Here is a 144,179-nt window from a genome sequence, read left to right on the forward strand (position 1 = left end):
CCACAAACTTGAACCCGAAATCATGCTTAATAGTAGGACTAACGCTCGTTTGTACAAAAGGGATGGGAGCAAAATATACCATGCCTTATACTGGTCTATTTTAATTATATATATAGCTCAACTAGACTTTATGGCCTTCTGAAGTCCAACTTGTACAGCTACCCACATGTAGGCCGGATTTCTTCTGGTTCAGCGACTTCTTGCATCATTAAGCGAAGTTATTCAATACATTTTACTATTTCTACACTGATTCGTTGAATCAGCATAGAAGCGCCCTTACTCGAAAGCAAACAACACTTGCAAAAAATGGTTAATTTAAACCCCGTGAACTTGTCATATGTAGCAATCTTTTCTAAGAATTGAATATTAAATATATATATATATATTAATATTTTTTAAACCTTTTTTTTCTTATTAAAAAGAGATTACAACTGATAAGAGCTACCTAAATGATCGCTTTTATCATTTACTGCCTCTTGGATTAGAGGTGGTGGATAATTAAAGAAGTAAAAATTGATTTCTAACTAATGAGACAGTCTAGCCAAGAAGTTTGCATATAAATTGGACTCTCTCTGTATGAGATTAATAGATAAGCTCCAATTCTTATGGTATAAAAGTCTAACATCCTCAATGATATCTTTAAAGGAATGTAACTCATTACATCCCTGGTAACAAGCCAAATAGCTTCCAAACAATCACAATGTATATCAACCATGCATAAACCTTTGTCCTAGCACCACTAGAGCCCCATGTTGATAGCAAGGAATTTCACAATCACAGGCGGCACATTAATCAATTTATTGATGAATCCACTTAGCCAAGAGTTGTTCACATCCCATAAAGCCCCTCCGTAACCACTACTACCATTTGATAGAACTGAACCATCCACCTCAAGCTTTACGGCTCCTTCTCTCCTAACCACTTGAGGTGAAGTTCGCTTAATCTTGTTGGACAGGAATGGAGCACTATTCATAAGATCCTTTTTCAAACTTAATATATATGTAAGTACCTACTGATAAGTGGGGATTTTACTAAAATTGATATATTTTCCCTGCTCTTTTATTTGTTCATTAACGTGTAAATTGATAAAAATTTGGATATAATACCTTATTTAATGATTTTTAGGCATTTTCAGGAAAAAGGACCAAAAATAACATATAAAAAAGCCAAAAAATGTAAAGTACCAACTCAAAAGCTAAGTAAAGAAGAGAAGCTCTCCGCGCACGGATGTAACTTAGCACAAAGAAATCATTGCTTAGAGGTACGTCCGAGCACGAATACGGCATGAAGAAAATATGACTACACTCAAACATCTTAAAGCTCGACGTTCACCCGTGCACGGAGGAGGTCACGAAAATGGCCCTTGTGTAATTTGACCATGCACGAACATGGATGAACACAGCATGATCGCACTTGGACTTGAGAGCATATACATAGCATACACTAATTTAAGATCCATATGTGAGTTAAACTAAATCTTATCAAATCAAACAAGATAGGATGAAAATTAAACGCCAAATTAGAATGGAAAAGTTATTAATAAACCCCTCTCAAAATTCTAAGAGAACTAAAGTGTATATCTAAAATTGAGAAGGCAATTGAAAAGTATAAATCAAGATTTGAGAGGTGCTTTTGACGACTGGGGAGACAATTGAACAATTTTTGAGTAGATATTGTGAAGTTTTCCTATTCTTGCTCTATGCTTTTTAATCTTTATGTTGAATTTGAATTATTTTGCATACTTAGAGTCATAAGTGGCTAGTTTGCTATTATCCTTAGGGATTTTAAAATCCTTTAATGCTTTGTGGGTAGATTTCTTTTTGATTATTATTTTTGATAGATGTTTTAATACTTAATATGATTTGTTTTATTCTCATACTATTGGATGGCCAACTTTAGTATGTATTTAGATCTTGAAACTCATCTTTGACAAAAGGAAATATCAATTACATCACTTATTAAGCAACTAGGATTAGAATTAATATCATTTGCACTTGAGATATACATGTGCTCAAGAGTTTTGGATAATCTTTTAAGGCTTGTATATAATTGAATTATGACTTATTTGAAACATCATAGTATAGTTAAATCACGGGTTTTGTAATTGACTGATACATAATTTAATTTAAAACATTGATCTTAAATCTTAATTAAAACGTGATAATTGTAAGAAATTGAATTGCAAGGTATGAATGGGAATTGGAATTTGTTATATACTCTTTAATTGTTTATCTTACTTTAGATATATTCTTTTATTTTATTTTATTTTATTCTTATTTTTAATTTAATAAAAACTTCACTCTTTCATTGAATAATTTAACCAAAGCAAAAACAACTTCGTTTGTGCCCATGCCTTTTAATTAATTCCTTATAAGACAACATTAATTCATTACATTACGTTAGATTCGTATATTTGCAGTGTGCTTAAGAATTTGTGCGTATCACCTACATCTAGTTCATATAAATATATGTATGATGCAATAAGCATGTTTCAAACAATTAAGTCTTTTTTTTAGGGGTAGAGGAAGAATGACGTTTAAAAACCTTGTAGTCTGTAGATGATAAATTAGTTTATTTTTGAAGATATTAAATTATTGAAATTTTAATAAAAGAAACAGACCATCTTCCTTGGAAACCTCGTCAAGGTGATTCGTATTGTTGAATGCAAAGGAAGCACTCAAACAGGTTATGCGGGCTCACTTTCCAATTTCCACCGCCTTAATCATCATTCATCACCTCTCAATCTCATTATGGGCATTCTATGCCTGTCATTTTCCACGAAACAAAACTTCATTTTGATTGGACATCTTCAAAATTATTTTACTATTTCACGTGCTTTCTCCCATGCCTTTTTTTGTTTAAATAAACGCACCGACAAATTATTTTCTCTAGAGTACGTAAAGGCAAGCAGGCAACTGATACAATACAAGCCAAAACAATTGAAATTTTGTAGTATATTTTAGTGGAGCAAGGGAAGAATAGGGGAGAGGGATTAGGAGAGATGCCAAACCCAATATTAAATCCTCAATTGCATACCTATGCAGCAAAAGTTCTCATCACTCACTTCAAACTTGACGTGGTCTCCTATCCGAGTTTATTCTCTAGATTCATCAATATATATATATATATATATATTATTATAAAATTGAAAGCATTACTGGGTTGTGTTTTTTATATTATTAGTTCTGATTTATGTTAGTTCTGATTTATGTTAAATCATTTAAGTTGGCGCCCCTTACAAATGTAGGAGGATTATTCTAATTATGTTTGTGTGTTACAAAGAACCATCCACATAAAAATAGCTTTTTCTTTTAGAAATGTAATACCGGGTAACGGGTTATTTGAAACGGATCGTGCGTCATATTTGATCCACTCCACCGCTTTGTCGTGGATTTTTCAGTCCCGTTCCGTGCACTGCAATGAGCGCCGGTCCACATATAAGCCATTGCAGGGTCGGAGATTTCCATTCTCGGCGTCACCAACAATGGAAGCACTAGGTCTTCCCGCAGTTGGTCTTTTCAATCGTTGCTCCTGTTTTCACAAGCCCAATGTCATCAAGATGGTACCAAGTACCCCTAATTTTGGCTGCCATTGGGGTCTTTCTTCCATCAAACTTAAACCTTCTTCTACAACTAGAACTTACTATTCGGTATTCCATTCTTCCTTCTATTTTTTAAGTTAGATTGTTGAATCGGAAAACTAAGCTGGATATCAAGTGCTCCGATATTTTCTGTTGCTTTTGGTTTCCTGGGCAACTTATACAGATAGAGAGAAGAGTGAATTCCAGGACGTGACATTTATTTTTCATTTGCAGAAGAGCTTCATTCGAGTACAAGCTGATGGTGAAGACTATGAATTGAAGCAAATGAGGGACATGGCTGCTGCTAGAAAGAGATGGGAAACTCTGGTATTTCACATCACTGCTTTTAGTTGTCAAGGCTAACTTTGAAGCAAGCAGATTTTTAAAGATTCTAAGAGCTATTGAATTTATCGTCATCTGATGATGATTTATTCTTGCAAGTGACTTGAACCATTCATCAATTGGTGGCAATCGCCACTTTCTACTAGGGCCGCTGGCTTAACGCGCATTGTTCGAGATTTTTCAATGACTTAAATTTGATAAGTGATGACCAAGTGTTTGAGGCTATATTAATAGAAGGGCCCTACTTTTATATAATCCATCATCCCCCTCCCTCTTTCCTGATGCTTGTATGATTTCAAGTATTTCAGGTGCTATGCTAGGTCCATGCTCTGTTCATAATTAATTAGCAGAGTGATTCACCTTGATTTAAATATATTAATCCTTTGTTAATGATCTCAATATGCGTAAAATCACACCATGAACTTAATTAGTAAGTGGATCATAGAATTTTGAGCAAGGTGTGCTCATTTTTTGCAGCTTAGGGAAGGAAAAGTTAAAGTTCTTACACCAAGGGAAGCTGGTTATGCGGTTCAGCTTTCCAACAAACCCTTACTCGATGTCCGTCCCTCTAATGAACACAAGAAGGTTGGTTGTTTCTCTTTTAACTTGACCATTTATTTCTTTCACCATAGCCTATTCATATATAGCACACGTCAATTTAAACCTCTACTAGTATAAGTAGAGAGAAAATAAAAGGGCAAAAGGAGCCTAATTTGACATTTTAAACCCGCATTTTTTAACCCTTTTCTTTTTCCAATTCATGGCACGTCATGAATTGTAAAGTCTATTTTCAAGACGTGTATTGGAAATTATATCCCATCATAAGATCCAGAAACAGTGAGAAACAGAATTCCTACAATGTGCATAAAATTAAGATTTAAGAGCTAAGGAAAATACTTAAGCATATATCATAGATAATATTATCAGTACTCCTTTCATTTCAATTCTTTTGTTTTAGGTTTTATACATATATTAAAAAACCATTAATTAATGTAAAGTATTATTCAACATGGACTAGGATACCCTTGTTTAATGCTAGCGTTTAGAGAGATAAAGTGACACAACTGTCAAATACCAAGCATTGGAATTCTAAACCAACAATAGTTTTAAAACAAGATGGTAATAAATATATAAGTAATAAATAGAATTGAAACAAAGGTAGTAATAAATATATAAGTAATTAATTATTGAAATGATCCCTACTCGTAAATAGCATCCCTATTTTCTGTCTTTACAAGAGGCGTAGACAATATTAATTACAATACAACAAAGCTATAGCATCTGTGTTTCAAAAAATTATTGTCAAATCAACTCATCATGTGTGCTTATTGGCTTCTAGAGAAAAAAAAATCATGAAACTAGATTCTTAACGATCAGGTTATATGGATTTGTGGTGGATTGGACTGTGCAACTTGGATGATGGTTGATTTTTTCATACCTTTCTAAATCATAAAATTGTGTTATTCAGAAATATTCCCTTACATTGCACAAATTTATATGCTTCACAGCTGATTCAGGTCCTCTTCCAATCCAAACATTGACTCATATTTTTGTCTTGCAATTTTCTTGTTTTTTGATAGCTATGTCATGAAATGCCAATTCCTGGTGTGAATAACTAATCTGATAGTTTTGTTTATATCTCTGTATCTTGTCACTTTGTGGGAACAAGCTGCAGAGTGTAATGTATGATGTGATCTTTTCTTTATCATGTTCTTTTTGACTGTTTTGAAGGCATGGGTCAAAGGTTCAACCTGGATTCCAATATTCGATGTTGATAGTAACCTGGATGCTGGAACACTTGCAAAAAAAGTTACAAATTTTGTGATGGGTATTAGACAATACTTGTTGGCTTTCTTGTGCCTCCATACTGTTGGAATGCATTCTAGATATATGCTATAGATCTCAACATGTCAGTAAAAATCAATTGAATTCGACTTAATGTTGTGCTTTGCAGGAGGATGGTGGAGTGGCATGCCCACGCTTTCTTATGACAGGTGTGTCCTGAGCTGTCATTATACTTCTAATTCATTTCTATGTATGTTGAATTGTTTATGCATTGCTTTTGTTCTTTAACAGCCAGTTCTTAGCAAAAGTTGACCAGAAGTTCCCAAAGGATGCAGACTTAATTGTTGCATGCCAGAAGGGACTGAGGTGAGCTTTATAAATTTAAGTGGCCAACTGTCTGTTCAATGCAAACTCTCTGGTAATTTATTGTGACTGAGCTACTAATTTGGACTGTACAAATTTTCTGTTTCTTTGCAATGCATTTGGTACTTCCTATGAACTCTTGTCAGTTATTAAACCATTTGAATCGGTCAACTCAGTTATGGTAGATGTAACAATTTTATGATCAAGTCACTTGCGTCAAACAGGCAACACAGTTGCTAAATGGCCTAGGTGCCGTGATGGCACTACATAACCTTACTAAACCTAAGGTTGAGGATTCTACCCTTGCCATGGCATGGGTGTGTGAGTTTGTGCGTGTGCGTGATATTTGTAATTGTTCCTAGTCAAAATAATAAAATAAAATAAAGACAATACAGTTATTGCCTTGTCATGAGCCTCCGTTTTTGGGCAGGTCTTTAGCTGCTTGTGAAATACTGTACAATGCGGGCTACACAAATCTATTTTGGGTTCAAGGAGGTCTTGAGGCTGCTGAAGAAGAGGCATGTTTTGCAAGTTTAGTTTTATAGAATTTGTCTTTCGATCTGCTATAACGAGATGTGAAATACAGGGCTTATTTGGTGAGGTTTCTGTTTTTCGTTTTCTGTGGAGCAGGATCTTATTGTAGAGGGCCCTTTGCCTCTTAAATTTGCTGGAATTGGTGGCGTTTCAGAGTTCCTTGGGTCCGTAACTATCTAATCTTATATTTGCCTTTGTCTTCTGATAAATGTATTATAAAATAGTTGATTAAGTTTATTCATCCATGTCTTTCTTGAGATTTTACTTTTAGATGAAACATATGTTCTAAACTTTTCAAATACAGACTATTAAAATTAACAAATTTTTATTATAAATTTTTGCTAGATCAGAAATTCAGAACATTGAATATCTTGTAGAGTGGTTGCTTGAGCAATTTGTGCTGAAAACATTTGTTCAAAATTATTGTTTAAAAACATCCTGTGTTTTTTTCATATCAATGGCAATATAATACTTGTAACTTTCATCTCAACAAGCTTTAAGGTGATTCCCTAATCTGGTCAGATATACCATTTTCAGAATTTTTTTTATTTTGCTTCACGTGCATTTAGTATTGACAATTGCACTGTTTTATTGCATTTTGACATGGTATGAAAATCACCTATTAATTGAGATGATATAGGAATCTTTTATTATATATTACTATATTCTCAAGAAGGATGATAGATGATCCCGTCAATGGCCATGCTTAGTAGTTTGATCCGAGATGATGATGCGAGAGTGTATAGCAAAATCTCGTGGACATGCATGATTCTTCTTTTTTATATTGGTTGAAGGTTTAGCTCTCAAAAGGAGATTCTATAATCTTGACAGTTAGAGCATTGTTTCAAAATGTTTTTGTTCCTGTTTTATCTGGAAATTGAAATTTTGACTTCAAATAATATTTCTAGTTGGACTGAGCAACAGAGAGCTGCTGCAGCCAAGGAAGGTTGGGGTTACAGATTAGTCTTTTCTGCACGCTTGGTAATTTATCCATTTATTTTCTGTTTTTGGGATTATTACTTAACGAATTAACTTTTTGTGTCTGTTGTTATTCATGTAAGTTTTTGGTTGGATCTCCTATGTCCTCGAAATCTGAACATTCACAAGTTTGATCGCTTCTGGCCCAGGTTGGACTCATTCTTCTTGCTGATGCCTTATTTATTGGTGCTCAGCAAGCTGCTCGCTATCTTCAAGATATTAGAAGCCATTGAGATTAAATGGCTGCTTTGAGCATGTTGATTGACCCTTCCAGGAGAAAATCTCTTGGTTATGGATGACCATGTAGAGACAAAAGGCTGAAGAACTCAATTTTGAATGCTTAACTTGGCAAAAGCCTTAACGGTCAAATAAGATTCACAAGTAGGTGTTTTGTAAGAATAGTCAGGCTGTGATTTCGTCTTCGTCTTCGTTTTTGTTTCTTTTTTCTTTTTAAATCAGCTGTGAGATCTTCCCTTTTTAGTTCCAAGTCACTTTTGGATTGTAATTGTAATCTGTCTGTTTTCAGGTTTAGGATTTTAGGTTGGCCACTTGCTTGTATATTCCTGTCAGAAAATTTTTGAATAAATCTTCATTGCACAATATTAAATAGTGAGGTCATTTCATTATTACTGGCTCTGGCCGTAGTCTTGTGGCAGCTACTTTCACATTTGATTTTATTGAAATCCCGTGCCTTCCAGCCCCTCCTCGATGTTCTTTTAAGGTTAAATCTATTATTATTATTTTTCCTTAAAAATGTTTTTCACCTTCCCAAATTAACAAACAATGATTAAGAAGTTATTCTTAATAAATAATAATGATGGATATATATATCTCGTCTATTGAGCAAGAAAAGTTTTTTTTTTTTTTTTTTTGCTGCCTTAGCCGAACGCCGTCACAGCATTACGAAATTTGACTTGTTCAAAATCGAAATGTCTACATTCTTCAATCGATATATTACAAAGGCGACTGATTTGCCCCTTATCCGTTTATGAAAAAGACTTACACTGCAAGGTACGAGTGTTGTTGTAAGAATCTCTACATTCCGGCCTCACAAAATATCTTGTTCTAGTATCTACTTGTGGGAACCACTAGGACAGAAGATAGCAGAGCTCAATCTTCATGGAAAGTGTCGTTTAGCAACGACATAGAGATGATCCCTCCTGTGCATTGAGATGCCAAAAACTTCAGTGAGGTCCAAATCTTTGGCTGAAATTCCAGGAGGAAGCTCCCAATCAAAACTATGAAGCAGCTGAGCCAGAGCAAGCTCAATGATTGCAGTGGCAAATGTAATAGCAGGGCAGCCTCTTCTACCAGCCCCAAATGGTATTAGCTCAAAATCTTGCCCTTTGAAGTCAATATCACTCCCTAAAAATTTCTCCGGTTTGAATCTTTCAGGATCTTCCCAACTTTCTTTATCTCTTCCTATGGCCCACGCATTGACATAAACTCTTGTTCTGGCAGGAATTTTGTACCCATCTATGACAACATCTTCTATGGATTCTCTTGGCACTAGTACTGGAACAGGAGAATGGAATCTAAATATCTCTTTGATGATCGCTTTCATGTAATGCAGGTGAGGCAAATCGCTCTCCAACACTATCCTTCTTTCTCCCAGAACTCCTCTCACCTCATTTTGAGCTTTTTCCATAGCCCATGGGTTCATCACCAGCTCTGTCATTGCCCAGTCAAGGGTTATGAAGGTTGTATCAGTTCCTGCAGCAAACATATCCTGCAGTAACAGACATGATTAGAAAGAAAGGACAAAACTTTTTAAGCATAGTTCATTAGAAAACTTGATGGTAAGCTTCATTTACCAGGATGATTGCTTTGATATTATCAGTAGTTAGAGGCATCTCATCTGAGTCATTCCTCTGTACCTCCAGTAGAACATCCACAAGGTCTTTATCATGGTCCTCTATTTCGTTGGAACTGGAATGTTCTTTGAGGATCTGATCAAACAGTTGGTCAAATCTTCGGAAAGTGTCCTTGAGTCTTGACTTCATCCCTGTCAAGCTGTGCATGAACTCCAATGAAGGAAAGAACTCACCAATACTGAATCCTCCGAGCAGAACCTGGTACTCCTCAAGCATCTTCTGAAACCCATGGCGATGATAATCTCCACCTTTTGAGAAGTCCCTTCCAAACACAGTCCTGCAAAGGACATCATTTGCATACAACCCCAGCAACTTAGTCAGATCCAAAGTACCAGGAGAAGACTCTGCAATCCGAGAAACCAGACGAGCAACTTCTTCTTCCCTGACAGAACGGTATGTCTCTACTCTCTTAGCACTCAGAAGCTCGAGTATGCAAATTTTTCTGATATTTCTCCAGTATGGACCATAGGGGGAGAAGACAATATTGGTGCAATTATAGAACAGATGTTTTGCTGCAAATAGTTGTGGTCGGCTTGCTAGGGCAAGATCATGGGTTTTCATCACTTCCTTGGCAAGTCTGGCTGAAGAAACAACAACAGTTGGGATCTCACCGAGTTGAAGGTAGATTAAGGGTCCATGTTTTGCAGCAAGGCGTTGCAGAGATAGATGAGGCATGGTGCCGAGTTGGTGGAGGTTGCCGATGATGGGTATGGCAGGTGGACCAGGAGGAAGATGTGATCTCTGTTTTCTGGACTTGTGTTGCATCAGAAGAAGCTTTATCAGTACAAGAAGGAAGATGAACGCAACGAGCGAGAGAGGTTGACAGCCTCCCCTCAGCCATGGAGAAACAGCCATTTGATGATGGAGCTTTACAACATGGATGATATTGAACTGCAAATTTTGACACACGCAGGCTGTGGGTTATTAAATATCTCTCGAGGTCTCAGGAAGAATAGTAAAAAGATAGCAGAAATGGGAGAAAATTGCTATCTATGAACTTAAAATTGTATAATTCACAAATGGAAAGCTATATAATACTCTTGAAATTTGATGTTCTCGAAAATTGTGTCAATTATTAGATGATTTTCCATTAAATTACCATATTACCATGTTTCGACATTTGAAAAATGGGCAAGCAAGTTGAAATGATTTGTTGGAAGCAAGCAAGCAGGATTAGAGGGCATGAAAGAAAGTTGAGGTGACGCCAAAAGAGGTGGCCTGGTCCGATTGTCTTATACCGAGGAGAACGCATGAGGTGGCCGATATTCTCTCAAGATGGGTCCCAATTGGAAGAGGAGGAAAGTATCTTTTGGGGAATTGGCACTTAGGGATCAGATTCAGATACACAGAGTGATGCAAATCTTCTCGTGATGGAAGCAGAAAAATACAATGATAAACCAATGAATATTCATGATCCAGTTGGTCTGTGAATTACAAATTTGAAGCAACACGTGAACTCCTTGTACAACCAAAGAAACAGTGCCGGTCCTCTACCATCACAATGGTTGAATTTGTGGTGTCCCAAGTGAGACCTTGTTAGCTGATTACATCACTTGAAAATGTGCTCAGTGATATGTATCGTCCTTGAAAAAATTATGGATTTAAATCCTCTAAAATTCAAATTTAAATTTTGTGAAGTTTTTTTCCTATAAATATTTTTTATTTTATTATTTTTTATAAATAATAAAATTTTCTGTTTCCTTCTTAAAAATATGAATTTCACATAAATTTACCATTCACAACTTTGGAGATTAAACCCTAAAATCATGATTACGCTATTTTGCCAGAAAAAATGGACACACGGGGACGCTACGTAGTGTGATCCTTTTCTCGATTTTTGTCTAGTGAAAAAGATTGAGAGACTTGCCTTATAAATCTTGTGTAAGCAAAATTTCATATTAATGTCAATATATATAATAATATATAATAAAATTATACATATAGTTGTGTTACTCATAGATAATTAATACTTTAATTAATTCTTTAGTTCTTTCCACTCTAAAACTAGCATGAACCCCGTGCAATTCATGGCAATCAAGAATCAAGAATTAAATATATAGAATTAAAATTGAAGTTTTAATTTAAACAATTGTTATATTTCATAGTGACATACTTCACTTTTATTTATTAAATTTAAAAATAATATACGTGAGATATGGAATGAAGCATTCCTCCATTTTTTCCCTCTTTCCCTTTCTCCACTAAATTATTTAATCATTCTTCCCCTAACTTCATCCATATTCAAAGCCCAAGTTATTAGTCTTTGTGAAGTGGAATCAACACGCATGAATGAATCTATGAAAAGGTTGTACTATTAATTGAGTAGGTGGTGTGTATCTCAATTGCGGTCATGATTGTCATGATGAAAATATAATAGGGAGAGTTTTAGCACAGGATCAGCAATATGACATAATAATAAATAAGAGCTATTAAAATATAAAATTTCAGTTTAGTCAAGAAGACTAAAATGAAATTAATTTAAATGATGAAATAATTAAAATAGCCCCTGTTTAAACATTAAAAAATAAAAATAAGATTTATATGTAGTGTTGGGGAATTAATAATTAAAATTGAGAAATTAACATGTAATAATGCCTAATTTATTACAATGACTTAACTATAAAATCACTGATTATCATTGTAAGTAGGAATTATATCCTAGTTACCTTACAATGGTAAAAAAAAAAAAAACAAATTTAGTTAAGTAAAACTATCCACATTAGAAAAGAAAAGACTCGATTTCTAGGTTTACTATGGTTATTTGGAATAAATATAAAATCTATAATAAAACAATGCAAATACACAGGTTATTGGAATCCCAAGATGTCAACTCAAACCAATACATAACAAATACCTGAACAAACATAAATCAAGGTTGCAAGTTTTTGGAAGCATGAGATACTAATTTATTCAAAAACTTAGTTTAAAAGAGGGATTAAAAATGACATATTTCAATCATAGGACTGTTTAGTACTGCTTATGGATATCATACCATGCTATGACTTCCTCTATGTTGTGTTTCGCGGTGCAAGCACCTTATGCAACAGCACATTACACAAGCACCAAGACAATGTGGTGTTGTCACCTAAACAGCTTCTAACAGTGAATATCCATCACATCCCGAAGTAACATTCGTCATCCAAAAGAGAGGATTTAGGCAACTCTTAAAAAGTAAAACAGCAAATCAGATGTTAACATTGGTTTCACCTTTTTAAAATGTAATAATTCACAATATTGGACATTCAGTCACACACAATTATACCATTTTCACATTTAAACCACCAACATATCAATACCAACCAAGTTCCAATAACACAAACCACAACCTAAAACAAGCTTAAAGGACTTAGAACAACTTGTAACAATACATCACAGCAATATATCCAACACAATTTACATTTCCAAATTCTCAACCCCTTAATCATCAAAAGTAAAGGGGGAGATATCCAATATAGTAATTCCTAGCACAAATAATTATGGTTCACAAAACAATTAATAGCATACTTGTACCAGGCCCTTAATGACAATCATAGTTCATACAACAAGCTTAGGATACTAAATACAACTAGTCAGATAACAATAATATGTAGTGATGCAAGTAATACAAAATGAATATCTTAAGTTAGCAATGAAATCATCATCATTATATTACACATAAAGAAATAAATAGAGAATGAGTCTATAAAGTAGGAATTTATAATTCCTAAGTCTCATATCTCTTTTCCTTACTAGAGATAGTGCTTGCAAATAGTTAAATAGGGGTGAATACAATTATTCAGTAAGTAAGAAAAGCTCTAAATCATGCACATACAAGTCAAATTAATAAAGGCATGCAAGGTAGACAATTAATATCAAAGCATAAAGTACCATCGAATGCATGAACATCAACTCGTTATATCCTCCATATACTACCAACTGAATCTGTAGGCTAACAATTAAATAGGACTGAGTCAGTATGATTAAACCAGCTCAAGCTCTCCAATCATGAGGAGACACCTGATTAAAGATGCCTCATTTAATCTCAAACTACAAGTTCTCCCAATTCTCAAATCTATTGAGGTGTCGAATGCCGAACACCATACTCAATCCAAGGTAATATAAAAGGGTAACAAATCTTGACACCTACGCTTACACCCAGTCTAGGGTGAAATTCAACAAGACCTAACTAGTGAAACCAAACACCAAAACCACCCATGGTATTGGTTATATAGTTTCACATGGGAAATAATCTACTCCTCTTAAGGCATCCTCTTGCTCAACTTATGATCATGCAACCATGTACCAGATAATCACCAGACATTTCTACAACTCATAGCATAATGCAATAATCCAAACATACATATAACAATATACTTAACCATCACAAACATGTAAATAATAATTCACCATTTATAGTAAAAATTAGTCAACAATATATGGTATTTTTAGCATCATAAGCTACGAAGATAAATCATGCAATCTTAGCATATATTTTTCTAAAATAATATACAAGTTTATAATTTTATAAAATCGCATTAATCATGTTTGCAAAGTAACTAAACCAATCTAATAGGCAATAGTATAAGTTAGAGATCCCCTGGTTACCTCAAACCTTTAAGCAAATCAAAGGTTATCCCAATATAACTTGCTTCTCGAGTAAAATCAAGCTTAAACAACACACCACAAGATTAATCTACAATCCATAACAATAAATATCACTAAATAATCAACAAACATAACACTTCCAACTCGTAATTATCCACTTTAAAATGGTAATAATTCTAACCACAAGTGTAACTTCAATTTTAAAGAGCTCATTAGCTTTCACTTACTTCATTTAGCTCTGAACAAATAAATAACAATAATTATAACAACCTATAGCTCAAATTCTCCATAAAAAACCTAAGGGTTTGCCTAAAATGGAATAATTCAAATTTTAAACTCAACCTAATCAAAATCAATGTTCCAGGAGAAGATCCAACCTATAACAACCTTATTTAACTCCAATAATTTATCCAACAACAACCAAAGTTCAAAAATTTTTATAGGGTTTGAATTTGAGGAAGAACATGAAAACCTTATTTTAAAATCTAGCTGATCAATGGTACCAATATTACCCACTTCTTCGCTTTATAAGAGAAGTTGTGGGATTGAACCCAAGCGGGGTGTGCAATATGCTATGTCCCTTAGAATTTTGATCATGGGGGATGCTTTAGGATGGCTGTACTACCAGCGTACCCTATCCTGAGTAAACTAGGCTCGAGAGGGTCCCATTCTCCGCCCCTCCAAGGACCTCTAAGGGATAAACTTTGAGAAGAGAGAGGGGCGAACACAACATAAAGGGACCAATGGTAACTACAAAGAGACAAATGTAATTAGTACATGAAAACAAAAAAAATATTACCAAACTAAATATATGTATAAATGAATATAAAAAACTTGCCCTTCAAGAATTAGGGCTGATAACATGGTAATTTTATTTCTGAAATAGTATTGCCCACATTTCTCATCTTATCATTGATATTGTGAGCTGGTGTTGAAGAAGCTAGACATAAAAATTTAAATTGATCTTTTTGAAATCCAGTGCAGATATTACTAAGAAACTTATTAATAGAAGGATATAAAAATTATTACATATAATTAAAAATAAGATAGAATATAGATAATAAAATTACAAGATAGATAACATAGCCATAAGATATCCAGCTCCTTTATCAACAAGAATTCTAAAATATCTTTCTTGTCCATTAGAAAAAGATATGACTTGTTTATATCTATAATTCCTTTAGGCATTATCAAGTTCATAGGCTTTGTCATTGCTTTGAAAAATTCATATACTTATGGCAGACAAGGGTAGTCCTCAGCATCATTAAAATCCTAATGAAATATTAAGTGAATAAAAGTTATATAAATAATTAAACCAATAAATCAAAGAATAATGGAGAGTTTTTCTACCATCAGAATTATCATCTCCATGTTAACAAATCTTTTAGCCTATAAAATGAATTGTCTTAGTGCTTTACCTAATTTTCCAACCTCATCTGTAGGGAATGGCGTATTTATGTTCAGCTTAAGAACAACCTCAACCGTCACCTTGACTTGATCGTCCAAAATATTCATATTATGGATTGTTTGTATAAGCATATATACCTGTGTTGAACTAAAAATCTGCTTCTAAGGTTTATCCAAATAAAGAAAATAAGGTTGTTCCTCCTCTATTAAGGGACTAGAGGCATGCGCTGCCATCTCTGATAGATTACAGCTATCTTCAGTGCTTTAAAGTAGAGGAGAAGTTTGGAGGAATAAGTAAACAAGATGAAAGAAAATAAAAAATAAAACAAAACTGAATATTAAACTAAATAGAGGTAATGAAAACCTGGGGTTCCTATTACCTAATTCCTTGCGTAGTTCCTATATTGGTGACCATCAATCTGACCTCTTGAAAAAGCTACTCACAGAGTGACAGATGATCCTGCTCATACTTTTGAGTAACTTCTTCTTTAACCTTTGCTAGAAACTCATCAAGCTCAGCTATAGATATAACTCCTGATAAGCCTTGTGGAATTGGTCCGAAGTATTCCTTGAGACTAACTCCTTTTCCCACCCCCTAACACAATCAAGATAATCTGGCTTTCCTACCAAAAGCTTGCACATGCACGTGCAATTTAATTATACCAATTTTATTCTTTTTTTAATTTGATTCAATTTATATGTCAATTTGCTTTGATCATATACCATTTCTTTCAGTTAATTTTTCCTTAATTTGCTACAATTGTTTTAATTTATTTTGAGATATATGCATTTAAAAAAAGAATAAAATTGGTATAATTAAATAGCAAAATTAGAAGAATAATGGCAACAACAGATATAGATGATTATAATAATTTTGGATTAAATTTAAAAAAAATAAAAAAAAACCTAGATGGATGAGATACAATGAGAGAAGAAGAGAGTTAGGTGTCTTTGCCAGCTTTTGAAATAGCTAGGGGAGAGGAAAGGAGAGGAGCATGGGCTTCATCTCTATTGGGTTTTGAAATAGCAAGAGAAGAGAGACGCTCACGATAAAGAGTGAAGCAGAAGAAATGAGAAGCTTGAAGAGCTGTAGGTCACTATTATTGGCTTCATCTCTGCTGGAGCTGTGCTTCGATGTGATGGCTTGCTTCTATGAGGGAGAAAGTGAGACAGAGTGCGAGAGAGTGCAAGAAAGATAGAGTGAGGGAGAGAGCGAGACAAAGTTTGAAAAGTATGCTTGAAAAAATATCACGAAGTTCAAAATGCTAAAAAGATTTCAAAAACCACATCCCTCATACAAAAGGAGGAAATGGATTAAGAAATCCATGCCGCCAATCTGACTAGACAACATGGTTTCCTGTACCAACCATGTCAAGTAACTGTGACCCAACGTGTGGATAATAAAATCCACATCGCACAAACAGATGGGCGATGTGGTTTAAAGAAACAAGCTATGTCTCCCTTCTCTTGCACGACGTGGCTTGTTGCATAAACCAGTACCCATGCCACCCAAGCATATGGGTGACATGGTTTTTAGGATAGGCTAGACGACATGGCTTATTTAGACAAGCCATGTCACCCCTTATGAGGCCATATGGCTTGTTAAATGACCTTTTTTCAAAAAAAAAAATTGTATTGTCATCAAGCCACATCGCCCTGTGTTTAAGCGACATGGCTTTAGCTATCTACGTCGCATTTATGTAATTGTGACATAAATAGTTCTATTAATTCATCCCTTATTTATAGAATTGCTACTGTGTCTAATTTTTAACCCATGTATAAAATATGTGACGTGAATTAGTGTAGTAATAAGTGTTTTTTGTAGTAGTGCTAGCTTCATGCCTTGCCACTTGATTTTAATCAAATCTCCTAATAACAACACCACCTTTATTTTTAATTTTTTTTTTGTTGGTGATAAAAAGATGACCATGGCCAAGGCCCAGGCCTCAACTTCATTAGATATCTAACAATAACATTGAGAGTTGCAAACAGACTTGTCGCGTTTCATACCTAAAACTTAGGGCTTGTTTAGTTTCTGTTCTCATTGTTTTTTTTAAATTATTTTGTAATATAGTTTTCAAAATTAATTTTGAAAATAAAATAAAATGAAAATTCATTTAGTTATGTCAATTAGAAAACAGTTTTAAAATAAAAAATAAACTAATAGTGATGATTATAGACAGTTAATGATGATGATTAATAATATAAATTGATCATACTAACTATAATTTTTAATAATCAAATGTAGTGTATTTTAAAAATAAAACGAAAACAACTTGAAGTAGTTTTTATTTTTTAAAAATAAAAATAAAAAATGAAAACAGTTTTAGAAATAGTTAAATGAAAAACACTTATTCAAATAAGTTTTAACATTTTTCTATTTTTAAAAACAAAAAATAATTTTTAAAAATAGAAAACAAACAGGTCCTTATCCTTCCATATTTTCTCAACGATCTCTATTATACGCATGCTGTTCGTGAACTCGTTAGACTTAACGTGAGAACTCAGCATATTAATTAAATTCTGAAATTACTAATAACTGCTCCTTACGGTACTCCCGATAATGAAATGATTTCCAGAACAAATTTCTATACATGTGACGCTTTGTTTACATAATCCGACATATCCAATGTTTGATTTGCATTCAGTTCATAACTTAACTCCTATGCCAGTTATTAATTTGTCAGTCATGGAAACTCATCCGGTTTAACGTTACGTTACTTAGGACTCAGAATACTAAAAGTCCAATGATGAAATTTAAATAAGGTTCATCATTATTCATTATTAATGATTATTAACGATTACTCCATTACTCATATCACGTGCTTGCATCTATATATACCCAAATCTCGAAGCGCTAGTTTCACAGTTCACTGAACATCTTTACAGAACTCGTATAGATGAAGAGAAAAATGTCTGCGTCTGGCAGTCAGATCACCATATCGTTCATATGGAACACCTTAAAACAAGGTGTTGTTTGGAAACAAGTACATAGAAATAACAGTCACTGATTATGCGCTTGTAGCAGATAAATGCTTTTTGGATGACATCAACATTTACTTTGGATGTTCCGTTAGTGCTGCTTCAGTTTCAGCTTTACAGTTAATTACTGTATTTTGAACTTAATTAATTTCTATGTGTTGGCCGTATGTTATCAAGTGTATGACCGTTTATTCAATGATATTTGTCCCCAGTTAATCAATTCGTCTTTATTTCATAGTGAATACGCATGGATTGTCAGAATCTTAAAGTTCTATTTTGTTGAATAACACTCTGGCTACTTCGAATTTTCAAATTAAGTGCGTAATTTGAAACTTTAGCTTTCTTCTGTTCTAGTTGTTGTGGCAGCAAGTCGAGCTCGTGCTTGCTATTTTGATGGTCTTTCTGTTCTGTAGTGGCATGTTCTTATTATTTGTTTATGCTTTGCTTGTTTTTTTTTCATTAGAAAGGGGGAAAAAACGAACGTCTAGCACTTGGAGACAGGTTCAGAATAGACAGAGTGATGCAGATCTTGTGATGGTGGAAGCAGAAAAATCCGGTGATAAACGTTTGAATATTCATGATTGACTTGGTCTGGAGTTACATATTTAATTTGAAGCAACATGGATACTCCTATCACAAGTAAACAAACAAAACTAGCTGTTTTTGTAGGACTCGTTCTTTGTCTTTGATTTGTAGGACTCGTGCTTTATAATTGACTCGGTCTTTGACTCGTGCTACATTGATGGTCTGTTCTGTAGTGGCATGCTTTTTATCGGTTTATGCTTTCAGTGTTTTTTAATATATTGACCTTTATGCTTTCAGTGTAATGATTTTAATAGTTTCATTTGACACAAATATATTGTAACAAGCACAAGTCCAAAAGGGAAGCCTATCCTAAAAAACTAACTTGTTAGGTGGGAAAGCCGACATCTCCAACGACTTCACTCCATGACACTTCACTGAACCTTCTGTCGGTTAGAACCCTTTATGGGTAGTCCTTTCCGCAACACCGGCCTCTCAATGAAGGCATCAATGTAACAAGCACAAGCTCAAAGAGAGATCCCATCCTAAACGATTAGCTTGTTAGGTGGGAGAATCCCTCACACTTATAGACCCCACAATATTTGTGATGTGAAGCTCCTCGATGTGGGACTTGTAACAATAATGTGACAAGCATAAACCCAAAGGAAGAATTCATCTTAAAACATTAGCCTATTAGAAGGGAGAGTCCCTTGAATTTATAAACCTTGTCAGGCTTTCTAATGTGAGACTCGTGACAATATCACCTCATATGTCGACTTCACTCCACGACACTTCACTTGGCCTTCTGCCAGTTAGAACCCTCCATAGGTAGCCCTTTTCATGACACCAATCTTTCAATGAAAGCACCAATGTGATGAATATAAACTCAAAGGGAGAATCCATCTAAAAAAAACTAGCTTATTAAAAGGAAGAGCTCCTTGAACTTATAAACCTCACAAACTTGTGAGGCTCTCTGATGTGGAACTCGTGACATATATGTCTTCACAAACTCATCCATTTTCTTTCACAAGAGATTTAGAGCCGAAAAACATATTTAAATATTTCAAGGCTAAAAAATACAAGACAGTAAAAACTTTAAGTCATGGCAATTACAAACATAAGATGTACTAATGCAGGATATATATGTAAATATATTATCTATAATTAAGATTCTTGAATTTATAACATATCAATCGACATAAAATTATGTTGAGAACCTAACCAGCATTAATTTAAAATTTTGATACCTAAATGTCATTCTCTCTGAATTATAAGGATATGAATTTTTCGAAATGACAAATATATCTCTCACCACAAAATAATGGTTGAAATGTTGTGCGTAATTAAGAGAAATTGATAAAAACTAAGAAAAATGAATATTCCATATCCGTTCAGATGATAAGCTAATGTCATTAAATGTTTGGGAGAAACCCATAATTTAAGATTATAATGTATGGCATTGCCACTCCCTTCGGCAGCATTCAATAATATGCATAATTTTATCAAATGCATAACATTAATATACGTAACTTTATCAAATACTGGTATTTTCTAAAAATTTATTTTGTCCCTAAATATAAGGAGTAGCAATGATATTTTTTAATAATTAAATAATTTTACTCTTATCTTGAAAAATAAAATAGGTCATTAATTGCATGTTTTTCCTACCACCATCATGATATTAATTATGATATTATTAGAGACAAAATTAAAAAATTGTTGTATTTTATGTAAATTCAATTAAATAATAAATTTTTTAATAATAATTGAGATTTAATTAAAAATAAGTTATACATAAGAATGGAGGGAGTAATTGTCTCATCTCGTCAATATATATATATGGACGAAACAAAAAACCTTGTGATAAGTAACATGTGGCGTACGTAAATGGATGGGTGAGATAGATAGCTAAAATTTTTTTTGTTGGCCAAGATATATAGATAGCTATAAAGAGATACATACTACATATGTATACGTAGATAGAGGAAGGGAAAGCAACGAGATATTTTTGCCCGTTGCTATTGCAAACACTTTCATGGCAACTAATTTTCAAGGAGGGTGGGCCACGCCAAATTGAATTTCAGTGCTTATCACACTTGTGCACATAATGATAAAATTTGAAATATTTAGATTTTAACTTGGATAGTTTAAATTTAAAATATTATTTTATTTTATATTTATCAAAATAAAAAGTTATAAAAGTTATAAAATTACAAAATAATTTTAATAATTTTTTTATTTTCAATTTAATCTAAATTTAATATACTTGTTATATATTAACTATTTAAATATATTCTGTATAATTTAGATTTAATCTGATGCTAATTTGTGTAAAGTATGGATATTCAACATAAAACAATTATAAAAATTTAAACTAGATTAAAAATAAAAAAATTATTATAATTATATTATAAATTTTATAAATTTTTATTTTAATAAATATAAAATAAAAATATGTAATAATATTTTAAATTTGAGTCATTTAGTCTTCACCGTGATGCCACAACACTGTGATGAGCACCTAAGAGGGGCATGCCATGTGTGGGGACAAGGCACTAACCAGCTCGTGCATATAAGGCCACATATGTAGCAGCGGTACTCAAAGCAGCAACATTCTCCAAAAGTTGCAATCACTACCCATGGATTCCCTTCTTCTTCATCTTCAACCTCTCGCCATGGCCTCCTTGTTCATCATCCCGCTCATCCTCTTACTGGCACTGCTCTCTCGTCAGAGGCCCTCCTTTCCTCCGGGGCCCAAAGGCCTTCCCATCTTTGGCAATATGATGATCATGCACCAGCTAACCCACAGAGGGCTAGCCAAGCTGGCCACCCACTACGGCGGCGTACTCCAGCTCCGCATGGGCTTCCTCCATATGGTAGCCATCTCCGACGCCCACGCCGCTCGCCAGGTGCTTCAGGTTCACGACCACATCTTCTCCAACCGCCCCGCCACCGTAGCCACCAGGTACCTCACCTACAACCGAGCCGACATGGCTTTCGCTCACTACGGTCCTTCTGGAGGCAGATGCGCAAGATCTGCGTCATGAAGCTCTTCAGCCTGAAGCGCGCAGAGTCGTGGCAGTCCGTACGGGATGAAGTGGATACGGTGATCAGGGCGGTGGGGGCGAATACGGCCAGGGAAGTGAACATCGGGGAGCTGGTGTTCTCGCTGACCAAAAATATAACATATCGAGCAGCGTTTGGGTCGAGTTCGAGGGAGGGACAGGACGAGTTCATCGGGATACTCCAGGAGTTCTCTAAGTTGTTCGGAGCTTTCAATATAGCGGACTTTATACCTGGTCTCGGGTGGGTTAACCTGCAAGGGCTCAACGCCAGGCTGGTCAACGCTCGGGGCTCGCTGGACAGCTTTATAGACAAGATCATCGAGGAACACATGGAGAACAAGAAGAAGCCAGACGAAGAAGGCGACATGGTGGATGAGTTACTGGCTTTTTATAGCGAGTGTGAGTCTAATAAAGTCGACGAATCGGACGATCTACAGAACTCTATCAAGCTCACCAAGGATAACATCAAAGCCATCATAATGGTATATATGACATCGAAAGTGGTGCTAACTTTATTGTTCTATGATACCCCTCCGTCCCTTAATGCACACACACGAGTATTACTATTGTCAGAATTCATTAAATTGGTTTAGGAGAAAGATAAATTTTTTATTTACAATATAATTACAAGTAAAATTAGAATATTACTGTCGATATGATTAAAAGCATTTTTATATTTTATATTATATATAGAGAGAGAAGGAGGGACTAAGTCAGTGTTATTTAATTTGTGCATGTCTACTTTTTTGTCGAAAATGAAATAATCTGCGCACTAACAAGAAATTAAATAGGATAGGGGTAACATGTATGGTAGAACTAAAAGTGTAAGCTGGTTTCAAAATGGATTAGTGGGTCGCTGTCGTGGGAGAGACGTGACAAATGGAATAAAATGGTGACTGGTTTTTTCAAATTGAATCAGGACGTGATGTTCGGAGGGACGGAGACGGTGGCGTCAGCGATAGAGTGGGCCATGGCGGAACTAATGAGAAGCCCGGAAGATCTAAAGAGGGTCCAACAAGAACTGGAGGAGGTGGTCGGCCTTGATCGGAGAGTGCAAGAGTCGGACTTGGAGAACCTGACATTCCTGAAATGCGCTGTCAAAGAGACACTCCGTCTCCACCCACCCATCCCCCTCCTCCTCCACGAGACGGCCGAAGACGCAGTGGTTTCGGGTTATTTCGTTCCGAAGAAATCACGCGTGATGATCAATGCCTGGGCCATCGGGAGGGACCGCAATGCCTGGCACGACCCGGACACGTTCAAGCCATCACGCTTCCTCGGAGAAGGCGTCCCCGATTTCAAAGGGAGCGACTTCGAGTTCATTCCATTCGGGTCTGGTCGCAAGTCATGCCCCGGGATGCAACTCGGTCTCTATGCCGTTGAACTATGCGTGGCTCACCTTCTTCACAGTTTCTGGTGGGCATTGTCGGACGGCATGAAGCCGAGCGAGATGGACATGAGTGATGTCTTCGGACTCACCGCCCCCAGGGCAAGTCGACTCGTTGCGGTGCCCAGAGAGCGCTTGATGTGCCCTCTCTTTTAAGTTTTAAGGGGAGCTTGTATCATTATTGTACGTGAGCTCATGAAACGGGTTCTGAGAAATGATAAATATACAGGGAACTGTTATAAAAGAACATATAGAGAGAGAAAGAGAGAAGAGGAAGAAGGAGTGAAGCAGTAATATCGAATTCGTGTCATATGGACGTACTTTTGCGGTTGATATTTGATATATATAGCACTCGTGACTTTGTTTTCTTTTCTTTCTTTCATTCTATAGTTTGATAGTTTGATTCCACTTGTGATGCTGCAGTTAATTATTTCGTGCATGTGTAGCATGGATTTGGATCGACTAACATGGCGGCATGTGGCAGTTTATTAGGCGTTGATTGTATCAACGGCTAACATTTTGCTGGCTCCATTTTTTCCCGGTGCTTATTCCCCCTTCGATTCAAAGCCCCTGCAATGCGCTGACTGAACAATGAAGGAAGATGAAAAAGTTACTATCGTCAATGGACCCACAGTTTTATTGATAGTTAGCAGCACAAAGATTTTCGACGATAGATTTAATCCGCCTCTCACGCTGCCACATGTCACCATGCATTCCATCATGGAGCAAGTCCACGCATGGAATCCAAATCCGTGCAGCATCCATATGCAAAATTTCAGAAACCTTCTTCGTTGCGTTACTATGTTACATTGGGATGGCAAGTTCGATCTTGACCCAATACTATTTTCTTTAACTGAACCACAATTATAATAATAATAATAATAATAATAATAATAATAATAATAATTACTTCTCGGTTATAGCCCGAATCTTTTAAAAAACATATGTATATTTTTCAAATTACTGTATTCTTAATAAATATTTTATATATGTGTCTAAACAGTGATTTAAATATATTTTTTTTCCGAAATGAGCAATAAATAAAGTAAGGGTAACAATTATAAAAATTATCTAATATTCTATATTTTAAATTAAACAAAACATCAAAACCATGTATTATGGTTCGGAGAGATCGTGTATGAAATGTTTATTATATTTATTAGGAGCCTACTACTATGCTAGGAGTGTGTTTGGATTAAAAAAAATTGACAACTGAAATTAGAATCAACTGAGGTTAGCCAACGTTAGAAAAAAAATTTTGTGACCTTAACGTAATTTATGTTTAGATATCTTTTTTTTAGAAGTCAGTTAGACAAACTAAAACTTGTTTGGATGATTTGATTCAAAAGCCAGTTAAAATATATATAATAATGAAAATAAATATAATTTTTTGTATATATTTTTGTGACTAATCTTTGATGTTTTTAAAGAGTAGATTACAAATATAAAAACAAGTAATATTATTTTTTTTACATAATTTGATTTAAAAGCTAGTTTAGATATTGTATAATGAAAAATTATATAAAAATGGATTTGCATAATTTTGAAATTCAAAAAAATATTAAAGTAACTTTTTTTTTTACTCGTGCTATTGAAATGAATGTAAAATCCAGTTAGCCTTAATGAAAATTTTATTATTTATAAATTATATCATAATAAGCCTCTATAATAAGTTTATATTTTAGGTCTCCAAACTTCTTCTGCCTTAATTTTTTATCATGATATAATCTATTATTTTTTAATTATACACATACAATTTGCTCAACAGTTTTGAAACCACAATATTTCATTTTCAAATTTTAGTTCTTCACGACTTTACTATCACTCACCTATTTGGACTTCAATCTTCTCTCTTTGTCTTTGATATCATTCATCTCTCTTCACCCTTCAGTTTTTCCCTTTGGCTTCACCTTCATCGTCCCTCATCAGTCCTTATGGTCACGGCATCACTCTTCTCTGTTCTCTCCCTCACACGTACTTGACTTGTGTGCTCAAATCGATCCAAAGAAGAGTTAAGAGTCCAGAGTCCAAAACCATGATGACGGTCGTTCCAGTCTTCCAGATTTCGATCTCGTGCTCCCAGTCAGCAATCAACTTTTGAGGAGGAAACTTTTACAGTTTAGCTTCTGTTCACTCTATCCTTTATTTCTGAGCATAGCTCTTATATAGTAGCAATCTCTTGCTTTTCAATCCTTGATTTGTTTTGTTGAGTCTTTCCTTCTCCACGTCATGCATGGTCCTATCAGTGGAGATGGAAGCTCAGAGTCATTTTTCCAGAGATTCTTTACTTTCAAGATTGTTGCATGGGTGAGTGGTATGAAGCCATGAATACCCACCTTACCCTTAAATGAATACCAACTTAAGAAGACGGTAATCAAGCACCATAAAAGCCGACATAAGAAGACGATAGGCGAGCAGATGCAAGAAGAAAGAAGGGACGACAGCCAGCAAACTTAGACACCATACGCGAGCAAGAAGATCGAAAGACTACAACGACAGCAAACACAATCTCCGGTCAGATCTGCAAAGACAAGAAGGTGGTGAAGAGCTCATTCATGAAGACTCGTGAATGCTAAAGGTAGAGTAAATTCGTGCACTGGTAGAGATTGAAGAGAAAGAAGACTGATAAAACATTACCTAACGTCCGCCAATGCTTATTATAAAGCTCCACCCAGCAGCTTCTCTCCCAATGCTTGTTTCTTTCCCAATGCCTGTTTACTTTTTTTAAATCCAAACAAAATTTTAATGGCATTTACCATCTCAACTTAGGTTGGAGCCATCCTAAGCTAAGTTATAATGTAATCCAAACACACACTAGATCAAATGTTCATTGAACGTTATAAGTCAGTTAGTTGGTACATGAATCTCCATAGCTTTTCTAGCTCTTCAAATATTTGAACGAACAAATTGAATTGATGGTTACTAAAACTCATCAGGATATTGAAGGTCCATTTTTGAAGATGAACAATAAATATAACTATTTCCAAGAGGAGCAAGGCGTACGTGAAACAAATTTCTAGGTGACGTCTCACTGCAACATACATCAAATGTTGGCGTTAAACATGCATGAAGCCAGTTAATTGGAGGAAAAGAACCCACTCACTCAAACATTAAAATTTGAATTTTGGATTAAATTAAATTAAATAAGTACTCCCTATATTTTTTTATTGTTAGAGAAATTATTATTTTTTACTTTTTTCTTGTATATAAGCAAAATCATCTATTTCAATAAGTAATTATTGCACATTTCTTAATTCATCCCTCATAATTTAGATGAATGAGAAATAATTAATGCATCCTTATATTGATTAACATAAGATGTTTTAGTCTAATTTTGTTATTTTTAGACATGATTATTATGGTTAATTGACTTTTGTAAACTGTGTGGTACAATCTTTTTTCTCTCATACAAAAAAAATAGGGGGAAGATATAGAAATAAGAAGGGTCGCTGTAGCTATAAATTTACCCAACACTTGTAAGGACCTTTCGTAGTAACTGGCTTATTTGAAACCTAAAGTTTAAAATGCCAGCACATCTTTACTCAAATGCACTGTCAAGTATGGAGGGAAATCCATATAAAACACAGTCACTGACAACGCCTCTAAAGCCAGATCAATGGGTTCAAGAGATTAGAAACAAATATAGTAGGAAGTCCAAAGTCGTGGTTGGATTGGACGTGGGGTGGAGGCCCACGTTCATTCCCTATGCGAGCAACAAGTCAGCAACATTACAACTCTGCATCAATGATAAGTGCCTCATACTTTAACTCTTTTACATGGACAAGTTTTCCTATTGGTTGAAAAGGTTCTTCATAGATTCCAAGTTCACTTTCATCGAAGTGGAAGTAGAAAAAGATATCAGCAAGCTTATTGATGAGTATGGTTTAGAATTCAGGCAAAGCGAAGACATCAAGGAGCTCTTGCGATGCTGGCAAACCAATAAAACTAGAGGGTTAGAGGCAGGGCTATTTTGAAGGATCTGGCTAGGATAGTTTCTAATGTGCAGTTGAATAAGCCTAATAATGTTTGCCAAAGTAATTGAGAGGTGAGAAGTTTGAGCAAGAAACAAGTTGAGTTTGCTTGCCTGGATGCTTCCCCATTCTATATTGTTGGCCACAAGCTGCTTATCAATTAAGTTGATTAAGGTTAACATGCATGTTCCTATAATATGGTTTATGTTTTAGCCTGTGTTTTGTGCTTTGATTTGTAAGATTTTGTGTGTACTTGAATGTCATTTTGACGGTGTTCTGGAACATGCGTTTGATCATTGATGTGTATGTATTCATGCTTTGGTTATTCTTGTAATTTGGCCATTTAATGGATAGCTAGTTTGTCCCCAGTTCAAGATCAACCTTAAACGAGATTGAGAAGTTGGGTGAACACAACTGCGCATGCTATCGGGTTTAAATGAGAGAACTAATTTTTAATCAGCTCCTTCTAAATTTTTAAATGAGAAAGCAACCTATAAAGGATTCGCTTGTGATGGCCAGTGATGGTAAACATTTGTTATGTCCTGTATGGCTTGGGGTTCTAATGCATCATCCCTTCTAATACGCTTTCTAGCGGTCCACTTTTTTTTAATAGGTTTTATATTAACTAGTATTTCACCTATGCATTGCACGGATCCTCTTGTAAGAATTATAATAATTTTTAATTCGACTTGTATTATTGAATGAGGTTATTTAAATAAAGTTATAATCAGAAGTATATTTTAAAAATAATTAAAAATATATGATGGTATTGCAATAATAAAAAAATTACAATATAAATATATTCACAATATGATGAACTAAGATTTAAATTTCTATTGAGAGAAGTGATTATATTTAGTTCTCGACCATATTTTAAATTGGGATTACACCAGTACTCAATCAACACGCATACACATGCATTCATTTAAATATACATGTAGAAAACATTTCCTAAATATAATGGATGTGAGTGTTCTAAAAAAGACATATGCATGAAATTATAACATACATAAAGACATAGGCATGAAATTATAACATACACAAATGAAATACATCTTATATAATATAAAATATATTTAATATGAATGAATGTTCAACAATTCATTTAAACATGAGGTAATATATATAGGAGGGAGGTAAATGAAGGGGTGCTTTTTTTCATCAATGAGTAGATCAGTCATAGATAATAAAACCCATGTAATTCCTAAAAAAAATGCAAGTAGAAAATATAAAAATAAAGTTTTATAAGGAATCAATTAGTCTATTAAATGAATTATAGAATATTCCAAACAATAGAATGCAACACACAGCTTAATCCTGCAAAACCATTTGAAGTGATATAGGCTCGTTTGGAACAGCATGAGGAGCAATGTACCATAACCGAACTATGCAAACTTTGATCTTTTAATCCTTGCGAGATCAATTAATGGAACGAATGCAATCAAATGTTATAGTCATTTGAAAGAACAATATCACGATTGGAAATTTTACACATGAATGAGTTTGCCTCACATTGTGTAGGAATGCAATTTTTATATATGTCTCTCTTAGTTCACATGCCATGCAAGTTCAAAACGTGTGAGGGAAAGGACAACCCTATGATCTCAAAGCAATATTACATGTTTAGCAAGAAAAGACATAGAGAAGTGGGAAAAGTGGGGTAAAGACATGTAAAATGTTCTTACTCCACTAAACACACTTAACAAATAAAGCTTATGGTAATCGAGGGATTAGCTCTAAAGAGCGATTACCAAATTTTAATTCAAAAGTAAGGGATCCCAAGTATTCTAAATAGAAATGAGTTAAAAATCAATCAAAACTTTTCATATCAGAGTAAAAATAAGTTTCAAAAGTATGAGATACCTTAGAGGAGTGAAAAAAGTTGAAAACAAATTATGTACTAAAATACAGCACAATACGACACAGCAGACGCACTTTGTGCCGCAGCGTGTTCCTCTCTGTGCCACGAGTCATGTAACATCCCGAGTTTTAATTTCCTGATTAATTAAACCTAATTAGGGTAACTAAGTAACTTGAAGTGGTGTGTGGCCAACAAGGCCTAATAATCATGTTTAATGCTATTTCAACCCTAATTGTGGGTCCGATATCGAGGCAGACCACCTAGGTATCGAAAGGAGAAGAAAAGGAAGAGTTGAAGTTGCTGTGCCACATGCCACGGCGCGTAGATCATTCGCTGCAGTGCACAACCATCTCTGAGTGAGGGAGGACCTCTCTGTGCCATGCACCGCGGCACGTTGTGCGTCCGTCGTGGCGCATGGCCATTTTTTGAGCTTTATCAGACGCAAAATGAGACAGAACAAGAAATAAAAGAAAAGAGAGAAAGGAGAGGTGTGCCAATGTTCTGCTAGGATTTGCTTAGGGACTACTTTAAGAGTATTTTGAAGGCTACGAACACCCAAAGTAAGTATCATACTTATTAATTTCTCCTTTTCTTCTACGTTTATGAGTTTATGGTTAGAGTTTGATAGTGGAAGTGAGATCTCGGTCTACATAGGTTATGGGTTCGAATTTATTGACTCAAATGGAGTTAATGGGGGTAGATTAGAGTATTTAAACCTTGATATGATGAGTTTTGGTGTCTTGGGTTGTTGGGCACCATTAATGTTTGAAAATCTCATTTTTTACGGGTGGTTAGAAGTTTGTGATGCCATTAATAGGGATTTAATGGCTCATTAATGCTATTGGGGGCTACAGGTAATTATTAAATCTAATGGTTAGGCTCCACCCCTTGTAAAGTGAAGGTTGGACAATTTAAAAGTAGAGATTGAGAGTTCAAATGTTTAAGTTTGTTATGTTGATGAAATTTAACTTTGTTGATTGTAGTTTTGGAGTGAAAATTCAAACTTAGAAGCTAATTGATTGAGGGGTAAACCTTTGACCTTTCAAAGGTTTGAGATAATTGGAGAAAAATTATACTTTGGATAGTTGTATGTTAATTAATTGTTAATTGATTGTTGAGTGCGAATGGTAAATGTTACATACATGAGAATGATTTTGATGTAAAACTATATATGTATGTTTTATTGAATGCATGGAAATGCTATTTTTGACTTAAAAGTGCAATATGCAAAGTCAAGAGAGTTTTAACTATGAATATTGTTATTGTTGTTGAAAGATGTATGTGATGAGGTATAGAGGTGGTTGTTTGTTAATAAAAAATAGATTTTTAAGAAAAGATGAGAATATACACTTAGGTAGTGCAAGGTCGTAAGCCTAACGTGGTTGTCGTAATAGTAAGTAAATGAAAGCAAAAAAGTAAACTCAAGTGAGTGATGATTATGGCATGATCAATGGCGGGAGTTCGCCTAGGAATTTAGGAGTAAAGAAAATTCATATGGTAATTAAGCTGCCCTCCAGTGCACAGAGGCTATAGCCTTGTCCCACTATTTGTTGAGGGACTGTCCCATAATTTGTTAAGGGACAAGAACTTTGCTATCTCTACCAATTTAATGAAGAGAATAGTTTAGGATATGAGACACCCCAAGGATTTGAGAATGGAGGAAGCCATGATCTAGAAGTGAGTCCTGTGATCTTTGACTGAGTTATACCTCATGATTGGTGAGATTGGGTAGTCCAGTCACACGGACGGAGCCCTAATTAGTGTTATAGCCTACAGTTTTAGTCTAAGAAAATAAGGAGGATCTAAGGTTGGTTGATCATTACCTAAATAAATATATGACATGTCACACGTGCTAAGTGATGGCAAGTTGTAAGAGTACGAGTCTTGTCTCATATCTAAAAATATGATGACAATGCACCTAGTTATGTGAGTAAAGAAGTTATGGAGCGATAAATGATAAAATGTGATATATGGGGACATGTTTTATAAATTTAATCTCCTTGAGCATGTATTTGTTTTATAATTGATACCTAACTATATAAGGTAGGTTCAACCTTGGTTACCGTGTGGCTAGACTAACCCTTCTTATTTAATATTTTTCAGGCTCTAACTCTGGTGTTGAAAGGGAGAAGACTATAGAGGCAAGGAATTAATATATTCCTTCTGTATGCCTCTAGTTTAGCTCTAAATTGTGTAATAGTATTTGAATTGCCAATTCTAGGATGCATATTACCTCACTTGTACTACTTTGATTGTTGAAAATGTTAGAATTGTATTTTAGGCCCTTAGTCTTTGTGTATTTTTGTCATATGTATGTTTATAGGATCAAAATACTAGTGCAAGTATAGAAATGAAGTTTTGAGCATGTTTTGAATGATTTGAGTTAAATGCAATGCTAATTTATCTAACCCTTTATTTCTAGTAAATTGGGGTTGAGGAGTAATTTTTAGTTATAATGTTGTTTCGGTGCTTGTGCCGCGTTGTACTGATAGTCCTAGGTCGATTAGACATAGTCTAGGTGTTACGAAAGGCTTTTGGCACTTATTGAGGGTTTTGGACACTCATTTTGTGTAAACATGTTAAAAAGTGGTTAAAATATATTTGGATGTCTAACTTTCTATTATGACTTGTTTTGGAAGTAAAACCCATGCCATTAGTTAGTACAGGAAAAGAGCTTTTCATAGACACTTAGATCATGTCATTTAGACATCGAATAGAGAATTGAGGCAAGTTGAAAGTCCCCTGATTCTACTGTCAAATGACAACAGAACCAGTGAAATTTTGTACAACAAGCCGCAACGTGTGGCACAGAGAGCAACACGCCATGGCACAGAATGCGTCAGTTGCGGTGCATTGCTTTGTATTTTAGTACATAATTTGTTTTCAACTGTTTTTTACTTATTTTACTCCTCTGAGGTAACCCATGCTTCCGAAACTTATTTTTACTCTGATATGAAAGGTTTTGATCGATTTTTAACTCATTTCTATTTAGAAAAATTGGGATCCTTTCCCTTCAAATTAAAACTTGGTAATCACTCTTCGAAGCTAATCCCTCAATTACTATGAGCTTTATTTGTTAAGTATGTTTAGTGGAGTGAAAATGTTTCACGCTGCAGCTTAGGCACCATACATTGCGGTGTGTTGCATGAAATTCCACTAGTACTGCTATCATTTGACAACAGAATCGGGAGAACTTCTAACTCGCCTCGATTCTCCGTCTAATGTTTGAATAACGTGATCTAGGTGTCTATGAAAAGCTCTTTTCCTGTACTAACAAATGACATGAGTTTTACTTCCAAAACAAGTCACACTAGAAAGTTGGACACACAAACACACTTTAACCACTTTTTAACACTTTTACACAAAATGGGTATCCAAAACCCTCAAACAAGTGCCAAAAGATTTTCCTAACACCTGAACCATATCGAATGGACTTAGAAAAACCAGTACAACACGTCACAAGTATTGAAACATCAGTATAACTAAAATTCACTCCTCAACCCCATTTTACCAAAAATAAAGGAGGAGGTAATTTGCCATTGCATTTAACTCAAATCATTGGCCACACATCACTTTAACTTACTTAACTATCTTAATTAGGTTTAATTAATCAGGGAATTAAAACTCGGGATATTACAACATGAGGTAGGATAATTATAACAAAAACCTCAAATGATGTTTCAGTTTTTACGCTTCTAGAATGTTTTCCTAATTTTCCTTATAGGTTATAAAAATAAAAATATAATTTTTAGAGTGTTATAAATTGTTTACTTTGGAGCATTCAACAGCAAAAACACACTTGTTATGTGCGCAGCCTTCTAAAAAGTATATTTTTGTTTTCATAAAAGTTAATTAATAATTACTACTAATGCATTGTTTAAATTAAATATAATAACATAATTTTCATAAATAAGAATTTCATTTTATCCTTGACATGTTTGCACGAGATGACACATTAAAATATGAATAAAATTATGTTATTATATTTAATTTAAATATTAGAATTTAACTTAATATCCATTAACTACTTAATTCATAAATCATTTATATTTAATTAAATTATAAATGAGAATTATATTAATTAATAACATATAAATAATTTAATGTAATTATTTTATTAAGTCATATGTTTATAATTCAATTTTTATTTGCTTATTTATATGATTTAATCTGCAATAAAATCATTTAAATTATTATGCATAAAATTATTACACCAATTCAAAATTATTTACGAAATGAAAATATTCAGAAGGTTATATTTGAGATCACGTGAGAATATATTAAGGATAAAATTTTTAAAAATAAAATTTTAAACTGTGAATTAGTTAAAAAAGTATATTTAAGATTTTGAAATTATAGGAGAGAAGTTACTTTTTCAATTTATAACCTTATAAGTTAGAAAAATTTTTTAAAAAATTAATAATGATGTGGATAGTATAGAATTATAATATTTTAAAAAAACTCATATATGTCAAACTTAAAAAAGTATTTCTTATTTATCTATTATATATATATGTATATATATATTTGCACCAAATTTTATGTTAATCATGGAACTAAGAAGTTATTAGAATGATAGAAAAATTTAAATAACTATTTATATTTAAATTTAATTATATGCATGAATTAAAAAATACAAATAAAATCATAAAGCAAAAAAATTATTAAAATGATAGAATACTGAATAACTAACCATATTTAAAAGTGAAATTGTGGGGTTAAAAAATTATTAGATTATAAGTTAAGAAGTTATTAGAATGAATAATCTAAATAACTATCCATATTTAAATTTAATTATATGCATGAATAAAAAAAATCACAAATTAAATTATAGAGTAAGAAAGTTATTAAAATGATAGAATACTAAATAAATAATCATATCTAAAAGAGGAATCATAGGGTTAGAAAATTATCTATTAATTACTCAATTCATAAATCATATATATATATATATATATATAATTAAATTATAAATGAGAATTATATTAATTAATAACATATAAAGAATTTAATGTAATTATTTTATTAATTCATACGTTTATAATTCAGTTTTTATTTGTTTATTTATATGACTTAATTTACAATAAAATTATTTAAATTATTATTCATAAAATTATTATACTAATTTAAAATTATTCACAAAATGATAATATTTGAGAAGTTATATTTGAGATCATGAGAGAGAATATTAAAAATAAAATTTTTAAAAATAAAATTTTAAATTGTGAATTAGTTAAGAAATTATATTTGAGATTCTGAGATCATATGAGATAAGTTACATTTTTAAATTACAATCTTATAAATTAAAAAAAATATTTTTAAAAATTAATAATGATGTGGATAACAAAAAATTGTAATATTAAAAAAAAACTCATACGTGTCAAACTTAAAAAATTATTTTTTATTTATCTATTATATATATTTATATTTTTATCAAATTCTACATGAATCATGGATCTAAAAAATTATTAGAATGATAGAATAATATAAATAACTATCTATATTTAAATTTAATTATATGCATGAATTAAAAAAATCACAAACTAAATCGTAGAGCAAGAAAGTTATTAAAATGATAGAATACTAAATAGCTAATCATATCTAAAAGAAAAATTGTAGGATTAAGAAATTATTAGATCATGAGTTAAGAAGTTACTAGAATGAATAATTTAAATAACTATTCATATTTAAATTTAATTATATACATGAATAAAAAAATCACAAATTAAATTGTAGAGTAAGGAAGTTAGTAAAATAATAGAATACTAAATAACTAACCATATTTAAAAGAAGAATTGTGGGATTAGAAAATTATTAGATCATGGTCTAAGAAGTTATTGAAATGATGGAATAAAAATAAATTATATTCATGAATTAAAAATAATTTTGCAAGTAAAATCTTATGTGGCTTTTTAAAATTGTAGCATTTAAAGAAAATGACACTTGTCATTCATAGAGATGTGCTTGTTATTCTTCTACTATATACATACATACATACATACATACATACATACATACATATATATATATATATATATATATATTATTTTTCATGAAATACCACAAAATTGGAACAAAATGTCACATCTTTCTACTATACTTGGAGCAAAATTTGCTGCTTAACACAAGAATATCGATCACATGGAAGGGATGTTGCCATGTTCCTTGTCATTCGTCGTCACATACATTCTCATTCTCATCGTTATAAAAGACCGTCTTAGCCATTTTTGACACCCAATTAGAGCTATATTTGTACATTAGTTGAAGATTAGTTCTACGATTTGTGAATAATAAAAACCTCTTTAAAAATGTTATTGTTAAATTTAAGTAATTTCATATTCTTTTTAAAATTGATATATAGAAATTGGGTGTTGGGATCGAAACGTCTCCTGGAAGCCACCATCCGTTTCAAGAAATCTTAACCGTGAAACACGGAAGTACTGTTCAGTGTTCACCCCATTATAATGATACAATAAGGATAAGCTTTTGGTGGTGGCTTCAAATTATACGATAGAGTGAGAAAAAATATAATTTAGGCTTCAAGCTTTTGGTGGCTATAAATCGAAAAAAGGCACTTGGGATGGAAGAAGAAATCAGTTTCAGATGAACAAAAAAGCTCTTTATTAATGTTTTAAATTTTCGCAAAAATCTTTGAAGGGCTTTCAATGCCCTCATCATCCTCGTGCTTGTTTTACATGCAGTGTGTGTGTGTGTTAATTATTTTTGTAAGGCTTTCCCGCCACATACTGCTTTCTTTCTTCCTTTCTTTCCCTGCCATGCTTATATAACCTGGTGTGTGTGTTTTTTGTGCGTAAATAGCTGTGGAAAAATAATTTTAAGTGATTTTGAAGTAAATTTTTCAAGGCCAAATAAAATATAATGTGTATATAAACTTTCTAAGTAATTAAATAAATTGATTTAATACTTCACAAATTTTGAAACCCAAAAATAAAGGAGTTATGATATTATGAAATAGAGATCATGTTGGGATATGAAAGTTATTTGTAATCCAAAGATTTCGCATTAAATCTAAATTCTATAAATTTAAAATTTTAAATATTTAAATTAATCAGCAGTAATGGGCCGTCATTAAAATGAGAAAATTTATTGCACTAGTTAAATAAATTGACTTGTAATACAAATCTTATGTGGCTTTACGAAATTGCAGAATTTGAAAAAAAAAAAAAAAAGACGTGTCATCCATGTACTGATATACACAGGCTTGTTATTGCTCTGTTATGTATACAAAGAGATGGGAGAATTTGAAAAGAAGATTTTCTTGATCTCACTGTATTTTTTTTTAGCAAATTAACCTCACAATATTCAAAAAAATTAATTAAAAATAAAATTTATTTCATAGAGGGCATCTCAAAGGAGTTAAGTTAGAAACTATGGTCTGAACTTTTAAAACTGTATATTTATTATTTCTGAAATAACATGATATCCACGTTTTTCATCAGTCAATTTCTCAATTTTCTCTTCAGATTTTGATAACATTTTTATATAAAAATAAAATACGCTGTCAAATTGAGGTGTTTTAATTTTCAACACAATTTCGATAGATTCGTGATCCTTTATTTAGGCATAAAGCATAGATTTATATTATACTCCCTCTATTAAAAAATATAAGACATTTTTAGAAGAGTTAGATGTTAAAAAATATAATGCATTTTTAATTTTTTGAGGTATAATTATTGTCTTATTTTTTTAAAATTACCCCTATTGATAATGACTTTATATTTATTATGAGGTATTTAATAAGGATAAATATGAAAAGATAGGATTAATTGGAAAGTAGGTAACTATCTTATTGAGAAATGAAATTTGATTAAAAATATTTTATATTTTTAAATAGAGGGAGTAAACTTTAGGTTGGAATTGAGGATAGTTGTAAATAACTATTTTTGGATAATTAATATTATCTCAATTTTAATTGGGAATACAATTTTGAGAAAAAGGAGATAAAACATTATCTCATCCCTTATTAAATTATTTAAAAACACAACATTTAGTCTAGGGCGTATATAAAATAAGAGGGTGTGGAGAATTGCAATCCCGCATTGTTAAGTTTTGGTGGAAAAAAGAAGAAAGAAAAATGATATTAAGGGCTCTAAAAAAAACTTTATTACAATTTGAGTTTAAACAAATTTGATATTGTTCTACAGGTCTTGGAACTTTTATTATAATATTTCTTCACACTAAAAATATAATTTTTTCCTTAATGAAAAGAAATGGAATTGAATAAAGAAAGAAGATGATAAACGAGGAAATGAGTATTCAGCTAGAGGATGCAAAGGTTTTTGAGCTTTAATAGTGAGAAGTAACTTTTGAGGTGTGTAGATTTCAAAATCCCTCCATCTTAAGCAGTACTTTTAATGATTTCAATATCTCAGTCGGAGGTTTTGAAGGTTTCTCACATTCTAACTTGCATGAATTATTATTATTTGAATATTTGGTGAGCTAGGTTTAGCTGTTATTATCATTTGAAGGTTTCTCATGTTCTAGCTTGCACAAGGTTTGCCAGTGGTGCATGTCAGTTGTCGGTAAAGTGGCAACAAAGGTGATCTTCACTTATTTAATATGTAATAGTTTCATTTAATGAAAGCATTTATTGGGGATTTTACATGAGATAATAGGATGTATATGAGATAAACTTTTTGTTGTACAAATTGGACTATGATGTTGTTGAATTGTGATTCTGCTGTAGATATGAGCTAAAGGTTGTTCAACCATTTTGGCCATGAAAGTTTTAGAGTAAATTAGTTGTTGTACAATAATAATAATTGACCTACTGATATAAGTTAAAGGTTGCTGAATCATTAAGTTTGCTGTAAAAGTTTTAGAATGTATTAGTTGTTGTAAAATAGTAATGGTTAACTTTTTCATGTTGAATTTTGACATGTGAATTGAATAAAATATAACTCTTAATGTGAAGAAAATCTGCGGTCATAAACGTTGGAGTATCTGTTGTGCAAAAATGAACCTTAGAGTTGTTTATATTGAACTTTGAGTTGTGCAAAAATAAAAATTGGGCTTCTATATGTGGACATTTACCTAGATTAATTTATTAATTGTAGATTAAAATAAAAGAAGATTTGTCATTATTCAAGATGTGAGGAGGCTAGATATAGTTACAAGACATGTAAGAATCCTAACCTAGCATAAGAAGTAGTTACATTATTCCTTTTTGGTATACATAGGCAATTATAATTATGTATATGGAAGCATTCTTAAGTAATATTTTTTTGAGTAATTGAAAAATCACAAATATTTTTGTTTGTATATAAATAAGCAACCGTTAGATGTTTTGGATATAGTGGCTAGCTTTTTGTATATATCATACTTGAAATATTATGTCAAATTTTATGTGGATACTTGTTTTAATACCTAAGCTAGCACCGACATGGAATTCTTTATATCTAATATAATTGTCCTTCTTACTATTGAAAATGCATGGACTTTCTGTTAAACATGTGTAAACATCGTCTTGTGTATAGTGGATATTGTATCGTGCATGATCTGCCTAAACTTACCATTTTTGTTGAGCTTTAGCTAGTGAAATACTAAAAATGCATGGACTTTTTGTTGAGCATGTGTGGACATCATCTTGTGCATAATGGATGTTGTGTCGTGTATAATCTATTTCGTTGCTTCGAGAGTTTGCACGGGTTTTGAATTTAAATCAAGCAAAGGGCAAAATTATATTTTTAGTACGAAGAAATATTACAATAAGGGCCTCAAGGCTTGCAGAATAATGTCAAATTTATTTAGATTCAAATTGTTATAAAGTCTTTTTTTTAAAGCGTTTAATGTCATTCTTAAAAAAAAATTGGAATTTGTTTCAAAGCACAAGAGCAAGCAGGTGAGCTTTCTAACATATGTTTTGCTGCATATTTAATATTTAATATTTCGTTTTTGATCTGACGGTTGATATTGAATACTTTAACTCTGGCTTCAATGGAGATGGATTCGCTCGAGGAATTGAGTAAGAAAATCAATCGACACATTCAAAGGGTTGAAATTGAAATTTCAATGGTGAAGGCGAAAAATGAACTAGGCTTGAATTTATCAAAAGGTATGAGCCACGGGGTCTTTTGCGAGGAAATGAGGAGAAACATCCGTATACACTCTCTGAAGCTTCGTTGTGAAAAATCACGGATGATGGAAAAGAGTTATATGAGTCAACAAAAAAGTGGAGGCAGGAAAAGTTGAAGAAAATAAACAAGACAGGCGGGGAAGATGAAGCAAATTAGAAGCCTTCCTTCATTTCAGTTACTTCTCTCTTTGTTTTTAAGATGATTTTTAATGTGTCATGAATTTAGAATATTTAAATATTTTGTTTTTTAAATGGAAGATTAGATGATTTGTTTTGCCCTATAGCATTATTCTCTAGGTTCCCCATGAGCAATGACCTTAGGATTTGAAAAATGCCTTCACAGCATTGTATATAATTAATCACTCAAGCCTTATTAGTCGATCACTTGATATCCATTATATATAGAGAGTGCGCCCAGAGTGTGCTTTATGATTATGTCTATGGATCTGTGATTTTGTGATTCAGTGTATCTTTCATGTGATTATGTGTTTGGAAGTGAGATTTGATCATTGTTTTTAAATCGGTTCAAAGATTATGTGATTAATTAAAAAAATATTTTAAGTATTTTTATTTTTGATTGGTTTTAACAAAATATACTAATCCATATCAAAATATATTAATTTAAACATAATCAATCAAAATTCAAAAGAGATGACGACTCTCTCTCTCTCTCTCTCATTTAGAGTAAAATACACTCATCTTCCATCCATTTTGCTTAAATTACCCAAACCTCCCTTTTATTATTAAAATCTATACTTTAGTCCAATTGTTAACACCAGGAGTAATCTGTTAAATAATTTAAAATACTTAATTTTTTTATTTGTAATTATTTTGAAAATTTTAAAATTATTATTTTACCCTTATGATTTAGTTGTCTACTCTCTCTCAATATTAAAAACTTAATTATGCCAATATTAAAGAAATGATTTAAATTTTTTGTTGAAATTAATTAAATAAAAAATAAATATGAATTATATTGAGTACTGTTTTATCGAAAAAAATTCTGTACCTTATTATATTAAATCTTTGTTTTATTAAGTTTTTTTACTTGGTGTGTTTGAAATATTATTTTGGCCAAGTTATGAATTTAAATTTTAGAAAATGTTACTAAAAAATACATGTATATAACTAAGGAATTTAAAATATAAATGGAAAGTAAAAAAACATATGCATTATTTTTTTTTGTAATTTAAATGATTTTTAGATAGCATTTGTATTTAAAGGAAGAATATTTTATCAAATAAATATACCTTAAGGGGTTAATTAATCGTTGGGAAAATAAAAATAAAATTTTAAAAAAATATTTATGTTTTGTAACTATTTATATGAATGGAATAAAAATATACTTCCTTGACTATATTCCACATACACTTGATCTTAGCTAAAACGATATATAATTATATATCAATTAAATATTATGAACATTTTTAAGCTCATAAGTATATAAGTATGTATGCTACATAGCTTATAATTGATTTAATTTTAGATATCGTTTGGATTGATAACTTTAAATTTGAATTTTAAATATAAAATCTTGCATTTCAAATTTTATATTTATAATTTATGCATTTAAAATTTTTTATTTGAATAATTTAAAAAGTTTAAATAAAAAAAGAGATAATTTAAAACGAAAAGAAAAAAATTAAAAATAATAAGTTTACCTAATTTTTCTACCAACAAGAAATAATAAAAGATATAAGAGCCATTAAAGCATTCATAATAAAAATATAAAAAAATGGATGCTTGAAATTATTTGAAATTTAAATGATTAGCATACATAAAAAAATTAAAATTATTAAAAAATATAATAAGAGATGAAAAATTCAAAAAATTTCATCTATTCAAATGAAAATTTTCGTGTAAATAGAAATTCGAATTCAAATTTAAATTCCCGCAATCCAAACACAATTTCAAAAATCATCAAATAGACCTAAAATACGCATCCGCGCAGGGAATCAATAATATTCGCAACTATTCCATGTCCACCAAACATAACCCAACTATGGTTACTTTATCTAACTATAGTTGCAGCCCCGGTACTTTGGACAGCACAATCCATCCAAACAAGATGCCATAATGTGACACGTGGACGGCCAGAGATCGTCTCAACCGCCTTTCATTGTCGTTATTATTTATCAGGTTAAAATTAGGGTTCTTCATGCCCAATGAGAGCTTATCAGTTATCTCACACCGTTTTCCTCTACAAATCTTCTGTTCTTACGACCTTTTCATCGTCTTGAGATCATGGAGATGGAGCGCGTCTTTGAATTTCCTCATACTCACCTCGATCGTCGGCCGAGGAAGAGGGCGCGAATAGGTTGGGACATCCCTGAGGCCCCGAAGGTAATTTCTTTGATCCCGAACTCTCAGATCTGACATGATTTCTTGCTGTTTTTTGCCTTTTGGTTGTAGATCTGGTGAAGTTTGTGTAGATTAGGTATGTATAATTCAGGTACGGTCGGAGCTTCTGTCCGTGGTGTTATGTTGTTGTTCTTTTAGCTTTCTTTATGGATCTGCTTGATTTCGTCTAGTCTTTCAAATAATTTTTCTCGATTGGATATGATGAATAAGTTGATCTGATTCATGATCTGTGGGTTTTTTTCCCCTTTCCTTTTCTCAACTGTTTTATTAGCTGCCACGAACTCCTTTTTTTTTTTGGGGTCTTGGTATTGTGTCTTATGTATGACTGTTGCTCTGATGCATCTTATATGATCTATGAATATAAATTTTCTTTTTCCCTTTAATAATTAGTTATGTCACCCTCCTTCGTTCTTGCAAAATTTTCTTGTTCACATCCACATCGATCTTTAAGTTTTAATCTGGATCTAGCCTTTTGTAATGGATTTTTGAAGACTTTGCCGTGTTTTCATAAATTTAATTCGCTGTACTTCGGTTCTTAAACAGAAAAACAGTAGCTGAGCTGAAATTTATGGTTTTGTTTGCTAATTTCGTTTAATATCGTTTACTTTTTATAATGAACAGATGGAAGCTCTGTATCTTAGATTGGTTCTTGTCCAACCAAATCTATGTACTTTGTTTTGAATTCTGCCTCAGAAGCTTTGTTTTCATGTACACTTACTGTTTGATGCTTGTGGTTATGCATTTAGTATGCTAGAATTCTTATTTATTGCACTCGTTTGTTTAACTAACGATCTGAAATATTGTCAAGTAATATAAGCGAGGGCTCATGATGATGGGGTGGAATATATTTTTTTTAATTCTGAGTGGTACATGGATGGATGACTGTGTGTAGGCTCAGGTAGGATTGTTTTGTGGACAAGATGTTGGAAATTTTTCAAGCTATGCATCTTCAAGGGGGCCCTCAGAGCATACCAATAATTCTCTAAATGTTAAGGGAGTAGCTCGAAATGGTTCTCCCCCATGGCGAGATGATGACAAGGATGGGCATTACATGTTTGCGCTTGGAGAAAATTTAACTTCTCGCTGTAATTACACTCTACTATCATTAAGAAATTTCTGTCATACATATCATGGTTAAGACGTAGTTTTAGTTTATTTTCTAACATACATTCCATTAGAAGTAGACATTTTTGGCATTTAGATGGTCAACATTCTCATTAAGATTGTCTATATTTGGGTTTAGGAAGATGATTGAAGTAGATGTTAAGTGTCCTAGGCATAGGACCCTATTGTGCATTGAAGTACTTTTGGGGTTCCAGAGAGTCTGCACTGATTATTTTGGCATGGATGTCTTACAGTTGTTACTGTTTATGGTTGCAGATAAGATACGTAGCAAAATGGGGGAAGGAACTTTTGGGCAGGTCTTGGAATGCTGGGATCGGGAACGAAAGGAGATGGTTGCAGTAAAAATTGTTCGCGGGATAAAAAAGTATCGAGAAGCTGCCATGATAGAGATTGAGGTGCTGCAACAACTTGCTAAACATGATAAAGGTGGCAGTCGGTGAGTATTTTGACCTGAAATGCTGACAATATGAGCTACTGAAATGTATAGTTTTATTGTGGCATTGGTTAAATGGGTTTATTCCTTGCAGTTGTGTACAAATACGGAACTGGTTTGACTATCGTAATCATATCTGTATTGTAAGTATTTGATTGTTTTATAATGGATTAATGCCCCCAATTCATAGATAATTTGGGGATTAAGACTTCTGGGTGAATTTAAATGGTTTCAACAGGTGTTTGAGAAACTTGGACCAAGCTTATACGATTTTCTACGGAAAAACAATTATCGCTCATTTCCCATTGATCTTGTTCGCGAGATTGGCAGACAACTATTGGAATGTGTAGCATGTGTGTAGTATTTACTTGAACTAGTTTACTTTTGGCCTTCTTTCTGTTACAAGCACTTTGCATTGGTTGAATTTTGATATTTGCTTTGTCATGCCATTTGTGGTGATAATTTTGATCATTTGAATCTGTGACTGGTCCTAAAAAATGTTTATTATGAATTTTTAAAGACTGAATTCTCATAATTCAATTCTCTGTGATCTGGTTCTAATAGTCTGATGAATTTGCAGTCATGCATGATTTGCACATGATCCATACGGACTTGAAGCCGGAAAATATACTTCTAGTTTCGCCGGAGTATGTTAGGGTTCCTGACTACAGGGTGTGTATTTTGTTTTCATGCCCGTCTTCGTGTTATTGATGTTTGTGAAGGAATTTTTCAGATCTAATTAATTCCTTGAATATCTTTATGCTAAACAGAGCTCTTCCAGATCACCTAGTTCTTATTTCAAGAGAGTGCCAAAGTCAAGTGCTATCAAAGTTATTGATTTTGGTAGCACCACTTATGAACGGGAAGATCAGACTTACATTGTATCAACACGGCATTATAGGGCACCGGAAGTTATTCTTGGTATATATAGTCACGATCTAAACCAAATTGTACTGTTATGTAAACAACAGATGGATTGTTGTCTTGCAACTCCTGCGGTTGTGATGATATCAGCTTGATGTACTTATTATGGCTTTTCAGGGCTTGGATGGAGTTATCCTTGTGACATATGGAGTGTGGGATGCATATTGATAGAGCTATGCACTGTACGAATTACTATGTTGTAACATGTGGCTTAGCACGCATCCCCCTCTTCTGGTTTCTTATGGCTTATGTGTTTGATTTGCAGGGTGAAGCCTTGTTTCAGACTCATGAGAATTTGGAGCACCTTGCGATGATGGAGAGAGTGCTTGGTCCGATACCTCAACACATGTTGAAGAGAGTAGAGTAAGCGATTGTGCTCTGGGGTTTTGATATCAGTAGATTGTTTTCTGACATATAATAAATAGTAAATTTGTTGCCTTATGTAGCCGACATGCGGAGAAGTATGTTAGAAGGGGTCGACTAGATTGGCCAGAGGGTGCCACTTCTAGGGATAGTATTAAAGCTGTAATGAAGCTGCCTCGGCTTCAGGTCAGTTGTCCGTTTATTGTCTATTAGGCGATTCGTGGTTTTGTTTGTGTGAAGTGTTAACTGGCTGTTCGAATAAGGGGATGATGGTAATATTTTACTAATAGTATATGTGTGGGGTGCAGAATCTGGTAATGCAGCACGTGGACCATTCAGCTGGAGATCTCATACATGTGTTGCAGGGGTTACTTAGATATGACCCTAGTGAAAGGCTAACCGCTAGGGAAGCACTAAGACATCCCTTCTTTACAAGAGATCACCTTAGGAGATAACCTTTTTTCGCACGGTGCTTGCGGTTGGAAGCCTGTTACCGCAGAATTATTTTTCGATTGATAATTTCCAACTGATGATAAATTTATGTGGCTGACCCTAAGAATTTAATGTAAATATCTAATGTACCATTTGGCGCTTGGAATTTCTCGGCTTCAGCGGCTCGGGTTACTTTGGTAAAACGAGTTGAAACCTTGATGAATTTTTAGGAAGTTGACGAGTTCTCAAGTGTTCTGGTTATCGTAAAATCGAAGGACGTTTTGAGTGCTATTTGTAACAAGTAGTGTAAAAGAGGGTTAGCCATACTTATTACTTTTCAGGTTTTGAAGGCTCTGGGCAACGAAATGGATCGGGTTTACTTCTTTTTTAAATGTTTGATTTTAAATATTTTTTTTTTCTTATATTTAAACTGACATTAGAGGTACAATGAGGAAGGATGTAAAAAAATAAAGTGGAGAGGAAGGAAGCGTGTAGGTGGAAGTCTCGACTCGTTACGGCAAACCAGCGCGCACGTTGCATTCTTGAAGATTCACGTTAACAACCAGTGGGTCAACAAATCTCATCTGTCAAAATGCGGGTCCGTTAGTTTAGTTTTGTCTTAAGTGGTGTATGGTCCCTGTAATGCACGATAAACGTAATAAATGATCGTTAATCTATATAATAGAGTTTAAGGTATATTGAGAACTTGTATTTTTAAATTAAAATAAATTTTGAATCAAAATATTGTTTTTTGCAGACTGAAGTTATTTATTTTATTTACATGACAATATTAAATTTTTAACTGATTAGCATTGTTTAAAATAATTATAAAAATTAATAATTTAATTTTATATAAGGAGTTTGATGATTTATTCTGATTTTTTTTTTTTTTATACCTGAAGTATCATCACGCCATTGTTAGTAATTATGAGGCTAATTTTTTAAGAAATTTGATGGTCATTTAAGGGGTTGTTTTCTCCTAATAAATACTTGAGGTGTGAATAAATTTAACTTTTGAATTCAGATTATGTCTAACTTTTGTTTTTCTTTTCAATTATGTGATTATTTATATTTATAACAACAGTAATAATTATTTGCAAATATTATTGTCCTTTATGATTGATTTACATTTGCAAAATGATACATACAAGATACGATTATACAAGAGCCTCTTTCAAATTTATTATGACCACCATATATCCTATTATATCTTTTAGGTCCCTTATCATCTCAAAATGGCTATTAATTAGGGCATGTTTTGTACACTTATCAAAAAATTAAAATAGTAATAATCTAGGTGAAAAGAAATGTTATTGAACATATAATCTCTTAAAAGAATACAACAAATAAATTGGTGGCTTGTAGAAGATATTCAGAATTGTTTTAATTATAGAGGGATTAAACTCATGAGCCACACCATGAAATTGTGGGAGAAAGTAATTGAGCACAAATTGAGATTGGAGACAAGTATTTTTGAAAATCAGTTTGGTTTTATGCCAGGTAGATCAACTACAGAAGCAATTTATCTATTAAGGGGATTAATGAAAAAATATCGTTGTAAAAATAAAGATTTACACATGATTTTTATTGATTTGGAAAAAGCTTATGACCGTATACCAAGAGAAGTGTTTTGGAAAGCGTTGGAAAAAAAGGAAGTACGGATTGCTTATATTAAAGCCATACAAGATATGTATGAAGGGGTAAAAACTAGTATAAGAACACCTAGTGGTCAAACAAATGATTTTCCTATAAAGATTGGACTTCATCAGGGATCATCTCTGAGTCCTTATCTGTTCAACTTGATCCCATATATTTTGACGAAACATATTCAAGGAGAAATTTCCAAATGTATGCTCTTTGCGGATGATATAGTTCTTATAGTAGAGACAAGACAAGAGATTAATTGCAAACTTGAGTTATGGAGGAGGGCATTGGAGTCGAAAGGTTTCTTTCTGAGTAGGAGTAAGACGGAATATTTATATTGTAAATTTGGTAAGAGACTATTTGACAATAATTTAGAAGTGAAATTGGGAGATCAAATTATACCTCAAGTGAAAAAATTTAGATATTTGGGAGCCATTATTCAAAATGATAGCGAAATCAGTGAAGATATTTCACATAGGATTCAAGCTGGGTGGTTTAATTGGAGAAAAGCTAAAGGAGTTATTTGCGACCGTAAGGTGCCTAATAAACTTAAAGGAAAGTTTTATCGCATTGCTATCAGATCGGCAATGTTATATAGTAGTGAATGCTGGGCTCTAACGGGACAACAAGAGCATAAAGTTGGAGTAGCAGAGATGAGAATGTTACGATGGATGTGCGGACATACACGTAAAGATAAAATTCAAAATGAGCACATACGCGAAAAAGTGAGGGTAGCACCTATTGAGGAAAAAATGGTAGAAAATCGGTTGAGATGGTTTGGGCATGTACAAAGAAGACCAAGGGAGGCACCAGTGAGAAGAGTGGAACGTATAACTTTGAGTCCGATTAAGAGGGGTAGAGGAAGGCCTAAGAGAATACTCTTAGAAGTTGTTGAACACGATCTCTTAATTAATAATATTCCTAAAAGCTTGATAAATGATAGAGCACAATGACGTCTTGCAATCCATGTAGCCGACCCCACCTAGTGGGATAAAGGCTTGTTGTTGTTGTTGTTGTTGTTGTTGTATAGAAAAATCTACCAAGTAGTAAAACAAAAACATTATAGAACATAAATCATTGAAGCAACTTGGAGTAATACAATGCATAACCCATCAACTATATTAGCGCTCTAACTATCAAAAATAGTTATTACATGATAATTTAGTTGGTTCACCCAAAAAAAAAAATCAATAAGCTCTCTTGACTTTATTTTTTCAATTATACATAGAAATTATGTAGCAGTTAAAGATAATTAAGGGTGATCTAATTAAATAAACTCCATAGACATTAGGTTTAACTTTTAAGCAAAGCTGTGGAGCAAAAATTTATGGCATGCAATATCAAGGCAAGGAACTCACATAAACTTTAGCAAAAATTCTTTTCTTGGGATCCCACTTAAACATCATGTTTACCAAATCTATAGCACTATCTAAGATAATCAACAACTATTTAGACTCAAAATCTATGACTCTATTCGAAATCTGCATAAAAGCTCACAACTCAATTTTACAAGTAATAAGAAAAAGTAAGTGCAGTTTAGATAATAATAAAAAAAAAATTCACACACACACTACATATATGAAATCTCATAATACAATAAAATCATTAATTACCAGCCCAAAATGGCAGGACCACACCCAGTAAGATACATAGGATAGCACCAGCACTACTATTCCACATGCTTGCTTTTGGTCCATAACACCTGCACAACACCTCAGAAACAATCTAATAGGCACCCCTAACCACATCATAAAACTCTTACGCCGAAGGGAGAGGAGAAGCATAGAAAAAGTAACGATAGGTCATCATAATAAATTGAGTTATAAAAGAAAAATTTCAATAAGACAAATCCTTTTTCTCCTTATTGCAATCCTATCAGATTTTACATATATCAGAAACTAAGAAAAATACGACCTTACTCTTAATCTTGACTTTTAGTAATTCATTTATTGCATATGGCATTTGGTGAAAGTGAACAAAACTTGATGAAAATTATGAATACATACTAGTAAAATGTATTTTTTGGCCAGCACACTAATAAAATATACAAACAAATAATATGATAAACAGTAATAAACACAAGTTCTATGCCACATATACGATGTAAATGACTTGAGGATAATAACAAGATAAAGTAGCTTGTAAAGACCTTCACCATAACAAAAAGTGGCTACTGTGTAATGGTAATAATATTGGTCATGCTGAAATTACTGAGATATACTCACCGTTGCAAAAGAGTTAGCGATTGCATCTCCTCTTTTTTATTCACTGCAAATGTAATTGTAAATTCCTTTTCACCATGTTTTCTCTATCTCTTTTAGCATGTTTCTTCTTCCTTTTATTTTGGGCTTTAGGCAATGTGGATCATTCAATTTCCCCCCAAATGCTCCGATGACAACAATTTTATTATAATAATGGGAAAGGAGGAAGGCATAATAATGATTGAGGAAGTTAATGATGATATGAAGATATTAAGGAGACTAATCATGGGAGAAGTTGTGACCCACGTTTTCATCCATTTGGTAACTGGTAAATGATAATTGCTTCCACTACTCCAATATTCTTTAGCAAGACGCAGTTATGGAGGAGCTAATTAAATATAAACTAAAATAATAAATTATGAGTAAGAAGTTGGAAAGTTAGGATAATGAAGAGATTTTTGAAGATAAGGAAGTTGCACATATTTACTTGTAATTTTTAAATTTTAAATCAAAAATTTGAAATTGTAAATAAATTAATAGAAAGTTAAGATAATGAAGAGATACTTGTTATGGAGTAGTTTTATATTTATTTTTTTATTTATATTTAAAAAAATAAGAGCATAAATGACGGCATTCTAATTTTATATATACATAATTTAGTTGATTCAAGATGTTATATTATTTATCATAATAAATAATATATTATTTATCATTATTCTTATTTCTATCTTGCCATGATCTCTTAGTTTTTAAAATTAAATGTTTAAACTAGGAATAAGATTAATGATGGGAGAGCGGGAGAGATGATGAGAGAGGAATGAGGAAAAAAACTGAATTAAGATAAATCGGTGTTTAAAATAGAAATAGGAATTATGAAAATAAGTTAATAGAATCAAATGAAGTTGATGTGGCATTTTGTATTTGCAGCAGTTTGAAAATAGGACATGTGTCAAGCTTGGAAGGGAACTTGTGATTCTACTTATATATATATATATATATATATGTATATATATATATATATATGTAGATTATTAATTTAGCTTTCTAAGTGTCATTTACCGATATTCATACAAATTTAATTGATGATATAGGACAATAATGTGTACTATAGTTGATTTGATTTTATCTAAGGTTTGTCGTTAATGTTTTTGTAACTCTTTCAAGCTTAATAATTAATATACAATTAGTTTTCATCATCCTCTGGTTATAAAAAATCATTGGTCTTTCTTATGGAAATTAAAGCTGCCTGTGGAGTACATCTTTTTAACTTGGAAGCTTTTTCATAAGTTCCCGTGACAGGAGATATTTTGCAAAAGTATCATTTACCTAACGGAACCCAGTGTCCCTTTTCTTGTGGTGAAGATGAATCTTTGAATCATATTTTGACTTGATGCCCTTTTTCTTGTTGACTGTGGTTTGCTTGCCTTCATTTCACACAACCTTCATCTGTGTGCGTATTGTGGAATAGCTATCAACCATCTTTTAGTTAACTTCATCAGGAAGGCCTTGTTAATGCAATTTGTGCAAGTATCACTTTAACAAATTTGCTTTAGCGGTCAAAGAATAATTTCATCCATTGTGGAAAGTCTATTAATCAAATATGAAGTTATTCAACAACTACATGACCATAGTTTTCTCATAAAAAACGCATGTCAATGGAAAGTGGAAACCGGTTCCTTCCTTGGACTCACATCATCGTTCATGTAAAGCTTAAAACTCGAGTGCGAATGCCTCAGTGGTTGGTCAATTTGGGTAAAGAAGATAAAATAATAGTAATGAAAAGAAATGTTGTCCATTGTTTGATCATAATTCAGTTGGGGTTTCAAACCTTGCACATTACTACTATAAAAAAAAAAAAAAAACCTCAAGACACTGCTCTTTTGCCTCCTTTTTTCTAGAGCTTCTCTTTGGTGGATTAAAAACTAATGCATCAACCATCATGTAAGCTTTAATTCCTTGCAACTAAATTATATCAACAACGTCTTCATCACCCAGGATTTGTTTCACTTGGGTTCTACTCACCTTATTTCCAAGCATATACTATCTCTGCTACAATCTCTCACATTTTTGATATTAAGCTTGTCCATGCTGATCTTTTCTTTTCAATTTTAAGTTTTTTTCAATGGGCTTTTTTCTTGTCTTGTAATATTTTTACTATATAATATAATTTGCTCTTTGCTTTGTTGAAAAAACATAAGTAATTTTTCTGGTGTTATCAATTTTTCATTCAAATTATAATAATTAATTGTATATGATTATGAAATTTAAAGGAGTTAATTGACAAATATTAGATTTTAAGAACCAAATTGATAATTTAGGTGAATTTAAGTGACCCACAGTTCCATTATCTCCATGAAAAACAACATATTTATGAAAGTGGCGGTAGGACCTAACCCCACGAGCAGGAATTAGATTTTTTTTTTTTGACCAAAGAGCAGGAATTAGATTGAGTACATGTAATTTGTGGGCGATTAATTAATTATTACACGAGTAGGAATTATAATCTGTACGTTATAATTGTACAAGATATGATGATTGATGAGAAATTGAGAATAGATTTGTGCTCTTTCATGAAAAAATCTTCGTAGAAAAAATATGAATAAAACAATTATATTTGATATCTTATGACAATAAAATAACAAATTAACTTGATAATGGAAAAACAATTGTATCTTTTCATTTTTTGTATTTTAAAGAAAGAGTATTTAAACACGTTGAAAATGATGAGATTATTATAAGTTCGTTTTATGTCTTACCATTTTTTACACGGATATAGATTCTGTCCATACTTTTTTTCAATATCTCTCTTTTCATATACAATATTTTTGGTTTGTTTAATTCTTCATTTAACTTAACAGTGTAAGATTACTAATTATAACATTAACTAAACTAAATATATTATATATTTAATTATTATATACGAAGGAGGCAATATGATTTTTTTTTTCAAAAATATTTAATTAACTAATAACAAAAAATGTGCAACCATAAAATCAAATGAACTGGTGAGATTGCAGATGTAAAGATGTATCTGAAGAAAATATTGAAAGAGGAATCAAATCCTTATTCATCCATGAATGAATGCCATTTTTATTCAACAACTGAACAACAAACCTATGTTGGGCTTAAAAGCCTAAAACCAACCAGGAGTTAGCACAAAGAAAAATTGTATACATGGATCAAAGAGTTTATGCAGCATCAAGTCTGAGTCAATTCTTTTTCCCTTGTAAAGGGGCAATCCCATTAAGAAATAAGAAAGTTCTTTAGAAAAACTCGAGAGCCCAGCAATTATTCAGCAGAAAAGGAAACAAATCATTGTCAATGCGAAATCTACATTCTGATACATAGTTGCAATTTCGATTAATGCATGGACTTGTGGAATGTCAAAGTTATCAGTCCCTAAGTCCAAACATGATAAAGCCCAGAGCCCAACACAAAGCAATATGTCCAAATTAATTAGGTCATTCTAGAATAATCTCACCATTGTACACGTGTTACACTCTCATTGATTTCAGTGGTGTATATATCGGCCAGCACGGTATCGTTCAAGAAATGTAATGAAATATGGTGTCAGAATCATTCAGAATACTTTTCTGCTATGTTTCGCCTTTATCTGATTTTTGTATTCTGCTTTGGTATGGAAGCAACATCGTGCGTGCCGTGGCTTTTCAACCAATTCTTAACCAATATTTTCCCGATGAACCAAATCATCAAAACCTTGTACCCAAAAAAAAAAAAAAATGATCAAAACCTTTACTTGTCTCTCTGTTGAATCATCAGTCATCACCCTTCTGTTGGCGTTCAAGCTGTCAAGAGGAAAGCAATCCAATCTGCCTCGAGGCCCACCAAAAAAGCCTTTTGTCGGCAATCTACATCAACTAGGTCCACTTCTTCAACGGTCCTTCCGAGAGCTCTCTAATAAATACGGCCCTCTAGTTTTGTTGCAGATGGCTCAAATTCCAACCCTCGTCGTGTCTTCTGCAAATTTAGCCAAACGAGTTCTGAAAACACACGACGTAGATTTTGCAAACAGAGTTCGAGGCGCAGCTGCGACAATCATATTCTAAGGGTGCAAGGGCGTAGCCTTCTTAAACTGTGGTGAAAGCTGGAGACAAAAGAGGAAACTGTGTCTGTGTGTGCTCGAGCTCTTAAGCTTGAAAAGGGTTCGATCGTTTCAGTTCATAAGGGATGATGAAATGGAAGATCTGATCAATAACATAAGAAAAGCCTACTCGAGAAGTAATGGAAGAAGTTGCTGCGTGACGCGAACATAAGTGAGATTTTAAGTGCAGCATCAAACGACATAATTTGCAGGTGCATTATTAGACAGAAGTCTGAAACAGAAGATAGCAGCAGATTCTGAGATTTGGCTAGGAGGGAGGTGATTCATCTTGGGGATATAAGTTTGGGAGATGTGTTTCCATCGTCGGGTTGGGTTAATTATCTCACAGGGAAAGTGAGGGAGTTCAAGAAAACTTTCGGAGTTGGATGGTTTCTTTGATGAGGTAATTGCAGAGCACAAGCCAAATAAGAAGGACGATGATGAGAAGAGAGACTTCGTGGATACTCTTCTCCAAGTTCAACAGAGTGGTGATCAACTTGACTTTGAGCTGGACCAAGATAACTTCAAAGCTATCTTTACGGTAAGATCGACCTTGACTATACATACATACATTGCATCGATGAATTGATTTCCTGGTTAGTACTGTCAACTAGATCTCGATCGGTCTCTGCAATTGTAGGCAGCCATCACACACACAGGTATGGTTTTTTAACTTGTAATAACTTATTATAGCCCAGATGATCAACATAGAATGAAGTGTGTGGTTAATGAGTCTCGAGTTGAACTTTTAGTGATCAAAGGATGGTTTTGAACGGATGAGGATCATCTCCATACTCTCTCTCTCAATGCATCTTTCAATACTCAATCATATCCATCCATCTAATTATTCATTTGATTTAACGGTGACGTATGATATTAAAATAAATATATTATTTATTTAATGATGATCATAAATGAGCATTATAATTTGTTTGAAAGCATTTGAGACATAATAGTAAATAATTTATTTATTTTACTGCCATAATTAACAATATGACATCATTAAATTAAATAAATAATTAAATGAATGGGTGAGATTGAGTATTGAGAGAAGGTATGGAGAGGATCTAAATTCAATTCGAAACTATAGTTGCTCCATTCAACTTTTTATTTTATTTTTTATTGGTGAACTGAACCATTCAACTTTGAACAATTATAAGATTTTATTGATTAAATTTTGAATGCCTAGCTTGCTGGCTATTACTGATGGTGATAAATTATAGCCATAGTTTTGGCGATAAAGATAGCTATTACAGTAAGACCAATTAGAGATTCCAATAATGTTGGATTGGATGACCATTTTATAGCGATCAAGTAACTAGAGGTTTACCAATTATAAGCTTTATGAATATCCTTTTTTTGCTTTCTCTGGAGCAAAGAAATCGATTTGATCTTTTCAAATAAATTTAATTAGATTGCCTTTTTTTTCAGTATCAATGGTGTATCTATTTTTATAATTTTTAAAAATAAAAATCAAGATGAAGATATATTTTTAACCCCGTACATCATTGGACCGATATATTATTTGGTGAAATTAAATTAAAAGACGGTCTCCCAATACGCACACAATATGTATACATATGAATATAATTTTTCAAAAATAAAGAAAATAAACAATTGTTATTAAAAAAATAAAATAAAATTTTCGATTGATCATATTTGTTATTCTTCTTTAATAGCATGCTGTTTTGGGAGGGAATATATTTAGGATCCATATGCACTTGGTAGACTCTCTCAAGATGAACCAACTCTAAAGGAACCTCTTCAAATTTCAGTTCCATGTTTATAAAAATTTTAGGACATGTTCTTAGGAGGAAATGACACAACTTCGACAACAATGGAGTGGGCAATATCAGAACTCATAAGTCATCCAAGTACAACGAAGAAAGTGCAGGAAGAGATCAGAAGAGTATTTGGCAACAAGTCAAAAATTGATGAAACTGATATAACCAAAATTCACTTCTTGAAATACGTCATCAAATAAACCCTAAGGTTACACCCGCCTCTTCCTTTACTGATCTCTCGGAGAACACTGTCGCATGAAAAATTTTGAGGATTCGACATTCCTCCGGGGACAACGGTATTTGTGAATGCCTGGGCTATTCAGAGGGACCCACCGTACAGGTATGGGAAAGGCTTGAAGAGTTCATTCCAGAGAGATTTAAAAAGAAGGAGATTAATTTCAAAAGACAAGACTTAATTTGAATATATCCCATTTGGTTTGGTTCAGGAAGAAGGATATGTCTCGGGATGACGTTTGGGCTGCCTTTCATTGATTATGAACTCGCTAATATTCTTTACTAGTTTGACTGGATGTTGCCTAGAGGAGATCATGCATCTGAGTGTGATGAGTTGGATATGGGTGAGACATTTGGGCTCGTAGTCAAAAAGACAATGCCACTTTATCTTGAACCTAAACCCTACTTGGTGCCTACACTCTAGTGTTGGTGGGTTGGCTAGTTCAAATTGGTCCAGCTTCATTTATATGTGTGTGTCCTTTGTTTAATTTGTTCTTGTGATGTGATGTGAAAAAATGCTAATTAAAGTATGATGCTGTTATGAAATTGAATATGAGGTTTGTATAATTGAAAGTAATAATGTCATATTCTATATATATTATAATTAGTCTTTCTAAGAAATGAATGTTATGTCAATTATATAAAGATGTTGTTAATTGGATGACAATTTCACTTTTTTTTTTATTTTTGGCCTTTTGGAATTTGATACTAAAGACAATAAAGGCCAGAAGAAAGAGATAAGAAAGCAAAAGCCCAAAGCTAAAGATAAGCCCAATAGTTAGTAAGAGTTGAGCCTTACATATGTTTGTAATATAATAAGCTTTATGTTTACAATTCTTTATTCTTTGCATTATACACACGTGTCTATCTATCTTGTATTCTCGGGTTCGTAGCTTAGCTATTTAAGGTTCTAAATGTCTTGGGCTCTATAGTTGATAATAATATATTTTCTTTTATAGTAATTTTATCTTGGTGTTGGAGCTCCATAGGTAAATCACTAACAAGCTCCTTATTACAACGAATCTTGGGAAGACTAATGGGGTTCATACATCTCTTCTAGCTGGTGTTGCTATCAAGTTGGACAGAACCAATTCATTGTTTGGAAAACACATGTTATGCCAATCATTTAAGGCTTTAAGCTTGACTACTTTGCCAATCTTGCTCTAATCCAATCTCTTTCTCTTAGAAATAACCAGCGTCCATGTGTTCATGGTGGGCATTAAGGTTGTTCTACTCGTGGTAACTATGAGTACTTTGATCATCCTAGAAACCAGACCGGTAGCAACAACTCAAAGCGCCTTTAATGTCAATTATGTGGCAAATTTGGGCATCTTGTTAATCAATGCTTCTATTGCTTTGACAAGAACTTCATTAAGGGAGGAGGAAACAAGAAGAACTCCGAGAGCAGAAACTCCTCTAATTATAATGTGCTCTAGGCCACTCTTGATACTGTTGAAGATGATGTTTGGTATCTTGACAATTGGGCCACTAGTTATGTGATTAGTGATCTTGCTTGCATTGCTTGTTGACACAAATAGTAAGATTAGAATTGTTACTTGTAGTGGTGAAAAATTAAATGTTGAGATAATTAGCTCTTCTACTGTGCAAAGTGTTCCTAAATTCTCTATACACTAGAAGCTAATAAAAATTTTCTTAGCGTGTATAAAGTTGCTATAGATAACAATGCTAATGTGGTACTTAACTCAAATGGTGTTTGTGTTAAGTCTCAGGAAAAAAGAGCAGTGATATTGCAGGGGCACTAGTGGCATGTTTTGTGTTCAAGGAAGAAAGGCTCATAATAAGGGTAGCAGAGAAGAATTAATATTAGTTGCTAAAGAAGTAGATGATACAACCCTTAAAGATAGTATTAGCTATATTACTAGTAAGTAATTATGGCATTGTAGATCTGGGCATTCAAATGATAGAGTTTTGAGAAGAGTTCTTAGTAAATGTAATTTGAAAATTACTAGTAAAGATGAGCCTGTATTTTGTGAGTCATGAAAATTTAGTAAATCTTATTCTCTACCATTTAAATTATTTACTTCACAAGCCACTAAGTCTTTTGAGTTGATAAACATTGATTTGTGGGGTCCTTTACCTTTAGCCTCTTTGAATGGCTTTCAATACTAAATTTTATTTCTTAATGATTATACTCATTACTCATGGATTTATCCTCCTAAAATAAAATATGAAGCATTGCCTATGTTTATTCAGTTCAAAAAATATACAAAAAAATAGTTTGATAATAAAATTAAAATAGTCCAAAGTGACCAGGGTGACAAATATCATATCTTCACTAAGTTTCTTCATGATGTTGGTATTGTTTTTAGACACTTATGTCTATACACATCTTCTCAAAATGGACGAGCAATAAGGAAACACAAGCATATTGCAAAGATTGGTCTTATACTCTTGGCTCAGGCTAAGATACCTCTACACTATTAGTGGAAGGCTTTTCATATTGCTACAGAACTCATTAATAGACTACCTTTTATTATTCTAGGGGGAATTTCACATCATCTAAGACTCTTGAGGAAAAATCTTGATTATGAGAATTTAAAAGTGTTTGGTTATGCTTGTTATCCTTGTTTGAGGCCTTGAAATCAACACAAGCTACAATTCAAATAATCTATATTTGTTTTTCTAGGGTACAATAGTTCTCATAAGGGTTTTAAATGCCTTACATCTACTAGAAAAGTTATCATTTCTAGACACGTGGTGTTTAATGAGTCTAGTTTTCCTTTTAGATTAGGTTTTATAAATAAAGGAGCCTTACCTTAAGATCAAGTGGATCTTAGCAATTTCTGTGCACTATTCAGCACTTTTTGATCTAATGTTTGTCCAAGCTCACCTATTATTGTAGCAGATCCACATCATGCCATTGAACCTAGACCAATCTTGACTCTTATATCACCTTTTTCAACAAACTTCTCTATATAAAATTCTAACTCACTTGATACAGTAGAAACTTAATCACTACCCTTAAGAGATTCTTGAATTAATGAATAACAAGATGAAGGCAATAAAACTGCAATATCCACTTTTGCATTACCAAAAATTACTACAATCAATCACCATATAATGGTAATTAGGAGTTATTAAGTACTCTTAAACTTACCATAATTATAGATGTTTTAAACTAATTAATACTTAAACTATAATTAAAAACATTTAGGACCTTAAAAATCCTTTAAATATGTAGTTTGAGCTCAAACTTATTGATATTTAAAAAATGAAACACAAATAGGAACATACCATAAGAAAATAGAGCTAAAAATATCCTTTTAGCATATTTTGTATATATGCAGTGGTATGGGGCCTATATGCTATGGCATATGGCACAAAGTAGGTAATTCAGCCCTTGTGCCATGTACTATGGCACACATGCCATTTTATGACAACAAAAAGCTGTAATGATATAGAGCATTTCTTATTAGTTCTTACTTAAATGGTGGTTAATATGTATCATTTAAAGGAAGATGGAATTCTCCTTAGAGATCTTACACTCTACAGAAGACTAATCGAAGCTCTACAATACCTCATTAACACTAGACCTGGCATTATATTTGTTGTAAACAAGTTAAGTCAATTTTTAAGCTCACCTATAGACATCCATTAGCAAGCCTTGAAGAGAATATTATGATATTTTAAGGGTACCTCACATTTGAGTTTACATATCAAGCCAGATAGTCATCTTACCATGCAAGGGTTCTTCGATGATGATTAGGCAGTGTGTTTGGATGATTGAAGGTCTATTAAAGCCATTATGTCTTCTGTGACTCTTTCATTTGTTAGTATACCAAGAAGAAATGTGTTGTTTTCAGATCTAGTGTGGAGTTCGAGTATTGTGTATTGGTTGACCTTGTAGTTGAGTTAGCTTGGCTTGAAGAATTGATCTTCAAAATTAGCCTCCTTCTCCATTAAACTCCAAACGCCTTGTGTAACAATAGTAGCATCACAGCCCTAGCTTCCAATCTAGTCCTCTATGTTAGATTTAAGCACATCGAACTTAATATGCACTTCATCCGTGATCAAGTTCTTGGTCAACAGTGTAATATCCTAAAATTTAATCCAAGGGTTAGGCTAATTAATTAAGAGGTTTAATGAGTTAATTGTGATGATTAGAAGTTAATCATAGAATTTAGATGGCTATTTAGACCTACCTCATATGAGGTTTAGATGGGGTTAAAGAGGCTATTAGACCATTTTTGGCTTGAATTATTGGGCTTAAGTGACACTACTCATATTGGGCCATCCGTCATAGCAAAAGGTGCTATGCATTGTGACAAATAGGATAAAAGTTTAAATCTTGATTCTTCTATTTACGGACACAAACATAGGGAGTTTTTGAGAGTTAGTTTGAAACGAGAAGGAAGAGCTCTACTAGGGTATCATTTTGGAGTCCTTTGGGAGTGATCTAAAGGTTTTCAAATCATTGGGCAAGTCTCTTTTCTTCTTCTTCTTTTGCATCTACAAGCATCTCTTTTTTTGTTTAAATGATAGGGGAGGTGCTATTCAAATTTGTGGTTACTTGTAGCTAGTTTCTTGACTGTTATAAAGCCTATCAATGCTAATAAATGCTTTTAATCTTAGTTTTGAGTGGTTAGCAGCATTCAATGCTATTAATGAAGGGTTTAAGCTTAATCTTAATGCTAAATAATGAAGTTTAAGCTAACGAGAGTAGCTAACAGTATTCATTAATCATAATGGGAGTTAAATAAGTTAATGGAAGTGAGTTTTGAGGTTGACTATGTTTAATCATGATTAAGGATTAATTAGTGATGATCGATTATTAATGTTGTTTTTGTATTATTGATTATAGAGTGATTATTTTTGAAGGTAGAGTTTGTGGAAAGCTCCCTTAAGAAATCCAAAATTACACTCTTGAGGTGGTAAACCTAAGAATTAAGGTAACTATGAATTTAATTTTAGTATAATGTTAAATTAAATTGTGATTTCTGTAATGTTAATGATGACTTGGAATGAGCAAAGTAAGCATGATTATGAGTATGTTTTCCTTAATTTGATACTTGAGTAATGAAACATGTTTCTTTGTGATAAGTTGTGCTTGGTGATTGCCTATTTATAAGTATCACATGATTGTGTGATTATGGATTGCTGAGCCTAGATCGGCTATGTATTGCTTATGTGAACATAAGATTATGAGTTATGCAGATTATCTTGATGTATGTGTTGAGATAACCATGCAAGTTTTTGAGTTTATAAAAGTATTAAATTAATGAGATATGCATGTAAGAATGTCTTGCATATGCTAAATGAACGTGTATGATCATAAATAGGTAGGAGTTGATTTAAGAATAGTAGAAGGCATGATTGTTAAATCCATACGGTGTGGCCTTTACTAAGTTTACACATAATGGGTGGCATATCTATTTATTAAATATGCTTAGATTTGCCATTAACCTAAGGGTATGGCATGAGTCAAGCATGGTACTTAGTATCACTAGTTCTTAAGAGGGAAGATATGGGTCGAGCAATTATGACATCATGAAATTCAAGTAAGGAAAATCAATAGTCTGGGAGTAAGTGTAGAAGCTTTTGGCAGGTGACTCCTCACAATTAAAAAACAAGGCTAGTCCAATTACATGGAATAAACCTATATGAATAGTAGGCCATAAATTCAGTCAAATGATATAAGGAGTGGTATAAAGCAGTTGCATTGATCAAACAGATTATAATTTAATGATACATCGTGATTAATGTGCATTTTTCCTTATGTAATATGTTTGCTTATTTGTTGTAATTGCCACACTTTAATATACTTTGATTAAATTATTTCGTTATTGAGGTTCTTTAACTTTACCCTGTATTTATTAATATCTTTTTCAGGAGATGTTAGGGCTAAAAAAAGGGGAAGCATTGAAGGTAAGGAACTAAAGCTTATCCTATGAAGCCTCTAGTTCGTGTTTATTGTGTATTGGTACTATTTTGCCAACACTAGAGTTATAATTGCATGTGAATTATGTATCATTTGCATGTTAGCCTTCTTTGTAGACTTAGGCATTTTTGGTTGCTTGGCCTTGTGTTTTTATGAAAGGCCATAAATGCAAATGTGTTCATATGATTATCGATCTTTACTTGTAGCAAGATCATGTTATGATATTATTAATATGTTTTATGCATGTGGATTGTAATGGTTAATTGCTTGTAGAGGGGAGACATTTGGTTTAGGTGCCTTTAGAGTAAAGGTTGGTTTTGGTATCAAGTGTTCTAGAATCCTTGATTGTTATCGGATTAAGTTGAGACCAAGGCCATTGGATAGAAATTTCAGTTATTTACATGTGAAAGCTTGGATCACCTTAATTGAAGGTTTAAACAATTAATTAGGTGCATTAAAAGCTAAAAGTTAGTTCTGCATAATTTCTATATTTATATGGCCTGTTAGCCACAACAGATGACACAATGGATTATTAGTTGCAATGTATGTGGAGTTTAGCCTTGGCAGATGTGCTATGTTGAGTTAGCCATGAAGGACAGACTTGTTGGCCTTTGTGAGTAGGCGCTGTTCCATAAGCCGTGGGGGATGGTTACCACGGTGGACATGTACAATTTTGCTGTGATGCCTATTTTACCCCTGCTTAATTTAGTTTTAAATGTTCAATTGATTTTCATGTTTGTACAATCTTTTCTACTCTAATGTTAAGTATTTTCAAGGGTTGAAACTTTATTATTCATTTTTAAATGATTTGAGATACCAATATTCTAACTATTTTCAAGGCCAATTACCTTAATTTAATTTTAAGCTAAGGTTGATCCTTAAACTTAATAATTGGTTTAATTAGTTAAGTTTGGTCAATGAGCAAGCTCATTACAAATAGTTGGTGGTGTGATATGTTCTTTCGTCTAATGAAATAGTAGATCTATTCACAAAAGCTCTCTCTCACTTGCGTTTTTGGACATTGTGTGACAAACTCGTATTGGTGCGAAGCCCCACCTCTCGTTTGAGAGGGAATGTTAAGACTAAAGAGAATTAAGCCCTGAAGAACGAGATAAGAAAACAGAAGCCCAAAGCTAGAGATAAGCTCAATAGATAGTAGAAGTTGGCCTTATTTATGCCTGTAATATAATAGGCCTTATGTTTACAATTTTTTATTATTTACATTGTATGCACATATCCATCTCTCCTGTATTCTAGGGTTTGTACCCTAGCTATATAAGGCTAGAAATGTCTTGGGTTCTATAGCCATCAATAATATATTCTCTTCTTCAGGAATTTTATCCTTGGGATATAGCTAATGAAAGTAGAAGCTACATCGGATTAGAGAAGGAACCACCAATGGCAACGATTCTTCACCCAAACAACGTTGTAAAGAAGATCGTTGTCTTCATAGTTTTGGCAGGCCAATTTTATGGGTGTGATTACACTATAGTGAAGAGCGGAGACTAATGCATATCATGCCCTTCCTTGGTTAAAAGTTCATCTATCAAAATATCCTTATTTAGAACTAAAAATCATAAGATTATATTAGAGGTATTCCAGCAGTTTATAGCTTTTCATGTTTAATGACTGGTTCATTTTTTTTTTTGGGTATTGTCTGGTTTTCAATACTTTATAACTCACCTCAATATTATGCATTGGAAGAAATTAAAATTTGAAATGACGTCTTTTTTTGTTTACCACAGAAATGACACATGTCTAGACTATAGACATATAAAGATATGTCATATGAAGAGCATGAATATCGATCGGTGAATAAAAGAAATGGCAAGTCATGAAGTTGATTGGCTTGCTGGTTGACGCTTATTTCAGGATCAGCCTGCGAGTCCGTCCACATACGCCTCTGTGCCGCCAGTGACAGTAGCGGCAGTTACGTTCTGAGTGAGCATCAGCCACATGCTACCGCTCCCATATCCTTTGTTCCTATCTCTCCACCTTCTCCTCTCCTATCCATTACAGTTTGAAAGGAATGGAATGAATTGATAAATAATAAATTAAATTAATAATAACTACATATAAATGATAAGAAATTGAAGCAAACAGTATGTTAGTTATCCCCATATGCACTGATCAATAGTTTAATTTCCCTCCTTTGCATTTTTGGCGTTTCCTTATTAATTCTATAATATATGTATGGATGTATGTGGGATGGCATCATTATTGCAAAGTTGCTGATTCTATAGGCTACTGCAAAAATCTAATGGAACATCGCACTTGCAAGCTAAGGAAGCATAATTACGTATCCTTCACCAATATACAATAATTTTTTTCCATGTTTATCCATAATGCCCTTCCTGACACTTCACTTGAAGAAATATATAATAGAATTTCACTTCCTTTTTTCCTTTGTCTGGAATGTTTCCAAGACCGATATTTCAAGAGTATCTGATTCTATATTATATAAATTTAAACTGTAAAATTATACACAGATTTTTTTTAAAGAAACATATAGTAACACATTAATCATATATGATCATATGGCGATTTTAAGCAAAAAAATGATAAATTTGTTAAAAACCCTCAACAATATCATTTAGGCAATTATTTGCAGTTGTTTCTGCATGGAAATGATCGCCATAAAATTGCCGTAACTTTCTTCTTTTTTGTCTTGCAACTCCATAGTGGAACGAAGTTGTCTTTATGGCTATTGTGTTTTTAATGTGGCCAAAGGTTAACCCTTTCTATTTCTGTTTCTATTTATGATGTCCTAAGACTCGTCCAATAATAGAGCTTTGCTTTGGCGTGCCGTGGAAAATTCAACATTTCAACAGTACACTGATTCCCCCACCCCCCGATATTTGATGAAATTTCAACGTTATATGCATAAAGAACAAAAGATGTAATATTATGTCACTTAGTTTAACCGCCCAAATAGACATCAGTATGTGTCTACCATTATCACGTAAAAATCATTTCATTACATTCACTTTTATAATCTTCCAATTAAAGGAAAATTTTATAAATCCTCCTCTTATAATTTTAAACAAAAAATTTGTATGAGAGGCATATGTGCTATTCTGTCCCCCCATATTTTTCTCTAGATAAATAAATAACTTGATAGAAATTGAAAGATATTTAAAAAAAACAAAATTTTAGGCGATAAATTTAAAATGACAAAAAAGTAGAGAGAAAAGATAGAAATAATAAGAATAATAATGGAGGATACAGATACACGAAACCCAATACAAGCCACCATGGTTCGGTGGCTTCTGGGATATAAATCATAGGGGAAAAATTAACTTACATGAAAAGTGCAACTTATATGAAATCATATATATATATATATATATATATAGTATCTCTTAAAAGTTACATTAAATGTTCATATGTGTGTTTACATATGATTTATATATAGAAAGCTGTGTATTATTCATAATTTTCGTTTCTCAAATTTCATCATGCTTATAAGTTTTATAAATATATAAAGATACATATTTAGGGAAGATTCCAACAGTAGCAAGGTTGTCTCGCTTCTACCACCTTTCATAAATATAAGCACTGTATACAAATACGTGCATGCAGGGGTGGACCAAGTGTATGGGAATTTGAATTTGATAACTATACTTGTACTCGCATCGGTGCTTCATAGGTCGCCATTAACCCACAACTCAATGCCTTTGTCATCAACATTAGGGATCAAATCAAGGCACCACAATTCATCAGCATTACTTACATAAGTAGAGTATTATCAGAAGTTTTGGAGCAAAGACTCGCACAAAGACATCAGCTGTCTGGAATTTTTCAAGAACGAGTCAAGTTTTAACGTGAGATTAGAGATTAGATATCTCTTCATGATCCAATTTTCATCCCTATTCATGATTTTAAGTTGAGTGTTGTGATTTCATTATCTCAAAATTTGATTCCATACACATACTCAAACCAGTACTTCTTTCTCCTTCATTCTTGATCTCATCAAGCTTCGAGGCGCCAACGTTAATATATGGGACAACACAGCACCGCTACAAGTCAGTGCCATTGTTGATTAAGCCTATTACCAAATTGTAGAGAAAAGCTTTGTTCATGGCTTCCTTGGTAGCACTATGAAAAAGTCACTGCTAAAAGTTTTTAGTGATAATAAAAAGTCATTGCAATGTCATCAAGAGAACTCCTATTATTGATTTTATCTGCAATGACAATAAGAGTTACCACTAAAAATATTCAGTCAGTGGTGACAAGTGTTGTTGTAGAAACCACACATGAGCGGTGACCTTTGTCACCACAAAAACTATTAATTAGTGACGACTTTTTTATCTATGCTGAAAAGTAATACTAGTTTACTTAACCACATGGCGCTATGTCACCATCCCATTCTCACGTGGTGGCACCTCACGTGCCACATGTTACTCATGTCACCCTCCAAGACGTGTCATGTCACCTTTCATGTGTCACCCATATCACCCTTCATGTGGCACCATGTCACCTTCAACTTATCGCCCCTACCTTACGCCACGTGTCATCATGCCATCAATTTATATTTTCATTTCATAAATTGCCTCCTTCAAAGTTTGAACCGATGGCTTACTCCTTTTATATTTCACCATTTTGCCGTTGAGTTAAGATGAACTTATAGTTTGTTATTGCATAATTAAATATATATATATATATATATATATATATTATATTAAACTAAATAAACACACATATATCTTAAATATTAAATATTATAAAATATCACTACTATCATTAAATATTTCAATTTAATTCTTTTAATTTATTATTAAAGTTGAAAATTATATTATTTATTTTATCTAAAGTAAACTATAAATATAATTGATACAATATCAGTTATATTATTTATTTTAACTTTTTTTACTTCTTGAGGTTATTGTATTATTTATTTTAATATTCATAATTATAATTATAATATAAAAATATCTAACAATAAATAATAAAAATATAGATTACTATACATTAGATCATAGTTATTTATTTTTCTAACTAGTTTTATTTGCAATTTATTTTTACTTTTAATTAACAATAACTCTTAAGTAATGTAATTGACCTGTTTATATATTACATTTTACTTTTTTAATTAGTTTTTATTTTTAAATTATAATTTTATAATAAAATTGTATACTATATCATCTATTTTTTTATTTATGTCACAAGATAGCATCAAATAAAAAAGATTATCACATACATAGATATATTTCATACCTTATAAAAGTTAAAATTAGAATTTTAGATTATCTTATTTCTCTTCTTTTCATCTTCCTCTTCCATATCATTAGCTATCAAATTGAGAATATTTAAATTGGCATCAAGCTTGAAGTTGCCAGTATTAAATATAGAATTTGAATTGAAAAAATTACATTAGATGAAGTATCATTCTATGAATAAATAAATTTAACTATCACATGTCTATTTATTATAAACAAGTGTTGTTATTATTTAAAATATTAATTTAATCATAAAACACTTAAAAATAGAGATTCATTACCACATTATATGCATTTCAAATTAAAATATCAAATATTATGTTTTTGAATGAATTTATCACTTCACATAAAAGTACACATTAATTAATTCAGTTAGCTTTGTTATTAATTGACCAAAACTAATTAACCAAACTGACCTAAATAGTTTAATTGAATCAAACCAAACATTACTTGATAACAAAAATTGAAGTAAAATAATATAGTTTGATTTAATTCTTTAGTTTAAATCATTAGCATTAAATAATATCTTAACCTTATTTTAAAATAATTTTATTATTTTAAAATTACAATTTAATTATAAAATATATTAAATAAAACTCATTATGTTATTTTATATATTCATTATAAAATTACAATAATACAATGAAATTAATGTCTTAAAATGTTAAACTTTAGATAAAAAATAAAAAATTATGATGGTAATATAAAATTCAAACTTTTTGCATCACCGCTCAAACTTAAACTTTCAGTGGCAACATGCACTTGTGCCACTAAAAGTTTGATAATCAACAGTGATTATATATTGTCACCATAAAAAGTCAAACTTTCGACAATGACTTTTATTGTTGTCATAGATTGTTCATTTTCAGTGATGACTTTTTAGAGTTGTCATTGAAAGTTACTTTTTTTTATAGTGTAGCCTCCGTGCAAGTTGTGGTGTCATCTGATTTTATTTTTGCTTTTTGGGATTTTATTTTTTAAATATGTTGGCACATAAATATGATGTGTTGCTTCGATGCAATGTAACCAACACTTGTGATTCAAGGCAAGGATGAAAATTTTAAATAAACTAAATTTGAACAGCTAATTTTAACAAATTAAATTTAAGAGATTGACTCAAAATTTAGTCAAAAGTGAAAGGATTAAAAGAATAATTTTTCTAAAAATAATAGATATTGTTAGTTCATTAAAAATTATACTCTCTCTATAAAAAAGATATAAGGCATTTCTAGCTAAATCACAGTTCCAAATAAATTAGTTTTATGCTTTCAAATTAATGTCATATTTTTATATTTATCCTTATTTAATATGGTATTTTCACTCAATAAATATAAAATAATTCATTTATTAAGGACATTTTTGAAAAAAAATATTAACTACACCTTAAAATACTAAAAATACTTTACATTTTAAGGCATCCAAAAAAATATCTACAAAATGGTCAGCCAGGTATCCAGTATCCTAAAGTAAAAAAAATAATAAAAATACACATAATGTTACATGAGTGGGTGCAAAAGTGACCAGACTGTTAACTTTGACCTAACGCCGTTAACTTTGGCAGTTAAATACTGATCGTGCATGCCACGTGTCAGCCTTTGCTAACATGGACTAATAAAGAGAAAAACACCAATGAAGTCGTTAACCAGAAGTAAAAATACTCATAACGTTACCAAAGTTGGTGTGAAAGTGATCGATCCATCAAATCCCTTAAATATTGATTGTTTAACTGATACCTAAGCAGAAGTTGATTATTTTTTCACTAACATGGACAAAAAAAATTCTTAGATGAAATTCTCTGAAGGTTAATCGGTCATTGTATGAATATCATGTGAAAAATTATCATTTTGATCGAATATTAAATTAAATTGCTTGTTTCTTTACAGTAATGATAAAAATCATTTGAAAATTTTGAACCTATCATGAATGAAATACCTTAAGATTGTGACAATGTTTTTAAGGCAGGGCAGCGTAGGAGGTGTGCTCAGTCTCGATCTTTAATTGTGTATAACCTATCTCACTATGTTGAATATTGGATTTTACATATAAGAAAAATGAGTAGAGAGTGAGGAAAGAAGTGTGAGATACGTGGCAATGGAAATAAACCATGTGGCATGAATTTTGATGGATTAATAAGTACTCATATAATAATCGATTAACATTCATAAAAATTTATTTGGGAATATTTTTGGTTTTCATCAGAAAAAAATAGTCAACTTTTGTTTAAATATCAACTAAACGATCAACATTTAAGAATTTTAATGGATTGGTTACTTTTGCACCAATTTTAGTAACGTTATGAGTATTTTTACTCCTGGTCGACAACTTCATAGGCATTTTTGTCTCTTTATCAATCCACATTAGCAAAGGTTAACACGTGGCATGCACAATCAGTATTTAATAATCAAAGTTAATAATGCTATGTCAAAGTTAAAGGTTTGATTACCTTTTGCACCTACTCATATAGCGTTATGGATATTTTTATCTTTTTTTTTTACTTTAGGATATTGGGTGCCCTAACTGACCATTTTAGGGGTATATTTGCCCATTTATCCTTTTAAAAAATACCTTACATTTTTTAATAAATAAAGTATTATTATAATCTTTTAATTTGGCCCCCACCCTCCAAAAGCTCTCGTTCCGCCCGTTAATGGCTGTCTGTATGTCTGTATATATCCTCGCACCGCATATATATACAATATGCATATATGCATGCATGTGCGTCTGCATTTATATGCAAGTCTTTCATACACAAACTAGCATTCTGCATTCCTCACTACTTATATAAGCATTGTTCCGCCAATTCATTTTGTAAAGTTGAGCCAAGTTTTTTTTTTTAAAAAAAAAAAACGGTCCTTCAATACTTAGAATCAGATCGAATATGGCGTTTCTGAATGCCACCTTTTACTTGTACCTCCTGGCCTTCGTCACCTTCTTGTTCGTGTTCAAACTTACAAGACCAAGAAAAAGCAAACCTTATAATCTGCCTCCATCTCCACCAAAGTTGCCAATTATTGGCAATATTCACCAGTTAGGAACTCTTCCTCATCGTTCTTTCAGAGACCTGTCTCTGAAATACGGTCCTCTCTTGTGGTTGCAGCTCGGTCGAATTCCAGCTTTACTAGTCTCTTCTGCAGATTTGGCTAGAGAGGTGTTAAAGAATCAAGACGCAGTTTTTGCCAGCAGGTTCCAAAGCATATCTGCAAAAACCTTGCTATATGGATGTAAAGATATTGCCTATGCAACCTATGGTGAAAGCTGGAGACAGAAAAGGAAAATATGTGTGCTTGAGCTTCTCAGCCTCAAAAGGGTTCGATCCTTTCAGGTTATAAGAGATGAAGAAGTTGCAGAGATGGTTAACGGGATACGAAGAGCCTGTGCGAGTGATAATAATTGCTCTGTGAACATAAGTGACCTCATAACTGCGACCACCAACAACATAATATTCAGATGTATAATTGGACAGAAATATGATCCAGAAGAGAGCAGCGGAAGATTTGGGACTCTTGCGAGGAAGGAGATGATCCATCTGGCAGATTTGATAGTGGGAGATTTCTTTCCTTATTTGGGTTGGATCGATGTTCTGAGTGGGAAAATTCAAGAGCTGAGAGACACTTTCAAAGCCATAGATGGGTTCTTTGATCAGGTGACAGAAGATCATAAGAAGGTGATGAAGAAGGACGATGAAGAGAAAGATTTTGTGGATATTCTTCTTCAACTTAAAGACAGCGATATGCTTGAATTCGAGCCCACCAAAGATGACCTCAAAGCAATCATAACGGTCTCTTCGCAATCCCTCTCAAAATATATATTTTCGCCTAGTGTAGTTTTTGCTGCTGCTGCTTTTAATTTGGCTATTCTCTATCAAGTTTTAACGTCATGAAAAGATTAAATGATGAAAACTTATAAATTAAGCTCTGTCTCTCATTTTATCTTTTGATCATATATCTTATTATTAATTAGATATATATGATGCATTTGTCAGAAATTATTGAGAAACAGTAAAATGTTACCAGTTCAGTTTTGGTTTTTCTTTTTCTTTTTCACTCGAGTGGTAAAAACATAAAGTTTTGTTCCCCTCTATATATAGGATGAGCTGATTCTATTCCAATGAATTAATCAGAAAGCCAAATGCAGCTATGTTTGAGAGATAATTGTAAGATTTGATAATTAAAAGAGGGAAAAGTGAAAGAAAGGAAGAAAGAAAGAAGTTGATTTTTGTTGCATTTCCACGAGTTCAGGACATGTTTTTAGGAGGGAACGACACTACTTCAACGACGTTGGAGTGGATTTTATCAGAGCTTCGGAGACATCCAAAAATTATGAAGAAAGTCCAAGAAGAGGTCAGAAAAGTGGTGGGGTCCAAATCAAAAGTGGACGAAGCTGACATAAACGACATGAAGTACTTGAAATTTGTCATCAAAGAAACTCTCAGATTGCACCCACCAGCTCCTTTCATGGTCCCTCGAGAAACAATCCGCGATGGAAAATTAGGAGGATACGACATTCCTTCCAAAACTTTGATATTTGTGAACACATGGGCAATCCAAAGGGACCCTGAAATATGGGAAAAGCCTGAAGAGTTCATCCCGGAGAGATTTGAGAACACTCAGATAGATTTCAAAGGGAAAGACTTTGAGTTCATCCCATTCGGATCTGGAAAAAGAATATGTCCTGGCATGGCCTTTGGACTTGCTTCAGTTGAGTATGAATTGGCTAATCTTCTTTACTGGTTTGACTGGAAGCTGTCTCAGGATGGTGAGATTGATATGACTGAGACGTATGGGCTCACAGTGAAGAAGAAGGTCCCTCTTTTTCTTGAACTCATACCATACTCGGTCCAATCACAATCTGGTTAATTCATCTTCATGATTTTGTTTCATGCATATGTTTTCTGCTGTTTGGTCTGTGATAGTACTTGCTGTTAAAATGTGGAGCTGCTTATGAAGTTCAGTGGTATAGGAAGAATAAATGTGTGTGAATTTGCGGTTGTAGTGTGAAATTCTGTCTTAACTTCCTGGGAAAATACTACTATAGTGCTTGTTACTGATGTTTTTGTTATTGCTTTGAACTTGTGAGGTGAGACATAAACAGGAATCTCATCAAATAAGAGGGAGTATCATTCTAGAACTCTGAAATTAAATTTGATGGTTATCTTGAAAAAGCTCAAGCCAAATAACAGTTCGAGAAATGTTCTCTGTATATTTTGTCATCAAATAATTCAAGTTCCAAGTACATTAATTAGGGAAATTTAGGTAAATACATGCATAATAGCAACCCTCAAGAACAGTGTCACAGGACAAGGGGAGAAGAGGCACAGAAAAGGATGAACAAGTAAAGGCTACAGAGAGAAGAAAATATCCGAGGGAGGAAGAGAGAACTGTAAGGAGGAGGAGGAGGCCTAAGGATGAATATCAAAGGAAAAGACGTCACGGTTTTCTCCACACGCCCACACCTTGTGCCCAACTATATATACCCCTACCCAATGTTCTGCAATTAGCATCAAGCCCATTAACATGACTTGCCTCACTGGTCCAAGCCCACATTAAGATTAGGCCCATTAATATACAATGAATTAATTAACAAACAGGTAACCACCCTTTTGAGTTGTTATTATATTACTAATTTTGGATAAATCTTCTATCTCTTCTGTCCCATCTGATGAGAGAGGGAGGGAGGGTTGAAATTAATTTGAGGCCCAAAAGATGTTGGGCTTTTGTCATCCAGCCACGAACTATTTGAACAATAATTTATCATCAAGTTTTTAATCTCTTGTACGGACATTGTGACAGCCAATTAGTTGGCCTAAGTCTTGGCTAGTGATCAGTTTCTAAAGAAAGTTAAGTAATTAGAAAGCTTATCAATGTACTTACTAGGTTGTTATCTTATCATGTTGCTGTTTTTAATGATGTGTTGATCTTTGATTAATGAAGTATCCAGTTTTATTTTAAAAAAAATAGAAAATAGAATAGATAGATCTTGCGCTGAAGCCTGAAGCCTAAGATTATTTTTAGGTTCAAATTTATCTTCAGCCTCCAATACTATCCAGATCAAGCTCTAGTTAAGTTAAATTGAATGACCAGTAACCAATAAATATCTACATGTTACAGAATTTTCATAGATATAACATCAGTTTAATTTGTGGGAATGATCTTTCAGTCAAAGCAAAAATTAATTGGAAAGGTAATGTTTATAATCAAACAACTTGACGCATAAAATGTAAGCAATCAGATATACAACTTGGAATATAATATCATCAATAAATGAGAATCATCCATGATTATGATAGCTTCACAGATCACTACCACGTATAGCGCAACCGTAAGTCCATAATGGAAGTTTGACAGTTTGCATGACAAATCCTGAAACTTATAAATAAGTAAAGAATTAGTCTTAAGTGTATTTTGGCCTTTGGACTTGATTATTTTTGGTCCTTAAGACTTGTCTTAAAAATTAAGATTCTCGTTTTAAAATTAAATGAATTCATGGGTTCTCTCGTTTGTCATTAAAGTAAAATTACAGGAGTCAAACTCTATTGCGATGGGTTGAAATAATTGATCTAGGCGCTGTATCTTGTCAAAAAGATTATAATATAACTAGCGTACAAATTATAATATTAATTTCTTTCTTATTTTTAAGATTGCTGTATAATCGTTTGTATATACAGTAGTATTATATTATAGTCCATATGATTCTATTGTAAGCTACAGCTAATCACCTCATTAAAAATTCGGAGGTGATTAAATTATTAACTTTAATTATCTGAAAATAAAATAAAATTTAATTTTATTCAATTAAAATGAAAATTTTTTAAATTCACATTACATTCTTTCATAATTAATGATTTTAAATAAAAATAATATTAAAAAAATTTAAGTAATACATCATCAACTCATCAAGTGATTTAGAGTAAAATACATTGATATCTTCTTTTTTTTGATACAGTTATCCATTTGTTTTAACTTGATTGCATGTACATCTTTTTAATTTTAAAACTTATACGAAACTCATCACTAAAATTTAATTGTTATAAATTACACGCCTCCCTCATGGCCATGCCACATCCCCTGTGATTGCTTCGACCGTTCTATACTTTCTTGAAAAGCAGAAGGTTGCGAGCAGGGAAACCACAATGGCTCTACTATCACTTGTCAAACCCTACTTTCCCTTGGACCTAAACGGCCTGCTCTTACCTCTTTCGTGCTTCGTCATTACTGTCCTGTTTTTGGTCAATCTCAGAACTAGAACAGCAAGCAAATCCAAGTCGAATATGAATCAGCTTCCATTCCCGCCAAAACTACCCATCATCGGGAATCTTCATCAGATAGGTACCCTTCCGCACCACTCTTTTCGAACACTCTCCAATAAATACGGGCCTATAATGTTTTTACAGTTGGGTCATATTCCAACTGTGGTGGTTTCTTCTGCAGAATTGGCCCGCGAAATTATGAAAACCCATGACCTTGCCTTCGCGGATCGACCTCAAGGTATTTGCCCTAAGATCTTGCTCTATGGATGTGCTGACGTTGGCTTTGGGAACTACAGTGATATTTGGAGACAGAAGAAGAAAATCTGTGTTAACGAACTTCTTTGCCTGAGAAGCGTTCAATCATTCAAGAACGTCAGGGAAGAAGAATCTTGGGAGTTAGTGAATAAGATACGTGATATGCACTCGAGTGGTGCAGATTCTGTGAATCTGAGTGAGTTGCTGATTGCTACATCCAATGATATCGTATGTAAGTGTGTTCTTGGGGACAAGTATAACACGTTGGCGAATACAAGGATTGGAGAGCTAGCGAGGAAGGTGATGATTAACCTCATGGCCTTCAGCGTGGGAGATTATTTCCCTTCCTTTGGTTGGCTTGACTTTTTCACTGGTCTCATTCCGAGGTTAAAGGCCATTTTCAGAGAGTTAGATGATTTCTTTGAAAGTGTCATTGAAGAACACATGACCATGATGAAGAAGACAAGCGGTGTCCAATACACCAAAAGGAAAAGCTTGCTCGATATTCTCCTTCAACTCCATGACGATGGCAAGCTTGATAATAGTTTCTCCCAAAACGACCTCAAATCAATCCTCATGGTCTCTCTCTCTCTCTCTCTCTCTCTCTCTCTCTCTCTCTCGCTCGCTCGCTCGCTCGCTCGTTTTATTCTAATATAATAGTCGATGGGTTTGTATTAACAGAAGAAATGATTCATTGTGATGGATTAAAAATTCTTCATCTGGTTTAGGATATGTTCGTGGGAGGAAGCGACACAAGTTCAGCAACAATGGAGTGGGCCATGGTGGAGCTGGTGAAGAATCCAACGAAAATGCAGAAAGCAAAGGAAGAGGTGAGACGCGTGGTGGGTAACAAGTCACAGGTAGAAGAGCGAGACATAAGCCAAATGAATTACTTGAAATGTGTGGTCAAAGAAATTCTGAGATTGCATCTACCTACTCCCCTGCTGGCTCCTCGAGTAGCAAGATCAGATGTGAATCTCGGAGGGTGTACTATTCCAGCTAAAACAGTGGTGTACATCAATGCATGGGCAATTCATACAGATCCGGAGTTCTGGGAAAGACCTGAAGAGTTCGTTCCTGAGAGATTTGAGAAGATGGATGTTGAATTCAGAGGGCAAGACTTTCATTACATACCGTTTGGTTCAGGAAGGAGAGGGTGTCCTGGGATGATGTTTGGTGTTGCTGCTGTGGAATCCATGCTCGCTAATCTCTTGTTTTGGTTTGATTGGAAGCTTCCCGAAAATGGTGGAACTGTTCAACACATTGATATGAACGAGAGATTCGGCCTAACTGTTAGCAAAAAATTGCCACTCTATCTTCAACCGATACCCTACTCTCTTAAGTCTTGAAGTGTGATTCTCTTTTCTGAGTGTACTGTTAAACACTTGCTCTCAAGCTTAGCTTGCCCTTATTAATTAAAAAAATGGTGTAAAATATGTGTATGCCTGTCTGTATGTACGTATCGAGGTTGAAATTTGCGTACGGGAGACAATGATTTATTGATTTCTACTTGTACTGATTGTTGAATAAAAATTAAGTTGAATATTGGTTTGTGGTCGGGATCAGTGGTTGAGTTAGTGGACAAATAGTGTGTCATTCTCAGGTTGAATATATTTGACATACTATAATAGGATGAGATGTAATGTAACTGCTGGTTAATTGGTGCACGTACTGAGAACAACTTCAAATTTCCATACATTCTGAAGCCCGGCCTTATATATGCAAAAGCCTGGGGCTGGTTCATAAATCCGTTTTTATTATTTTTTTAATTTTTAATTTTTTAAAAATTAAAATTTTTAATTATAATATTTCATATTTTTTTAAAAATGTAAATTATAATTTTAAAAAAATTAAAATAAAAAATAAATAATTTTAATTTTAAAATATAAACATGTATTAAATTTATAAAAATTAAAAATATTTTATTTTTGGGTAAAATTAAAACGGGTTTAAAAGAACTGCTCTTTCTCGGAGGCCGGATTTCAAAGCCTAATAAATTTTAATTTATTTAAATTAATTTTTTATGAAATCGAATTTAGGCCTGACTCTCTATATTTACGACAACGTTATGGACGTTTTTATATCAAAATTGGACAACTGGTCATAATTATACCCACATCGCTATGAGAAGCAAGGCCTAGGCGTAGGTGGCTGATCATCAGTTCATAGTTTATATGAGAATGACAAGAGTTTAGAGAGAAAATGTTTAAGAATGAGCAAGTAATATTGGGATTAAACTTTAATTTGTTGGGTTATTTCATTCCCCACACACACACACATAGAGATAGATACATAAATAATATTGAAAAAATAATAATAATAAAATCTCATTAAAATATATAAATCACAATCAAGTCTATCAAAATATCATAATTTTTTTAAATTCTTTAGGTACCTATCTGATATTAATTATTTTATGTTAAATAACTAAATTGCCCCTTATATAAATAAAAATAAAGGATTTGTTTTTATTTTTTTAATCACAATTTTTATTTAAAAAAATATAACTTTTATTTTGTAAATCGTAAAAATTAAACAAAAAGTTATAATTTTTCACATGAAATTTTTTTTATGATTTATAAAAATATTTTAAATATAACCAATTTCAATCGTAACTTTTGTTTAAGTAATTATAATTTTGATTATGTGAATAAAAAAACTGAATAAAAAATTACTTTCCATGTGAAATTTCTTTTATTATTAAAGTTCAAATCCTAAAAATAACTAATCACGACTTTTGTTTAAATAATTATAACTTTTATTTTGTGAATTGCACCAATTGAATAAAAAATCATAATTTTTCACATGCAATTTCTTTTATTATTAGAATTCAAGTTTTGAAAATAGCCAATTATAACTTTTATTTAAACAAGTATAACTTTTATTTCGTGAATAATAAAAATTGAATAAGAAATTACTGCTCATGTGAACTCTTTTTTATTTTAAATAAAAGGTAATTGAATTATTTAATTTAAAATCATTAATGTCAAAAAAGTATCTAAGAATTTTTAAAGAATTATAGCATTTTGAGAGACCTCACTGTTATTTATATATTTTGGTAGAATTTTATTGTCATTTTTCTAGAAAAAAAATACACATAACCAATAAAAATCATAATAATTCCAATGAATGCACGTAAATCAGTCAGTCAATATAATACCCCATTCATGTTAAATGGGATAGCCGAGAACTATAATACAATGGTTGCAAATTTACCTACGCAATTAATTACAAAAAATAAATGGGATGGTGTTAGCCTAAATGGAATAATAAGGAAATATATCTCCCAACGAAATCCCAAATCAATATATATTATAGACACCCGGGGTATAACTTTGTAGAGTTATCTTGATGAATGTAATCAAAGTGACATTCTGTCCAGAGTTATCTTGACGAATGTAATCCAAGAGACATTCTCTCTTAACATATTTAACGTTTCATGCAAATTAATATAATAAAATATATTAATATATCAAGAAAATGACTAATAATTTATTTTTATTCTTTTTTATTTCATAACCACTCTTAACATTTTCTTCACATCTCTTGATTTTTTTACATATATAATCATTACTTTCCCATTTCACATTTTCAATGAATAATTAATGCCCATTTATTCATTTGGGCCCAGCCATATTATGCTCATTGCTCATGTTTTATTTGAATGATTATGGTAAAATATCAGTATTTTAATGGCTACATATTATTATTATTATTATTATTATTATTATTATTATTATTATTATTTTCAATATTCATGACAACATGACAGATTACTATTGACTTCCAATTAGCAGTCAATTTTGTGCATTACTCATGCGTGATCGTCACCTCGCTTACCCTGCGGCATGCTAATAAATTGGAGAATTTTTCTTGCTTTGCGGCATGAATTCTATCAACTATTAGTTTTTATCACTGAAACCAAAAAAAAAAAGGTTTCAAACCTATCAATTTTTTTGATGACATGAAACATACAAATATTGGCCTTCAAGGATGGTGAAAATGCTATATATTTTTGGGAAGCTTAATCTCCAAATCCTTCTAGTTTTCTTTGATTTTGAATTAAGTCCCAATGATTTATTTTATTTTAATCAAACCCTTATTATTTGATCTATTAAATATGTTAGGGACAAGTTAGCATATCAATCGTTAAACTTTAGATCAAATATACTGTATACTCTGAATTTATTTTTTATGCAAATTATTCCTTTAACTCTTGAAAACAGTGCAGTCTAGTTTTTATTATTAACAAAAATTAACTTTTACTATTAGTTAGATCAGAAAATTGCAAAAACAGAGCTTAAAATTACAGAAAATGACCAAATTTTTGGGTTCTTGTCACTAATTTTTAGTCATTTTCTATAGCTTTTGAGGTTTTTATATGTTAATTTCTAATCAATTAATAACTAAAGTTAACTTTTATAAGAGCCAAATTGCATTGTTTTAAAAGTTAGAAAAATAATTTGCACAATAAATAAGGTCTATGGTGCTACTGAGTTTAAAATTCATGGTATAATTTACTCATTTATCTAATATGTTAGTCTCTCAATGTTAAAATTATCAATGAATGATTAGCTTTTCCAAATTATAAATACTTTTAAAATTTATAGAAAAATGAATTTAATATTTTTATCCAAAAAGGGAAAAGAAAATTTGATTAAATACAATGTTTACATTTTTATTAATTTTTATGAAAATTATACACACACACATATAATTTATTTAGAAAACATAACCTAATTATATAAATTTTGAATTATAAAATTATTTAATTAATTCTAAAGTTATATAATATTTTAATAAAAATATAAAAATTCTTAATTTTATTTTTTAAAAGAACAAATTCAAGCATTTTAACCTTTAAGAATTAATATATTTGATTCATTAAACTATAAGGACTTAGTTAAAATAACATAAAGTACATGGACTTGATTCAAAATTGAGAAAAACTAACAAATGCCTGCGTGCATGTTGGCTGCAGCAAAAATTTTTGTTAGCCATGACGGATGGCCTTTGTGTCATAGGCCATGGAAGATGAATTTCCAATCATGGTGAACGTGCATAGCCTATCGAAATGACTATTTTTCCTCGTGTGATCATTTCTCAATATTCTTATTTTTCATATTTTTACATATTTTTACACTCTAGTTCTTAAAGAGATTTTATTGTAATACTTAATTATTATTTTCAAATGACTTTTAGGATCGCTACTTCAAGTTATCTTTTATAAAATAATTATTCTAGTTTAACCATGGTTGATCCTAAGTAACTAATGGTTGTTTAATTGATTAAGGTTAATGATGGAGGTCATTACACTTGTTAGCCAAAATCATCACTATATTTATTACAAAAAATGAAGGAAATGAAGGGAAAAGTACATGAGAAGGCACAAGAGGCAAATGAGAGAGTGCAAAGAGGGCAAAGCAAGCCAAGGAGACCACGGGGGAGATGGGAGAGAAGACAGTGGAGGAGAACATGAAGAGGCAGGTTTAACATTCTAATTTTTATTAACTAAAAACTTAACCAAATACTATAGTAATAAAAATATTTAAACCAATAAAAATAATTTTCATGGTATAAAGGTTTAAAATTAATTCTCAAATTTATTTTAAAGAGATGATTATGGAGTAAAATAGTTAATCTATATTTTAAGGAACTACCATGGTAATGAAAATTCATTTAACAATCAGATATTTAAAAATCTAGCCTTGGTAAAAATGATAAAACTATTTAAAAAGGCTGCCAAGGTTATAAAAGTTAACCCTTACTATTTAAAATAAAAAATTACAGCCTACCATGATAGAAAAGAGTCTACCATGATATATAAAAAATAACCTAAAAATAAATATTTTGTTTCCACAAGAGTTTAGGTTTACTAAAGCCTGTAAACTTGCGCATCACATTCCACCATAAATACTTAAATATTTATTTAAATAAATGTCTTGACACATAGAATTTTATATTAGAATATTTTCTTTAAATAGATCCATTATGTAATTTCTATGGCCTTAGGCCTTAACTAGTAGTATCCTTGCTAGTCATCAATAAATAATAAACAATTTTCAAACTCTACCCAAATTATCAATGAGTCCTATAATGGCACATGATTATTCTACAAATTGAAAAAGGACTTAAAGGTTACTCAAGCTAAGCCCCAAGCTTCTAGATACTTTTCCTTTACTCCACTAAGCTCACCTAAAATGTTAAAGAGAGAGGTGAGTACTAATATTTTAGTAACCTAAAGTTCCATCATATATGTACAAACTTACAACCACATACATTAACAATATATACATACATACATATACTTTCATCATCATTATTAAATTATGACCACAAAACTTTACAGTTCATCGTTCATAATAATTATATGCAATATATGATCATATGAAAAAATTCCCTCATTACTCCGTCTTATCTTGTACTACTGATTGGAACCATAGGCTCATTTACGATTTAGCCCACTTGCTAGACTGACCAAAGCATCTCCAAAGTTCAAGATATATCTAGCTAAAGGTATAAAGTTCAAGCCTCAAATTATGGCTCCCCCCTTAAAAAACCCAACTAGAAGGTATCACCGTCCTATGTTCCCCCTTTATAAACCCAACTAGGTAAATGTTGAGGAATAGGGTTTTAAAAAGAAAAGGCCAACCAGTGTGAGTATAGTGGAGGCAAACCACGTGATCATAATTATGTATAAGTCAACATTCACACAATCATCATCATCTCATCCCATTACCAATGCATGACATGCATATGCAACAATTTAGAATGCATACCAGCAAAATTTAAAGAAAATATATTACCTCACATAACCATGGCAATAAGTCACAAACATGGTTGGTTAAATTAAAGTAACTCATTAAATTTTACAATCACATTCTTTATAGTTTGTCACATAGTTTATATACACATATCGTACTCAATTAGACAAAATATATAGGAGCATATTTATATAAGCTACCGCAACAAACACAGTTAGCATACACATGAAAAAACTTCAAGTTACATGTTCTTCTTAAACTTACATGTAGCCACACAGCAAATTTAAATAGTAAAAACTCTTAGTAAGAGTCTGTAGAGGGCACCAATATATAAAAATATTAATATATAATTTAAAATTATTAAAGAATTATCCTAAAACTACTATAAGGTTATTCTAAAGCTATTTAGGACATTAAAACCACACCAAAGAACTTAATATTCTTTTAAGTTCATACCCTTTTTAATAGACTAGTTTCATTATATTTATATCCCGAATAATTTTTGTATGATTCAAAAGAATTGATTTAAGGTCTCTATTCAATTCAAACATTTATTCTAAGTCTCAAACTTGACTCTAAGTGTCCTCAAACCTTATAAGAAATTTATATCTAAAAATTAAATTTTTAAAAACTCAAAATATATCTACAAATATTTTTAGAGTAACTTTTTATCAAAAAAAAAACACAAAAATTTTAAATATATTACACTCTAAATTTTTCATCTTCTAACAAAAAATAGATTGATAGAATTAATAATTTAAAAGGAGAATGATGTTAAAGTCTCACATAAAAAAATTAATTACTATAAAATTTATTGATAATTAAACTAAACTGTATTTACAACATAATTGTAATTCTCCATAATTTAAAACACTTGCATTATTTTATAAATTTTCAAAGCATATTTAAAATATTTAATTATACTAGTTTCAACCTTCTTCACTGCCTCGCATGCCAGCTCTCCCTCACATGCTCTCTTGTTCGGCGGCAAAAAATATGTAGCGTGTGCTGTCAGTTAACTAGGGCAATTATTTTATGGGGAAAGGGAAAGGAGCCGTGGGCCCACAGCCAAGGCTACTCCTCTTATTATCATTATTATTATCATTTTTTTCTTTAATTTTTCATTTTATAATTAAACACACTATATATAAACGCTTGCACATACCCTTTTTATTAAAAAAATATAAAATATTTTTAATTAAATTTTATCTTTTAATAAAATAACTATTTATTTTTAAATTAATCATATCTTTTTATATTTATTTTTATTAAACACTCTATAATAATTATAAAAACATTATTAATAGAAATACTTTTAAAAAAATAATAATTATACTTTAAAATATTAAAAATATTTTATATTTTTTAACATTTAATTTTTCAATATATTTTAATGGAAGGAATATATTTTTACATTACAATCGCAAATATAAATATATTCACACCGGCGCATCCTGACACACACGTATTTTTATATTTTTTTTTATTTATTTATGTACACACACAATATATTTTATATTACAAATTAAAAATATAAATAAATTTATTTATGTATTTTCAATCTTTTCATGAACTTGCGTATATATATTATCATTATTTTTATTATTACTATTATTATTAATGCTGGAAGATAGATTCTCATAATTTATTCAATTTTTGATAAATTTTCTTTTAAAAAACTAATTATTTTTCTTTCTCTCTAAAGTCTTAATTTTTGAAAAATGTTCAATAATTTTTTATGTATCAAAATTTCTTTCCTATATATTAAAATTTTTTATAGTTAATTTATTACCTACAGATTAAAATCTAAGACGTCACAGTAGGCACAGACGAAGGAGTTGAATCGGGCGGAGGACAAATCTATTGCAGCAAAGTGGAACAATGATGAGGAACGATTGGGAGGAGGGATGGAGTGACGATGAAAAATGATTGGGAGGAGTGAGGGGGCAATGGTAGAGTTGAGATCTAGAAGCAGGTTGATGGTGAGATCTGAAAAAAGAAGGTTAAAGCTGGAAGAAGAAGTTTGACCGTGAGAACTAGAAAAAGGATGTTGAAGGACAGTGGGTCATCCGTCTTTTATTTATTATTTCCTTCGGCATGCATTTTCCACTTCAATCGCGTTTTAATCTGAACAAAATAAATTAAGATTGTATTTAGATGGATGGAGTTGAGAATTTAAATTTAAAATTTTATATTTAAAACTCATAAATTTTAAATTTTTTATTTGGATGATATAAAAATTTTTAAATTACAATATTAAAATTCTTTATTTAGATTTAAAGTAAAATTTTATATTTTATATTTGAATTTAAAAGAAGCTTAAAAAATTGGTTAAACTTGACTATTCGATTGACTGACTTCCAATGGGATCAGACAAATAAAGCCAATTGGGACTATGGCATCGATGACGACCGAGATAGGACCTCCAACTTCCACAGGGATCGGACCGTTGCGGCAATCAGGATGGGACCCCTAGCTGACTTCCATCAAGACCAAACCGACTAGGATGATAGGGAATGAAAAGCCAACTTTCACTGAGACCAAATTGATTATGACGACCAGGAATGGATAGACGACTTCCACCAGGATTGGACTGATGATGATGATGGGGACTAAATCGAGGGGGATGATGGGAACCAGACAATCGGCTTGGCGACTTTCACCAGGACAAGACTAAAGGCAATGGTGTTGGAAGGTGACCGTTCGATCCTCACCTGGTGGAAGTTGGAATTTCGGTCCTTGTCCTCACAATCGATTTAGTCTCGGTGGAAGTCAGCCATTCAGTTCTCATCATTGGTGTCAATCCAATCCCAATAGAAGTCGACCATTCAGTCCCCATCATCCCCTTTGATTCAGTTTTAGTAGAAGTTAGTCATCTGATCCCCGTCTTCCCCTTGGCCCAAGCCACATCATCCCCCTCGGTTCGATCTTGATGGAAGTCGGCAGTTTGGTCCCCTTTATTGCAATCAATCTAATTTCGGTAGAAGTCTGCCATCCACTCCCCATATCCCTATCGGCTTGGCCTTGGTGGAAGTCTGCCATTCGTCCTGTTGTCGTCATCCCCATCGCTCTAGTCTCAATAAAAGTTAGTCGTCCAGTCCACATCGTCCCTGTTAGTTCAACCTAGGTAGAAGTTGGATGTCTGTTTCCCATCGCCCCTTTAGTCCGATCCCAATCAGTCAGATTCTTGTGAAAGTCAACTGTCTGGTCAGTTTAGTCCTTATTATTGCCATTGGTCTGGTCCCTAAGGAAGTTGGTCTTTTGGTCCCTATCGTCATCGTTCTTTTAGTCCCGGTGGAAGTGGACTATTTGGTCCTCATCATCCCCATCAGTCCAGTCCCGGTGGAAGTGGGGTGTTTGATCCCTATCATCGTCATCGATCCAGTCTTGTTAGAAGTCACGATCCAGTCATTGTCGTTGGTTAGGTCCTAGCAAAAGCTGGCCGTTCGATCCCCGTCGTCGCCTTCAGTCTAGTTTTGTTAGAAGTTGGGTGTCTGATCCCTGTAGTCCCCTTTGATCCGATCGCTGTGGAAGTCAACTGTCTAAGCCCTGTCATCTTCCTCAGTCTAATTCTCGTCAGTCAGATTCCTATAGAAGTTGGTCATCTGGTCCCCATTATAGCCGTCGATTCTATCCTTATGGAAGTCGGTGGTCCGATCCTCATCATTGTTGTTAGTCTAGTCTTGATAGAAGTTGGCCTTCTGGTCCCCAGCGTCCTTGTCGGTCCAATTCTTATGGAAGGTTGCCATTCAGCCCTCATTATCCTTATTGGTTCAGTCTCATTAGAAGTCAGGCATCTGATCCCCTTCGTCGCAGTCAGTCTAGTCCTAGTGAAAGTTGGCCGTCCAGTCTCCATTGTCATTATCGATCTAGTCTAGGTGAAAGTCTGCTGTCTTGTCCTAGTGAACCGTAGCAACTTGTTTCCGTCAATTTTGTTAGTTCAATCCAATTACCATTGACAGGCCGATCAAGCCTTTATGTATTTAGATCAAATTATAAAAGAGCTTGAGTTAGAATTTGAAATAATCAGGGTTAAAAAAGGATTTCAAATTATAAAGAAATTAAGGGAGAACTTACATTTGAATTTGGGTCAAATCTAAATTCATACATTTTTAATTATCCAAACAATGAATATGGCTCAAATTCAAATCCAAATCCAAATCCATGTATATCCAAACATAGCATAAAGGTGATGTGGATGTCACATAAGCATGCCACATAAACATAAATAAGTCAACTAATGGTTAACATTTACTTTCCATAAGCTTAAAGCGAAATTGCACCATTTTAAAATGTTGAGGTGAAATTACACCTTTAAATATTTTAAGATACTAATTACACCTCCCAAAAAATTTCAAGAGGTGAATTTGTACTTTAATCCAAATGAATATTGCAAACATTTAAGATCACTATTGAAAAATTTAAAAACCTAAGTACTAATAATGTCAAAAGATGAATACCAAACACATGTAATATAAATATTAAAAACATAAGAAATAAGATCAGGGAAAAATTAACTCAGAAATTTCCAATTCCATCAAAGAATCAACGGTTCTTTTCTAAAAATTTCAAATTTTTAAAATATTTAATTATACTTAATATTCTTAGAGGATGCTTAAATATCATTTTTCCCCTTTTGCATACGACAAATTGGATATATTCTTGTAATATATAACGTGAAATTTATAATTTACGTATGAAATTGGACGTGCCACCGAAGTCCTAAGCTAATTGAAAAAAAAAAAAAAAAAAAAGATAGTGCCTCTAATTCCCATAGTCATGCAGACCTATCCTTTTCCCGATTCTATCGGGTTAGATCCGTCAATGCGTCTGTATGAGCCTGCTTTAAAAAAAAAAAAAACACACACACACACACCCACCCCCACCCACCCCCCACCGATCGACAATTGAGTGTACTCTTAAAATAATAATTTGGTGTTCGACCAAAAAATAACAATAACAATAATTTGGTGAGTCGGCTTAATTGACGTGTCACTCCCAAACGTGAAAACATTATTGCCATTATACAATTTCATTATCAACTTTTGCGGTGGACAATGAAGGTTCAGATTTCAATAATTGAATCAAGCATCGCATTTTATACTCAGCCGATGCTTCTAGCACAAGAGCTATTTTGGGAGAGATTGAGAGTTTGAAATTACGAATGGATAATATATATTATAAGTTACCTCAATCAAACGTAATATATGAGATTATGGATAATAAGTGAGTTGGTCGTTGATCATATTAAAAGCAATGATGCAGAAGCTAACCTGCAGGCTTATCCAGAATGAACATGAGCTCTGGTTTAAAACAAATACTCTTAGGCCCTATTTCATATACATGTTTGAGTCTGGAAGAATTGGAATTGAGATTGACATTGACATTAGCATTGGGATTGGAACTCAGAATGAAATTTTAAAATTATGTTTGGTATAACATAATAATTGGAGAGAATACTTTATTTTATTTTATAATTAAACATAAATTATAAAAAGATCATAATACCTGTATAATTAATAAAAATATTGTAACCCTAGAAACCCATCTTCTCTATTGTGTATATTCAAACCCATCCCTCCCTCCCCCTGGCTTGCACTTTGCTTGCTTGCCTACCACGATCATCCTCTGCTCTAAAGATGAAGGATTGAGATGCCGTGTGATGATGGAGATCGACTAATGGTGATGAACGCCTGAGATGAGATCAACAAAGGAAATGGAGAAGAGTGTGAACGATGGTGATCAACAGAGGAAGTGTCATTGACATAGGAGAAGCGAGGTGGATGGTCGGAGGTCATTGATGGCAGAAAATGAAAGTGAAGCCCTACAGTTCTTTGAGGGAGAAGCAAAATTTAGGCTTTTTTACAAGGGCATTTCAGTTAAGAAAATCTTAATCCCATAATAGATTTTACAGTAATAGGGGGTGGTGGATTTGAATATTCCCACTTACGTGGGACTGAACAAGCCTAAGGATTGTTAAATGTTTCATACCAAACATGTCAAAAGTGATATTATCCAGTTCTAATTTCAATTTTAATCCCCCAATACCATATACCAAATATGGCCTTGGGTTCTAACCACTTTAATGTCAGCTAAAAGATTAGAGATTCGGCCATGGTGAATTATTTGTCCATTAGCTTTGACCATTCCCATAGAAGATAATTGATTCAATGATTGAATCGCTCCTTATATATGCTTTCCATTCTTATATATAAGATATTTTTTAAAAATTTATTTATCTCAAAATATAAGAGGTATTATGATATTTTTAAGTAATTTTATTTTGTTTTTTAAAAAAGGAAATAAATATTAATTGTGTTTTTTATCGATTACCACTATAATATTAATTGACATTATTAAGAATAAAATTAAAAAATTATTGTGATTTAATATAATTTTAACTAAATAATAAATTTTTATTAATATGCAAGATTTAATTAAAAATACTTTATATGTAAAAATTGAGGGAGAACTCAAAAAAGATTTTGAAGTTAACATTTTTAATGATTTGCCCATTGAATGTAGAGATCTTTTGAATTTTGATATAACATAGTTTGTGATTTGCTTTGGATGACTTTATTGTGCCGTTGTATTAAAAAAAAAAATGCAAGTGGCAACATAGTCCATGCAAAAATTGTGTATTAAAAAAAAAACAATCATTCAAAATTAAACCAGGATTCGTATAACTTATCTAGTCATTGGCATATTTTTAGCACTTCTCATGAGTCTTGATTAACATGCATGTTAGCTAAACAAACCATAATTTAATTACATAAAAAATCATACGTAAAACAAAATATTTTTCGAACGTTTTTAATTAATTTATTTCATATTTTATTTTTATATAATTACGTCTTTTAAATTCATGTCATGCAAGTTTCAATTTTATAATTTAATTTTAAAAGTACAATACTATACCTACATTTCATTTTATCTTAATTATAAACATTTACTCCCTCCATTAAAAAATATAAAGCATTTTTAATTGAATCTTACCCTTCAATAAAGTAGTTACCTACTTTCAAACTATTCTTATTTTTTCATATTTACTCATATTAAATACCCTATAATAAATATAAAGTCACTATCAAAAGGGACACTTTAAAAAAAAGACAATGATTATATATCAAAAAACTAAAAATACTTTATATTTTTGAACATTTAACTCTTTAAAAAATACCTTATATTTTTAAATGGAGGGAGTATCATTTATTTTAAAATCTACACTTTAGTCAACATGTTAACATTGTTAAAAATATCCTAAAATATTCTAAAAATTATAATTAAACTCAATCAGTCTCTCATGGTATTTACATGTGTGTTTGATTTTTTTTTATTAACAAACAGATGTGTTTAAAAAATTACTGAGGAAATAATTTTAAATAAATTTTGTATAAAATATAAATTAGGAAAATAACAAATTTTTAGAAGCATTAAAAATTTGACTATGCAAGTATTGAAATTATTTTTGTAACAAGTTTTATAACATATAATATTTCTGTTAAAGAGAGTTCTATTTTTTTTCAAAATAATGTGATTAAATAGTAGAAATCTAATTTTTTTTATATTGCTCACAGATATGGTTGGGTACGTTTGCCAAAAAAATATGATTGGATATTAAATATAAATACCTCTCCCATTAAAAATTTAAACCTTAATTTATTATATTATAAGAGACTAATTCTTCTACTAAATCCAATCTCATTAGCTAGAAATCTAATTTTAAATATAGGGTAGATATGTGTGTGAGAGAGATGTAATTTTTTTTTTAATACAAGAAACATAATTTTTTATTGTCACGGAAGTTTACGTGGATTCACTAAGTAGAAGAGAAATTTTTAATATTTAAAGTAAAATAGGGAAAATGTCAATATATTTTGCTCAAACGTCAAATGTTAATGTATTTTTTTAATACAAAGCTTTAATGTATTAATTCTTATTTCAATTTCAATGTTTTATTTTTTTCTCTTAATTTAAATTCTTACTATCTCCAATAAAAATGTAAGGCAATTTTTGGAAGATTAGATTTTAAAAATATAAAATAATTTTAGCGTTTAAATGTATAATTAATATATATTTTAAATCTCTCAATAAATAAAATATTTTATATTAATTTTAAGTAAAATATTATATTAACTAATTTATTTAGAGATAAAATTCAATTAAAAATATTTAATAATTATTTAAAGGGGGAGTATTTTTTTAGATGTAAATAAAAAGGACAGTTACCTTCTTATATTTTGAAAATTACTTTTATATTCCTTCACCCTAATATTAAAAAATTATTTGATTGAAAATGATCAATCACATGTCATGACAGAGGAGTCATGATATGATCTACGGAATAATTAAATTAAATTAAATGGGTTGAATTTGTAACATGCTTGATGCACCACATCTAATTATCAACAGATGAGCTCTAAATTAGGTGTTCTTTACATTGAGAGCAGGTTCACTCTTGCTCCCCAACCTCTCTCTCCAATCCTGCCCTCATAAAATTGTGAGCTGCCAAAACTTTGAAATTAATTTCAGTGTTCAGGGCAATGATGAGCACCATGATATTTATCATTATAATAAAATTTAAATTATTTATATTTTAAATTTAGACCATCCAGTTTAAAATTTAAATGGTTGAAATTTTAATCACAATGATAAGCACCATCTAAATTCTTACAATGATAAGCACCGAAATCAATCCCACTCCTGCTCTCTTTACTTCAGCCTTCTTGAGCCACTAAAACTTGCTTTAAATCGAGACATAGATCAGTGGATTCCCACACCACATGGCACATGGTTTAATAATTTCAATACTACTCCTTCCTGGTTTAAAATTAAAATAGTTCTTAAAAAAATTTACATATCAATAAAATAATTATTTCTATAAAAATATATAATATTATTTTTTATTTTTTATTTCAATTATTCCTACATTCCATAACAAATGAGAAATATATTTACACAAAGATCTAGGTTAATAAATAAAAGGAGTAAAATAAAAAAAAAATTCTACATGTATTAGATTGTTTATATTTTAAACTAAGATTAAATGAGAAAAAATGCTTATATTTTGAATTAGAGGGAGTATTTGATATTTAAAAGTAAATTGGTAGTGTAATATGCCTGATACATTCCAAAAAATAAAGAAGGGTAAGTGAAATATAAATTTTATATATAATCATAACTAAATATTTTCCATAGCTCGTGCAATACAAGAGAGAATAATAGCACAATAAAAAGGGAATAAAAACATTAGAACATGCATGGAGACTAAAATTACGTGAAAAAGAAATTTGTGAACTCAATGTGTTGGAAATTTGCAATGAAGACCCGTAGGCCACGTAACCGATGGTTGTGACATGAAAAATCACCACTAAATAATTTTTTTATCATATTTTTTGGCATGATTTTCGTACATTGTATATTAGTATTAATATTAAAATTTTGTATTGATATATTGGGGCACTGAGTGAACCCTTAAGCAAGTTATGGGTGAAAAAGTGATCTGATGGCTAAGAGTGAGCGGTAACTTCACCAAATAAAATATACCCAGTCAAAGAACCCAAGATTTTGGATAAGATTTGGGTTAATTGACTAAATCCCATTACAATGTGATTCTTGTCCTGACATATTATCATATTATGTCTGAATGAAGACCTTACGGAAATGCAACCTGATGGTATATACACTTTGATTTAAGAAGCAATAAATATTATTAAAATATTGAATTTAAACATATGATATATATATTATATAAAAAATAATTGCATGGTTTATGAGTTTTATCTCTTTTTTTCCAAAAGCAATTGTGCTGCAAACAAAGGTTAAGTGAGAAGGATCAAATGGTTAGTGGAGCTCTCAATTAGAGCTCAACTCATTGGACCAGCCTTTTTAAACACAAAAATAGTCAAGACTAAGCCATTTATTGGAATAGAAAATGATAATTCAAGTTTAAAAGGGTAAATTTTTTAAACTTGAAAAAAAAGCCAGTCTTTTAGGGTTAGGATTAAACCTTTTAAGCCATTTTATTATTTTTTAAATTAAAATCTAAAAATATAAATTATCTAATTAAAAGAAATAAACACCCTACACTTATCTCATCAATATTTAGTTAATAATGTTAGCAAAGTTTAATTTTTATTGGTAGTAATTTTGATGTTATTATTTGATATTAAACTTAAATGTTTAAGCTTTATATATTTTGTAGCATGGATTGATTTAAGTTTATTTTTTTAAACTTAATTTTATGTCAAATAATTTTTTAAAAATCTTAAAAATAAAAAAATAAGGCTAAGGCCCTAAAGGCCAAGGCCGACCTTATAAAAAAGAGTCCTAAAATATAATTAAGCTTATCAAGGTAAACTTGTTAGGCCCTAGTCCTTTAAAGGCAAGCCCTTTAAGGTTTGGTTGATCATAATTGATAGCTCTAATGATCAATTGATAATTTTTTTGATTAATTGACATTTTTAATTTTTCAGCTGATCATATATAATAATTCTTTTTGGGTGAAATACATTATTTTTCTAATCCTATTTATAGAGTAGAGAGAGAATATTTATTTTGATTTTATTTACAAGGCATTTCAATAATAGTATATTCATCTTTACCATTTTGTGCCTATTAAATATAAGAAAGTTTATTAAATGATAAAGTATTTTATTTTAAAATAGGTATGTTTAATAAGGATAAAGTTAAATATTTGCTAAATTTTTACACAGGGTTAATAAAATTAAATTTTTTTAGTTTTAATAAAAATATTATAAATAACTGATAAATAGGACCAAAGAGAATGCATAATAATAATAATATAAATAAAATGCCTCCAAGGATACTAATAAAGATAATGCAACAAGCTAGGTGAATATTTTAAAATTTTACCCCTAACTAAGCGGAAATGAGGTATTTTTTTTTTTGAATAAAAACATTATTGAAAAAATAAAAAAAATTTACACATCCCTTATATATATATATATATATATATAGGCTGATATATTACAAATGAAGCCCGTTAAAAAAGTAACTTTAAGTAGTGAACCCTGACTTATAAAAAAGTAGTTTCATGTGGATTGTATACAATATATTGACGCAGTTACCTATTTTTAAGCATTTAATGGAATTAATTAAATAGTTATTTAAATGTAGTGACATGCAATTAAGATATTATCTTTATTTTCATTATATATCAAGTAAAATAAAAATTTATTAAATATAAATAATCTACCCTCCATTGTAATTAGCGTTCTACAGTAACCATCTGACCTATTTTTTATTTTTCATAAAAATGTTTTAATTATTAGAGAAAATAATAATTAAATTCCTTTAAATTATATAAATAATAATTTGATCTCTCAAAATGTTATAATTTCATTGAAATCTCTATGAACTTCAGTGTCAATAAATTTTAAATTAAAAAAATTATTTTATCCTTATTGATAAGTTATAATTTATTAGTTCATTCTTGTGATTCTTTAAATAAAAGTTATTATTCTTTAGATAAAAACTACAATTGAGGGTTTGTTATTTTAAAAACTTATTTTTTAATAATAAAAATTATATTTGGCAAGTTGTGATTTCTTGCTTAACTCTTGTAATTCACAGAATAAAAGTTATTATTTCTCAAGCAAAAATTGTGATTGGAGCTTGTTATTTTGAGATAGAAATTATACTTAATAAGTTATGATTTATTGTTTAATTCTTGTGATTCACAAAATAAAAATTATTATTCTTCAAGCAAGAGTTATGCATGGAGCTTGTTATTTTCAATAAAGATAAAATGATCTTTTTAATTTAAAATTTGTTATCACAAAAGTTCTTAGAGACTTCAATAAAATTATAATATTTTAAGAGATTAGATTGTTATTTATATCATTCAGGGGATTTTACTACCAATTTTTCCTAATTATTATATAGTAAATAAAAAATAAAATATTATAAGATTTTATAATAGAAAAAGGTGGCTATGGGACTCATAGGGAAAATGAGTGGTGGATTTGGAACCAATGTTAAAAACATACTCCCTCAAAATCATAATATAGAATATCTTTTAGAAATCTTACTTAATTTAAAATATAGGGTATTGATAATTTTTATGATTGTTTTTCAACTATATCCCAACTTTATTTATTACACCTTTTAAAAAAAATGATGCATTAAAATTTTAATTATTATTATTATTAAAGCATTTATGTAGAGTGTTTAATTAATAAAGATGTAATTTTTTTAAAAGAGTAAGGCTTCAACTAACTTTTTTTTAGAACCATAAAGTAATTACCAATGCTCTGCATTATGGTTCAGAGGAAATAATTTAGAAGATATTTTTTTACAAAATTATGTATACTAATAAATTTAATTAAGGGTTAAGGTGCAGAGATACTCATCAAATGGTTGATCAAAAACATCCAATAGTCTAAAGTGAGAAAAAAAGGTAAAAATACTCATAATATTATTAGAGTTAGTACATAAGTGAACAAATTGTTAACTTTTTTTTTAATACCATTAGTTTTTAATGTTAAATGCTGACTGTGCTTGTCATGTGTCAATCTTTGCTAACATTGATTAAAAAAGGCGCAAAAAATGCATGAAGTGATCAATTATAATGTTATCAAAATAAGCATCTAGTTATTGGCTAGAAACATCTAGTAACCTAAAGTAAGAAATACTAATAACGTTATCAGAGTTGGTGCAAAAGTGATCAATTCATCAAATCTATATTGATCGTTTAGTTGACACATAAGAAGAAGTTGATTATTTTTTTTTGATATTGACAATAAATATTCTCAGGTGAAATTCTATGGAGGTTAATCGGTTATCATATGAGAAAATGTCATTTTGACTAAATATTAAATCAAATCGCTTGCTTTTTTGCAGTAATGATAAAAATCATTTGAAAATTTTGAATCTCTTATGATATTTTTATCATTTTTCTCATTTTAGGCTATTAGATACGCCTGATTGATGACTTTGTGGGTGTTTTGTCTCTTTTTTTGTCCACGTCAGTAAAGACTACCACATAGCATGCATAGTTAGTATTTAACATAAGAAACAATAACGTTTGGTCAAAGTTAATGATTTTGTCACTTTTGCATAAATTCTAGTAATGTTATATGTGTTTTTTTTTTCCTTTTTTTTATTTTAAGTTATTCGATGCTTCTATTCAACTACTTGATGGGCATTTTTGCACCTTAATCCTTTAATTAAATGTATTTTACAATCTTATTGTTTTAAAGTAAAAATATAAATTTTAAAAATATTCTTCATTTAACATAACTTTATTTATAAAACTTAAATAGATAATGAAATATAATAAAGAGGGAAGGGTAATATTGAACAAGTGTAATCAATGAAACCTTAAAGCATTTTATATTCTGGAGTACTAAATTATGAGGCAGTACACATATCACAACTTACCTTTTCTTTTATTCATTTTTATAAAAAAAGAAATACTTCATGAAAATTAATGGATCTAAATTTCAGATAATCTTTTCCAAAAAAAAAAAAATCAATGGTGAGTATGAGATCTATAATAAAAATATATGTGTGAAAGGTGCAACAAAATTCAAATAAAAATTAAAAAAATTGCAAAATGGTAGGGATATAGTGCAATGACAATTTTTTATCTCTAGAATTTTAATTTATACATAATAAATTTTACAAAAATAATTTGATGCTTATTTTCAACATGCAAAAGGTAATAAATTGTACAATAAATAAATCATTTATCCTTTCATTATATAAAAGAGAAATATATCATAAAAATAAGTTGCTAATTGAAATAATTTTTAATATACATAATCAAAAAACAAGTGAATCTCGCTCTTTTGGGCTCATGTTCCTAAAGTTTTCACCTTAAAATTAGTTGTTATTAAACGAGCTTAGGTTGAGCTTGAAAACTCTTTTTTTTTAATTTTAAAAAAATTAAATTTAACATTATAATGTCATATATTCAATATTTAAAATATAAATTATATGTTTTAAAATCCAAAATATGTAACATAAATAATGGTTTTAAAATAAAAATCCTTATTTCAATATCACCCGAGTTTAAACTTGTTTTTATATTACGACTAAAAATTAATATATTCTGTCTAGTTAATATTAAACTTGGATGATGCATATATATATATATATATATATATTATACGAATACTTCAAAAATTCTCATTAGCTCATGGGAAATTCAACGATATTTGAAAACTTTTGTATATCCATGCATATTTAGACGCCCATTCCCTTCATAAATGTCATTTTCTACTTTTCAAAACTAAAGGTCGTAAGAGAAATCGCTAATTTGCAATGGCTCTACTCTCGCTTGTCAAGCACTATTTTCCCAGCTTCCAGTTAAACGGGCCGCTCTTATCTCTTTCATGCTTCATCATCGTTGTCCTGTTTTTGATCAATCTCAGAAATAGGCCAAGCCAATCCAAGTCGAATCTGAAACTGCCTCCATCCCCTCCAAAACTACCCATCATCGGCAATCTTCATCAGCTAGGCTCACTGCCTCACCACTCTTTTCGAACCCTCTCAAAAAAATACGGACCTTTGATGTTCTTACAGCTGGGTCAGACTCCAGCTGTGGTGGTTTCTTCTGCAGAATTGGCCTGCGAATTTATGAAAATCCATGACCTTACCATCGCTGATCGACCTCAAGGCATTTGTCCTAAGATCTTGCTCTATGGATGTACGGATGTTGGCTTCGGGAGCTACGGCAGTGAAGATTGGAGACAGAAGAGGAAAATCTGCGTCAACGAACTTCTTAGCCTGAGAAGGGTTCAATCGTTCAAGAACGCCAGAGAAGAAGAATCTTGGGAGTTAGTGAATAAGATACGTGGTATGTGCTTGAGTGGTGCAGATTCTGTGAACCTGAGTGAGTTGCTGATTGCTACATCCAATAATATTGTGTGTAAGTGTGTTCTTGGGGATAAGTTTAACACCGAGGCGAATACAAGGATTGGAGGGTTAGCGAGGAAGGTGATGATTAACCTTATGGCCTTCAGTGTAGGAGATTATTTCCCTTCCTTTGGTTGGGTTGATATTCTCACTGGACTCATTTTGAGGTTGAAGGCCATTTTCAAAGAGTTAGATGATTTCTTTGATCGCATCGTTGAAGAACGCAGGACCATGTTGATGAAGCGAAGCGATGACCAATCCTCCAATAGGAAATGCTTGCTCGATATTCTTCTTCAACTCCAAGACGATGGCATCCCTGACCATAGTTTCTCCCAATACGATATCAAATCAATCTTAATGGTCCCTCAAATCTCTCCCTCTAACTAGTGTGAGATTAATTTTTTTATATTCATCAATTCGTGGTGATGATGAATTGAACATTCTTGATATTGTATAGGATATGTTTGTGGGAGGAAGCGACACAAGTTCAACAGCAATGGAGTGGGCCATGGCCGAGCTGGGGATGAATCCGACGAAAATGCAGAAAGCACAGCAAGAGGTAAGACGCGTGGTGGGGAACAAGTCAAAGGTAGAAGAGCAAGACATCAATCAAATGAATTACTTGAAATGTGTGGTCAAAGAAGTTCTAAGATTGCATCCACCAACTGCTCTCATTCCTCCTAGATTATCAAGATCAAGATTGGACATGAGAGGCTACACTATTCCGGCTAAAACGACGGTGTACATCAATGCGTGGGCAATTCAAAGAGACGCAGATTTCTGGGAAAAACCAGAAGAGTTCATTCCTGAGAGATTTGAGAAGAATGATGTGGAATTCAAGGGACAAGACTTCAATTTCATACCGTTTGGTTCAGGAAGAAGAGGGTGTCCTGGGATGATGTTTGGTGTTGCTGCTGTTGAATCCGTGCTTGCTAATCTCTTGTATTGGTTTGACTGGAAGCTTCCTGATGGCAATGGTATCACTGTTCAACACATAGACATGAAGGAGACATTTGGGCTAACTGTCAGCAAAAAGATGCCACTTCATCTCAAACCAATGCCCTACTCAAAGGGTTCAGAACTAGCTAGTTAGAACTATTGTGTGGCTAAAGCATGACGGATGCTCCATTTGATCAGTGTGCTTTTACTTTTTGTTTTCTATACTTGCACTGTTGTTGAATAAATGTTGTTGATTGATTGGTGGGTGAGATCAGTACGTGATTGAAGTGGACAAATGCATCATTCTCAGGTTGATGAATTATAAAACTAAAATAGGACAAGAGATAGGATTGGCGTTTATGGCGTAAATAAAGGGCAACTGTTTTTTTTTTTTCTTTTGGGGAAACAACGACAATTTATTGCAAAAGAAACATTAGTCCTTTACAAAAAAAATGGGCCCAAAACAAACATACTTGGAGCCAAGAGAAAAACAAACAAACGAAGTAACATACAACTTATGAAAAAAAGGCCTTCAGATAACCAGCCCACAAGGCAGCCACCGTGGATAAACAAGCTGAAGCTAATTAGCGCCATCTCCAGAGGAAGGGGTACCACAAAGGTACAGTATAGAGAACAAACAATTCTCATGGTAACGGCCAACCAGCCAAGTAGCAGCAACAACATATCGGAATCCCAAAGGAATAAACGGGAAACTTGGTGTTAACTGAACTGAGGCCAAAAGCATGTAACTTGAAAGAAATAAAACACACCAACCAAACAGCTAAAGTTAAGTAGCCTGAAGGATAGAGGAAAATGATGACACCACCAATTTCATTATCTTCCATCAGCATCTGGTTCATGTGGCCGTCATGCGAGCTTTTTTGGAGCTAAAGCTCGCGAAACCCAGATCTTGACCAAAGTCCAATGCATCTGTCAGGTGAAAGTCTTGCATTTGATCCGCAGTACGACGTCGACGAACAGAACCACTACGAGAACAAACTGATGAATCCGATCCATCTGAAGTTAACCATGATTTAAACCTTTTACGAGGCTTAAAGAAGAACCTCTTGCATGCAAAGAAACTATGTTGACGAAACCAAGTGTGAGCAAGAGTTTGGCAAGGTGAGGAGAGACGAAACCGTAAGCCAAATAAAATGCACCAACCATGGTTTACTGAAGTCTTAGCAGTGACCGCGTGATCAGAACTTTGAGAGTGCTAAGGAGGTGTAGGATCACCTTGCCAGTTAGTATACTTTTGATTTGTCTAATCAGTATCAACTGTAGAAGGATTGGTTGTTCTAAAAATAAAGGTAATTCATTGTTTGAGTTTTTTTTTTAAGATGGAGGCTACGTGAGATTTACTAGCCAATCCTGAGCCTACATTTAAAAATAAAGAGGATGCTAAAGCCTTTTTCAAATGGCTAGATCAACTATGTCTCATATAATTTTTTTGGCCCTCATTGATGATTTTGAGCTTGTTTGTGCTTTTCTACTTCACCAGAGCCTACGTTTAACTCTTGAAGATGATCTTCCTTATATTCATTTCAAGAAAACTCATTTAGGTCTTCTCTAGCAAGCCCCTAACATGGCTTTCGCTGCTCCCAAAAGCAATTCTTAGGTTTGTCATTGCGACCCTCAATCTACTCATACTTTTGATTAGTGTCCATATATTGAGTGAAAAACTTGCTAAAAGAAGGGACATATTGCTGTGAACTGTCTTTCTTTGGCTTGCGTTATTGTAAGAAGCTTGGGCATCTCATTGATCAGTGCCCCACCCATTCTCCCAAACTTGATCAAGGGAGGTCGTTTAAGTCTATTTCCTCGATGTCGAAGCTTGCTATGTTTGTTACTAATAAGCTGCCTATTATTACTGCTTCCATTTTAGTATCCTTTACTACATTTGAACTTGAGTCTTTACTCTATAATATTATCTCTAGTTCTTCTAGCCCACCTGCTACCTTAGCCACACCTTCAGGGTCCTCTTCTTGGTATTTTGCTTTTGCCTATTGTAATCATATGACCAGTCAAGAACACTTCTTTTCCTCTATGTCACCTAATAACATTGATCACCCTATATACACTATTGATAACTCCCAAATGCCTGTTAGTCATATTGGTGTTGTTTCCTTACCCTCTCTGTCCATTTATGATACTTGTTTGGTCTATACCATTAGTTTTAATCTCGTATTTGTTGGCCAATTAGTTGATATGGGCTATGATGTTTTATTTAACAAACATGATGGTATTGTTTTTTATTCTCAAATAGGACATGTTATCGAGATTGGGTGTAAAGTTGGTTGAATGTTTGAGCTCAATTCCTTACATTTTCCTAAAGTTACTTCTCTTAGATTGTTTGCTACCTCTACCTCTACTTCCCTTGATTTATGGCATCGTTGTCTTGCTTATCTGTCTTTAGCTAGTTTGCATCCTTTACTTTCTAGTGGTCTTTTGAGTCAAGTTAATGTTCACTCTTTGCATTGTATTTCTTGTCAAATTGCTAAATAGCCTACCTTATCATTTAATAAAAATGACTCTCTTACTGATGAGTCTTTTGATTTAATTCATTCTGATATTTGTGGCCCATCACCTACTCTTTCTATGGGAGGCTCGTGATATTTTTGTGATTTTTATTGATGATTTTCCCCATTATACTTAGATTTACATGATGAAAATTGATATGAGTTTCCTGATATCTACCTTAAATTTGCTATAATGGTTCGCACTTAGTTCTCAAAAGTTATAAAAGTTTTTCATTGTGATAATGCCTTAGAATACCATGATTCTAAATTGCTCAAATTTCTTGATGCTCATGTTACAATCTCCTAATACTCCTGTCCTTACGCCTCTTAGCAAAATGGTTGAGCTAAAGAAAACACTGTCATATTCTTGATTTAGTTAGGGCCCTCCTCATTTCTTCTTCCTATCTTGAACGTTTTTGGGGGAAAACTACCTTAACCGCTATCTATTGTATAAATAGAGTTCGTAACCCAGTTCTTAGTAATATTTCTTCTTTCGAGAACCTTTATGGTATTCTTCCTGACTATAGTCTTTTTAAAGTTTTTGGTTGTGTTTATTTTGTTGTTTTCCCTCTATATAAAACTACCAAATTGCAAGCTCGTGCCCATATCTGTTGTTTTCTTGGTTATGATCCTAAGCATATAGGTTATCGTTATCGGGATCCCATATCTCTTTGCATTTGAATCTCTTATCATGCTATTTTTTGGGAACATATGCTATTTTCATCCTTAACCAATTTCTCCTCTATTTCTCCTTCTTTACCTTCTATTATCATATACATTTTGGTTGATCAATTTCCTAGTAACTTCAATAAAGATTCCCCTATAGAGCTTACAATTGCTGCTGTACTTGCTTTTGATCTGCCTATTATCATGCTAACACAAGTCATGTCTCCTAAGCTCATATCGTTTGATACTTGACCCCATCATGTAAGAAACCTACCCTCTTACCTTATTGATTACCATTATTTTTCCACCATTCTCCAATTATAAGAACCTAAATTCTTTAAAGAAGCCTCTTGTGATCCCTTATGGCACCAAGCTATAAGCAAAGAATTGTAGGCTTTGGAGAAAATATACTTAGGATCTTATTGATCTTCCTTTTGGTAAAACTTTGGTTGGTTACCAATGGGTGTATAAAAATAAGATTCATTTTGATGGTTCTTTAAAGCAAAGAAAGGCCCGTTTAGTGGCCTAAGGGCTTACACAGGAATATGGTGTTAATTATGAGGAGACTTTTGCACCTGTTGCATCCATGACTTCTGTTTGTAGCCTTCTAGCCATTGCTACTATTAAGTATTGGTCCTTTCATCAAATGGATGTTAAAAATGCCTTTGTGAATGGAGATCTAAAGGAAGAAGTGTATATGAAGCCTCCACTCGAGTATCAACATCTAAAAGATAAGGTTTGTTGTCTTTATCAAGCTCTATATAGACTCAAGTAGGCTCTCTGTACTTGGTTTGCCAAATTCAGTAATACTATGAGTTAACTAGGCTTCACTTGTAGTCCTCATGACTTGGTTCTTTTTGTTCAATCCACTACTCGTGGCATTGTTCTATTGTTGTTATATGTTGATGACATGATTATCATGGATAGTGATGATATTAGAGTCTAAGAGCTTAAGACATACTAGAGCCAGTAATTGGAAATGAATGATCTTGGTAGATTGAACTATTTTTTTAGGCTTGAGGTCTACTGTTGGAAAGATGGTATATCTCTTTCTTAGGTTAAATATACCACTAATTTGAATCCCGAGCTTATCTTTTTGATAAAGAGGTTGAAAATACTCCTATTGAGCCAAATGTTCATTCTATTTTCTCTGATGGCACCTTGTTGGATAATCTCACCTATTATTGCCAGCTAGTTGGAGGTCTCATCTATCTTACCATGATTCACCCTGACATAGCTTATGCAGTCTATATTGTCAACCAATTTATGTCAAATCCTCAAACTACTCATTATGCAGTAATTCTTTGGATCATTTGGTACATCAAAGGCACTCTATATTATGGGCTTCACTTCTCTGCTAGCTCTTCTTTTAAATTATGAGCTTATTTGGATGCTGATAGGGTAGTGATCGTGATAATCGAAGGTCTACGATTGGTTTTTATATCTTCTTCAATTATTTCCTTATCTCTGGAAAAGTAAGAAGTAGATGTTAGTCTCTCGACCTAGTATTGAATTAGAATATTATGCACTAGTAGACACAACTATTGAGCTTAGTTACTTAATGAACTAGAAGCATCTCAAAGCTCCTCCACAGACATCTATTATGATAGTCAAGCTATGACCAAGATTGCTCACAATGATGTGTTTCATGAGCAAATCAAACATATTGAAATTGACTCTTAGTTTACTCAGTAGCATGTTGTTTGAGTCATCATTTAATTTGTTCCAATTTGAACCAAGCATCGGCTGATAGACTTGTTTATAAAGTCCTTTCATCCATGCTACTTTCATTTTCTAGTAGACAAACTCAAATTTCTCTTTGTTAAGCTATCTTGAATTTGAGGGGAGATGTTATCTGAAATATTCCCTAAATATTCTATCATTATTGTGTTTATATATCAGTCATTATTATAAGATATGATTTAGTATTATTATGCAATTATTATTCATTATTGGGTTATCGATTTATTGGTGTATATAATGTACTATTCAGCTTAGTAACACACAAGATATTTTTTCATATTTCTCTTGATTGTTTCATCACCCATACCAGAAACAAAGCATGAATAATTATCCAAGCTACTATGATAATATATCAATTGATTACAACAAGTAAAATTTTAAATAAAATATATAACTCAAAAATCATACAATAAAGCTAATTTAATAAGTAATAATAATTAAAGCATAAAATTCAGAAGTAGAGAGAAGAAAAAATTATAATAAAGATAAAATAAAAATTTTCTTGAATATCAAAGTCTCTTATTAAATTTTAAAGTCATGGATTAAACAAGAAATTAAGTTAAAAATTAATTAAAATCTTTCTTAAACTACAACTTAACAATTGTTTAATGTTACTCACACTAGAAACAAAAGTATGAATAATAATCATTCAAGTTAGGCCAAATAGCTCTTATAATACTATATTAGTTGATTACAACAAGCAAAGCTCAAATAAAATATATAATTAAAAAATTATGCAATAAAACTACTTTAATTAGTAATAGTAATCAAAGTATAAAATTTAGAGATAGAGATAATAGAAAATTGAAATAAATCTAAAATAAAAATTTCAATGAATATCAAAGACTTTGATTAAAGTTTAAGGTAGAGCTGGTAATTCGGACGAGCTAGCCTTATTTAGGTCGGGCTCAATTCGGGCCGGGCTTATTTGGATCTAATTTAAAAAATCTTACTCTTTGTAAAAAGTCTATATAGCCAAACTCGATCCTAACGCCTTCGGGTTTCAGGCTTATTCGGGCTGGCTCAAATACCTAAAATTTTTAAAAATATTTTTTTATTTTTTAATCAATTTTAATTTTAAAATGATTTTATTAAGCATAAAATATTATTTTAACTTGAAAGGAAAAAAATAATAATAACTTATGAACTTTGTAGTTAAGTACTTAAGTAGCTTTGTTACTATTTTGTTATATTATGTGCAATTTATTTATGAATGTTTCCTTTACTTGTAAATTAATGTCTAATTTATTTAAATATTGCCTTTATCATGGTTATATAAATATTTATATATTTTAATTGAATCATATTATTTTCATTATGATCAAGTTAATCTCAATTTAACTATAATTAGACTACTAATTTAAAATTATTATCCTGATTGGTTCAAAGTATTTAATAACTATTGGATAAATTGTACTTTTATCTTTAAAAATATGAAAAAAAATAGCTATCATTATATTATATAAAATAAAATTATTTAATTATAGGTAAAATACTATTTTTTGAATTTTTTTCTTTAACCTTTTATATTGTTTATGTCTTATATACAAAGAGTATTTATTTTAGTTTATTCTTAATTTTTAACTAAGTCTAGCGTAGATGAAAATCAAATAATTATTTAAAAATATTTTTTTATTTATTATGTTTGTTTAGTAGTAGAGTCAGTAATTCGTATATATTTAAATTTTATTTTTAAAATTAATTATCTTATTTTATAAAAAATAAAAAATATAATTTTTTGGACAAGAAAATGGTGTATATGACTCATTTTTTTTGAAAAAAAATTGAGTCTTAAAATATAAAAATTAATATTAAAATATATTTTAATTATTATTTTAAGATATTTTATTTGATTGAAAATAATAAAGTAGAAAAATATAAATATTTTTATTTTTTTAAATAACTATAGTAATATGCTCAAATATATAGTATTTTAAAATAAAATGATATAAAATTTGAAAAATAATTAATATTTATTATATTATATATATATATATATATTTAAAAAGTTTATTGTTTTCTATTTGGGTATTTAAAAAATTATTTTTTTTAAATTCGGGCCTAAATTTTTTGGGTGAGTTTGAGTTGACCCGTCAGATTTAGTCTAAATTACCGAGTTTAATTTAATGTCATAGTTTATAATTGATCATATTAAGAAAATTAGTTTATTATAGAACTAAAAATTAAAAAAAAAACGAGAGAAAAATGAGAGCACAAGAGTCATCGCCTAAAGAAATTGAAGAAAACAAAAGATGAAGAGCTATCGGAAACGCCTCTGCTCCTTTTCAAAATTATTTCCGCCCCCTCCCGTTCCTTCCTTTTTATTTCAATTCAATGTGCTGCGTGGTGCCGCGGTCCATGTGCATCCAACATTGAAAAACCTAATATTTTAATAAATAAATAAAAACTACTTTTAATGACCCCAGTTAAAAAGTACAATAAAAAAACTCAAAATAAACATAAATAAAATTGTTAAGATATTATTATTGACTAAATATTTAAATATGTTCATATTATTTTATTTAAAATAAACTTCACCAATATCTTTTAAATTAAATCCAAAAAATTTATACAAATAAAATATAATTAAATAACAAATGTGTAAAAATATTAAAAAAATCATGTATATTTTAAAATTTAAGATTTAGGTAGTTAAAGTTTAAAAGTTAAAGATTAACTAATAAAATTAAATAATATCGAATAAAATTAAATTAGCCTTAAATAAATATTAAAAATTTTAAATTAAGAGAATAAAATATATAAAACTGTAATTTATCAATCATTGTGTGAGGTTTTTCACAGAAATTTAGCTTCCGGAATGATGGTGTATTAAATTATAATTTTTCTTTGCGAAAATGATAGAGAGATCTCAAAATAATTAATTAATTCAAGTTACGCTTCAAGTGTTAGATTTTAAAAATTTGTAACATAATTTTTTAATTTTATAATTTTATTGTGATGAATTTACAACTTTTATTTAAAATTTTAACAGAAAAATAATTTTTTTATTCTTTATCCATGTTAAAATTAAAAAAAATAAGTTATAAATTCTTAACAATATCATTATAAAATTGAGAGATTAAATTATAAAATTTTTAAAGTTCGACATTTAAAACTTAACTTAAATTAATTAATTTTTTTAAAATTTCTTTATCATTCTCTCTTTTTCTTTTGTACAGCTGAAGATACGAAGTCCTTGAGTATTCGCAGGGGTGCGCCGCGTACGTAATTGATTTATTTATTCAATTCTGACAATTTTGACCTTGAAGATCCAAACTAGAATCTCATGTTGCCGTCATTTAGCCTAGTGATATTTACTAGCTCATTTGAAGCCACATGCGAACTTGAACTTTGTTAAAATTTTAGGTGGCTTATGTCTATGAAGGAATTTGACACGAGTTATGCGGGCTCAAAATCTTAAAAATTAATATCAGAATTTTTTTTAAGTATATGTTTGTAGCTAACACAAATTCAATCTACCCTCTAGAATAATGATCGCTTTGCTGCCCCTTTCATTCCCATTTGGATGGGTTCGATTTTAGAGCTTATTAGTTACAACAAATTTTACATTTAAAACAACTCTCATAAAATCGCATGTATATTTTGCTCCAAAAAAAAATTGCTTGTATATATTGTTTATAGTTAAGATTTTTATATCAACAATAGTCGGTAATATATAAACTCATGTACAAGTCTGAGATATAAGTTGTATTCTTTTTCAGCTAATTGTCCATCCGTTGATTTATTTTTTTAATGAAAAGAAAACATCAGATCTCATGAGTCAAAGTTTATTAGCTATCCCATCTATGTTTGAGTTTATGTTTAAGCTCTGAAATCCTACAATTCCCAAACTTGTAGTATTGGTAATTATGGGTTGTGTACTAATTGGTAATTTTGTTCATTATTGTGATTAGTTGTTGAACGCGATCTATTAATTAATAATTTTTTTGAAAGCTTAATAAATAATAGAGCACAATGACATCTTGCAATTCATATACCCGACCCCACCTAGTAGGATAAAAGCTTGTTGTTTTTGTTGTTCATTACTATGATCCTTGCATTGATAAATATTATATTTTGTTTTCACCTAAGAAGGCTGGGAAATATGAACAAGCTCTCTTTTTTTCTGTACACCTTGTTTTGTTTGCCACTCCTTTTTCTGTACATGTACTTGGCAAATTTTTGGATCGTTTACTTCTGGTTGCCGATCTCTTGGTTTGATAATTGGTAGAAGTTTTAAATCCTAAAAATTATGATTAGAATTGTTTTGAGTAGATGGAGCTAACCCATCTAGATCAGTTTTTTTTTTTTAACCCCCCGGTAAACATGCTCATATGTTTCATTACAAGTTCAATCTACCCTCTAGATTTGTTTACAATGATTGCTTCACCAAATCTCTCCGCCTCAATTTATTTGCTTGGGGTCAGTGAAGGCTGATGAACTAATCTCGATTTGCATTAAGTTTTTCTTTTATGCCTTTTTGAGGATGTTGTTGTCTCAACTTGCTAGTATGTTTTCTCAAATACCCTTGTAAAGACCCGGGGGGGGGGGTGTGGTAATAACAATGTGCATGCGTGAGTATGAACTAATAAATCCAGACACTTCTCAAGAAATCATTCTTGTGAAAGGCTTATAGCTCGATGATAACATGCATAGGAGTTTGAGGTGGCCAAATCAGCACTACAAAAAAAAAAAAAAGAAAAACAGACTATTGGCATCAACTATTGCCACCAAAAGTTGCTAGTAATTTTTTGCGGTAATAAATATTGTCACCATCAAAAATATACTTTTAACAGTAATAAATATTGCTGCCAAATATTTTTTGCCTTTAAAAATACATTTTTAGCTTTTTTAAAAAATAATAATAATTTATTTTATGACTTTTAGCAATGACAAAACATCTACACAACTTTAACTTCTCAATGCCATTTATATATCTGTATGTAAGTAATAATTTATATATAACTTAACCTAATTATAATTGAAAGTAATAACTCATCAAAATTTTAATTTATCATATTAAAATACTAGCTTAATGACATAATTCTTAAAAAAATGGAGCTATATATGTCTAAAAAAAGATTATATCTTCATCATTATTCCTTTTGTTTTATGATCCTATATATATATATATATCATTTATTTCTAATTTTGTATATAAAATAAGAAATTTAATTTCATAAATATCTTTTGAATAATTTTATTCATTTTTAAATTTTTATAATAATCAATAAGAAATTTTTTAATAATTTAAATGATAATTTTATAAATTATTTTATATAGTTTAAAATTATATTTAATTTTTAAAAAAATTTTAATGGAGAAAAATGTTGTCACCAAAAGTAATAATACAAATTTTTTTAATTTTTAAATTATTTTTTTAAAAATACTTTTGGTGGTGGCATATGTCAGTGGCCACCATTAAAAGTTACCATTAAATTTTTTTTTTTTTTTGTAGTGCTGGGTACGTTCATAATTGCCCGTATATTTCACCATTGTATTTTTTGTCCTTTTTTTGGATATTGTTTCCATTCATCACCCCTTTTTTGAGTAAGCAAGCATTGCAATTTTAAGAAGTCAAATTCTGCTGCATAATGGTTGAATTCCAAATGTAAGAGCATTTTTCTTGATGATCATAGAGTTTCAATGTCTAGAAGTCCTGATGCTTGATGGATTGGTTGAAGAATTGGTAGATACATGGGCCAAGACCTATATATTGTTGTGGGGTCGACTGATCTTATGCCGAATAAACTCCTGGAATTATCCTATTTTCCTTGCGAGATTAAGGCTGGTTCTCCGGATGCTTCTCTTTTTAGTGGGCCTCGTTTGGCTTGCTCAACCATGGTTGAAATTGGCTATATTGTTTTAGGAGGAGTCAGATTGTAATGAATTTGAATTTATTCTCTTTCTTCTATTTAGTTTGGATCAAAATTGTTGTGATTTTCCTCATTGGGTGTCTCGTGGATTTGATATTAGAGGAAATGCTTTTGATAATCCTTTTATCATGTCGATAAATAGATCTTGTAGAGTTGTTAAGGACTCGATCTTTTTATTTACTTGCTATTTTCCTAGTTTTTATACTCTTGTTTTGTTGTCCCTTAGACAATTTTGCTTTCGGCTGCATCTTTCTTTTTAGAATGAATGATTGAAACCTTTTATGTTTTTGTTCGTGGTGAACAACAAATATCAGGCGTACTAGATATGCTGAGTCTCAATTAATAATAAAAGAATCCCTAACTCTCTTATCACAGTTCACTCATATGTAAAAAGATATAAGACTTTTGAAGAATAAATGTTTGATTTTATTAAAAAAATGAGAAGATACAAGTCTAAATTGAAAGTACAACTAACTAATAAAACTAATACCACAAGATGTAAAGGTGTAAGTTTTTGATTGAGTGTTTTCCACTTTCTTCTGTGTCTTCGTCTTTTATATATAATGTCAAAGTAGTGGTAGCCTCTCTCTTAAGACCTATCACATTTTGTTAAAAAATCAGGGATCTCACAAAACTCATGGCATGGTCTTTATTCTATTTTCTTCATTTTGGTAATCAGCCTATTTCATCGAGATATTTGGGCGTGACGTCTATAGATTTCGGCGTTACTTAAGATCATGTCTTTTCATGCCAATGGTTCAATATTTGTAGCTAACAGAATTTCGGCATGTTTATTTCATCATGGCCCTTTATTCTATTGGACCTGACGCTTCAATTACTCAGTCCAACTAGTCCTATGACCTATCTGAGTGACATTTCATATTTTAACTCAAGCAGTTTTCTTGTTTGCTTTTGTCTTTAAAATCAATTACTTGTTCATTGTGTTCCTTCCTCACCAAAAAATAATAAATTTCTGAAGGGAAGATTGCCAATCCAATGCATCAACCAATTACGAGGTTAGCATATTTGCTCTCTCCCTCTCTCTTTCTCTTCCTTGCCATGCATATATGTTTGTCCCATCTATGCACACTATTGATTAGGATGGCAGGCTCCACGATGACAAATGTTTTTTTTTTTTTGAAAATTCGATAGTTATGTTGCAAGGATTATTTTAAAATTTTCTAACAAAGGAGCTGATGAGTATTTAGATTGAAATAAAGAAACATGGTTTTAATTTATTATATACGCTTTATTAAAATTTTTATTTTGATACGATTTCTTGTTTGAAGATGTTTACGACTGAATTTTCTTGTATTTGTAATTAATTAATTAGCATATATTTATCCTACAAATGATATTGTGTGACCTTGTATATACGATGCTTCCTAATTAAAAGGATTTCAAGGTGATGAATATTGATTATTCTTAGTTAATTCTGAACGAAACATCTTGATTTACTATTATTTGGGCTCTCATATTTACCATGAAATCTCTCATTCATAGTTTTTGAACTAAGTTTCTCTACTATAGATTTTGCTTTTAATAGTGATGATCATTGTCAAGCACTGGGTTGCATTTGAACAAGAAAATAAGAAGTCGGACATATTAACTTTAAGCTCAAATTGATTAGGAGAATATATATTTGTGAATGAGGAGCGCAATTCAGCAAAAGACTATTTGTTATTATAATTAAAAAATCCTATTTATTTCATAAAATAATATACTGCATCTAAAGTATTAATTTTTTACATAATATTGTTAACTATAACTATAAAGCTTCTTAATTAATGAAACAAATTTCTTAACTTGGGATCTTTTTAGTGAAAGTAATTTTAAAATTTTATCAAAAATAACTTTTTTAATTATTTTTTAATTTAGTTAAAGTTATTATTATTAATAGATATTCATAAGAAACTCCTTACCGCTCGCATCTTAGCCAATCAAATTTGGTGTTTGCTAGTGAATATGGGGGCAGCGTGTGTTAATATATTTTAGTCAATTAGAATTTTCTTTTTGCTAACAATAGTGTATATTTATATTAGGATTAATATATAATTTAAACACTAAACTATAGCTTCATAGGTGATTTGAACTGTAAACTTTTAAAAAATAAATTTTGAACATTAAATAATTAAAATGAGAGCAATTTTATTTTCATTGTTAAATTAAAACAAATGTCTGCCAAAATGGGCTATAATGTATGATTTCACCAAATGAGGGTAGAGGAGAGAGGGTATAGTGAAATTTGATGAAAATCACACATTAAACCTTAATTTTTAAAAAACTAATGCATGTTTGTTTAAATTTAATGATGAGGGTGAAATTGCCCCAACTTTATTTATTTAAGATTTAGAATATACCTTTAAAAAATTTAGGATTTAATTGTCATTGGATCTATAATTCAAGTTCAAGTTACATATTAACCCTATATAATATTGGGCATATATGATGTGATAGGGGATGCGAAAACAAAACCGTGCTAGTTAGAAATGGAATCCTAAAACACAAACAAACACAAGAAAACAAAGAAAAGAAATGAAATATGAAAGACAAAGAAAAATGAAATAAATACCAAAATAAGATAGAGATAAACGAAAAGATCCTTCAAAGCACCTGCCTATAGCAATCTTAAGCATGTTTGTATTCTCTTGATCACATTTGTATTCAACACGGGATGCCACCATAAGCATTAAGCTCACAAACATTATAAACTCTTGAAATAAGAAATACTTTTATTATCCAAATCAAACTTATCATATAATGAAGAAGTACACGCTATATATAGGCTTATTCAAGACATAAAAACCCTACTTTAAAAATCATAGTTTGAATGAAAATACTAACAAAAAAAATAAAATTCAATCATATAGTCTAAGGATTATATCTTTCAAAATCATAGGATTACACTATTAAATAAAATCCTAATCTAGAAATAAAAAAAATAAAACTTAAATAAAATATTAAACTAATATCTAAATTATTGAGCTAATTAATTTGGAGCAATCAATGGATCTTCAATTTTTAAAGAATCTCAATCTTTCCCCTTATGCTTCCAATGTTAACTTCAAGGATGCTAAGGGATTACACATGATCTTTCAAGACATGACTAGATGTGATGACTCCTTAAGCCTTCCTCTCCAAATAACCTTATCTTCACATGTTGCAATTGATGAGTTAGGGTTTTGATTACTTGGACTTGGACCTTCTTGCATTTGGGTTTGAATATCATCCAACTCTTTTAATGAAAAGCTCTTGCATTTGTGTGGCCTCATTAATGGACATGGACTCAATTATTAGGCCTCATTAATGTTCTTAGATCTTCTTAGCCAAACAAGTCAATGCCTCCTTCATAGCTTTGGTCCAGGCTTCAATTATTAGGCCTCCAATGCCTTATACTAGATCTTTTAGCACTTAAGGTTTGAACTCCAGGACTTTAGCCTTGTAAGGCATGCCTATTTGGATTCTTTGAGCTCCTTGTGGACCATGTGTCAAGTGATCTCCATAATGATCTTATAAGTAGTATTTGTTATTTTACTAGTTAGGTATGCTTTCTTATATTAAATTTATTTTAATTTATATTAACTCTTTATTAGTGAAAATACTTTTTTTTTCTGGTCAAGCCGTTTTGACTAGATTGCGTTATGGATGATTATTAGAAGAATACTGAGCAGATGTGTGTATAAGCTAATATTCATAAATGAGAAGTGCAATTCAACAAACGAAAAAATCTCACTAAAATATATAAATAAAAATTAGATTTTTTAAAATGTCATAATTTTTTTAAAGTTTTTGGGTACTTTTATGACATTAATAATTCGTTATTTAAAATAAAAAAAACAAGTTCATGTAGAAAGTTGTAATTTTTTATTCAATTCTTGCAATTTACAAAATAAAAGTTATGATTATTTAAATAAAAATTTTAATTGATTATTTTTAGAACTTAGACTTCAAAATTTTACATGAGAAGTTTTAATTTTTGTTCAATTCTTTTGATTCAGAAAATAAAAGTTGTGATTGTTTAAATAAAAGTTTTGATTGGTTATTTGGAACTTCAATAACTACAAAAGTTTCATGTAATTTCTAGTTCAATTTTATAATTCACAGAATTAAAGTTGTGATTACTTCAACAAAAGTTATGATTGAAATTGGTTATTTTTTTTAAAAAAAATTACTTAATCACAAAAAAAAATTCACATCAAAAGTTGTAATTTTTATTCAATTTTTGCAATTCACTGAACAAAACTTGTATTTGAAAAAGTGGAGCCAAACTTGTTATTTTTATTTTAAACAAAGAGTAATTTAGTTATTTAATTAAAATTATAAATGTTAGAAAGGTACTTAGGAATTTTAAAGAAATTATAACATTTCAAGATACCTAATTATTATTTATATATTTTTATGAGATTTTATTATTATTTTTTTAAAAAAATCCTGTGTATTTCATAAAATAATATGTTATAGTCTTTTCATTTAAAAATATAAAATATTTTTTTAAAATTTAAATATTTAAAATATAAAATATTTTGTCTAAAAAATCCTATGTATTTCATAAAATAATATGTTACACTCCTGAAGATGAAATGGTGAAGAACCAACACGGGAATTTCAGCGAGCACCCATCGGTTAGGGTCTGGGTTAGGGGCGAAATTTTGTGCAGGGAGATATAGAGAGAGAAGGTTGTCGGTAGCTTATTCTTTCGCGTTAAACATTAGGGGTTTTTGGTCATTTTGTAGAGAAGGATAATTTCAATTGGATGCTTATATCTGCGGTGTATTTATGGAGATTATTGGGTTTGATTGACAAACATGATCCTTAAATAAAATTCCCCCTGATTTTAATCGGTAATATAATGAAAAAAATTTTTTATACTTCACTGTACATATTTGCAATGCATATTTTTAATTAATATTAAGACATATAGATTTTTATATATTATTTATTTTATAATAAATTCTTATTAATAATATTATTAAATATTAAAGAAAAATTAATTATTTAGTCTTTGTATTTTTAATTCAGTTGTAATTTAATCCTTAAATTTTAATTCATTATAACTTAGTTCTCATGATTTTAACTTAATCATAATTCAGTCTCTAAATTTTACCTTTTATAATTAAATCTCTAAAGTTTTAACCACTTAAATATTAGTTTTTATATTTTAAAAAATAAAATTATAAATATTAAAAATATTTTAAACTTTTAATCTTTATTATTTATAAAGATGAAAAGGGTTTAGTAATATGAAATATTAATAATAAATTTTAAAATAATTTTAATTTGATAAAGGGATCAATATTTAAGTGATTGAAATTATAGAGACTAAATTACAAGAGTTAAAATTTAGAAATTGACTTGCAAACAAATAGAAACTTCAGGGTAATGAGTTAAAATTCAGAGATTGAGTTAAAACTACAAGAACTAAATAATTAATTTTTTTAATATTAAAATTTACTTATTTTAATTTGATTAGATACATTAAATATATAAAGTTAAGTATATAAATTTTGTTCCAATATAATATACCAAATGCTATGGAAGCAAACCTTGTGTAAATATCCTAATTTTACGTTGCCCATGATATTGATATTGATTCAAATCCTATATCCTAAACAAAATTATTGGCAAAGAATGGATCACTTATTGTTAATCAAAATCTACCGCTCCATACATTCACAAAAGATAATATAGTTCATGTTTTTATGATTACTTCTAACCAAAAATAATAACAAAAAATAAATATTATACATAAATTTTTTTAAAACAAATGACATATATTCGGCCGGGCTAACTAGAACAAGAGTTAACCTCTGCTGGGTGTCCAACCTGACGTGGCTGAATGGCGGGAATAGAGTGCACGGCCCTAGACTAAAATGAAAACAACATTTTTTATAAATATTAACAATAACAATAACGATGATAATAATTTGGAGGCCAGTTAGCTATAGATCATGAAGAACACAAATTTTTTTCTTGAGCTTCTGCTTTTGGCAGTGCATATACAATGGATTCTATTTCTAATTTTTTATGCACTCCAATTTTTTGAAATTCAGATTGAAACAAACAGTCCAATCGTCCCTTGCCAATTAAAACAACATAATCCAACTAGTTAGAACAATTTAGCATTTAGATCAGGTTAACCCAACCAATTTTAAGAGAATTGAATTTGATCCGAAAAATAGAGCAAGTTAACCCAATTCAAAGAAAGAAACAAGAAATTTAGGTTAAATTATTTAAATTCACAATTTCTCTTCCACAATCTCTAATTCTCTTTTGTTTTCTTTTCTCTAATCTTTGATCTCTCTCCTTTATGGCTCAGGCTCAATCTCTAGCCTTTCCTCTAACTTCTGTCTCCAACTCTAATGATCTAATCTTTGACATTGAGATTAGAAGCTTGTGAGTCATGACATAACAGCATACTTCTAACTCTAATGTTTTGCTTTGAGATTGTGAGCTTATGCCAATATATTTTTGCTTCTAGCTACTCTAATCTAGGTGTCTAGCTTTTGGCATCAAGATCCGAAATACCATCGACAAATTAATGTTATATATATATATATATATTATTTTTATTTAATTATTATATTATTAGTTTGACTGTCACTTTAATTAGTTGAATCATGAAAACCATTTTGTTGTTTCTTTCTGATTCGATGTTGGGTGAGGTTTCAAAATGGAACTAATTTCGGTGCTCACCGTGGTGCTCATCGTCCAGCAAGATTTGGATCATTTAAATTTTAATCTGAATAGTTCAATTTTTTTCAATTTTAATTTTAATTTTATATTTTATAAAAATAAAATTTATAATTTTTATAAATATATTCATCATCAATTTAAACAATACTAATTTAATTTGAATGGTTCAATTTAATGTTATAATTTTCATAAATTAATTATCTAAATGTATTCTGGACAGTTTAAATTCAATATTAAATTTTTATCTATAAGGTCTAGATTTAAAGTTTTTATTTTTATTTTAATTTTATATTTATTAAAATAAAAAATATTAAAAATTAAATAAAATAAAAAATTATTAAAAAATTTAATATTAAATCTGTCTCGTTCAGAGTACATTTAGATAGTCAGTTCATGAAAATTATAATATTAAATTGAATTACTCTTAACTTTAGATTGAATCAATACTGTTCAAATTGATGATAAATATGTTTATCAAAAAAGTTTATAAATTTTATTTTTATAAAATATAAAATTAAAATTAAAATTGAAAATCAGCCGCTTGCTGGGCACCGAAATCGGTTCCGTTTCGAAACACCCTCATCATTCCTCTCTTTTCAATTTCGGACGGAAATAAAATAATAAAAAATACAGCAGCCATGCTTATCCATTAAATATACCATCACCTTAGCTCTCCAGCCATATATTCCTATTTTTCTTAGCTTGGTTGAGTAGGCCTTTCCGATCATTTCTGCCATGGAAGGAAGAACAAGCATGCTTCTCCGGGCGGTTCTGAAACACTTGCTATTTGAGCTAAACTCAACCTTCTTCGTCTCTCTCTTCTGCTTCATCATCGCCATCTCATTGCTCATCAAACTCCAAACAAACAGAAGAAACAAACCCAACCTGCCTCCGTCCCCACCAAAATTTCCGTTCATAGGCAATCTTCACCAGCTCGGCACTCTGCCACACCGTTCTCTTACAGCTCTATCCCACAAGTATGGCCCTCTCATGTTGCTCCGCTTAGGTCAAACCCCAACTCTGGTGGTTTCTTCTGCACACATGGCCAGAGAAATAACCAAATCCCACGACGTCGTTTTCTCCGGTAGGCCTCAAACCACAGCTGCAAAAATACTTCTCTATGGATGCACGGATATCGGTTTCTTACCCTATGGTGAAGAGTGGAGGCTCAAGAGGAAAATTTGTGCTCTTGAACTTCTCAGCCTTAAAAGGGTTCGGTCCTTTCAGTACATCAGAGAGGAGGAAGTTGCGGATTTGGTCAACAAGATTCGCCAAGCATGTGCTGATCATGGTGATAGGGCTTCTGTAAACATGTCTCAGATGATTCTTGCAACTTCAAACAACATCGTGAGCAGATGTCTTCTTGGACAGAAGTTTGATGCAGCCGATGGTAAAAGCAGCTTTGGCGACTTTGCAAGGAAAGTGATGGTCCTAATGCAAGCTTTCAGTTTTGGAAACTTCTGCCCCTCATTGAGATGGATGGACGTTGTTACTGGGTTAATTCCCAAGTTGAATTCTACGTTTAGAGAATTAGATGCTTTCTTCGATGAGGTGCTCGCTCAGCATAAGGCAGCTAAAAGGAATGATGGTGGTCACGAATCAGAAAAGAGAGACTTCGTTGATATTCTCCACAAACTTCAACAAGATGATCTGCTAGATATCGAACTTAACCAATCCGACCTCAAAGCCATGATAATCGTATCTCTCTTTTCCCCTGAATATGATTCTATCTGTTTTTATGTTATACATTAAATCTCTGAGGCTGGCTAGTTTACACCAGCTATTTAAACAGGGTTCTTTTTGATAATTATATCATCAGGATTTGTTCGTGGGAGGAAGTGACACAACTTCGACAGCTCTGGAATGGGGTTTTGCAGAGCTCATGAAGAATCCAAGAGCATTGAAGAAAGCCCAGGAAGAGGTGAGAAGAGTGGTGGGGAATAAATCCAAAGTGGAAGAAAGTGATGTGAGGCAAATGAAGTACTTGGAATGTGTGGTCAAAGAAACTCTAAGGTTACATCCTCCGGGTGCTCTTTCGGTGCCAAGAGAGACAACATCAGGTGTGACTTTGGGAGGGTACTATATTCCTCCAAAAACAACTGTATTTGTGAATGCGTGGGTAATTCAAAGAGATCCTGAATTTTGGGAAAACCCAGAAGAGTTTGCACCGGAGAGATTTGAGAACAGCCAAGTTGATTTCAAAGGTCAAGACTTTGAATTCATTCCTTTTGGTACGGGAAGAAGGGGATGTCCAGGAATTTCGTTTGGGATCGCATCACTCGAGTGTGTGTTAAGTAATCTGTTGTATTGCTTTGATTGGAAGCTTCCTAAAACAGGTAATAAATCTGCTCAAGACATAGACATGAGTGAGAGATTTGGTCTTACTGTCGCTAAGAAACTCCCAGTTTGTGTCCAACCAACACCGTACGCACCTGATATATAGCATCATAGTTTTGGGCTTTTTATCTGTGGCGGCGGTCATGCATGATATGTGTTTCAAAATTGTTTTGGTAGTCCGTTTTAAATAAAAATTGCTAACAAGGTTGCTGTACTGGATTATACATGTATGTGTGTGGATTTTTAATTTAGTTTATGCTTGCATTGTTGGGGAAATTTGATGTGATACTTGTACAGGGATTGTTTTTTCTGTGAAATATAATATGTTTATTGATAAAGTTACTTTATCTTTTTTAAAAAACAATTAGTTCAAAGCACTAATTATTTTTTAAAGTTATTTTACTTCTGCGTAAATCCCATGTAACACCCCATCTTTACTAGCTAAAAACTTAACTAAATGCAATTGTAATAAAAAAAATTTAAATTAATAAAAATAATTACCATGGTATGAAGATTTAAAGTTAATTCTAAAATTTATTTTAAAAAGATGATCACGATAAAAAAATAAAAGTTAATATATATTTTAAAAAACTACCATGGTTATAAAAATTGCATCTACTAAATAGATATTTAAAGTTCAGCCTTGATAAAAATAATTAAACTAGTTAAAAAAAAGGCAACAATGGTTATAAATATTTGCACTTACTATTTAAAATCATAAATAACACCCTATCATGGTAGATAGAAAAGAACCAAAAAAATAAATATTTTGTTTATCAAAAGTCTAGGCTTGCTAAAGCTTGTACGTGAGTTACATCTCACCATAAATACTCAAATATTTATCTCAATAAATGTCTCGATAATTAAAATTTTATATTAAAATATTTATTATAAATAGATCCATTAAGCAACTTTTATGGCCTTAGACCTCAACCAACAATACCTTTTTCAGTCATAAATAAATAATAAGCAATTTCAAAACTCAACTCAAATGATAAATGAGTCCTATATTGACAAATGATTATTCTACAAATTAAAATGGGACTTAAAACTTATTTAAGCTAAACCCTAAACTTTCAGATGTTTCCTTTTTGCTCCACTAAGCTTACCTAAAATGTTAAAGAGAGGGGTGAGCACTAATGTCTCAGTAACCCAAAGTTTAACCATACATGTACAAACTACAACCACACAATTATATAATTAATATACAGGTGAGTTCATAAGAATCATTCAGTTATAACATAAGAATTTCATAGGATATAGCTCAAAACATGTTAATATGCAATACCAATAATTTCCCTTGTTACTCCGTCCAGCCTTATTCTGCTGACTGGAATTATAGACTTAAATATGGCCTAACCTACATGCTAGACTGACCAAGTTTCTCCAGTATTTGAGATATAGCCGGCTAAAGGTACAAAGCCCAAGCCCAGACTATAACTTTCCTCCCTAAAGAATCCAATTGGGAGGTGCCACTATCTCACGTTTCCCCTTTACAAGCCTGGCTAGGTAAGTATTGAGAAATGAGGCTCCAAAAATGCCAACCACTGTGTGCCCAGTAGAGGCAAACCATGTGATTACTAAATCATATATGCATCAACATCATCATCTCACTACAAACAAATAGCGAATTAGTGACGGAATAAATTTTTGTCGCTAATCTATCGCTAATTTAGTGATGGAATATAGTAACTGAATATTTTTTTGCTAAAATTTTATTATTATTCCATTGTTAATCCGTCGAAAATAATTTACTGATGAAAAATTTCATCGCTAATGGTTAGAATATCTTATTTCAATTTAATGATGAAATTTGTGATTGAAAATTCTGTCACAAAGCTTTCTGTCATAATTCCATCACAAATTATTTTTAATTTAATTTTATTATTTATAATATATATTTATATAGAATTTATTTAATAATTTATTGTTATTTTATAAATAAATAATTTAAAAATCATAATTTAAAATAATTTATTATTTTTAATTATTTGTATATTATTAATAATAATTTAAATTGTATACTTAATTATTCTTATTTAAAAATAAAAATAAAATGAAATAATTATAAAATAAAAATTTAAAATATTTTATATTATATAGGTACAAATTATAATATAATATAAAATGATAATAAAATATTTTTCAATTTAATATTAAATTTACTATCAAAAATAATTTTTTTAAAATAAAATATAATAGAAATAATCATTATATATAAATTAATTTTTCCATATTAATAAATAAATATAATGTTAAAAAAACTAAATTTAAATACTATATTTAATAATAATTTAAATAATATATTTATTAATATGTGTGTGTGTGGTTAAGTATTATATATTTAATTTATCAATTAAAATTGAAGATTCTTTTCAACTCAACTGACAATAAGATGGACGCAAAAGCATATAGGAGTATGAGGTTGCAAGTTCAAACCTAGCCAAGGCACAATTGAAAGTAACTAAGTGACTAGGACGTGGCGGTGACATAATAGTAGGGTGGCATTGGTCCACTGAGTGACTAGGTGGTGGTAAGGTGACATTGATCTACCAAGTGACGTGGCAATGATATTTTGATTCACCTAATAAATTTGCAATGGAATGAGCTCATTAAAAAATTAACGACAAAATATATTTCATCACAAAGTCAAAATAATTTTATCCTTATTTAGTGACGGAAAATTTCCGTCACTATTCTGTCAAAAATTAGTGATGGAATTGCAATTTTGTCTCTAATTCCATCCTTAATTAGTGACGGAATTGCAAATTCCATCGCTAAAGAATTAGTAATGGTGTTTTTATCAAGGAAAATATTTCGTCACTAATCCGTTTGGTGATGGAATTTTCACTGATTAGCGACGAAATTTTCTATTGCTAATCAATTGTTTTTTTTGCAATGTCTCCTTATCAACCCATCCTCCGATGCATATTGCACATATACAACAATTACACCGTATACAAGTATGCTTAAGAAGAAATAAAAATATCTCATTTGATCAACTCAAGGTACAAGCATGTTTGAAAAAATTAAATTACTCTTAAATAATACATACCATTTTCATCAAGTAAAATTTATTAACCTACATTTACAAGCATATTTAAAAAAAAACAGTAACAATAACATATAGCCAAACTACAAGTATGCTTGACAGAATTTAAGTAACATATAAATTTTCTAAAATTATATTTATAATTATATGCATTTGTTATCAAACATAAAGTTTACATACACATAAAAAAACTCCAATTTACCTGTTTCTCTTAATCTTGCAAGTAATTGCACAGCAAGAATTTAAGTTATAAGTGCTCTCAGTGAGAGTCTAATTTTAAAAAGATTAAAATCACTTTTGAAATATCTACACGTAAAACCTAAACATTAAAATTCTCAACGTCTCCCTCACACGCGTACTCTCTCTCTCTCTCTCGCTGTCTCTTAGTTCGTGCCGCGGAAACAAAAGTGCCTCGTGTGTGTGTGAGTACTCTCCCCTATTATTATCTGACTAGGTCTCCCCGTATTTGATTGGAATGGGCCATGGGCTCAGCCAATCCATCCTTCCACTTTTTTTTTATATGCAATATTATATTATAAATTATATATTTATATATATATATATGGACACACATATATTATATATCTAGCTTTCCCCTTTTTTTCCATTTGTGTTAATATCTTATATTTTAATTATTTGTTTATACATATTGACCCCAATATTTTATATGCTACATCTACTCTTTACATATATATATATATATATATATATTTGTTTATAATTATTCTTATTTTTATGTTTATTTTTTAATTAACTTCTTTTAATTTATTCTATTTTGGGTAAAAAATCTCTCTCTCTCTAAATTATTTTGCTTATTTTATAAATTTATAGTCCTCAATAAATTATTAGTAATTTTGCATGCCTTGAAATTCCTTTTATGTGCCTCGAAATTACTTATAATTATTTTATTATAATTATTAAAATTTAAGATATTACATCCGACACATAGTCACTTTCTAGTACCCACTTCCCAACATCACCCTCTCTTCTCCGCTACTTTAATTACCTCCCCGTCCTCCTCCTATCTATCATATATGCTATGCCTCTGCAACAGTGTCTAATGACCTCATGATCAGTAGCATTCCACGGTGATTTACATATTGTGATAAAATTTCAAGTATTCAGTATTATCTTTACATGATGTAATGAACCTAAGTTTTGTCCATTTGTGTGTTTTGAAGAATTTGAGATGATTATTAGTCCTATTTTATTCAAAACTGATAAATAATATTGTAATTTTTTTTTAAAAAAAATTATTGATGGACCTTGGATTTTTATATTATGCCATTTTCTCTCAGACGCACGTTTGTTAACTGTATTTTTCATTCTTTAAGAAGTTAAAATCTGCAGTTTCATTACTAAAAAAAATGTTATATATAGCACTTTTTATATAATGATTATTAAAAAAATTGCTGTATAGTTGAGGTAAGATTCAGAAAAAGGGGCTATACAGTAGTTATTTAAAAAGAATTGTTATATAATCTCTCTCTCTATTTTTTTTATACAGCAGTTATTTAGAAAGAACCATTGTATAGTGTGTTTCTTTTAAAAAAATTTTCCTTGACATTATACAGTGGGTCTTTTTAAATAACCACTGTATACTCTAGATTATATAGAGATTATTTTGAAAGAATTACTATATACTTTTGAAGTTCTCTTTATATGAACCAAGCAGAGATTCAGCAAAATTTGTGCCACAAAGACCATTGACACACATCCAACCACGCTAAAACCCAAGTGATAAAGCCAAGGAGATGAAACTTCAATGAATGTTGGGTTAATTTAAAAATATTGAACCCAGATATCAAAGTAGAAACCATAATGAATCAAACCTAAAAACATAAAAAATTATTACAAGATTAATCTAAAATAGAAAACCCAAAGACAAATTAGAAAACCATAATCTCATAACTATAATACAATACAAACTATGGGTCTCAATAAAAAATCAACATTTTGAATTTGACTAACTCGGATTGTGCTTAAACTCTTCCTTCCCCTCCAAGCCTATATCGCTCTACAAGTAAAAAATCAAGGCTTCAAATTTCATTCCCTTCCTATACTCAAGGCTGTGCTCGGGCTCTTCCATCACGCGAGAATGTTGATGAATTGAAAGGTGTGAGATTTAGGTTTTGGTTAAACCCTCTTATGGGTTTTGTAGAAGAAGATTAGAAAAATGAGGCAAAAGAAAGAATAAAGAAGATGAACTGGTAATGATGATGCGGGCAACTTTCTCGGTGTAACACACCAAAATTTTTTTTTTAAAATAATTTAACTCAACCATAGTTGGGTTACAGCCACCCAACACATTTTTATATCAATAATTTCAATATAAAATATTTTATAATTGGCTTCAACTCACACACTATAACATTTCAGATAAATTTTTACCTCCCACATGCCATTAGGCTAAATCACATTTGTCCATCCTTATACTCCCAACAAGTAAACTAAATCACATTTGTCCATCCTTATACTCCCAACAAGTAAAATAAGCAATTTAGTCAATTTTCAACACAAGCCAGTTATTTGGCCTTATAATCATGCCATTTTAACCAATCCAAAGTAAACCAAATATTAAAATTACAGTCACCCAAATTGTACCAAAAATAGAAATAGTTTGAAAGGTATGATTACATTTATATATTCATATAATTGACAATAAACAAAAAGCCCTAATATTGGCAATATAACACATTATAAATCATAAATTAAATACCCAAAAGAGACAGTGGATCTATACCACTAAGCCTCTGGGACTCCTCCACGTGTCACTCGTGGCTCTTCTCCTGAAAATTGTTAACCACATAATGAGACTCAAAAGTCCCAGTAACCAAAGCCAATTTATGATAGTGTATACAAACAGTTAAGTGTGTGCTTACTAAGTGAGAATTAAAAATAATATAATTCCAACAAGTATAAGAAATGTTACAATACACACAAAACAACCATCCTTATATCCCTCCATTAACCTCGAGCCGTAGCCCTCACTCGGTGCTAAATTACCCGGCCAAAGGTAGATTAGCCCGAGCCCTTACAAGCCACCTATTGAGCTCCAATAGGGGCGTACCACGTGGCACATAAATACAACAATAATAGCAAGTCTCCCAACACCTCCCACAATAATCAAACAAATTCATAATAATATTGCACAATTATACAATATTACAAAATTCATAATTTTCTCAATAATCACCCAATTAACATGAAGTAACACTAATCACAAATTAAAAGCATGGTTACCTTGTGGCTTTTTCAATAAATTATTCCTTAAAATTTCTCTCTCACCACAATCTTCACCAGTAATACAATCTACAAATAACATATTATTTATAAATATTAGTTTCAATTTTTGAAACTAATAAAATAATTCTAATAATAGAATTAAAAATATAACATAATTCCTAATCTCAATCTTAATACAAATCTAGAGTCAATACTATTAAGTAAAATTTTTAACTCCTCTTTTAATTATCAATAAACATTAATAATCTAAAAATCAACTTCTAAACTAATTTTTATTATCAAAATTTTCTTTTTATTTCATAAATTCGTACCTAAAATACCCAAAAATTAAAAATTAAGTCTCTAGCTTAGAATCATAATCCTATAGCAATAATAATTCATTTCTCATCCCAAATAATCATCTAAACCTCAATAAATCAACATATATTTTCAGATCTAGTTTAGAATTTGATCCATAAGCCACAGATTCAAAGATCATCAATAAATTTATACTCTAGAACATTTATTATACTACTGACAACCTCAAAAATCATATTTATTCAACATAAATTCATCCCTCTTCCAGATCTTAAATTTTCTACCACTACAAACTCAGAAACCAAAGAAAAAGGATGACCAAGAAAAAATTTTAGAACACTTACTTAGTCTTGAAAAGCTTAAAATCACACCCTAAATATCCTATTAAAAACTCTTACCTTAAAAATTTAGATATTTCGCACCGGTGACTCGCGTTCTCTCCGCCTCAGCTCGCGCGCAGGAATGAATGAGGAAATGAAGGAAGGTGAGTTTTTATAAAAATTCAGTGGGTCCCACACATTTTTTTTATTCTTTTCTCTCTCTTCTTTCTTCTTCTTTTCTTTTTTTTATTATTTTATTTTACTATTGTTACTATTGAGGCGGCTGCACGTTTTCTTCCTTCCTTCGTTTTTTTTTTCAAACCTTTTCCTTTTTATTATTATAATAATAATTTAATAATATTTTTTTTATTTTTTTATTTAATTAATAATAATTTTTTTTAAAAAAATTTAATTTAGAATTATATCCTAAGTTAGATTTAATGATTATTTTCTACTAATTTATTTACCTCTAAATATTTTTTATTTTTTTTTAAATTTCTATTAACCCAAATTAACTATTAAAATTTAAATTGGGATGTTACACTCGGCATCGATGAAGGCAAGCTAATCTCATCCTAACTTCGAGCCTTGTCGCTCTTATGGTCCATTGACAAAGTTCCTTATGGCTTTTTATGTAACAGTCCTCACCTCACCCCATTAGGGGTCTTTTGAAGCTTTCCCAGGCTCGACCGAGAGTCTTTTAGACTAGAGCCTTAACTACTCGCACAATTGGCTTAACTTTTCTCAAGGTGGTACATAAGTTATTCCTAATCCCACCAAAAAGTGACTCAATGGTATCAGGGTTGGCCACAACTTCACTAAGGTAGGAGAGGTTGGGAGCTCAATTCCAGAGAAGGTTTTAAAAAGACTTCTTTAGTAGGATGAGTAATAACCCATGTACTACCATAAGGAAGTGACACAAGCTCAACAGCAATGGAGTGGGCCATGCCAGAGCTGGTGATGAATCAAATGAAAATACAGAAAGCACAGGAAGATGTAAGACGGGTGGTAGAGACCATGTCAAAGGTAGAAGGGCAAGACATCAATCAAATGAATTACTTGAAATGTGTGGTCATAGAAGTTCTAAGATTGCATATGCCAACTGCTCTCATTCCTTCTAGATTATCAAGATCAAGGTTAGACGTGAGAGGCTACATTGTTCTGGCTAAAACGATAGCGTACATCAATGCGCGGGCAATTCAAAGAGACGTAAATTTCTGGGAAAAACCAGAAGAGTTCATTCCTGAGAGATTTGAGAAGAATGATGTGGAATTCAAAGGACAAGACTTCAATTTCATACCATTTGGTTCAGGAAAAAGAGGTTGTCTGTGAATGATGTTTGGTGTTGCTACTATGGAATCCATGCTCGTTGATCTCTTATATTGGTTTGACTGGAAGCTTCCTGTTGTAAATGGTGTCACTGTTCAACACATAGACATGGAGGAGACATTGGGGCTAACTGTCAGCAAAAAGATTCCACTGTATCTCAAACCAAGTCCATACTCAAAAAGTTCAGAACTCACTAGATATATCGTATAGTTAAAGCATGACAGATGCTCTATTTGATTAGTTTGTTTTTACATTTTATTTTCTATATTGGTATTATTGTTGAATAAATGTTGTAGATTGATTGGTGGGTGAGATCAGTACGTGGTTGAATTGGGTAAGTGCATCATTCTCAGATTGATTAATTATAAAATTAAAATAGGATAATAGATAGGATTGGCGCTTGGTGGCGTGAAGAAAGAGTGACTTGAATTCCCATAATATATTACTATTATTGATTCAGGTTATAGACAATAATTTTAGTATAAAATTTAGTGGCGAAAGATGACAAGTCCATCCCACCTTTATAGAACTATTTAGGTGCGTTTATCCTTATGCATGTTGCTGTTAGCTCGGTTTTATGTCGGGATGAATTTTTCTTGACTCAAAATAAAATAGGATGATATTTTGTGAGACAAAATACATTCGTGGTGAGATGGGATATGGATTGCTATATGAATGTCCTGTCTCATCCCAAATATATTGTTATATTTTTTGTTTTCTTTTATAAGCATTTAAGAATTATTTATTCAGTTAAAGTTACAGAGAGAGAGTGTGTGTGTATTTAATTTATCTATTTTATTTTTCATATAACCATTAGCTCACTTAAGTTATTTAACCAAATGATGCTGTTTTTATAGTACTTTGTAGCCTGGAGTTCGTTTGTGTTGTGATTATATTCTTTTTTTGATAGAAGAAAAGCACAAAAGGAACTAGGCCCTTAAATCAGCAGCTAACAACTCATAAATACACTTAGGTAGATCTATGAAGGATATAGGTCCATCAGCGAGATCAAGGGCTTCTTTGGCAAGCTTGTTAGCAACAGTATTAGCATCATGACCACACCATAGTAGATTCACCCTCTGCATCATACATTAAATCTCAAATATAAGATTTTGATCTAGGTGATGAATCATGATTCCCTCCTTGAGTACCATAATCACCTCCACGCAATCCGTCTTAAAATCAATCTCCCTCCATTGTAAGTCCCAAGCTCTCTTAAGAGCCCATATCACCCCCTACAGTTCCGCATCTAGATTGCTCGCCTGACTGATATGATACAAAAAGCCTCCCATTGTCTTTCCAGCGTGGTCTCTCACTATACCTCCACACCCAGCCACTACACCATCTCTCCCACATGCCCTATCAATATTAATCTTGATAGTTCCTATCTTTAAAGCTCTCCATTTTCCTTGGCTTCTCACCCTCCCTTCGTCTATAAGATTTAGACTAGACCACCTCACCATTGCAACTTGAGCAAGAGTTGCATGCACACTAGTAGCTTTTTTTTGAAAGATTTTGACATTTCTGTTAATCCATAACTGTCTACATAACATGGCGAACCAAACATGCCACTTAACTCCCTTGACTACATGTCATTGAGAAAATTCTAATCTAACCAATCAACATGGTCATTAAATTCATAAAATGTCACCTATTTATTAGGATGCACCAATTGCTCCTAATATGACATTGCTATTGGACAATCTCACAAGACATGTACTATGTTCTCGTAGTTGTGAGGACATAAGGAATAGGACGTATTGCACAAAATACCTCTAGATTCATCAAAAGAATTAGTCATAAGCCTTCCTCTAGCACAAAGCCACAGAAAAGTTTTATTACACTGGGGTACAAGACTCTTCCACATCTTACTCTATAAATGTTTTCATAACTCATCAGTGCTATTGCAAAGCCTGCTATAAGCCAACTTTGTTGTGAACTCTTTGTTATTCGACCACCTTTATTTGGGTATATCCTCATCCCCAGAGCTTGAGATCTTGTTTAAAACATCAATTATATTTCTAGGCAAATACTTGGTGAATTTAGCCATTATCTATCTACCAGATGGTGTCAAATACTTGTCTACTATGTCGTTACTAATTTCCTCCGAAACACTCTTTACCACATACTATAACAGTGGTTCATGATGAGGGAGCCAACAGTCACGCTAAAACCTCACCATAGAGCCATTACCTACCTACCATACTGCATTAGATGTAACCTCATTCCATATTTCCTTAATTCCCCTCCAAGTACTAGATTTGCATTTTTGAATCTCCACCTTAGGAATTATGTCATTACCACATTTGTACTTTTCATGCATAAGCTTCACCCATAGTACATCCTACTAATGAATTAATCCCTAGCCAAGTTTCATCATAAATGCCTTGTTTTGACGGCTAGCCATTTACAGCCCCAGTCCTCCATTCTCTTTCTTTTGGCATACATTACCCCAAGATACTAGGTGTATCTTCTAGTGTGACTCCGTATTACCCCATATGAACTTCTTGCATTTCTTATCAATCTCCTCACATATGTGTTTTGGTAATGGAGTAGATTGCATTGTATACACTAGTAATGCTGCCACCACAAAAGAAGCCAGTGTGTGCCTAGCAGCCATAGATAAAGTATTCACCTTCCATAAGGATAATTTGCTATCTATCTTATTCAAAATGTGTTGATACGTATGTTTTGACACTCTTTTATGATGTAAAGGTGTCCCCAAATACTTCCCAAGGTCATTTGGAATTGTAAACTCTAAGAAGCTTTTTATGAGTTCTTTGGACACTGAGAGAAAAAGATTCTAGACTTAACATTATTAACTTTCTCTTCCAAATTGCCACAAAAGTCGTCTAGACAAGCCTTTAACAAGCCTACTTACACCATACTAGCCTCAGCAAAAAGTAATAAACTATCAACAAAGAAGAGATGATATATCGCTAATCCATTCCTTTTTAATTTAAATGGAAACCAATTCCCTAGATCAACTTCATTATGTATCATGTGCCCTAGTTTCTCTATAACTAAAACAAAAAGATATAGTAAAAGAGGATCACCTTGTCTCACCCCCTGGACGGAGTAAATGTATCACCTTTCTCACTATTCCACATGATCTGCATAGTAGCCGTCGATAAACACTTGTACACCAGATTAATAAAGATCAAAGGAATGTTGAGTTCTTCAAAACACTTAGTCACAAACTCCCCCTGACTCTATCATAAGCCTTCTCAAGATCAATCTTCAATTCCATAAACCCCCTTCTCCCATTTCACTTGCGGAAGGAATGGATAATCTCTTGTGCAATAATAATATTATTAGTGCTTTGTCTACTAGGAACAAAGCTGCACTGATTAGGCACTACAATTTTAGGCATGAGACATTTAAGTCTAGTTACAAGCACTTTCGTGATTACTTTGTATACTACATTGCAAAGACTAATAGGTCGAAAATCCTTCAAAGTTTCTGGAACATCCACCTTTAAAATTAAAATGATGTTTTTCACATTGATATGCCTCACCAGTTCAAGATTGTAGAAGTTTTACTAGACTAATAGAATCCCCTACAAGCTCCTACTGACCTTGGAAGAACAAAAGGTTTAACCCATCTGGGCTCGGGGCTTTAAGGGGCCCCATTACAAACACTGTACCTTTAACTTCAAGGCTAGTTATATCATATCTTAACGACTCAATGATGTCCTCCTCTACTGTTGGGAAGCAACTACTAAAAACAATATCATTCGAGGAAGCTAGTTTTGCAGCATATAATTATATATAGAACTCAATCCCTACTTTCTTTAAGATCTCACTATCATAAATCCATTCTCCATCCTTACCTTTTAGAGCTTTTATGCATTTCTGCTTCTTTCAACATTGTGTCACTGTGTGGAAGTATCTCATATTCTTATCCCCCTGAGCATACTAATTACACCTTGACCTTTACAACCATATAATCTCTTCTTACACTAAAATCATTTCTAACTTGATCCAGAGATCAGCATGTTCTTTTTTTAAACTCTCAGTGTTCGTACTCATACTAAGATTCAGATTAATGCCTTTCAATTTGGTCATTAACATTGCTTTCTGCTTGTTAATGTCCCCAAATACATATTTATTCTAACATAAGCTACAGGGAAATACTCAAACCACCTTGCGTTAACAAGTACTCAATCAATTCTGCTATGTGACCTATTATTTCTCCATGTATATTTAGGACCTTAAAGTCCTAAATCAATCACCCTAAATTCATCCACCCATTTCTTGAAATAACGACCAATATGAGATTGAGTAGTTAACAAGGAAATACAATCCTCCTTATGTAATGTGGTATTGAAGTCACCATTAATACACCATGTAAGGATTGTCATAAAGACTGGCGTTGAGCATAATTCGGGTGACCATAAGAAATTGTTAAATCCCATTCCTTCCTTGAACTAATATTAAAGCTTTCACGTAAAACCTATGCATGTTTCTCTTTAACCCAAAAATCCACATTCTCCCCCCAAAAACACCAAATTCCTCTACTGTAACCATTAGCTTCCACACAGTCAAACTAAGTCAATCCCACCCTCTGTGCTAAAGTTTGTTCTCTTTCACTCTCCTTCTTAGGTTTTAAAAGAGCCAAGAAATCAAACTTGTAATGCTCACATAACTCCGATAACAATCTTGGGACTTCCTTTCCTCTAACATCCCACATATTCCAAATAAGAATATTGGTTTTCTTCTGTTCACTATCTATAAGAAACTTTATTTTAGGAGAAGGAGAGTCAAACACACAACTCATGTTAGTCACACTTTTCCTGATCACCTATTACCACATCTCCCTGCACTGAGGACAGTGGGTTCAAATGTATGTGGAATGCCATAGATTGGCATGCACTCAGATCCATGGGGTCATCATCCTTCATCATATCAATTCTCTCGACTTCTATGCAACCTTACTCCTTTAACTTCTCAGATTCATGATCCATGTACACCTCCATCTCCCTTACTTGGTCCAAATCCGTATATGGCAAAACGGACTATGAGTGTATAATATCCTTTGCAGAAAAGTCTAATCTATCCTTAACCTTGCTCAAAATATCTATGCCCATTAAAACTCCTTCATTTGATATTGGTCTGTTCAGAACCTCTTTTAGTGGACCACTAGTATTCCTTTGTTTTGACCCATGTAATTGTTTCCTTCTAGCACCAGAATCTTACACTATGTTTTGACTCAATCTGCACGTATCAAAATTAGTAACCTCCCTCAATGGTAATCTCTTTGCCAATTTAGTCGAGATCTGATCCTCTAAATTAGCCACCTCATTCCCTAGAACTAAAAAGTGAGATTTTCACCCCTTAAAATGCGATCGTTCCTTAAAATCACGTTGAGCTTCATGCACCTAATTTTCTAACCAACTAATGAATTGGAATCTCCATCCTCTCTGAACCACCATCCATGAATCATACCGGACAGTAGAGTCTGTAGTCTCCTCTATGGCATAGTTAGAAATTTATTTATCACTTGTCGTATGGTTATCTTCTTCTACAGGTAGTGATGTTGAGAGCCCTTGTTCTTTGATGTGCTTCTGCCCATCATCTTGACTTTGCTTCTTCTCAAGGTATTGTTTAGCTTCATATCAATATTTGCCGCATGAGAAGCAAATGAGGTGAATTCCCTCATACTGAATCTTCTTCTCCTTTCTATTTATGAAGATCACTAGGCATAGAGCTGAGTTCAGGTCAAGCTCAACGTAGAGATGAGCAAACCACCCTTTCTTTCTCTTCATTGTTGTCATATCAACCTTAAGGACTCGCCCTATCTGGGATCCTAACACATATAGAATACACTTATCATAATTATCTAGAGGGAGCTTAGCAATACATACCCAAGCAGTGATCTTATACAATGCATTTGGTGCCTGAGCTATAAATGCCAATGAATTTACACGTTTTGTACATGCCATTCACATTGAGGAGCTAAATTATGCAAAATTAAATCACAAATTCATGTGGAGGGAGAAAGGTAGTAGATCTAAGAGTTGAAAATTGTATAAACAAATTTAAATGGAGTCAATTTGATCTCAGAAAATGTGTGAGAGAGTGTGAAGAACTACTTTGTGTGTGTAATCTTAGTACTTTGCTTGTAATTTCTCGGTCTTTGTGGTGTTAACAATGGGGAAATTACTTCCTATTTTAGCATTGCGAAGGGTTCTATTATTACTCATAAGGGGGTTTCATGTGAGTATATATGGCTTCTTTCTTTGAGGTTTGATAACTCGACGGTGAATCTAGTTTTGTTCTATTGGCCATAATCTTCTCTATTTATGGCCAAATCGATGAACCTCTACAATTTTCTTTCTCACTGCCACTATTACAACCTTTTCTGTAATCTTTTCTTTATCTGGTTCAAAGTCTTCCTTCCATGGTTGGATAGCCAGATAATGGTCGAACAATAACTAAAGGCCTCCTGTCAATGCCAACTCATAGTCATCCTTATTTTTGAGCTACACCACATAAAACCTAGCACCCACGTTGATCACCTCCACATCTCCCATTCTTCCCTACATCTAGTGTAACTTGCTCTCCATATATTCTGATCGAACCATACGATTAAGTAATTTGACAATGAGAGTATTACTCCACTTTATAGCCAGTCGCTTCTTCTCTTCTTCTGGGATGATAACGTTAGGACCACGCGACGTCATTTGCACTGATATTGTTATTTTCCACTTATCATTGCTCCACCAATCGTCCTCCTCTTCTACCTCATCCTTTCCATTTGTGCATGCTTATTTATTTGACTTCCTTAGTTTATCAGTATCCCTACCTAGACTCATTGTCAGGCATCCCCTCTCCATTGCCTCATTCTCCACTGAGAGCTCATCCTCAAGCATCCACAATTCCTCACGAGGAAATAGCACCTGATCGTTAGAGAATTCACTTCCCCTTGATCAAACTTTTTTCCTGCTTCGAGCAAGCACATCTCTCTCTTCCAGCAACTACGCCGGAGTCTCTCTCTCTCTCTCTCTCTACGACACTCATCGCTTCTCTCTCTTGCCCTCCTCAGTACATGATTTTTAAGAGTTGTACTTGGTGTATTGATTATATTCTTAATGTCACTTTAAATTGTAGTTAGTTGTAATTCAATGATTAAATTTATATATATTCATATTTTTTTGACTTTAGACTCAATAAGTTATGTAATTTAGTAATAAATATTATCTAGGTCTCACTTCCATATTTTGTTCATTTTATTAGGATGTCTCGGTCCCATAGTCCTAAATGAAAACAAGAAGCCATTTCAGATGAGTTGTCCTGATCTCATCCCATCCCTAAACACCTTTAAAATTGTGTACATATAAGCTTATTGATTGATAATCAAACCGCCAACAACAGAATGGATGGTTACGATGTGTTGGATAAGCAAGATTTTATAGCACTATACTCTGCTTGATGTTTAAAAAAAAGGGGCAGATATACTACCAAACGCTTGTTAAAGTGACAAGTGACTGTGCTAGTTAACTCAGTATCTTGAGTTTGAGTGATAAAAATGTGAAATGTGACTTTTGGTGATAAAATTTGCTGTCTGTATCTCAACTTAAACTACCTCACTTAAAATAGAGTAGCAAGGCCAAGAATACGTACCATACCAGGCCCAAAAAAAAGGAGGTGGGCATGGATTATCGTTTGTGCGGATCAGTCAATGCTTTGGTGATGGGGTACATGTTTTAGAGGACAAAATTCATGTAGCTCCAATATTCATCGAGTTTAAACTCTTATTTTTTAATGAAAAAACGTAGATATACTTTAAACTCATAAATTAAAGTGGATAAGGTTTTTTTTATTCAATTAGTTAATACAGCTGAATTTTAAATTTTAAATTAATTTAAGTGTTGATTATATGGTAGTTAGTTTTAAAATTAATGAGGACTTTTTTTTCACAGTTTCTCAAGTATTGAAAATGTTAGTTAAAGTTGGATAATGTTTGAAGCTTCTTAAATTATTACTACCTCCACCCACCATAATTTATAAAATATTTTTTTGGAGCAATTTGATGCTTCATAATATATAACGTTTTGCCAAAAAAACATTCATTATTCATTAATGAATCTTATTTCAAAATTACCCATCATTATTGTATTTCTTAAATATTTTTCTTTCCCTCTCTTATTAAAAGAAGGATATATTTGAATTTTTTTTCAAAATGAAATAAAAATTTTAAAATGTATTTAATTAATAAATTAAAGTATAATATATTGTATATTATATACAGTATAAATGACTGTTAACGACTCCAAAGCACACATGCTAAAACATTAGCAAGCCACCTTAGCTCCACCTTTCTCGCCTGTAGTGACACATGTATCTGCAAGCTAAATAATTTCTCAATAAAATATAATATTTGCATATGCAATCAATTAATTTCATGATTTGATTATTTAATTTATGTAAATAATAGTCATGATATTCATAGAAATTGAGATCATACAATGAATCCATTTATAAAAATAATTATATATTGTTAACATTTTGAAATAAATAAGCTGGTAGCATATATAATTTTTTTCAGGAAATTGGAATCGTGCAATGAATTCATTTATTAAAATCATGCAATTAATCCTTTGAATTTCTTTGTTTGACCAAAATTAATCCATTGAATTTTACTTTTGCGTAAAATTTAGAAATTAAAAGTAAATTATGTTTTAGTATACAAAATTACATCATAAGGAAATTAAAAAAACCATATAAAAATTAATTTCTTGTGTTATAAAAAAAACACAAAATCAGAAATTAAATTAGATGAAAATGAAGTCAAAAAATAAAAAACACAAAAAAAATATTTACAACACCCAAATCAACCAACATTAAACTAGAAAGTCAACATTACTGTACCAATGTCAACTAAGTTTTAAATGTGGATGTTTATTTTAAAAAAACTACCAAATCAATTAGAGTAATTTCTAAATTAATGAATCTTAAATAAGCAGTATACAAATATGCATTATTACAAATTTTTCATTAATTCATAAATATTTTGATTTATTTGATAGTTTTTTTAGAATAAGTATACGTGTTCAAAACACAAAACCACATTATACCAAAAACATGCAAGAAAAAAAAGCATATAAAAATAAATAAACCACTCATATCATAAAAAAAACACAAAATCAATAGTTAAATTTGATAAAAATGATTTTAAAAATAAAAAATATAAAAAATATATTTGCATGAAGCAAATAAATTGGCATTAAATTAAAGAATCAATATTATTATAATGATATCAACTATGTTTTGAATATAGATATTTATTCTTAATTAATTACCAAATCAATTATAAGAATTTCTAAATTAATGTGTCTTAAATAACAAGAAGTATGCAAAGATGAATTATTGCAAATTTCATTTTACCTCAGAAATAATTTGATTGATTTGGTAACTTTTTTAAGAATAAATATCCATATTCAAAACATAGTTGACCTTGGTGTAATAATGTTGATTCTCTAATTTAATTGATGAAATATTGAACTTTTTTTTTGAATTTTTTAAATTTTTTGAATTCATTTCCATCTTAATTAGTTGTTACCCACATTAGCCTCTATTTAAATTGATTACCCATTATTCCAGTCATGCTAGTCAAGACTTAAATCAATTGTGCTCTTATTTGACTTGTTCATGTGCATTCGTATCTTGCAACTTCTTGTTTATTTCTATTTCTCTATTTATATTTTGATTTAATTCATTATTTATGGAGAATTAACTATGTTGCGTGCTGCAAGTTATGGCTCCATAATTTGATGTTGTCCACACTATCAACTCACTCTAAAACTATTAGAGAATTAGAATGAGTTATTCGCATGTGGACAATGATGGGTTACAAGGTGAATTCAAGAAAGATAAATCAAAATCATCATCTTTTTATTCTATCTCTATCATCTCCAACTTCTAAAAAGATATATAGATTTTAGTTGTCTCTTACTATTATCATGTTGCATCTTTTTTATATATGTAAACAAGATTGGAGGATTAGAATTTGGGTAGTTTGTATGTTGATATGATGGGTTACAAGGTGGATTCGAGATAAATAAATCCAAATAATCATCTTCTTATTTGATTTTTCTCACTTCTACCTCTTGAAAAGGTATATAAATTTCAATTGTCTCTTATTATTTTCATGATGCATTTTGCTCCACATCTTGTAACTCTAGTTACATATTTTAGTTCATTTTAATGGATTGTTAAACTCACTATTGCTAATTAATAGTTCTCCTAGCCTTAACCTTTATGACTGTTTACGTTTGAATAATAGTCAATTAGTTAGACGTGGTTATTTTTCTAAATTGGTGTTCTACATCACCTTGAGATGTATTTTCAATATCGTTTCTAACATTCTATTGAACTTTAAAAAAAATGAAATTATGAAATTGCAAATTGATGGCTCACTTAGAAACTATTAGTAGATTAGAATTCGGATTAGAATTATTTGATGCAACTTCTTTTTTATTTCTATTTTTCTATTACTTATTGTTATTTTATTTGTTTTCTATTATATTTTGGAATTATTTAATGTCTCTATGTGACTATTTTAGGGTGAACATGTTCACACTATCATGAAGAGAACTTTCTTTTAAAAGTTTTTGTCTCAATTGAAGGAAGGCAAAGTGTATGCCATCTCTCAGTTTAGTGTTAGTCAGAACATCAAATCAAATAGGACTACATAAACTTGCAATTCCCTATTTCACTACCTTTGTGACATGTGGACAATTTTGCTCATTAATCTTTAATTTTGGCAATTTTAATTTATTTCTTCATGATATTATTCTCTATAGAACCACTTATTAAGGTTTTTTTGGGTGGTGTAATCTATTGCCTTATCTCTCCCTATCAAATCAAATTTGATTTTTCTTGCATTAAAAAAATAGTTAATGATGGAATGTTACTAATATCAATTTTAAACATCTACAAGCTGATCCTCGTCAAATCTTATTTTCCAATAATAAGTTTTTTTTTTGCAAAAGTTATGTATTTTTTTATATGTTATATATACATATTTGAAATGTTTTTTAAAATATGTAATTACTGTTTATTTTTTTAACAAAATAAGTATAAATAATATATACAAAAATACTTAGATTTAAAATTGATATTGTACTATATGCAATTATATCTATTCAAGTATTAAGTTGTTCATTTAAAAAAATTGATTGAATTGGTAGCTTTAAAAAAAAAGTAATAATTCACACAAAATATGCACATAACTTTGGGGGAAAACATATAAAAATATTTACTTTTTAATGACTCATGTTATGAAAAATATAAAATTACATTATAAAAAAACACGTAAAAAAAGCATGTATAAACAAATTAACTACTTGTGTTATAAAAAACACAAAATCAACTATTATATTAGATGGAAATAAATTCAAAAAATAAAAATGCAAAAAAAATATTTGCAATACCCAAATCAATCAGCATTGAATTAGAGAATCAATATTACTGTACCAATATCAAGTATGTTTTGAACGCAGAAATTTTATTCTTAAAAAAATATTAAATCAATAAGAGAAATTTTTAAATTAATGTATCTTAAATAAAAAGCATACAAAAATGCATTATTGCAAATTTCACGTTAACTTTGGTATAATAATAAGTATTTCTCTAGCAATGTTAGCACTCATGATTATGATTATTCCATATATCTATGAATTTCTTTACACTTTGTTATGTTCATTGATGTGGGTCATTGTAAAACTAATGGTAAATGCTTGATAGGTTCTCCTCTTTTGTATTTTTAGCTATTTTGTTTTCAATTACTTAGCCTCTATAAGTATAGTGTCTGAGCACACAATGTTTTGTTTTTAGATGTCATTAGAAAAATATATGGCTCAAGAGAAATTACTGAGTTGGATAAGGATGGAAAGTAGCAAATAAAAGAGAGTTGATATGGAGCTTGAGGTCCCAAGCATGTATATTCTTATACATTCACTTTACCATATCATGATTATAAATAACTCATTTTATGCAGTGACATTGTTTATAGCTTATGGGGTTGATTTTAATCTAACTAATTTTGATTGTAATATTTTATTTAAGTTCAAATCAATCTCTATTTGGGCTCTCATCCATTTCATTTACTTTATTTAGAGCATTAATCAATTTGAAAGATATTGATGAAGAATATTTTGGATAAGAAGAATATGGGCATGCTTGGAGATCAAATCAAGAATCAAATCTTTAAAATTTTATTTGAATTTATTTTGGATTATTTAGTGTAATTTTTAATTAGGGTCCACTTTTCATATATATATATATATATATGAATAGATGGGGGACGGAGAGAAAGCACGATCTGGGAAAAAAAAACAAAAGAAGGGAAACAGAGCAGCGATCGCCATTCGTCTTTCCTTCTTCCAATTTCTTGGGTGATGGCTTCTCAATTTTTCATTTCATGTTGTTTGATTTTTAATTCTATGGAGAGCTAATTTTTTTTTGGTGTGATCAATCACAAACCATGATCCTAAATTTTAATCAGAGTCTTTAATATTCAGGAAAGATTTTATTTTAGCTTTATTCCAATTTTCTCTTCTTCTCTCTACCTCTAAATTTTATGCTTTAATTACTATTACTGATTAGAGTAGCTTTATTGCATAATTTTTGAGTTATAAATTTTATCTGAGGTTTTAATTGCTATAATCGATTGATATAGCATTGTAAGAGTAATTTGGCTTGGCTTGGGTGATTATCCATGCTTTGTTTTTGGTGTGGCTATAAAACAATTGTTAGGTTGTGGGTTAAAGGAGATTTCAATTAATCTATAACTTAACTTCTTGTTTAATTCTTGAATGATAATTTGAGAAATATTATAATGAAACCAGAATAATAAAGTTGAATAAAATTAATTTATTTTGTAGACGAGGAAGGTTAAATTTAGGTGATTGGGTTGTGATTGATTGCGCTGCTTGTTGTCGGTAATTTTCTTAATTGAATTTCCTCTATTTATTTATTTATAATTTAGTTTTTAATTTCATCATAAAAAACCCCCCCATTATTTACCTTTTCATAATCATAATTTAAATAGTTACTCTATTGACTCTTAGGGAGACGACCTAGGTTGCACTTTACTACAAAATCTAGTTTTTATTAATTTTGGTGCTATTCGACAGTAGTGTCAATCTATGCTGGTGCTTTTTTAAAAAAATTGTGCATAGTTCCATTTCTCCTTTTTTTAAACAATGGATGTTTCTTTAGCTAGACACAACATTAATATCATTTATTTAATGCATATCATTTTTTCTTTATAATTTTAATATATCTTGATGCTTGTTTTAAATAGCTTCGAGTGTGTATATAAAATTATATATGTTTTGTGAGTTTTAATAATTACTTAAAAATATTTGGTAATGAAAAAATTATGACACTTTTATGTACTTCCTGTTCCTCAAATTATAAGGCTATTTAAAATAAAATCATACATATCAATAAAGTTCCTTAAATATACTTTATAACCTTACTTTTTTAAAATAAAAATTTAAATTTTTAAAAATGCTGTTCATTTGTTAAAGAATATTAAAGAGGGAGAATATATGAAAGGGGTAATATTAAAAAAATCATTAATAAAACTTTATTTTTGTCCAAATGTCTTATATTTAGGACACTGAATACCTCAAAAAGTGTCATATAATATGGGACGGAGGTGATAACTAATTAATTTTTACAAAAAAATTTGTTTCAATGTTTAAAATTCAAGTTCATAAATGACTTAGTTTCAGTAACCCCAGCAAGCATTATGGGTCTTCTACCATCACCCAATTTAATCAAATATCCATAATTAAGTTTAAATATATATGTGATTTTTAGTTATTTTAAAATATATCAATTTTAATTTCATTAATTTTATTTTATTATATATATATATGCATAATTTTGCTTCAATTGAGTATAAAAATAGAGATATAGAATATATTGAGATTTTTAAACATGTCTGCCTACATCTTTAAAATGTTGATATGATTTTTTACTACTATCTCGAGTATTAAGATGAGAAAACAACTTTTTAAGTAAAATAGAAATAAAAATTCAATTTTTATTAGTAGTAGGCTATATAAAAAATAGGAAAGAAGGAGTCTTCTATTAATTAAGAGTAATGCATAAACTCTAATTTTATTTGATAAAAAAAGTTTGTTGATTTAGAAAATGAGTTAACAAAAATTATATGCACTACAAAACAAATTAACCATACCTTGAGTATTTTTAATGTGTCTCCAAAAGTGAAAATGATAATTTTTTATGAAATTTCTTGATCTCATTCTATCATGTCTTGATGTCAAACAAGATGAGATAACTTTAAAACTTTGAATAAAATCCACATTTTTTGTGGATATAATTATTTAGACTATACAGAGTACATCTGAATAATTAATATATATTAATTATAAATTTTAATATTAAATTAGATTCTCTAAATTAAATCTAGACTAGATTAAAAATAAAAAATTTACTAAAATTATTATATAATTTTTATAAATTTTTATTTTAATAAATATAATATAAAACTATATAATAATACTTAAAATCTGGCCCATCTAGATAAAAATCTATATACTCCATATTCCATTCTAAAAATGTGCTCATCCTTGAGATGAGGAGGAAAACTAGTTCCTCGCCTCCCCACTTCCATTTTATTATTCGCGCTAGTTCATCTTCTTCCAATGTGTGTGATAGTTTCGTCCTTTCATTAATGGAACTTTCAAGATCTCATATGCTTCATTACGTGCTTGTAAACTCTTCAAATCATAAAACTCCCTTCATAAAAATTATCATATGTGATGAGAGCTTTCTAATGGTATCACTATAAAAAAATTGAAATGTTGCTGCTGAAAGTTTTTAATGGCGATAAAAAGTCACCACAATATCACAGTGAGAACTCTTGTCGCTGATTCAATTTACGGTGACAATAAAAATCGCTGCTGAAAGTTGAGAATCGATGGCAATAAATGTCATCACAGAAAAGAAAATTTATCACAGTCAAATGATAGTCGCCATTGAAAGTTGAAAATTGACGGTGACATTTTATCACCGTAAAAACTACACAGCAGTGGCGACTATTTTGTCGCCTCTGAATGTTAAGTATCAGTGGCGACATTTGTTGCCGTGGAAGTTACCAATTAGCGGTGACTTTTTTGTCGCCCTTGAAAAGAAATGTTGGTTCCCTTACACATATGGTACCATGTCATCGTCTACATAGCGCCCCACCTCACGCCACGTGGCGTCATGTCATCCTCCACGTGTCACCCACGCCTCATGCCACATGGGCAGCATGTCACTCTCCATATGTCGCTCTTACCATAGGCCACGTGACGCCCCACCTCACATCATGTGGCACCATGTCACTCTCCATGTGTCGCTCTCACCATACATCACATGGCGCCTTACCTCACGTCACATGGCACCATGTCACTCTCCATGTGTCGCTCTCACCACACGCCATGTGGCGGCCCACCTCACCCTCCACATAGGGCCCCACCTTGCACCACATGGCACCATGTCATCCTTCACGTGTCGCCCATACCTCACGCCACGTGGCACCATGTCACTCTCCATGTGTCACTTTCACCACACACCACATGTCATCATGTCACCAATTTATATTTTCATTTTAAAAGTTAATTCCTCCAAGGTTTGAACCCATGATCTACTCTTTTTGTGCCCAACCATTTTGCCATTGAGCTGGAATGAACCTGTAATCTATTATTGCATAATTAAATATATATAAACACACACACATACACACATATTATTAAACTATACAAACACACACATATATTAAATATTAAATATTATAAAATATCATTACTATACTTAAATACTTTAATTTAATTCTTTTAATTTATAAAATTACAAATTATATTTTTTATTTTGTTTAAAGTAAACTATAAATATAATTGAAACAATATCATTTGTATTATTTATTTTATTTTTTTACTTTTTGAGGTTGTTATATTATTTATTTTAATATTTATATTTATAATTATAATATAAAAAATATCTAAGAATAAATAGTAAAAATACTAATGATTATACATTAGTTTATAATTATTTATGTTTCTAAACTAGCATCAAGCTTTAAAGTTACTAGTGTTAAATGTAGAATTTAAATTAAAAAATTAAATTAGATGAAATATCATTCTATGAATGAATAAATTTAAGTATTACATGTTTAATTATTATAAACAAGTAGTGTTATTGACTTCTACATTGATCCGATGACTTATGCTTTCTCTCTCTTCTCTTCTATCTTGAATATTTAAAATTTTTTACTTATTAGTTTTAATTTTAAATTTAACTTGTTTTAGTTATTAATTAGTCAAAAAATATATATTAAAAATTTCATGCTTATTTTGGTCATTAAATATTTCAACTGATTTTTGAATAAAATTATCCAAATAAATTTTAGTTTGTCTAACAGACTAAAAAAAAAATATCCAAACATAAATCATATTACATTTACTGATTTTTCTTCTAACCTTAGTTTGCTAACCTCAGTTGAATCTTAACCGTAGTTGTAAATTTTTTAATACAAACACACACGTAAAATAATATGGTTTAGCTTAATCCTTTACTTTATCTCATTAGCATTAAATAATACCTTAACTTTATCTTAAAATTACAATTTAACCATAGAATATATTAAATGAAAACTCATTATGTTATTTTATATATTCATTATAAAGTTACAATAATACAATAAAATTAATGTCTTAAAATGTTAAATATTAGATAAATAAAAATAAAAAATTATGATCATAATACAAAATCAAACTTTCAACGGCGACATTCAAAATTGCCGCTAAAAGTCTCATTTTCAGCGGCGACACTAAAAAGTTATCGTTGATTCTTAACTTTTAGCGGTGACTTTTTAGTGTCGCTGCTAAAATATGCTGACAATCAGCGGTGACATTAAAAAGTCACAATTGATTCTCAACTTTCAGCGGCGACTTGTATGTCACTACTGAAACTTACAGCATAATCTTTTTAAAAAAATTATAACATATTTTAAAATATGCTGACAATTAGTGGTGACATATTTTAAAATATTTTTTTAATGTCGCCACTGATTGTCAACATATTTTAAAATATGTTATAATTTTTTTTTAAAAAATTATGTTGTAAGTTTCAGCGAGGACATACAAGTCGCTGCTGAAAGTTGAGAATCAGCGGTGACTTTTTAGTGTCGCCACTGATTGTCAACATATTTTAAAATATATTATAATTTTTTAAAAGAATTATGTTGTGATTTTTAGCGATGACTTGTAAAGTTAAGAATCAGCGACGACTTGTAAAGTTGAGAATCAGCGGTGACTTTTTAGTGTCACCGCTGATTGTCAACATATTTTAAAATATGTTATAATTTTTTAACATATTTTAAAAGAATTATAACATATATTAAAATATATTGACAATCAGCGGTGACACTAAAAAGTCACCGCTAATTCTCAACTTTCAGCAGCGACTTGTATGTCACCGCTGAAACTTACAACATAATTTTTTTAAAAAAATTATAACATATTTTAAAATATGTTGACAATTAGTGGCAATACTAAAAAGTCACCACTGATTCTCAACTTTCAGATAAGTCGCCGTTGAAACTTACAACATAATTTTTTAAAAAAATTATAACATATTTTAAAATATGTTGACAATCAGTTACGATACTAAAAAGTCACCACTGATTCTCAACTTTTAGCGACGACTTGTATGTCGCTGGTGAAAGTGTGACTTTCTACAACGACATGCACTTGTCGTCGCTGAAAGTCTGATAATCAGTAGCAACTATATCTTGTCGTCGTAGAAAGTCACTATTTCAGCGACAACTTCAAATGTTGCTGCAAAAAGTCACACTTTCAGTGGTGACTTTTACTATCACCGCTGAAAGTTGAGAATCAACAGTGACTTTTTAGTGTCGCCGCTGAAAGTCATTTTTTTATAGTATATATATATTAGGAATAGTGGATCAAGTTTGAAGATTAAGGTTCGAATCAGGTATTAAGTGTCACTAATCGGAAGCCATAAGATTGTTAAGGTCAACAAGAATTTAAATTTAATGGTTTAAATTGTTAAATAAGGTTAAATTTTTATATATGGGTAGGTTAAGATTGAGCTGAAGTGTAAAAAGAGTGAGTTAAGTTTTTAGAATTAATTATTACTTAAAACTTGGATAATTAATTATGGGTAACTTAAAAATACTCATTAGATCTAATGAAAAAAAAAATACTTGTTAGAACTTGATGATAGGGTATGAGTTTTTATATTTTGTAGTTTACACCCTTTCCTTCTTATACTTTGCACCTTTTATTTTTATATTTTAAATTGTAAATCCATTTCAAATTTTTTAGCCCAAATCTAAAATTTAAATTTTTTAACTTAAAGCTTAGTAAATATTAACCCATAATCTCACTATATTTAAATACCAATATTATTTATTAATCCTTTACAAAATAAAAAGAAAATTTAATTTGACTAAACTAGAATAATGTCATCTTCTTCCTGAATACTAGTCAAGGACTAGTAAAAAAAATGTAATGAAAAGCAAAGATTCAAGACTCAAGAGTAAAAACTCATTGAATGCCTTTTATTGACTCACTGCACTTGCAAATTTACAACTAGAGCTTGAATTAAGAAATAAAAAAGAAAAAGAAAGAAAGGAGAAAGGAGAAATACTGGATTTGGAATAGACAAAAAGTTTTTCCTCATGTCGAGGATCCTAGCTCCATCACTACTCCACTCACCTATTTTGATTGTTTTTATTATTCTAGACTACTTCCTCAGGTCTCATTTATTAATTACATTTTTGAAGGTTCATTTAATCCTATTTATAAGTCACGGTGTAACTTTTTAAGTAATATTTAAAAAGTATTTTCATAATTGGCCTTCATGAGAGAAGGAAAGTAACATGATATTATTTTTAAAATTTGTTATATAAGGATATATTTAAAATTCTACACACTTTTAATTTTTAAATTTTTTAATTGATATTGATGAGGTTAGTAAAATAATTTATAAAAAAAATTAAAGGAGTACTTATTATTTTTACCCTTATATTGAAAGGTTTTTTTATGTTAATAATTCTGGATACCTTTTATTATGATTGTGCTATTTATTTTCTATGGTATATTTGTTTAATTACTTCTTTGAAATTCTAGCTAATGATGAGAATTGTAGGGGTGGGTCTCGAGACATCTCATTCACATGCATTTATGACATTATTGAAGAAGAACATATTACACACACTAATCTCCTAAAAGAAAAAACAAAGCAACTTAGAGTACAATCTATAGAAATTAAACAAAGCAATAAATCTACCATACAACCTACAAACAAAACATAATAAAAACACAACACAACACTAAACAAATCCACGCAAGCTAAACCCATCTTCTTTTCCACATTAGAATTGTTGTTGCACAGGTCATCAATCAGAATTGAAACCAGAGAGGATCAGCCACCCATGCAGTACTATCCCACTCATGGCAGCATTATTGCCCTTTCGAGACACCAAGGCAAGAGAGCAAATTTCTGAGCCCTTAATTCATTTACATTCACCTAGAAAAACTAATATTGAGGGAGAATTTCATGTAAAAACCATGTAGATAATTACTTTCCAATCAGACTAATATATTCTAGGGAAAATAATAGATAAGTCTGAAGAGGACCAATTAATTTAAATTAAGTTACAAGTATCAAATTTTAAAAATTTATAAGTTTGGCTCTTAATTTTATAACTTCATTATGATAAATTTATAACTTGTGTTTCAAATTCTAATAGAAAAAACACGTTTATTCTTCAATCATGTTAAAATTTAAAAAATCAATTATAAATTCATCACAATAAAATTATAAAATTGAAATTCAAACATGTAAATTTTTAGAACTTAGCAATTTAGATTTAATTTAAATTAATTAATTCATTTAAAACTTCTTTGTCATT

General features: G+C 31.3%; 8 protein-coding genes and 1 pseudogene across 12 annotated transcripts; 7 read left to right on the forward strand and 2 right to left on the reverse strand.

The window, feature by feature from the left end:
* Nucleotides 1-3,294: 3,294 nt before the first annotated feature.
* LOC129308170 (rhodanese-like domain-containing protein 11, chloroplastic) lies at nt 3,295-8,218 on the forward strand. Of its 2 annotated transcripts, XM_054949210.1 has the most exons (10): nt 3,300-3,649; nt 3,815-3,907; nt 4,400-4,507; nt 5,654-5,750; nt 5,877-5,916; nt 5,999-6,073; nt 6,501-6,588; nt 6,701-6,768; nt 7,513-7,585; nt 7,732-8,218. In XM_054949210.1, exons 1-10 carry the CDS (start codon nt 3,485-3,487, stop codon nt 7,813-7,815), a joined length of 891 nt encoding a protein of 296 aa, XP_054805185.1. In that variant the 5' UTR covers nt 3,300-3,484; the 3' UTR covers nt 7,816-8,218. The 2 variants fall into 2 exon arrangements, with proteins under 2 accessions (XP_054805186.1, XP_054805185.1); XM_054949211.1 differs by lacking the exon at nt 5,999-6,073 and having other exon boundaries at nt 3,295-3,649.
* A 264-nt stretch (nt 8,219-8,482) lies between these two features.
* Nucleotides 8,483-10,658, reverse strand: LOC129309492 (cytochrome P450 71AP13-like). Its single transcript, XM_054951089.1, has 2 exons — nt 9,397-10,658; nt 8,483-9,311 (listed from the first exon to the last, which is right to left on the reverse strand). The coding sequence occupies exons 1-2, from the start codon at nt 10,309-10,311 to the stop codon at nt 8,700-8,702; spliced, it is 1,527 nt and encodes a 508-aa protein (XP_054807064.1). The 5' UTR covers nt 10,312-10,658; the 3' UTR covers nt 8,483-8,699.
* A 10,916-nt stretch (nt 10,659-21,574) lies between these two features.
* LOC129309838 (cytochrome P450 84A1-like) lies at nt 21,575-23,771 on the forward strand (annotated as a pseudogene).
* A 17,711-nt stretch (nt 23,772-41,482) lies between these two features.
* LOC129309394 (serine/threonine-protein kinase AFC2) lies at nt 41,483-45,361 on the forward strand. Of its 3 annotated transcripts, XM_054950964.1 has the most exons (11): nt 41,483-41,674; nt 42,585-42,777; nt 43,073-43,253; nt 43,345-43,393; nt 43,489-43,603; nt 43,831-43,922; nt 44,021-44,171; nt 44,292-44,356; nt 44,440-44,537; nt 44,621-44,723; nt 44,846-45,361. In XM_054950964.1, exons 1-11 carry the CDS (start codon nt 41,576-41,578, stop codon nt 44,990-44,992), a joined length of 1,293 nt encoding a protein of 430 aa, XP_054806939.1. In that variant the 5' UTR covers nt 41,483-41,575; the 3' UTR covers nt 44,993-45,361. The 3 variants fall into 3 exon arrangements, with proteins under 3 accessions (XP_054806939.1, XP_054806940.1, XP_054806941.1); XM_054950965.1 differs by lacking the exon at nt 42,585-42,777 and having other exon boundaries at nt 41,518-41,674; XM_054950966.1 differs by lacking the exons at nt 41,483-41,674; nt 42,585-42,777; nt 43,345-43,393; nt 43,489-43,603 and having other exon boundaries at nt 43,084-43,253.
* Nucleotides 45,362-68,930: 23,569 nt separating this feature from the next.
* LOC129309020 (phenylacetaldehyde oxime monooxygenase CYP71AN24-like) lies at nt 68,931-70,908 on the forward strand. The gene is made up of 2 exons (XM_054950367.1): nt 68,931-69,830; nt 70,291-70,908. The coding sequence occupies exons 1-2, from the start codon at nt 68,931-68,933 to the stop codon at nt 70,906-70,908; spliced, it is 1,518 nt and encodes a 505-aa protein (XP_054806342.1).
* Nucleotides 70,909-72,995: 2,087 nt separating this feature from the next.
* On the forward strand, nt 72,996-75,186 carry LOC129309945 (phenylacetaldehyde oxime monooxygenase CYP71AN24-like). Of its 2 annotated transcripts, XM_054951730.1 has the most exons (3): nt 72,996-73,377; nt 73,480-74,132; nt 74,282-75,186. In XM_054951730.1, the coding sequence occupies exons 1-3, from the start codon at nt 73,182-73,184 to the stop codon at nt 74,900-74,902; spliced, it is 1,470 nt and encodes a 489-aa protein (XP_054807705.1). In that variant the 5' UTR covers nt 72,996-73,181; the 3' UTR covers nt 74,903-75,186. The 2 variants fall into 2 exon arrangements, with proteins under 2 accessions (XP_054807705.1, XP_054807704.1); XM_054951729.1 differs by having other exon boundaries at nt 72,997-74,132.
* Nucleotides 75,187-94,581: 19,395 nt separating this feature from the next.
* Nucleotides 94,582-96,416, forward strand: LOC129309817 (phenylacetaldehyde oxime monooxygenase CYP71AN24-like). Its single transcript, XM_054951539.1, has 2 exons — nt 94,582-95,560; nt 95,658-96,416. Exons 1-2 carry the CDS (start codon nt 94,607-94,609, stop codon nt 96,291-96,293), a joined length of 1,590 nt encoding a protein of 529 aa, XP_054807514.1. The 5' UTR covers nt 94,582-94,606; the 3' UTR covers nt 96,294-96,416.
* Nucleotides 96,417-114,315: 17,899 nt separating this feature from the next.
* Nucleotides 114,316-116,249, forward strand: LOC129309483 (cytochrome P450 71A1-like). Its single transcript, XM_054951077.1, has 2 exons — nt 114,316-115,334; nt 115,456-116,249. Exons 1-2 carry the CDS (start codon nt 114,372-114,374, stop codon nt 116,077-116,079), a joined length of 1,587 nt encoding a protein of 528 aa, XP_054807052.1. The 5' UTR covers nt 114,316-114,371; the 3' UTR covers nt 116,080-116,249.
* Nucleotides 116,250-125,146: 8,897 nt separating this feature from the next.
* On the reverse strand, nt 125,147-125,680 carry LOC129309021 (uncharacterized). Its single transcript, XM_054950368.1, has 2 exons — nt 125,480-125,680; nt 125,147-125,296 (listed from the first exon to the last, which is right to left on the reverse strand). The coding sequence occupies exons 1-2, from the start codon at nt 125,678-125,680 to the stop codon at nt 125,147-125,149; spliced, it is 351 nt and encodes a 116-aa protein (XP_054806343.1).
* Nucleotides 125,681-144,179: the final 18,499 nt, after the last annotated feature.

Source organism: Prosopis cineraria, unplaced genomic scaffold (assembly GCF_029017545.1).
Source record: "Prosopis cineraria cultivar Desert tree isolate PC_DT_omini unplaced genomic scaffold, ASM2901754v1 PC4, whole genome shotgun sequence".
Classification (NCBI taxonomy): Eukaryota; Viridiplantae; Streptophyta; class Magnoliopsida; order Fabales; family Fabaceae; genus Prosopis; species Prosopis cineraria.

Bases quoted from the DNA above. Each gene is read 5' to 3' on its own strand.
- LOC129308170 (XM_054949210.1), top strand. From the start codon at position 3,485: ATGGAAGCACTAGGTCTTCCCGCAGTTGGTCTTTTCAATCGTTGCTCC. The intron at 5,917-5,998 runs GTGTGTCCTGAG...GTTCTTTAACAG, and splicing joins CCCACGCTTTCTTATGACAG to CCAGTTCTTAGCAAAAGTTG. The intron at 6,074-6,500 runs GTGAGCTTTATA...GTTTTTGGGCAG, and splicing joins GCATGCCAGAAGGGACTGAG to GTCTTTAGCTGCTTGTGAAA.
- LOC129309492 (XM_054951089.1), bottom strand. From the start codon at position 10,311: ATGGCTGTTTCTCCATGGCTGAGGGGAGGCTGTCAACCTCTCTCGCTC. The intron at 9,312-9,396 runs GTAAATGAAGCT...CTGTTACTGCAG, and splicing joins ATATCAAAGCAATCATCCTG to GATATGTTTGCTGCAGGAAC.
- LOC129309394 (XM_054950964.1), top strand. From the start codon at position 41,576: ATGGAGATGGAGCGCGTCTTTGAATTTCCTCATACTCACCTCGATCGT. The intron at 41,675-42,584 runs GTAATTTCTTTG...GACTGTGTGTAG, and splicing joins ACATCCCTGAGGCCCCGAAG to GCTCAGGTAGGATTGTTTTG. The intron at 44,357-44,439 runs GTACGAATTACT...TTTGATTTGCAG, and splicing joins TATTGATAGAGCTATGCACT to GGTGAAGCCTTGTTTCAGAC.
- LOC129309020 (XM_054950367.1), top strand. From the start codon at position 68,931: ATGGCGTTTCTGAATGCCACCTTTTACTTGTACCTCCTGGCCTTCGTC. The intron at 69,831-70,290 runs GTCTCTTCGCAA...CCACGAGTTCAG, and splicing joins ACCTCAAAGCAATCATAACG to GACATGTTTTTAGGAGGGAA.
- LOC129309945 (XM_054951729.1), top strand. From the start codon at position 73,182: ATGGCTCTACTATCACTTGTCAAACCCTACTTTCCCTTGGACCTAAAC. The intron at 74,133-74,281 runs GTCTCTCTCTCT...CATCTGGTTTAG, and splicing joins ACCTCAAATCAATCCTCATG to GATATGTTCGTGGGAGGAAG.
- LOC129309817 (XM_054951539.1), top strand. From the start codon at position 94,607: ATGGCTCTACTCTCGCTTGTCAAGCACTATTTTCCCAGCTTCCAGTTA. The intron at 95,561-95,657 runs GTCCCTCAAATC...GATATTGTATAG, and splicing joins ATATCAAATCAATCTTAATG to GATATGTTTGTGGGAGGAAG.
- LOC129309483 (XM_054951077.1), top strand. From the start codon at position 114,372: ATGGAAGGAAGAACAAGCATGCTTCTCCGGGCGGTTCTGAAACACTTG. The intron at 115,335-115,455 runs GTATCTCTCTTT...TTATATCATCAG, and splicing joins ACCTCAAAGCCATGATAATC to GATTTGTTCGTGGGAGGAAG.
- LOC129309021 (XM_054950368.1), bottom strand. From the start codon at position 125,680: ATGGTGAGGTGGTCTAGTCTAAATCTTATAGACGAAGGGAGGGTGAGA. The intron at 125,297-125,479 runs GCGAGCAATCTA...TGTATGATGCAG, and splicing joins TTTTGTATCATATCAGTCAG to AGGGTGAATCTACTATGGTG.